This window comes from Corvus hawaiiensis, chromosome 1 (assembly GCF_020740725.1).
Source record: "Corvus hawaiiensis isolate bCorHaw1 chromosome 1, bCorHaw1.pri.cur, whole genome shotgun sequence".
NCBI classification, from domain to species: Eukaryota; Metazoa; Chordata; class Aves; order Passeriformes; family Corvidae; genus Corvus; species Corvus hawaiiensis.
The window spans coordinates 20,011,731-20,155,909 of NC_063213.1; the positions used below are offsets into that span (position 1 = coordinate 20,011,731).

Below are 144,179 nucleotides of genomic sequence, written 5' to 3' on the forward strand. Positions count from 1 at the left end.
CTGCAAACATGACAAAATCCCAGAGCAAGAAAGAGAAGCAGAAGGACCTGCAGAGGTTAGCACTGGAGCTAAGACAAGACAAAAAGTGGCACAAAACATTAAATTATATGGTGGATTCACAAAATAAGAATATGCACATAACTTAAAAATAAAATAATAAAAAGGCTCCATGATTTCCCAAGCAAATGCAAACTTTAGCGGAGTATAAACAGCATGAACAGGACTGGAAACAGCATTATTACCATACAGGAAGGAATGAACAACACAGCACCACAAAGTGAATGGGCTATCAATTTTAAAGAAGGCAGAATGTTAACTTCAAATTGGACACAGATGAACAATCTGGTGTTATCAGGACACTGTAATTGTTACTTTTGAGAGAAAAGCTGCAGGAAAACAGATGAAATTCAAATGCTATAATAAAGACATTTTGTTTCCAGCCAAAGAAGTTTATGAAATAAATGAACGGAAACAAAACCAAGGGAAAAGGTACAATTTACATACAGCATTACCAAAGGGAGGGAAAAAAATCTCAACTAGAGTAAAAGATGTGTCATGATCTGTATTTCTATACTGGGGAGCCCAAAACAGCTGTGTGAAGGTTTTGAGGCTGGTCCTCACGGAACATCCCAAGAGAGGGTCTGAGAGGCCAACTACTTCATGTTCCTTGGGCAGAGAGAGCAGGTGAGGTTTTATTGTGTGGGACTTGCCAGCTGAACTTGGGACATCTGAAACAACGCCAAGGAAGAACCTTGCTACTGGCTTCTGAACCACTGCACCGACCTTTTACCAATTCCCCATGTGGTTCAGCACTGCCTGTTTTGGCCCACGTAACTTGTCTCTACTTCATCAGGATTCCATCCACGACAGAAACAGGGCATCCAGGGATGCCCAAACACAAGAATGGTACAACCTTTAACTACTCCATTTATCACACAATGCCGTTTTACAGTCAATGTTTTTTAAACCACCACAAAAATTCCTTCATCAGATTCCACCCAACCAGGAGTGACAATGGATAGGTAACTACTGCTTGAAAGTAAAGTACATCTATCCACAGGATAACTACTGTTTCTGTGCATTAATTTAATATATGAGTTTTTAAAAATAGTTAATAGGACTTATATTTAAAGAAACATTATTTTGCTCTCAAAAGCTTTATTTAAGAATTTTGGATGTGTTTGGAATGCCAGTACCACCCAAAGAGGACACAGTGAGGGGATAATTGACCTTGTCAGCTAAAAGCAGTCTTCCTTGGAACATTTAACTCATAGATGCAGTCAATTACCTTCAGGTAATGCCTGCTTCAGGGGTTTTATTGCTCTGTGCCTTTGAAACAAACTAGATTTACTAGCCAAGTTAGATCTATTTTGCCTGAAGTTCCAAAAGCATTTTAGCATAATTTTAGCAATATTAAAATTCTATCCAATTCTAGTACTAGGTTTTAAAAACAAAGCCACTGACATCTGTGTTTCAAAGCAAACAAATATTTATGAATCTTGCAAGTATTTTTGTCTATAACTGAATTCATTACTATGCATATTAGATTTATAGGATGAATAGCTAATTTTCACTTGTTGCATTGTAAGTGTACTGGACAAATTGTCTTTATACCTCATAATTGGTGGGGAGAGTCTTTGGTTTAAATCAGAAATCCTGGCAGAGTAAAAACAGGGCAAAGAAGTGTGCTGTGGTTTATAACACTGTCACCAATATGGTCTCTGCCCAGGAATCTTAACAGTTTGGGTTCAGTGCTGAGAAATCCCAGCTGATATGTCATCAGTAGAACTAAAAGAGAATATTGGGAGTATAAAGCCCATGCCTCACACATGGTGCCTCTGTCTAGTACTTGTTCAGCACAATTAAAAAACCCAAGTTCTTTTTTCTCCAAAGGAAGGACAGAACGAGGCAGACAAATTCACATGGTTTGACTTCAGAAAAAAGTACTTTTGCTCCTTCTTTATTTCAACTCACATACAGTTAACCCTTTTTACTTTCTTTTTCCTTAACCTTTTTTTAATTTTCTTTTTCCCCTTTTTTGTAATTTGGCAAGAAATTGTAAATCTATGCTTAGTCTAGAAGAAACAGTCTTTACTGCACAGAAGAGACAATCAAATAAGCAACTGAATTAAGAAGGTACTGAACTTAATTGCTTATTACCAAGACAATTCCTGTTAATGTAAGATCCCATTCTCATTGCAGCTAAAAAACAAAGCAAAAACATAGAAAGATTCAGAGCAAGCAAAAGAAACTTTCTACACTTGCAGAGAATCAGTGTATGGAATTGCAAGCAGTCCAATATTTTTTCATTAACTCCTAATTAGATAGTTCTATAAAGAAGAATGAGTACTGTTGGATTTTGCATCCTACTTCAAGTCCCTAGACACCTCTTGTATTGTTTATTTTCACAGAAGCAACAGGATTTAATTCTACAGTAATTACTTACCAATTTTCCTCCAGAACAGAAGTATATTACATTTCCTACTAAACTGAAAATGGATTCTATCAAGTAGCTGCTGCCTTGCAACTAACGGATAAAAGAGCAAAGGGAAAATATTTTAAGAGGTTGTATTTATCTTTGAAAGGTGCTGAATCCAAAGCAACTGTTGGATGGGAAAAGTAGTGCTAAGAACTGAGAGCTTAGGCCTTTGTAGGATCAATACGAATCTTGTTCAATACTCACTGGACAGACTACAGTACGTATGTGCACCAGTTTCCATTATATATGAGAAACTTATATATACATATATATATTTGTATCTCTCAAGAAACCCCAAGTCATTCATATTTTCCTAAGTTTGAACATTAATATTTCAATTGACTTCTTCAGCTTCCAATTGTAGTGCACCCAACTGAAATCTACATCAAATGTCTAGCAATGTTATTTAAAAAAAAAAAACATTCAAAGTTTTTCCCAACACTGGAGTATTGGTGGTAGTTGAAGATATCTTGTCAAACTTTCGGGGTTGACCAAAAAGTCCTTTTTTCAACATGAGATTAGAATATCAAAACTCCAAGCCTAAACTAGTGAACTAATCTAAAGAATGGAATAAAACCTCAAAGCAAATATGAGAGAAGCTAATGGAAAAATGAAAAGCACTCAAATGATTCAGTGAAAACACTGCTTTAAAAGTGCAGTCTTGAAAAATGAGGGACCAGGAGCCAGAGTTTTGTTGACAAAACAGTCATATTTTTCTTAAAACTGTCAAAGATTTTGACCAGTTTTAGCCAGTTACCAAAATTTTAAGTCACTATCAGTTTTAGCAACCCTATTTTTGAAACACGTTTTCTGAAATTTTTTGAAAGAACTCAGTAGACATTTTCCCAACCAACACTGCCTTTTAATTAATTTAATTCCAAAATGTCAGTGGTTACATCTGAAAATTTTAGTCAATACTTTCACTGAGGTTTACCTTGGTACACTTCATTTCAGCTTTCAGTCACTTCATGGTCATTTCAGGAGAGGAGTGCAGTGAGAGCAAAGTCGTCTCTGGAGGCAGATCCACCTCATTCTTTGTGGATGCAGCAAGCGCACCGTACGCACTGCAGAGCACAGAAGCCTCTGTGTAGGGCTTTGGAGACAGCTTCTGTTGGCTGAACAACCCACACAGAAGGTGTACTCACACAATCACAGTGTGGGGATCTCCAGGTCAGCTTTCTTGGAAAGCATGCTCAAATCCTGAATGCGTACTAGTACATCTATCTGAGCAGCTTTGGGAACAGAAGGGGATCTCACCCTGTAGACTCTGAGCACAGCTAAGCTAGGTCATGACTGCTCCCATCTGGCCCACCAGAGGTCTACAGTTTTTTCAACTAAACTCTTTGGTACAACTTGTACATAAAGGTTAACTTTTGCTTCTAGTTGTAAAAGATGAGCTGTCAAAACAGCGAGTTTCAAGTTGTTCTTGCTCATTGCTTCATTACAGAATATGCTTAGAAAATACATGAAATTTTGGTCCTATAGACTTCACTCCCTCCTGAGATGCCCCAACACTATTCACCACTTTTCTTGTTCAGTATGGAGGATGAGCCTTTGACGTCATACAAGTCAATTTCACATGTAATGAAGATTGGGCAGCAGTAACTTTCAATGTGGAAATAAAAATGAAGGGCAAATTATTAGGCAATACTCTTGTCAATAGTAATAATATAAATAACTTTTTAAATCACTGCATAAAGAGAAACACACAAATATGACATACATTGTGTCAACTGCACAAGAAACAACATGGGCAATGAAAGCCTGCTGTTGGTGGTACTGCCCACTGCAACTGCTGCTATTTTGAGCACTACTTACACTAAAAATAATCTAAATCTTGCAGTAGAACTACTATTTTGCTTGAATTTAGTCTTCATATGCAGTAGTATATAGTAAAGACTACAAATCATCATCATAGCTAAACCCACTGCAAGGTGACAGTTCAAATGTTACAGATCCCTGCAATTTCTGGGGAGCAGTAGTGCAACAGAGCATTAGAGGAGCAACTATCATCAACCAAAGTTAAAAAAAAAAATCAAGCATCTCATGGACAACAGACAGAAGTTACTATTAAAATGAAATATGCCAGGAATTGTATTAATTCTTTTTGTTGTCTACATTCTCAGTTGTAGAAACAATAAAAGGTTTGGAATATAATTCTAACCATAAAGAATTAAGACAAAGTGCCTTTAAGCTATAGAACAATTGTAAATTTTTTAAAACCTCACTGTAAGCTTCCTTCCTACCGAAGATGTGATTCAACCTTCCTCTCCTTTAGGCTGTCTCCATTATATCTAAGCATGATCCCCACAATTGAGCTAGTGATATACAGCCTCTTCATTTACCAAGGCATTTTTAAAGTCTTTCACACAGATGTCAAAGAACACAAGCTAAAGCAGGTTTGGCACTGTTAAACTGAGCCTTTCCTGCCATCTAGGGGACACAAACTGGTGTGCAACTGGAAGACTGTCTTCAGTTACTTCCAGGAAAACTTTCTGTATGAAATGCTTTTCTCTACCCAGCAAAACAAAAATCAACTTAAATGAAGAGTAGCACACCTACCAAGAAACTAACCTAACATAAAAACATTCTCCTGCCTGCAGGACAGGCACGCGCACAGTGCAGAGAGCATGCAGCTTTTCTAGTGCACAATCCCCTAAGAAGCAAAATATAGAAACACTCAATGTTGAAAGATCATCAAGGTAATTTTAGAAAAAGCTGAAGGTTGTTCCAAGATGCCAGTTTCTATTGCTAGTGTTGGCATCATGGCCAGGTTTCTCACCCTGCTCTCCTCACGGTTGCCTTCCAGGCTCTTTCACAGGGCAGACTCTACAAAAGGAAAGAGCAAACTCAGCTAAATGCTAAGCATAGCCAGACGCACAGACAAAAATCCATACAAGTTTTTTCCCAGTCTTTTGTTTAGATTTGTTTTGTTCTTACTTTGAAAGGGAACAGTCCACTAAAACAAACACCCTTCACTGAAACAAACAAAGACCCATGCTTCCCATGGCTGAAACGATGTGACAGTCTTTATAGGATCAAAGCTGGAGCTTCTCTGAGATGAAAGGAAGCAGGTGTCCAGCCAAGATGTTCTTCGAACTGGCTACAGCTGCACATGATGCAGGCCCTCATTCTGCCCCAGTGAACAGACTGGAGATGAAATGAAAGTGACAATGCTACACTACTGCAGTACCTCTTCAACACAGAGCACTCACAAACAAAAACCCCACCCAACTTAACAGAACAACTCAATTTTACTTTGATGGCAAGTATTTTGAGCAGCTGTGCCCAAGTCCTCTTCACCTTACTGAGTGCAGTGTGTTTAAAGAGCTGGAAAGAATCCCTGCTTTGGGGATACTGAACCTCTTTGCCACCGAGACAAAAAAGTAAAAAAACATAAATAAAAAGCCACGTGCCAACCCATTTACAGCAGTACAATATACATGTGCACAGGACACCGTAATTTCTTGACCTTAAGGTGATTAACATTGTTCTTTGTGAACAGCATATTAAACACAGAATACTTTCAAAATGCAAAACTACCTGCAAGATATTTACCACATTCAAATTAGAAAACATCATGCAGTATTTGGGAATGCAAAGACACACAGAATATTCTAAGGGACCCCTTAAAATATATTTTAATCAAATCACTTTAACAGGCTTTGAAGTTATTAAAAATAAGGCCCCCAAAATTCCACACCAAGCCTTTCTCCCCCCAAAAATGATAATAGCAAAAAAAAAAACCCCACAGCAACAGTGCTGCAGAGAAACCAGTATTATCAATGGAAAACTGTTGCAGAAAATGGAGCTGTTAGGTGATAAAAATCATAGCAATTATCAGGAATGTTTCATTCTGTAAAGATACTCAAAGGTTTTAAGTGCTAAGAAATTAAAAGAAAACTTCAATTATTCTGATATTCTAATGTCTACAATCAAACCATTTCCTCCTAATCAAATTCATATGTATTACCTCAGATAAGACTGGATTTAGTAATCAAACTATAGATTTTCAAATAGTTTTAGCTAGAAAGCATTACATATAAAATCATACTTTTTTTTTTTAACAATCAAAGGGCTATACATCCAGTTAGTGCTCTTTGTAGGTATTCAGGAGTACATTCTGAATGACATAAAAATAAACCTGAAAATAAATCTAAATTGCAAACTGGAATTAAATCACCAAACAAGAAACATCATTCATACTATAATTTTATTTTTTTCCTTTATAATTTGCTTCCCTAAGAGCAAAACAAATCTTATTTTCACACATTAAAACAGATGAACATCAGAGCAAACAGCTTTAATACCAGATTTTAACCTCACTTTGCATTCGTATTTTTTTTTAATGCACTACTTTTTGCTGATTTTAATTATTTTCTGAACACTTTGACTTGACACTCAATGTAGTCTTAAATGTAACTTTTGCTAACTGGCATTAATACACAACTTCATTCAACCAATCACTGTTTCCACATGTATTCAAAGTCTTTCCAACACTTATGACAACATATTTGCTGATACTTTAAAAATTTCATTAAGTTTTATTTAAATAAAATGGAAGCAAATTGAAATTTACAAAGCTTAAGATTTTATTAAAGAAAACTCGGTGTGCTTTAATTTCTGGAACAAGATTTAACAAAATCATTTTGTCATCAAAGGCCTACAGTCAGTTTGCAAAATGGTTCTGGTAACCAAACTCCATATGGCTTTTAGGCATGCAGAAGTGCAGAACAGTGCTTCTGGAAAACCTGCCAAGCATTTAGATACGTTGGGTACCTGACTGCTGCTGGGACTTTGCTAGGAATTGGGTGTCCACTATTGGTTTTGATTTGTTTGGTTTTTTTAATCCTCATGTGGGGTTTTTTGGGGTGATTGGTGGTTAGGTTTATTTGATACCTAATGTCTCAATTAACACAGTGTCTTTAGATTTCTTTAGATTTAACTTAATTCCCTTCAAATTGAATTAACAGTTACTGGGTCCAATCTTTCACCACCTGTTTTTCAGATTTCAGGTGAAGAAATCTAACTCAAACACCGTCAAAAGTCCTCTGCTCGTGCAAATAAGACCAAAAACAAAAATGAAGGCAAAATAATTTCTCTGCAACAGAATCTGAAAAGGTATGTGATAGTAGGTAAATAAAGGTCAAGATTAGCTTCACTCTGAAGTCTACAGATACAGCACCATGGTTTTATTTATAAGTCTGGCTTCCCTTTTGATTTTGCATTCATTTAGAAAACAGCCCTCTCACTAAAAGGTGAGGAAGGCTCATGTATACAGAATTTAAAATTGTAACAGAATTTAAAATTGTAACTGAATACAGCAAGTCTACACATAACACTGGCTGCTGTGATTCCAAATTTAATTACCAATTTACCTTTGAAAAGGTATTCAAGTTCTTAATGACTATACCAGCACTCAGTAGCAATATTTTTATGCACTGTACAGAGATGTATCTTCAAGTAGAAGAATATCCTAGAACTACATACCACAGAAACTGAGACTGAAACAGATTTCTTTTAAGGCAGAAGTTCCATTGTGTATCAGATTAAAAGCCACCACAATATTAACTATAACTAATTCATTAGGCATTTTAAAATTTGCATTCATAACTATTAATTCTCGTGCTGGCTAGAACTCTACTAAAGTTCCAGGAAGTCCAGCTGGAGAGATACAGTTATCCTTTGAGGTTAAAGCTATGGCAGAGTAAAGTTAACCTAAACACTACTTTTAATTATTAAATAAAATGTGCTCATTTATGTTAGTAATTTATACAACTATTTAGAAAGAGGAAGTATGAAATATTGACAATGACAAAACAGATTTTAAAAAGCTATCATCGAAAAAGTTAGAACTCATATTCAGAGGAATTTCAATGCTTAAAAACAGATTCACATATGTTCATCCAGTTGAAGATTAGTGTATTAAAAAAAGTTAAGAAAATACTTTTGTGTTTCAGTTCAACTGCGCTTGATTCAAGCACAGCTTAGAGGTTGGCTGATATAAATTAAACATGGTCACTGCCTCAGCAGCCAAAAGTACAGAAAAATGTACATGTTCACAGGATAAATAGAAGTCTCTTCTTTTGGAGGAATTGAAAAAAAAAAGCAAAAAAAAAGCTATCTCACTCCAATACGGGAGGTCATCCACTCCAAGCCTTGGCATAACCTGAAAGATAAGAGACGTTATAATTGGTACTAGCGGTATTCCAGCATCTTGAAGGTATTTTCTACCTGTTTTTATGTGTCAAAGCAGCTACTTAAAATAAATTAGATCATCTGGAAATGGGATTGAAAGCTGAACAGAGCAAATAGTGTTTTAAACTAAGTCTACTTATGCTTTAGCCACATGAAAATGGTCAAGCATTCTATTTCATTGAAGCTTGACAGTACTGCAATTTTTTGTTCCTTGTAAACCTAAAAGACACTATTCTTAAATGGTTACTCATAAGTACTTGGAAACAAAAACCTTTTTATTTTTCTACAGAATGCTAGACCTTTACACACTAATACTAAAAGATAAAGGGCAGGTTATCCAGACTGAATTGTTTCATGAAAAGACAGCAAATCAAAAATTCTAAAATCACGTTACAAAATTAAAAGTATGCTTATATTGAATACTAAGACTGCATGGGATCTAATCTGCTTCCTAACTCAATCTGCATCTCCATTTAAAGTCTTCCATTTCAGAAGACAGACTTTCCTTTGATTTTGTAGGGATCTAGTTACCTAGTTTATACCTCTTTGAGCTTTACCTTCATACAGTAAATCAGGGTTTAGCTATCCAAGAATTGCTAGCTTCACTCACACGGGGCTGATCCCCCCAGATTCCTGTCAGAATTGCTACCACCAGGGGCACAATGCCAATTGGCAACATCCAAATTAGTATGTTTTATGAATGAAAATCATGCAGTGATACCCACAGGGGCCACTGGAACATCTTGGAAGAGACAAGACTTTTTAATAGTAGGCAAGGAAAGATGTAGCATCATAGGGCTCATTGTTTTTCCATCAATTGTTTCAGTAGATCAAAATGGAAGACTCAGGTCACTAAGTTCATCTCACTACTGTCACAGTCTAAAGTATTCTAAATATTCACCCCTTTTTGGTTCACAATACAAAGAAGCAGCCTAGGATGGCCACTGTTTCTAAGCTAAACTTCGTATTTATTAATTATTACTTTCCTTCAAATGTCAACTTGGTTGAAGATCTTAATAAGTACATAAACTGTGTATTCAAAAGTGACTTTAGCAAAATTGGTAGCAGGAAAGTAGAGTTAACTCTTAGAACAAAACAATACAATCCAAAGACCTCATAAAAAAAACCCCCACTTTGTTCTAACATATTGCACCCCAAGGAAGTTAATGCCACCATTCACTCTACAAGATATCTCCATGACATTAGACTATACTTCATGCTATAAAGTGAGGTAGATGCTTTCCCTTCCCAAATACTCAGTTGGATTCACTATTTTTGATGTCACAACACCACATTATTGTAAAGGTTGTATAACAGAGCCAAAAAAACCCTCTAAATATCACACATTACAAGACTGCCTTAAAAATCAAGATGAAAAATTAGTACACTTCACACCATACAAGCAAGTCATTGTCCAACTTGTTAAAAGGTATCCAAAAATGTTTTTTGGTCTTTACAGACTAAGGATCTAAGGCTAGCCCAGCATTTCATTTTAGTAATTGCTGGCATAAGGTATACATATTTCAAAATTAGCTATACTAGCCAGATACAAACAAAATGTTTAATATTGGTAACAATTTTGTTTTATGACAGATCTATGTAACTTTTCATCAAAAACTATGTTTCAATGCTAATCAAAAAACCCAACCAACCAAATAAACCCCAGAACACCTCAACCTCCCAGCTTAGCAGCTTCCTGTAGTTTAGAATATAAAGGAAGAAAGAAGTAGCTTATTTCTTTAATACAGAAAGACACACAAGAGTAAGAGAGTAGTACAGAGAAAGACAGCTATGTCAACAGCTACATACTTAGATGGAGGGGTGGTGTTTGGTTTTTGATTTGGGGTTTTTAACAACAAATGGAAGAATTTCGTATGAGTTTGGAGTCTGAGCTATGAGAAAAAACACAAGGTTCAATTAAGAAAATGAAAAATTTAAAATGTCCCTCTGACTGCAAAGTTCAGAAAATATGAACTTTCAGAAAATCCATGTTGGTGTCAGCAGGCTTCTAAATCAGTATTCTCATTTACCACCAATTGCCATACTAAGCAGTAAGCACTTACCCTTCTCCTGTCAAAGCACAGCAGGACTGAATGTGCCATGGGTGATCCTTTATGGAGCTGAGGGTGAGGTATGCAGATATCTCAGCAGCTGTCATGCAGCCCTTCATGTCCTGCTTGATTGCAAAGATGAGAACCGCAGCCTTCCGTAAATCCTAGAAATGATTTACAGTACTCATAATAGTTATTATACAGAACTAAAAGGCTATTGTGCTAACTTCATTTCTTAAAAGAACTGTATCCAAGCTCATCTACAATTACACAGGAGCATGGAGTTTTAACTGACTTACTGCACTAAATACTCATTGCAGTAAGACTGAAAAAACTAATTTATTCAGAAGCGTTCACCACCACAGAGAATCAAACTGTAATGTATTATATGAGTATCCTTTTGGTGTTGACCACATGTTCATACATAACTAATGAAAGTCTTGTCAAAATACATTTTATAATGCTCTAAGCCAGTGGAATTATTTCTGGTTAAATATTCAAAGTCTTGCAATAAATACTATTCAAATGGAAAAGCCTGCTAGATATCACTCCCTTGAAATTGCTTTCAACTTCCTTAAAGAAGTTCTGTATTGATTAAAGCAGTAATAATTTAAGAAAGTTTTCTGAATTCTTATAAGTTTAATCCTAGTGTTCCAAAAAGGGAGCTCTAATAATGCTGCATCAGCTTTAATAACTAATTAAAATTGTTTTGTTTCAGTATGGAGTGTAGCATTCCAAACAGCAATGAGATGAACTGGAATGTATAGCTTTAAAAGTGCAGAAGGGTAAACAAATGTAATACTCAGGAAGCTGACAGTTGCAACTGAAAGTGTTCAATACATTTCAGTGCATATTAAATTTTGAGAATGTTTTTCTACCAAGAGAAAAAACAACCCAAAACAAAAAGGTTTATGATCTACAGCTGAAAATTCACCCCTAAAAGTAGTCCAGTCTAGGCCTACCAACTGTTTTCAAGAGATGGTAGATCATGATTACCTAAGAGTTTCAGACTGGAAACTAAAAAACTACATGGGAAAACTTCACCACAGTAAGTAATTTTTCCACCTTTTTTGGTAGTGAATTTACTCCTTACTATTAGACCCAAACTACAATTAATAATAAACTGTAAATCAAAAACTCACTTATGTGAAACACAAGTCTCTCAGAAAAATGAACTTAACAGTATTACTTGCATTGTAATAAATCCTTTTCTTTCAAAAATGAGGGAGAATATTTAGATTTAAAACAACCTTAATTCAGCTTCAGAGTGATCACAAAAGGTTTTAACATATTTTACCTAAGCCAATGTACAAGTTAATTTAAGATGTTTGAGTGAGTTGGCCCAATTCTGAACAGTCACCAGGACAACATATAATAAAAACAGAACCAAATAATTCTGAACGAAAATGAACTGAAATTAATTTACCCATAGTATGATATATGCTCCTTAATTTTAAGGAACAGGATTAAAAAAAAAAATGTTTCTTTAAATTCTAGCCATTTAACTGAAACAGTCAGTGCAGTAATAGCTGGTTACATTAATATGAAGCGTAAGATATTCCACAAGTTCAGCATTTGCAACCTAAAGACTGATTTGATTCCAATCAAGCAAGTCCTATTAGAAGAGTACTTCATAATAATTTTTCTGCTTATTTACAACTTACATGGTTTTAAAATGTGATCAACAGGCATACACATTCTCAGAATTTTTTTTCTGATGGTATTATTTTTGTTAACATAGGAAGCATGAAATGTTATTTGACTGTTCTCAACAAAACTATTATCCCAACGCCCCACCATACCTCATGAGCCAGCATTCTATAAAGTTCTTCTTTTGTTATAGAAAGTCGCTCTCTATCAATGCTGTCAACAACCAGAATGATGAACTAGAGAAAAACACCAATAGTATAGTATGTAAATATAAACTACAAATTACAGAAAGCACATTTTCAAGAGACCACTACCCCAAGTCTTCCTACAGAAGAGACATACACTTTCAGAGGACACTAGGAAAGAGAAAGTGACAAAAGGAGAAAAGAGAGACAGTAACAAAGAAGGAGAATTAGAAATCATTGCTGTAATTCTCCAACGTATGCTCCAAATCACTTGGCCTTATAAAATTAAAGGGATTCATTAGCCATTGAAAATGACCACAAAGTATGAAAAACTTTGTCAATTTAATGCTGCTGTGACTTTGAGATGCCCAGCAGATGAGGAGGAACAGTAATGGAATTATTCATGAGGGAGGCTAGGATTAGCATAGTAAACAAAACTCTTTCTTCCTCAACTGTTTCCAGCAGGCAAAGCTTCTAAGTAAAGGGTAAGATCTTCTTTCCAAGTACTAGAAGGCACTGGATTTCAAACACTTACTAGATAGAATATGAAGAACACACCAAAAGTATCAGGAAAAGAATATATACATCACTCCAAATTTCAAAACCAAAGATACTCAAGGGGTACATGCCAAGAACTTATTGCAGAAGTCTCTTTATCCTCATATGTGTCTTAGATGTAGCTGTACTTTTCCAGATAAAATAAAAAATTAGTCTAAACTACTAGAGATGATGGTTGAGATATCATCACCAGGCTTACAGCAGATCTAGGACGGATCACTGATCTCACCTCTCTTCAAGAGGAGTATAAGAAAAGATATAGAAAAAGGAAAAGATAAAAAAGGTAATTTTAAAGGAGGATGGAATACTTCTATAATGAGTATCTAGAAGAGGTCTCTGCTTTCAGTAGAAATGGTAAAAAATGAAGTCTGTAATATCTTACATCAAGGTAGGTGTCTCAAAAAGAGTCCTCAGAGGTTATATGTGCCTTTTTGTATTGATAACCTCTTGGCCTCAATAAGACTGTCATAAAAAACAAACCCCAAAAGTAAACCAGTGCTGAATTCTACTCCAACCTTTCCAGCAACAGCAGCTGTGCCAGTACCTCAAAAACAGTGCACAGCAAGACTTTCCTTCCTCCTTTGGATAAAAGCTACGAGCTGATGAGCTTTTAAAATACTGCTGCCTAGGCCTAGAGAAAGTCTCATTCCTCGTCCTTAATTATCATTATTTCAAAACCATTTCACACTGGATATACAGAAGTCCAGCTGACCACTACAAATCATCACAAAATTTGCAAATTACATTGCAAAATTTTCTTTTTAAACTACTTAAAAAAAGCAAGTAAAAAATCTGATCTAAAATGTATTTTTTTATCATTTGATTGCCTAGGAAAAAAGTCTTAATTTCACAGTTTATAGCATAGATCAAATAGCATTACTGTAAAGTATACGGAAAAAATACTTCAAATGTTACCAGAAAAACGGCTGCATACCAGAGATACCCCACACTTTCTGAGTTTATTCTTCCTCAATAAAATTTAACATCAATACAGCTGCCATCTTTACAGAAGTCTACCAATATTCCTAATAAATGAATATAATTTCAAACAAACTTATTCAATTTGCAGATTTCAAAACATTGTCTCATACCTCTGTGTTTGAATAATAGGTATTCCACGACGACCGTAATGATTTTTGCCCTCCAATATCCCACATTAAGAAATGAGTGTTTTTCACCACTATTTCTTCTACATTGCTTCCTATGGTTGGAGAAGTATGAACCACTTCATTCATTAAGCTAAAGGAAGCAATATCATACCATAAGGACCAATCAGCAAAATCTACAAGGCTTGTTACAGCTGAATTATAACAATTTTTTTGTAGAAAAAGTAAATATGTGTAACTGATTAAAAAATATTAAAAATTTAGGCATATTTTAAAAAAGCTATATATTTGAACTTTAGAAAGGAGTCATGCTTAAAGAAATCAGCAATGAAAAATAAGCACATAAAAGGCATAACAAATGGATAAGCATCTGTGTTTTAGGAGGACTGTCTTTTTAAAGGACATTAACGACACTTAAAACACAGTTGTTTTAAAGTAGGAGCTACCATTCTCAAGATCCCAAATATAACCCCCAAATATAAATATAAATTGGAATATAATATTATCAAAGCAGTCTACTCAGTCACTCAATATTAAATCCCAAATGACTGTTTGGTTACAAAGCCAAAAAAAATTTCTGAATTTTCTGAAAATTTCTCAGTTTCACCTTTAAGCTTGCTCAAAAATGCTTATGAATAAAAAGTCTTTTTGGAAAGCATACTATGCTGCTTTGATATCCAGATATATGGGTATTAATTTAGTTACACCTTCTTCCTTTTCCACAGTTACAATAGTAATTATGGTCCTAACAACAGTCTTGAATTTATCATGGCTATTCCTGTAATGCTGCCAAGATTTGGGTGCAATGATGCTATTGAAAATGAGAAAGCTAGGACCCGGGCAAGAGGAAATATTATTTTTAGGAATTCTCTATCACAAGTTTTAGACACTGGAATTGAGAAACATTTGGAAACATTTTTGGATTTTTGCAGAGCAGCTAGAATTTCCATTAATTTAAAAATCTTTCCTGCAGTTACTGGCAACAAGATTATTTCTATGCTTACAAATTGAGACAGGCTTTCATGGCAAAAAAATTAAAGTTCACTTTGTGCTTGAATGTACAATTTTGTTATTCAATTTACAGTGCAGTTTTAAAGCACAGCAGTTTCTTCACTTATCCTTTAAATATTTACTCTGCCTAGAACAACTAATACCATTAATGTATGAAGTGTGATTTGGAACTTTAGAGATTCCACAAGGTTACAAAGCTGAATTTTTCATGATTAAACAGTGACAAAATACAAACAGAAAAACAATTAGCTCATATACTTAAAACTGGTAAAGAATAGTAGTCTTTCCAGCATTATCAAGTCCCACTATGATTACTTTGTGCTCTGCATACACAAAAAAATTAAAAAAAAGACAATAAATTAGTGGAAACAGCAATAATTATAATTCTGGTTAATCACTCTCCCTTACTGAAGAAAGCAACTGCTTGTTTCTCTTATTTCAGTATGTTACACAGATTAGTGGTATCTTCAGGACAGAAAAAAAGCCAAACAAAACCACAAAGCCTCATCTTCTCTTGAGACTACAGTTTCAGGAAAGTCAGCACTGGAAATCTAATAAAGGTACAGTTACTAACGATTACTTCATTTACAACATCTAGTTTTAGAAAGAAAAGTACAATGAAAAAATATAATTCATAGCAATGAACACCAACAAACATCCAAAGACCGCAAAAGATATTACCCTAACATTCAAGGCTCAATAATAACCATTTGTTAAGGTACCATCATCATTCACACAGTAAAACCTGAGAGGAAACTGTATTTTGAATAGGCCACAAATTCTAACTTTGCAACTTCTAAGCTGAAAAGTCACAGAATGATGGAATAGTCAAGGCTGGAAAACACTTCTGGAGGTCATCTGGTTGAACCTCTTTGCTCAACCAGGCCCATACAGCCAGTGGCCTAGGACCATGTCCAGCTGGGTTTTTAATATTTCCAAGATGGAAACTCCACAGCCTCCCTGGACAGCTTGGGTCATTGTTCAGCCACCCTCACAGTGAAAAAGTGTTTCCTGATGTTCAGAAGGAACTTCCGTGTTTCAGTTCATGCCCATTGCCCAGTCCTGTCATTTGCACCACTAAGACAAGTCTGGCTCTGCCCTCTTTGCACCTCTTTTTCTCATATGTGAGATGCTCCAGTCCCTTAATCACCCTTGCAGCCCATGACTGAACTCTCCCCAGTACGTCCACGACTCTCTTGTACTGAAGAGCCCAGAACTGGACACAGTACTCCAGGTGAGGCCCCATCAGTGCTGAGTATAAAGGAAAGATCACAGCCCCCAACCTGCAGTAAATTCTAGCATACAGAATAGTGATCTTGCAATTGCTGCAATGTTATTTTTTTCCAGGCACAGAGGAAGCAAAACAGAAAACAAACAAACAAAACCAGCAAAATAGTCCTCCAGAATTTATATGCTTCTCTGTAAATAATCCCTCTTAGAATTTCAAATCCAGTAGCACAACCACTTAGGATGGTGGTTCTTTTGCTACATGTGTGAAGTTACAACATACTGATCCAATTACTGACAAAGAAAGCAAATCAGTTCAGAGGGAAGAACCTGCAAATGGATTCATAAAAATTCTGTGAACAAGCTCACTTTTAAAGAGATAATATTTACAATTCTAGGGCCCTTATTCCAAAGCAAAACATGGTTCACAGTTTAAAGACTTCCTACAAAATACCACATTTGATGTACAGAATCCAGTAAGTTACTAGAGCAAAAGATCTATCACAAATATCAAATTGGTGGGTATTTTTCCCCCACAAGCGGGTGGTTTAAGGAAGAATTGTTTTGGTTTAAAATCTACTTATTTATAGTAACCTACATCTTTTTATACTGAATATTACTGTAATAGAACATTCTCTTGTATGGAACTTTTATAAGTTTTGCTATGCAATAGGGTTATAACAGATGATAAAATCTGTTTCTTTGTGCCAGTTCTCCTACTACTGCATCGTGTCAATACATTCTAAGGAAAGAACATTTCCTGGCTGTAAATACAGGAGTACTTCTAGCCCCATTAACAGCAGCATCAGTAATTAATGACCTTTCCCAATACATAAATAGTATGAAATCCTCTATTTTCAATGCTAATAAATCATGCCTAGCTTGGCTGTCCATCTCTTCTTCAAATTTAGTTAAATTTAAACAGCTTTCAAAGGTCAAACAGAAATACCCTTCTGTTGTTTTCAAACTACACATGTCAACTATAGCCAGGAAGAAGATGATTCTACTTTTGCAGCATTCTGTTTGAGTTATTTTCAAGAAAAAAAAGAAATTCCAGTCAGGAATTACTCTGCCCTCTCATCTTCTTATCAGAATACATCATCTTAGGCATGAATGATTGGAGTGTTGGATGATACAACATCACACTACTTGAAGTAATGAAGAAAAAACCTCCATTGAGATGACTGCTTTTAAAAGCCACTGAAGTGTGAATCAGCACTAACTCGAAAAAAAGGCACAGCTTATCTGTGTTACTTCATGGTCAAATGGCATTTCATACAGTGATTGAATAAGCACAAACAATGAACAGTCACACAAGTGTTAATTAATGATGATCTTGTCATGAAAATAGTAAGGTGAAATCATGGGTATCTCATACAAGTAGCAGATTCCAGAACTATAGTAATGGAAAACTCATCACTTACAAACATATTCAAAAGTTGAATTTCTGTCTAGTTTGATGAAAATACAGAAAATTTACACATAGATGTGCATTAGAGGAAAAACATGTGAGCTTAAAAACTACCAAACTAAGACACAACAGAATTTTAGCAAGACAATTACTTGTTTACAAGCGCAGCTAGTAGAAGAGAGATGTCACATTTAGGAAGAAGGACAGTTACGGGGTAAACCATAGGCAGTGATTTATTTGTGTTCTGTACTTACAGACTAACCAAAGTTTCTCCCTTTCACTGGCTGGTATTCAAACTCAGTTTAGGTTGTATTCATGAATATCTTCCCAGTCCACCATGTTCTTGGCAAAAGAAGAAGAAAATCCATAACAAAGTTAAGAGAGCAGAAGAGAAGAGTCTTTATTAATCAGGCAGGAATGGGGAGGGAAAGTAGAAAAAGTAGGCATATGGAGGGAAAAAAAGAAAAGACAGTATTAGACTATTCCTTAAAAGAATCCAATGACTTTTTGGTTTTATCAACCATTTCTAGCACACTGTTTAAAAAAAATAGTATGTAATACTGTTAAAAAAAATCCCTGGCAGTTTAGTATTACAAAAACACAGGACAGTGAAGATTATCTTCTTGCAGATGTTAGAAGAAAGACATAATACGCTCTTTTCTTCCCTTACTCATCTATATTTCTCTGTTGTAAAACAGCCCAAAACTGAAGATTCATTTCTCCCAACATGCCTTTTCCTCTATTTTGCAAAAGGTAAAAATAAAAATGAAAAAAATTCTAAATACTTTAATGATGAGTCTTCTAACATATTTGGAGAAAATGACTACTGGAATGGGTACCAATACTTTCCAGGCTGTGAAACAAAACTTACCTGGTTCCAAAGAGCAACAATCTTGGAGGCCTCAGAGTTGAAGACAGAATGCTGAAGGTCATAATTATGAAGACATAATTCTGAAGGTCGAAGAGGTTTCAATACAAAGACTCATTTTGTACACTAAGAGCTACCTTAGAATCTTCTCTGAAGTACAAAATAACTGTTAAAATACATCTCGTATCTCCAGACCTCCAGAGCAACCTGTAAGACTCTGAATAATTACTGTTCCAAATATAAGTAAACCCCAGATTTGTATGCTTCTTAAAGAATTCTATCAGACACATACAAAAAAATAAGGTATTGACAAATGTCAGTTACCTTTATCAGGGTTGCTGACATTCACTTCCATTTTTAACCCTTAGTTTTATTAAGAGCAGTTTTGATAGCACTGATGGAATGATAAATCAAGCAAGTTTTACTCAGACATATGTTAACACAGGCACTAACTTAATTGCTCCACCATCTATTCACACTACTACATGTTGCTTAGAAGAATGTGCCACTTGACTACTGAATCATAGCTTCAGCAGGTCATTTGTGAACTCTTGATTTTTTTTTAAGTTCTAAAAGTAAGTTACTAATAAAAGTAAGTTCAATCTGAACTTAGATCACTAAGGTCACCAGGTCATGCTTCAGGGCATATTTTAAATGAAAACAATACTCGGGCAATATTTTTGGTCAATTAAAAAAAAAAGAAAAGGAAAAATTATCAGGAATCCATTAGATAGTCACATAGAAAAATGACAAAAGTCTATTTTAAAGGCCATTGTTTCTCTTACAAGTAAGCATATCTCTATTTCAGTTCACATCATTCAATTACTATTTGATTATGAGACAACATATATTGAGAGCTGAAAGACTTAGGCACACCTCATCCCCCATGCTCTACTTGATAGAACACAGATGGAACTTTTCAAATCTTTGCTTTTTGTTTTTCCTTTTGCCAGTATCAAGTGCTGCAGACTATCACACAACTAGCCATGAGAACTGATACCATGCTCCTCACATAGTGGAACCTACTTGCACCTTTGGAATACTCCTTCTATATAGCCAAAATCAATGTGTAAGTTAACGTCTTAGTCTGCTCAACAAGCAGCTTCACAGGACAGCCTGTGAATTCTCTAAGGAGTTGTCAAGATTTGATGTAACTAGAAGAGCAACCAAAATCAACTCAGAAATTACTATGCTTTATTATCAGTAACAATATTATTTAGCGAAAATAGGTGTGTAGTTGGAGACTAATTTTCCATTAGGTCAAAAGTTTATGTTTGTAGCAAATTTTCTAGAATGAAATTTCAAATTTGGCCAGGAAAAAAAGCTCACTTTCTTTTCTGTGGTTACCACAAGAAGAGGTAAAAAAAAAAAAAAAAACACCAAAAACCAAACCCAAAACCAAAGCAAAAACCGAACAAAAGATAACTCCAGCACTAAACCAAGATCAGGACACACCCTAAGAGCTTCTTATTGGGATAAAAGCCAAAAATTAAATATTTAATGGTATTATCTCATCTATTTTAACTGTGAGACTAATTTTTCATTAATGCATACGAATGCACTAGGTTTGCATGGTGAGATTTTGATAGTGAAGAGGGCTACACAGTGCTTTCTGTGAGAAACTCCTAGAAGCTTCTCTTACATTTATGTAGCCAATGCCAGGCAGGGCCATCAGCAACAGGTGTAATGCCTCTGGGATAACACATTTAAGACAGGAAAAGGTTACTGCACAGATGCAATTACGAACAGAGAAAAGAGGAGTGAGAATATATGAGTAAAAACAACTCTGCTGACTCCAAGGTCAGCGCACAAGGAGGGAAAGGAGGTTCTGCAGGTGTCAGAGATCCACCTGCAGCCCATGGTGAGGGCCACATCGAGGCAGCTGTGGCCCTGCAGCCATTGAGGTCCATGGAGGAGCAGAGATCCACCTGCACCCCATGGAGGACCCCATGCCAAAGCAGGTGGATGTCAAAGGTGGCTGTGACCCCACTGGACACTCAGGTTGGAGCAGGCTCCTGGCAAGAACCTGCGGACCCATGGAGAAGAGTCCACTCTGGAACAGGTTTGCTGGCAGGCTTGTGACCTCGTGGGGGATCCCTGCTGGAGCAGCCTGTCCCTGAAGGACTGTGCCTCATGAAAAGGACCCATGCTGGAACAGTTAGTGAAGAATTGCAGACCTTGGGAAGAACACATACTGGAGAAGCCCATGAAGGACTGTGTCCCATGGGAGGGATCCCACACTGGAATAGGGGATGGAGTCCACCCCCATGAGGAGGAAAGAGTGGCAGACAAGTGATGAACTGACCACAGCCCCAATTCCCTGTTCTCCTCCTGCAGGGAGGAGGTAGAGAACTAAAAATAAAGTTAACCCTGGGAAAAGAGAGGGAGGAGTCGGGGGGAGATGTTTAGAAGATTTGGTTTTATTTCTCGTTAACCTGTTCTGATTTGACTGGGAATGAATTATATTACTTTCACAAATTAAGTCTGTTTTGCCCATGATGGTAACTGGTGAGTGATCTCTCCCTATCCTTATTTCAACCCAGAAGCCTTTTGCTGTATTTTCTCTCCCCCTGTTCAGCTGAGGAGGGGAGTCACGGAGCTGCTTTGGTGCACATCCGGCATCCAGCCAAGGTAATTCACAATGAAGAATAATTTTTCTTCCAGGAAATAATATACAATAACAAACACAATGTGTTTTCCTGAAGATAAATATTGACATCATAAGCTACTATACAGGCAAATACTAAAAGCCACCAGTTATCTCCTGATCAGTTTTCTGCTTATAGGTCTCTTTGGAGTCTTAGGAACACTTCATGGAAGGAAAGGAGTTGCAGATTGCACTATTTGATGAAAACAAAAAAAAGTACTTACTATTTTTCTGGAGAATAGGGGAAACATTGAATCTTACCGAATAGGTTTGACAGTTCAGGAAAATAAGAAATTAGCAACAAATTCAGAAGACTTTGTTAGAAGACTTCAGGAATGATGTGATAGGATGGTGTATGCATGAGAAAAATAAATGATCTGGGATTGCGTCCAAATCCCATCCTATGAAAGACAGTTTGATACACAGATGTCAACGTGCACACACACTGAGGCTTTGCTCTGGTATCTACAGAACTAGAATGGCTTATGAGCAACTACAGGAACAAAATTATGGAAGTACACCAGGTGTATCTGCCTCCAAAAACTTGCAACAGAGTGTTGCACAAAAAAGTCTTATGTGCATCAAGAACTTTAAAGTGGAAATGAGGTACACATTTGGAAACTCGATGAGAGAACAATTAGCAGTAACATCATTTTGCCTGCTCCAAGCTCAGGGCCTCAAGGAAAAAGAATATAAACTAAAAATTCCTTAACTATTTAATTTCCTAACCAGAAATGGCTAGGTAAACAAAAAAAAAAATTAGAACAAATTAACAGAAAACATAATTTTCTATTTTTATGATAACCATCTGAGGTAAAAGTGGTGGCAGATGCAAATTCTGAACTCTGGATTAGAACATGAGCCATCATTGGGGGGCTGGATGAACTGGGCAGGAGAGCATGGAAAGCGATACTATCCCCTTACGACCTTTTTATTTTTGTCTGGAGAAGTGATTTTCTTGGGTCACTAACTGTATTTAACTAGCATCATTGCCAAAACACAAACAGAATTTTTACCTCGAAGGCCCCTACATGTTTGGCGTTCTTCTTTTCCTTTTAATTAAAGACTAAAATAACATGATTTTAATAACAGATCCCGACTTAAAAAGCAGGATCGGCGAAGTCAAAAAGGACCGTCATCGTCCATCAAAGCTTCAGCAGTCCGGGCCGCCGTGGATGCCGGGCGCGCACCGCCTGAAGGGCTGCCCGGGGCAGACGACGCGTTTAACGCGGCCAGGGAGGAGGGGGAAAGGAGGGACCACCTCGGGACCTGAAACAAAGCGACCCCAAGCATGAGGCGCCGCGGGTCCAGCGCTCACGGCGCGGCACAAAGCAAAGCTCAACTTTTGGCTAGGCGGGCCTTCAGGGGAAGCCCGGCGAGCGGCACCGGCCCCGAGCCCCCGCGGCCCCCGCAGCCCCCGGGCTCCACTCGCCGCCCGCCCCGTCGCCGGCTCGGGCCCGAGCGCCCACCTTGGCTACCGAAGAGGCTCCACAGCTTGGCGAAGATTAGGCCTATGCCTGGCCTCGGCTTCCCGCCGAGTGCCCGGGGCACCCCGAACTCACCCAGTCGGCAGCGACGGCAGCAGTAGCAGCGACTCCCTCCGTGGAGGCTCCCGCAGCGGCCCCGCGGCAGCGCCGAGCGGGCGGGCACAGCGAGGGGGCGGGCACGCGGCGCCGCCCCGCCCCGCCAACGGCCCGCGCGCGCCACTGCGGTGTCACGGCGGGGGCGGCGGGCGCGGCAGCGTGGCTGCGCCGACAGTGGCGAGGAGGCAGCAGGGCTGCTGGGAAGCCGAGGCGTCTGGGGTCGGGAGGACGGAGCCGCCCCGCAAGGGACGAATGCCGCGAGGAGAGCTTGGCCCCCGCCGCGGTGGCCGGTGCCGGGGTGGGAGGCGCTGGCAGAGCGCCAGTCCCGTCCCTGTGTCCTTCAGCCCGGCGGTGCTATGGCCGGTCCACGGCCTCTGCTGTTGGGAAGGGTTGAGGATTTCAGGGCAGGCAGTGCTCTCGTGTACATTAAAAGTTGTGAAAGCAGCGGAATCCCTTTCAGGGCTGCGCTACAGGTTTCTGTACTGAGCTCTTGCGTGGGTACCCACCCGGGCTTCCTCAGCAGCACTTTGGGCAGGGTCAATGAGCGAGCACGAGCTCAGCTCCGCCCTAGCGAGCGATCCGGCGGGCACTTGGGTGCAGAAACGGTGCAAGTACAAAACCTGTTTAATCCACTCGGCAGAATTTCAGAAAACAAAACCAAACAACCAAAACAAAACAAAAAACCAAAAACAAACACCGAAACAAACAAAAAAAAACCCCAAAAAACCCCAACAAAACCCAAGAGATATCAGCAATATCTTGTCCGATAAGTCTGGGCGCCCCCCGGGCTCTGCTGCCGCCCTCCCCGTGCCGTGGTGGGGGCACAGGGGCTGCGGGCGGTCCCGCCGCGGCGTGCCCAGCTCCCATGGCGACACCGCTCCGACGGCACTTCCTGCTGCCTCCCCGGAGGAGGCGGGGCCCGGCGGGCCGTAGCGGTAGGTGTGGGGCGGGCGGTGGGTTGGGGTCCCTGTGTCGCCGCGGGAGGGCCGAGCGCGGTCCGGCCCGGTACGGGCACCTGCGTACTCCGCCCGCGTCGTAGCGGCCCGGGTCCAGCTCGGGCCTGTGTGTGCCTCGGGCTCCGTCAGGCTGAGGCGGTGGCTGCGGCGCGTCGCGCTGGGGTGCGGCCTCCTCCCGGGTACCTCTGGGCTGAGGTCCAGGCCCTTGGGGAAGCTGCGAAGAGCTGTGTGTCCCGTTCCTCCCCGCTCCTTGATGATTTCAGTTACTGGCGGAAGGGGGAATAAAAGAGGGAGCCCCATATTCTGCTCCTCACAGCAATGACCCAACTGTCGTTTTCCTCGTTTGGGAAAGGGTGAGCAAGGGAGGTTTGAAAGCCTTGCTCGGCATCTCAGGTGCTGGCTGCCTGTGACTGCTCGCAGTGTTCGTGTGTGTAGCTAGATCAAAGCCCTGGTCCGGCATCGCGTTCCCCACTGCAGTTCCCCACAGAAGCACATGAAAATCCGTGAGGAGGTGGTGAATAGGGAAGAGATGCTACCTCAGTGGCTTTCTTCTGAAGTCCGTCATGCCTTTTTTGGGGCAAGGTGTACGGCACAGCAGGTCTGGAGAAAAATAATACCCCTCTCAGGTACGAGCCTGCCTCTTGCTGAACGTTTGAAGTCTGACTGCTGTATTTGACGGGACACTAGGCAGTCTCCCTCATCAGCCCGGCTTCCTGCTCTGTCTGAACTTAGAAGCATCTGTCCTGTCCCCCCTCAGCTATGTTCCCTAGCCTGGAAGATGGCGAAATGTTTAGCCTTTCCGTATTTAAAAGCAATTCCCTATGTATTATAATCACCTCTCCCTTTTTTCTAAGCTACATTCTGACGCAATGTCCACGGAAAGGCCATATATATGAAGCTGAAGGTTGTATTGGGTGTGCTCTGAACCTCCGGTCCTGTGGTTTTGACATTTCCAGGCAGCTTACAGTGGTTTTATTCTTTTGATGGCACTTTTTAATAGCGGAATTGCTTTTCGTTTGTGTGTTGTTCCTCTCCCTGAACTAAGCACATCTGGTATTTGTCATTTGAACGCAGGTGTTGAACACCTTACAGTTCCTGTAACAGAAGAGCTGTTTGCAGTCACATTTCATGCCAACTCCTATGAACTTGTCACAGTCAAGTTGTAACTTCTCCTGTTAGGTGTTCCATGACTTCCTAAAGTGTTCATTAACTGTGGTTAAAAGCACAGATATGGCATCATGCTTCTGTGTGAGTCTACCTCTTCATACTGGGAGAAGTGAAATCTCCTTGGTTTTATTGTTTTTCTATTAGCCCTTATATTGGAGTAATTGTAATATGCTTTACATCCTGTTCAGAATGCACAGTTGTTTCTAACACATAATTTTGTTTTTGGTATGAAGTTTCAGACTATATATTTCTGCATTATTTGTTGACATGGTTGTCATTAATTTGTATCATGGGACTAGGTTATTTTTTGTAACACATTGCCCTAATTTAGGCTGGGATAGAGTAAATTTCTTCCCAGGAGCTGGTACAGTGCAGTGTTTTGGATTCAGTGTGAGAATAATATTGGTAACACACTGATGTTTTGGTTGTTGCCGAGTTGTGTTTATTTGAAGTCAAGGACTTCTTTGTGTCTCAAGATGAGCCAATGAGGAGGTACACAGAAAGCTGGGAGGGAGCATGACTGGGACAGGTGACCCAAACTGGCCAAAGGGGTATTTCACATCATTAAACATCATGCCCAGTATATAAACTGGGGGAGTTAGCTGGAAGGGTGGCTGTTCAGGGATGGGGTCTGGCATGAGTCAGCAGGTGGTGAGCAGTTGTATTGTGCATCATTTGTCTTTCTATTACTATTATTATTATTATTATTATTATTTATTTACTTTGTTTCAGTTCTCAAACTGTTCATATCTCAATCTACAAGTTTTACTTTGAATTTCCCTCCCTATTCCACTAGGCTGTGGCTGCATGGTGCTTAGTTGCCAGCTGGGCTAAAACCATGACACACTTTTAGAGAACTTCACTGTAGTTCTGTCTTTTGTGTGCAGTGTTTTTCAGCAAGAGTTTTAGGTTTTGACCACTGGCTCATGTTTCATGGTAGCACTAAGTCACATTTTAGAATTTAGATAGGTCCAAGTCATGTTGCTGACATGCTGTCAGATGAGTGGTTGGTTTTCCATGAAGAAGTAATTGTGATATCACCTTGGTCATTATGTGATATTCTGTAGCCATCATTAGATAACCCATTTAATTCCTAAAAAGATACCTTCATAATGTCAATATTGAAGTCACATGTAGGGCTTACAGACACCGCATTTCTACCAATTTTCAAATGTTTGCTTAATTATTTTCAGGATTCCAATTCTTTAAAAAATTCACAAGTTTGGGATTTTTTTAAAGGCTAGTTTATTACGCTTCTGAAGAAAAAGCTTTCCAAATGTGAGCCATATGGGGATTTTTTGTGGTTCCCCCCCCCCCCACCCCCCCTGTAATGTAGGCATTGTAGGACAACAGGCACATGGTATGTCACATTTTCTGAAATGTTAAAAGTGAGCTTTGGTGATTTCAGTTGTATCAGCTGTTGTAGTACTAGTGTAGTGCTATTAGATTTCATGGAAATGGCAAGGTAAATTCTTGGCAAAATGTTTGATTGTAAAAAGAAGTTCGTTAATTCAATTACAGTCTTTTTCTTTCAGTAGCTGCTAACGTTGCAAATAAGGCTTTGAAACTCCTGCCCATGAAACTTTGTCTGGACTCAAAAGTAAGTCTACATAAGATCACATTCTTGTAGCGTTAAGATTTGAATTGAATCAGAAATATTAAAAATAAAAATATATTTTTGAGTGTTTTTGTTTGATAAAAGTGTCAAATAGCCTCTCATTCAAATAAAATGAGTATCAAACATTCCAATCTCTCTTCTCTAAGTACATTTAATACAATGGGAATGTATTTTGATAGTCAAAATTCCTTGTTACGAATGGAATAAAACTAGAGTGATGTTGTCTCTTTCCTTCCATTTAAGCTGTTGTAAGAAAATTTAAATTTTTAGGAAGTCTCATTTCAGACTGAAGTGTATATAATTTTTCAAAATATAGATAATAGAGGGGTATTAATTTTCTCTGCTTCATTTCTGTTCTTTGTCTCTGTTTCGTGAGTTCTTTTACTCAGAGTTTGGATTAAAACGCAGGAGATGCCAGGCTTTTCTTCGGACTTAGATGTTTATTATTTATCTATATTACAGCTGCACAGAGTGTGCCTCTAAGTTAACAAGGTAAAAATGGCCCCCGAGTGCTGCCTTCCAAGGTCTTTTAAAGTCCAATCTATCCAATTATGGAATGCCAATTATTTTATTTTTACTTATAATCCAGTAACTAAACATTCATGTTCCGGCGCTGCAGGTTTTTGAACCAATACCAAAACACCCAGATTTGTGAAGAAAGAGGAAAGAAGAAGAACTAACCTACACCCAAAATCCTCCATTTTGTTACATGCATATTATGATATCCCATAAACCTAAATTTTCTACATCTCTACATATTCCACCCAATGATGTAGCTTTAATTACACAGCAACAATCTCAGTGCTATCACATAATCTGGGAAGCCTTTCCCAAGGCCTCAGGTCAAATGCAGTGTGCTTTTGAAGATCATTGCCTGTCAGCACTGAAAGAATGAAATTCTCTGAACCCAGGGTTCCAACAGAGGGATGGGGAGATACCATTTGGGAAAATAACTGTATTACCTACAGAGAAAAATGCTAAAGAATAAAATCTCTATCAGGACTGAGCTACAGTAAGACTTTGTAGCTTGGCTTTTCAAGAGGGATTAAAACAACATCTTGAAATTCCTGTACCTTTTATCCATATATTTTTTTCACCAGATAGCTTGAAGATCTATGTTAGGGATCAGTAGAATTTCTGTTTCATTAATCCTTCACTCTTCCTACTGTGAATTTAACACAAACTAAAGTTAAAGCTTACTTAGTTTTTTAAGTATATACATTAAAAATCATTGCTTGCAGTCATACATGTACCCCTGTTTTGAAGTTTTGATAATTTGAACTATGGAGGAATCCTAAGAAGTTAAGCTTGAGGAAAAGAAGAAGGGAAACTTAAGAAGATTATTTCTGAAAATGAACAGATATGATAATGGAATAGAGTACAGATATAAAAGTTGGGACTTAAATGAGTCAAAGCTAAATTCCATCAGGAGCCTTTGTGAGTGAATTCTGGAACTCTGAAATTTGTTCTCCCCAGGGATAGCTAGGGGAACTTTAATGGGACAGGATTTCAGACACCAATGCAGCAGCCCCAAAAGGTCTGGCTTGGAAGGATGTGACAGCAAGGAAAGCAGTAATCTCATTGTAAGGTGATTGCAAATGCTAAACATGTTAATGAACATACTTTGAAATGTAATGAGAGTAGTGTTACAGTCATATCCTGACCAATATTTGGAAATTTGAGTGCAATAAAATTGCATTATTAAAATGGAAAGAATCAGAGCCAACAAGTTAGTTTGTGGGTACATCTTATGTTACATTTATAAACTTACAGAATATGATAAGAACCACTAAGAAAATACTTTGCTTATTTCAGTTCCTTACCAGCAGATTTTCAAAATTAAAGGAAGATGTCCTTTTTCCCTAAAATCTCTTTCCAATATGAAGTTGAAGAGTATCTCACCAAAGTGTTCAGAAATAAAGAGGTATGTGACATAGTTACCACTAATCATCAAAAACTAATCATTTTTTAGTGTAACTTTAATACCTTGCAATAAAATATTGTCTTCACATTAAACAGAGTTCTGTATATAAAATACTTTCATATTTAAAATGCAAAATTAGTATTGATTCCCATTGGCTCAAAGTAGCATACAAGTATTTAAATTAAATTGAGCATAAATCAGAGAATTCAATTTTGGATCCCACTGAAGAATGATCATAGATAATTAAGCACATATTAACCACATAATATTGAAAATACTCCCTTAACCCAGTGTAGAATACTACAGACAATCTATTAGTTCCTAATGCCAAGGATAAAAAAACTTGCATTTTTATGTACATTTTTATCACTATTAAAGTTACTGATTGATAGTTTTGAATTTACTCTTCCATTTCCTTATGACTGGTCTATGTACAATATCAGAGAGCTCTCTGGCAGTTGCTTTGATTCTTGCTGCAGACTGTTTACAGTGATTTTGCTGATGCAGCTATTTTTCTAACAAGTATTTTTCAAGAAATTTATGAGGCTTCCTGTGGAATTAGGCTTCCAGACACAGGCATTCCTCTCTATTGCACACCACACAAGCATATTCCTCAATTTCTATGGAATGTTTATTTGGTGGGGTTCTTTTGCATTGAGCAAGAGGCTTCTGTATGACTCTCTTAATATAAAATCTCTTCTTTCATTTTCAGCTTATCACTGCTTTAGGTGCACAGGAGGCAGAAAATAAATACCAATCTCTGTTAAGTCATCTATCTCATCCACCAGGTTTTACAACTGTAAGAGTAAATACCCACTTGGCCTCAGTGAAACGTGAAAAAATAGCTGTTTGAAGAGATCCAGAAGGTTTGTACAATTTCTTTGCTACAGCAAAAATAATAGGGTATTTCATCTTTTGCCTGAACACGAGACCTTTTCATTACAGGAAGCTATACCTTACCTTTATGCATCCACTAGTTTTAACATTATGCAATCACACTGATTTCCTATCAGTGTTAAAGAAAAATGCATTGTGTACCAGTAACCCTCATCTAATCCCTCTGAGAAAGGCAATAGCAGAGGGAAGAAGCATCCAACTTTTTTTCATATGGCAGATCCAAACCTTTGATAGGATTGAGGTACTGCTGGGCTAAATATTGTAAAGGTGTCCAGTCTATAGAGATGACAGATAAAAAGTGTAGTTCAGTATGCTGTCTTCAGCATGGTTAGAACACTTTTATTTAAGACTAAAGGAAAATGTCTGTGTATCTCATTGTAGAAACTGTTTAGGAAAGTGAGAAAATTGGTATGTTTTAGAAACTGGAGCCAGAGCAATGCCCTGCAGCCACTGTATTTTCTTTTTTTAAACCTGTGTTTAATCTTTATATAATTTTCTGGATTTTTAATTCTCTTAATTAAACATTTATCTGATAATATGTAAACCATTATGTTTAAGAAATGTATTATTTTGAAACTGTGTCCTAGATCTTCACTCTGTCTAAAAAGATCTGGTTCTTCTTTGAGTAAGTTATTAATGCTACTGGGTGTACAGGGAGCTTTTGCATGACAGGAGCCAAGACATTTCTGTGGTGGCAGTTGACAGTGTTCTGCTGGCTGGGATGATAATGAGTTTTGCTAATTTTAGCTTGATTGTAGAAGTCTGGAAATGGGTATTGCAGGGTTATATTTTGCTTTAAGGGAAAAGACTTTACTGAAAACTGACATAAGACCAGCTTTTCACAAACTTTCTGTATTCTGAAGTGTGATTATGTGTTAGAAAAGGAAGCCACATAAGACTTTTGAACAAAAGTACGATCATGGATTGTTTTCTTTTTTAAGAGAAACTACTTATTTATTAGATGCTAACTGATTTATGGTTTTACATGCTTTAAGGTTATAATTTAGAAGGCTCAGATGAGAAGACATCATCTTGTTTAAATCTAGAAACCTTTATAAAATGGCAAGCTGTCATTTTTTTTCAGGTAGATACATAACTCAGGTATCAGTACCCAAACTTGGGCTGACAAGAAGAATGAAAAGTATTGCCAACCTGGCCTATTAAATAAGACAAGCAATACATGAGTAAACAATAGCTTATAACTAATAACATCAAAGAGTTAACACAGGTGACACCCAAGCTTCTATGGTGTTGTTGCCATGTTCGGACAACAACTCAACACAAGCTTCTTCCAGAAGAAAGCAAAAACCAGTGATAGGGTTATGAGTGTCAGAACACTCTCCCACTCCTGAAGTCAGTTCTCAGTCAATCTCTTTGTGGTCCTGTTATTTCTGAATTTATTAAATGTTTAGTCTTTTACACCAGTATTTTTAATATATACTGTCCCTTTGCGCACTATTTCTCAGCTGCTTTTAACTGTTTTCACTACCTTTGTGTTTTGGGATCTACAGCTATAAAATATGAATGAGAAACAGTTTTTAGTCTAATTAAGTAATCAAATATTATGTTTATTAGTAGTGCTTACTAATTATGTTTTTTTAATGAAACAGCAATTTAAAGGACTATGTGTTCCAGTTCTCGAGCATCCGAAACTTCAGGACATTTTATTAATTCCTGTCGTTGGACCCAGGTTTGAAATTTTCAGTCTTTAGCCTTAAAATGTTGTAGCACCATTTTCTTACAGTTATGATAACTAACTCACTATAACTGAGGCACAACTTCATTTGTATTATGACCTGGTGGACAGTCCACATACTAACCAGGTCAGAGTTTTAGTCCTTAAAAATGAAAGAAAACATAGCGTTCTCTGGTTATTCATAAGACTAATGTTTTATAGGGAAAAAGTGGCATGCGTGCATCCTCCCTGGAAAGCCAGGTAGGTGGCAGATAAAAGAACTAAACTTTTGCATTTGAGTATAGAACTTGAGCTAAGTATAGGCAGGGTTTTCTTCCACTGGAAGAAATCAAGTGGAATCAAGAATTACTCAGCAGTTGTTAAACACAAAAAATCACTTCACAATCATCTGGCATAGGAAGGGATAGAGGACTATTTCTCCATCCCAATATAATTTATTTGTATTCCTGTGTCAAGTTCATAATAGTGGCAGAATATGTCAGAATCTGCATTATTTTGAGGACTAGTTTTCTTCTTGATTCTTTCCTTTGATTTCTCTGGGACTAAAATAAATCTTCTAAATGTAATACATGATAGTTAACTACTTTTTCTATTATATCTGACAAAATCAGTGGTTATGAATTAGAGTTTACTTGGGAAGTATTTGGCTTTTATTTCAGTATACTTTTCTTTTTAACTCAACTACATTTTGTATTTCTAGGCGAGATTTAAAAAAACATGCATCTGAAGTCATAGTTGGAGCCCAGTGTGGATATGCAGTACTTCGAGGAGCACATGTTTATGTCCCTGGGATTGTATCCACCTCAAGATGTAAGAGTTCTCTAAATACACACAATTAAGTTGTAAAGATGGCAGAAAAAGTGTCACCCTTGGATAACAGATAAGTAAATAGTGACACGAAGTTGTTTTCTATTCTCAGCTGAAATTAATTTTACAGTTGTAATTTATAGTAATGACACTTTTAGAAGTTTTTCTGGCTTTTTTTTTAAGATTTTCACTATTTTTCGTTTTACTTGTAATAAGTTATGTATGATTATTTCTTACTGACCTGCCTGTTTTAAATTCCTTTTTCCATTTGCAATTCCTAGCTGAAGTATTAGTTCTCAAGAATTTCAGTTTCTTGTTTTTAATTTAAAAATCTTTTTAAGAAAATTTTCAATGTAAAACCTGTTTTGTTAAGAGGATTTTTTACTACTTAATACTGTAACTTTTAATATGGATGTTCCATTGAATAAACTTACAAAAGTTGGCTGCTGTGCAGTCTTGTAAAAAAAAAAAAATGAGATGCCACACCTGGATGGTGACTGGATGTGTGTTGATCATTTAAGACATATTGTCTCCAGATTTGTTATTTTTTCACTCTGTCACAAAGCCACTTACCTCCATGATTTTATTATATTTTAAGTTACAAATCTTCTTTTTTCCAATCCACTGGAAATTCACTGATATTGTTTATGTAAGAGAGATGTAGTAAAATTTTTTTTTCACTGATGAGAAAAGTCTTCAGTTTTTATGTCAGATTCTTAAGAAATGGAAATTATGCATCAATGCCTGTGCAGTAAGATAAATCTGCATATGCATGCTTTGTGTTCAACCTATTTTTGTTATTTAAATGTCAAATTAACTTTATGTAAAACCAGTATAATTTTGGATGATTCACCTTATTATTCTATTGTGATGAGATCTAGTAATCATCTTGATTTTTACTATTAAACAAAATGAGTCAGAAAAGCATTTATCTGGTCACTTTGTTTCCTTTCAGGAAAAAACCTTCAAGAAGTTTTAAGCATGTGTTTAAGTCCAATTCACTGAACAGGAATGTGTTTCAATCTAGGGCTTGATAATGAAATAAGTATATTGGAATAACAGTTGTTGAAACTGCTTATTTAGACAACGCCATAAATATTCAAGTCCTTCTTTGAGTCAGCTAGTGATTTATCATAATTGCTGCATGTAATTATGCATGTAACATCAATTCTAAGAAAATAAAGATACTGTAAAACTTTAGGAACACTTCAGAGGAATTGCAAATAAGAAAATAAAATAAAAGGGCATGCTACCCCACTTGATGCCAAATATAATAAAGGCTGTATTAAGCACAGATGGTCTTACTAGGTGTACTAGTTTGAAAACAAACCAGTGGGAGGCACCAAGTCAGAATAACAATTTAATGGAATTTAAAGAAAAGGGGAAAAAAAAAGGTAAAAGAAAACACTGTCAAACTGACAGAGTCAAGGTACAACCTGACACCCTGTTAGGCAGGGTGGTGGTAGCAGTCTGGTAGAAATGGTGGCTCCAGTCCTCTGAAGCAGTGATCCTGTAGTAAAACAGTCTGCTCTTCCTCAGGAAGTCCAATGGTGGCTGTGTAGCTCCTGTCCTCTGGAAATCCAGTGAGAAGCCCCTGTCTCTGGTGTTCAGCCTCAGATTATATCCACGATGGGATGCTTGGTTCCTCCCTCTGGGTGGAGCATCTCACAATGGGGTGATGAGTCATGAGGCCCGGCCTTGACGGACTCATTAACAGAAGATAGTCCGGAGGGAGTTATCTCTGAGTCATGCAGCAGGACAATGATGGGCAATTAACAGAAAGATAGTCTGGGGGGAGGAGGCAAGGAAACACTGCCCCACCTGATTTCAACAGCTGATGGGGATGGCAATAGAATACACCGCAACCCAGGACACTAGGGAAAAAAATAGTACAGCAAGAACACATATATAATCACTGAACTTGCAGTCCAAATGAGGGTAAACTAATGATCAGAAACTTTGAGCTTAATTTAACTAATCAAATCCTAACCTTTTTGTTTATGGAATGCTGGTATAATCTACAAAAAGCTTAGGAACTCCATGCAGAACTGGTGTCTTTTGAAAGGACGATTGTCAGCAGAATGTGAAATAAAAGCATTTATGTTTGAATACTGCAAAAATCATTGGCAGATGTGCTTGATGGAAGAGTTAAATTGCTGCAGGTTTTTGTTCAGTGAAGTTTAAGCAGACAGTATTACTGAGCTATCACTTAATGTTTTTTTTGTGTCACATTGTGTAAAAAGAAGTAGTGTAAACAAATATATTTTCAATGGCTACTCACCAAATATTACCATTTAAGAATTTTGTGGCATTTGGGCATAATCAGAAGGCCACTTGAAAATGGAAAAAGGGATTCTCTAGTACTATTCAAATAATTCTTGGGAAGCTGAACTGTCGTTAGTCTTGTTATATCTTCTGGTTCCTCCAGCCTGTCAGTCACCACAGAAATGCAGTTTTGGAATTTTTTTTATTGCTATCTGAAGAGGCCTTTATTTTTAAGCATATTTTTCAGCCAGTCAGCACATAGAGCTTGCTCACTATTCTGTAAAATCACCTAAACCATTCCTTTTCTATTTTTTTTTCTTACTCAGAAAGTTTGTTATATCTGTAGGATTACACTTCTAGAGTTAGGGGTATATTTACATACTTAACTGATCTGGTGGGTTTTAATTGGAGATACAGAACTTTCTAAGAGGATTATTGAGAACAGCAGTTGCCTTAAAGGGAAGAGAGCCAGACCAGAACAAGAATATATAATCACTTGTGTCAAAACAATAAATGGAGAAAAAGCAGCACTAGCTATGTAGCTATGTTCTAGGTAGCTATTGAGAGGTCATTAGATAAATTTAGCACTCCTGTCTTTGTTCAGTAAGGGTGAACGAGTGTTATTTGATGTACTTGTGTGCTTGGAGCACACATGGAGGACTGGATACTGAAGAGTGTGCTTAAAACTTAAGGGTGACCCTGCCATGATAAAAAAATTAATGTGCAGGTTTGTGTAGCCTCTTAGAAAACAAGCCACAGTGCCTGACTTGCAGCTTGGTGTCTTTCAGTACCTCCAGTTGTTTGGTAGCCATCATTCACTGTGTGAAACTTTCAAGCTTTATATCAGGTAATCATCTTCGATTACATTTAGAAAGTGTGAAGTGTGGTATGATAGAAGAGTTGAAGTATTCTACTGAAAATCCTAAATTACTTGGTCACTACTGTTTTGTTAAGTATATAATGATTTCAAACTTTCTGTTTTTCTTTGTGCAGTTGTGAAAGCTGGAGATCTGGTTTCAGTGGATTCAGATATTGAAGGGAAATGCAAAAGAGGGGCCAAAGAATTCGACGGAGTCAAAGTTTTCCTTGGAAATGGGATTTCAGAACTCAGTCGCAGTGAAATCTTCAGTTCAACTGGCCCACTGAAGTAAGTCTATAGTAATTGCAATCTACATGTAAACATTTGCAAAGGGAAGGAAGAAGATGCGAAAACATTTTGAATTATTTTGTACCCTATGTGAAGTCACAAGATGGCTTTGCATGTTGGGATTTCCAATATTTTTTGGGAAGCCATTAGTTTCACAGTGGGATCCAGATTCCAATTTACTTTAGAGGTAGGAGCAAATAAGTGGGAGTATTTTCATGATTCATGTTTATTCAGTTCAATAATATCAGATAGAACTGATAAATGTTCTCACTGTGGCAAAATTACATTTTGGTAAACTGTGTTGTTCTACTTCCCAGTTTGGATGTAACAGAAGTGCAGCCTTGTCAATTTCTCCATCTTTTAAAAATATCTCTGGGGGCTTTTTTTTTTTGGTGGGACAAAGGACAGAACATAAGGTCAAATATCTTAAAAAAATTACTGACATTTGCCAAAGTAGTTACCTACTTCAAGATTCCTTGCTTTTCTATTTCGTTGATAAAGCATGTAGTTTATTCCTTTTGTGTCACCTAAAACACATAAAAAGTAAGGTAGAAGACCATGGATGTCAAATTAATGACCAAAACTTTACATCTTGACTACGCACCACAAAAATTCTAGTGGAAAATAAAAGTACATTGTCAGAGAATTTCTGATTTATGAGAGCATAAATATAGTACAAGTAGTGGTAGGATGTACCTGTTGAGTTGGTGACATGGAACAGCAGTATGTAATACTAAATCTGGTGTCTGCAAGTTTGCTTTCTCATATCCTTCCTTCTTGTTGGACTATCCAGTACATATACAAAATAATACTCATTCTTCTTCTCTTTTGTTTGCAGGCTCAGTGTTGTTATTTCATAGTTTTCTCTTTTTTGTTATCCATTTCCTGGTACATTTTGTTTAACAATTAAATCTGCATCAGAATTTCATCCATATTTAAAACTTTCAGGTGATTTCTGAGTTCGAACCTTAGCTTCACAGGCAAAGCAATGTTCCTGCAAGGCTTTTCATCTAGGATTTCAATAGTTATTTGACTGAAATCTCAGAAATTTAGGAAATGGAGAAAAATCTAAGTAGGAAATCACATTCCAGTGCCTTAGTGCATACACATGGCCGGCCAAAAGCACTTACGGATTGAAGTTAAGATATTTAGGTCTGGTTTTATGCATTTCTTTACATTATTAAGGCTTGGATTAGATCTTGGTTTATCCTGTGTACAGAACCAGAAATTTGCTTTATGCAGTTTTACAGATGGTTCCAATTCATAATGTAATGCATTTTTTGCCATGATTTACTCAACTTAATGGTGTAATTTTAAAGAATATCTCATTAAAAAATGGTAGAAGTATTTTTCTTGGTTGTTCTTCCATTTTTGTAAGATTGTTGTTTCAAGTTGCTAGTTGTAAACATAATGATTTAAATTTACTACTGTTAAAATGTATAAAACTAGGTATTTGAAAATTTTTTTTCATGTTTTTCAGGGGGCTGGGTGTAAGAATGATAGAGCCAGTCTACCTTAGTCCTTCATTTGACAATGTGCTCCCTAGGCATTTGTTTTTACAGGTATGCTTGTTCCAAAACCAAAAGTCTGTACTATTTACAGAATAATGAATATTCTCTTAGCACACATTCATGGTTTCTACATTCCTTGTGCATTATAGCACCTAATTCAGACTTTGGATTTGAGGAAAACAAAGCATTTAAAATGAAGTCAGTATATATATGTAGGTGGTATAATCATAATGTGTCTGAGATATGATAAGGGCTTTCAAAGTGACATAAGAGATATTCACCTAAAAACATAGAAATTCCTCTCGCACAGGTACTCTGCATAGAACTATTAGTTTTTCGAATCTGCCTATGAGCTCTGGAATATGAGCCCCTTTTAAGGTACATCATTCTGTAATCAGGAAAATCTCCAAATATTAGGTTGACTTGAAGCTGATTTAAGTCCTAAAGACAACTTTAAAAGGTTTTTATACTTTTGTGTTGAACTAAGAAGAAAATATTTTCATATTGTCTAAGGTGCAGTACTGTGCACAATTATTGTACGTTATTTCTCTTCAGTGCAGCTGTTCTGTTTATACAATTAATAGCACAGTTCAGCTTCTTGGTACTTTAATTCAGCAAGCTTAGACTTCTGCCTTTTGGTATTACTGTTCTTTAATGTTCTGCACCAATATGTTAATATAGTAAGTGTTCCAATAAACAGGTTAATGTAAAATATTTGTAATAAACAGAACTCCTCTGTGTCTGAGCCAGTATCAGCTTATTTTACTTGGACTTTTAGCACTGCAGTCACCTCAGTCATGAGCTGTTAAACTTCAGTCATAGATACTCAGACATAGCTTTATATAAAAAACAAGCCACTGGAGACTTCTGTCGTAAACTGTCCCTTATATATTATACAAATAATTCATTTCCTGTTAAAGAACTGAGAGCAACATCATAGGTATCTTCGTTGTTGAATGATTTTTTTTTTTTAATGAGTTTGCCATTCCTTCATAAAGGAATTGATGCAGGGTATAAGGTTTGAATTCTCCCATATTTGTTTTTATGATAGAATTTACCTTCTGTGGTTGTGAGCCATATTTTAAACCCTCAACCAGGAGAGAAAATTTTGGATATGTGTGCTGCACCTGGAGGAAAAACAACCCATCTTGCAACATTAATGCACGACCAGGTAAGAGAAGTAAGAATTTTCTGTCTAAGGAGGAAAGTTCATTTGTACAGTTCTCTTCACTTACCTATTAGAATGCACAGATAATTTACAACAGCAAACAATATTTTGACATTTTATTTACCAATGTATTTTGCTACACATCAGAGTTACTGAAATGGGCGACAGACTGTCTTTATCAAATATTCACCATCACCTTTAAAACCTTATTTGCTACAAATTCACTGTTGAAACATGTTTCATTTCACTTTTTAAAATGTTATTGAATTATTTTCAATCATAGAATTTTTTACATGCAAGGCAAAGTTAAGCAAGAATATGCTGGATTCATGAAACTGAGATACATAAAAATCAGGGGTTACTACTGTATGCCAAAGAAACACACAACTCTTTACAAAAAATTATTAAAAAGTTCCTAATCTGATTAACTTTTTCTCAGTAAAAATTATCAATTCTGCATACAGATATGATTTTAGGCTGAATTTCTAGTCTGAATTTGTCATTCTATGGTAGAATGTCACAAATCCAAAACTAGCTCATGAGAAAGTAACAAAAATGAGAAGAAACAAAAAAAAATACGTAGAGAAAGACAAAGGAAAAGGGAACATACAAAAATAAGAATCTAGCTATAGGATTACAAATTTGCATGTATTAAGATGTTATGTGCACAGTGAAATACAGAAATGCAGGTTACTCTTCTCTAGCAGAAGGGAAAAATTATGTAATATTTCCTCTAAAAATTTTGGTAAGGCTTTTTTATTTTGTTGAAATAGGGTTATTAGAATAGATCAGATTATTTAGAAGTCTTGCAGTTACATTATGCAGTACTTTGACAGTTGCCTGTGCAGAAATGGGAAGGCATAGTATGTAATGGTATGAATCTACTGAGAAAAGGCATGTATTCAGTTCTGTGATGGTTTGCCTATGGAGGTGTTTTCTTCCCTCAGTATGGAACATTGGCAGAAGGCATTAAAAATGCATTAGACAGTCATTAGACATTTTTTATATACATATATAAAGCTTCCAGTAAAGAATTCCAATGTGATAAATAAAGGAAGTCTGTAAATCATATATTTATGTCATGCATTCATTTACATCTATACTTTTTTCCATCTGTGTATCTACAATTTGTATAACTTTGCAGAACTGTTTATTTCCTTAGTCACTTTACATATTTTGATTCTGCTTACCTGCAGCTGAAGTGGTAAAGATTAAGAATACAGATGTTGAATATTTATCTCAATTGATTTTCCTGAGTATGTAATTTTAAGATATGGAAGGTACAGAAAAAAGCACTTCTTATCGGATTTTTAGTTCCATTCACAGATTTTCCGTACTGATTTTTCACAGATGGTATATTAAACCATTAGCATTTCAGAATATTTGAATCACTCTTACTTTTTTTTGTGATATAATTGTAAACATTAGTATATTGTTTTTAAATGTCATAACCAAGATATAAAATTACTCTGTAATGTTAAGAGCTCTTAAATAAGAATTGGGAATAGTTAAAGCTTGAGAATTTATTATTATTTGTATTCCAGTCCAGACCACTGTTTTTTCCAGATGTCTTTCAAGTAGTTGTTCTGGCAGTGGCTGGCATGGGCCAAATGGAGAAAGAACAGAGAAGCTGTGGATGACCCATCCCTGGAAGTGTTCAAGGCCAGCTTGGATGGGGCTCTGAGCAACCTGGTCTAGTGGAAGTCATCCCTGCCCATGGCAGGGGGGTTGGACTAGATGATCTTTAAGACCCCTTCCAACCCAAACCATTCCATGATTCTCTCATTTCTTTATCTCTGCAGTATGCAGAGATGTGCAGCAAATCCACTGTTCTTGCAACAGATGAAACTTGGAAGCACAGTCAGTTCTTAGTGTATGAGTGCAATCAGTTGAATGGTGTTAGGGGACAAGCAGTGGCGCTTGGTTCTTGAGTGCACCTGTAGGAGGTGATCGGCTCACAGTAGCTGAAGACTGGACACCACTGACACAGCCTAAATACTTTCTTACCTCTCAGTCCTATTGCCTAACACAACATACAGATAACAGCTTATCTTTACTGATTTTTTTTAATTTTTAAACTATCTTAGTCATGTTACCTGTCTATAAACCTCTAGAGAGCCATCACCAAATAGAAAAAAGTTATTGTTTTCTCAGCACATTGTATTTGCTGTAGCAAGTGTAGTGGAAGTTTTTGGTCATTGGGTCTTTCTGTTCTGGATTTTACTGATGCTACTCTTTACTCTGTGTTCACAGATTTCATGTAGCAGTTAGGGGTGTGTGTCTGTTTTGATTTATTTTGGGGGAGGAAAAAAGAACTCTTATTCTTACATAAAGGGAACAATGTGTAATTGTGATTTCCCTCCCCCCACCTCTATGTTTATTCTAGTATTTACACTATTTCTGAAGTAACTTGAGTGACAAGTACTGCAAGTGTTACAGTATGTTATGAGTCTAAGCAAATCAGAGACATGGCTGAGGGTCTCATTTCCTCAGCACTGAGCTATATTGTGATCGTATTTCCTACCCTCTCCATACAAATTTAAAACCTGTTGGCCTATTTTAGCATGTATTTGAGGCTTCTACCCTCTTTCAAATGATTAAATTTTTATCTTAGTGCCCTCTTAAGCAGTTCAAAACAAACAAAAAGAAACAAACAACAAAACCACTTGCCAGAAGTCAGACATTGCAGCATCCCTTGGAGTGATAGTGCCAAGCAGTCGGAATGTGCACTGCTTCAGACTAATGCAGCTATCATGGAACACGTGTGAATAAGGACTGCAGGAGTGTGGATTTAAGAATAAAATTATTCTGTAGGGAAGACTGTACTTTATTTATTACACCTGCCCAGGGTGGGGGAAAGGAAAACAGAAGGTGCACATCCATTTAATCCCGATGCTTTTGATGAAAACTTTGGGATTTTTTTCAGGGTGAAGTAATAGCCATGGACAAGATAGCTAACAAGGTCAAGAAAATCAAGCAGAATGCCGAATTGCTACAGTTGAATTGCATTAAGGCCTTTTGCTATGATGGAACAAGGGCCCTTTCAGTGGAGAAGAGAGAGGATAAACAAGGTAAAAGAAACAATTTGGGCAGTAGTAGCTTTTAGAAGAAAATGCTAATGTTTTGCAAAAACAGTATTAAAATTGTCACAGGTCTACAAGTCCTTGAAATCTTGGTAGATACCTAAGTTGCTTCAGCACAGTGAATGCACTTTTATTTTCTACTCTTTTGTGATTATCAGCTTCTGTATGAAGCAAATACAAAAGGCAAATTATCTGTCCTTGTCACTACCTAATATTCTCAAAGGAAATGCATTCCTTTCCCAGATAATATTGAAGACTGACGAAGCCTTAAACCTTCTTTCATGATCACATTTAACCCCATACTCTGAATTGTCTGACCTAGTCTGAGAAAAAAATTATTTTTGCAGACTTGCTTCCCTTTTCTGCCTCATAATCCTCATCAGTAAAATGGGGTTATTAATACCTAACTCCCAGGAGTGCTGTAATGTTTAGTTCATTGATGTTTGTTCAGCTGTTCAGGGGAAAGTTATATACAAGCACAGTATTATTTTAAGTAATTTCATTTGCTTTTCTGAAGTGATGCAGTTATGATACTGGTTCTGTTCCCATGATGGAATGATTTAAATGGTATCTGCTGCCTTGATTATTTTTAGTTTGTTGTGCAAAGTATGCTGTTCTTTCTCACTATTTTATCTCAGTCACTGGTTAGCCTAAGTAGGAATCAGATTGCATAATTCACCTTCTTTGTCCCTATGCATTGCAGTTATTCCTGCTTTGGAGGAACATAAGTACTTTCTTAAGAGTCTTTTTATGAATGTTAAATACTGTAGGTGGCAAGTAGCAATTACAGAGATGAACAAGAGCAAGCTGTAATACTGAGAGATCATGATGGCTTTTCTATACATCCCTGCAAGTAACACATGACATATTTTGAATATTTTAGTAATGGATCAGGGGTAGATAAACCAGATAGATTCATTTTGTAGTGCAGGAGCAAACTAGGTATTAGTAGTTAATACAGTGATAATACTGTATTGTTTGGCAGCAGTAGTACCTGGTGATGCTGAGCCAGACTATCTCCCTAGCACTGCAGAGATAGAAACTTCTGGGCTGTTGAGTCACTGGGGTACAGATTTAAGGCTAGGCTCTGCATATAGAACATATATATTGTCATCCTGGTAATAGTCAGAAATTGTCCTGCTCTTCACAATCCTTGGTCACCGAATCGTTCTGCCATGGTGGCAGCATGTCTCACATTAGAACTTGCAGTAGTTCACGTTATTTTCTATAGCTACATATGCATCACAAGAAATAGTTATTATATAGACAGTCCAATTATTATAAGGCAATCTCAGTTATTAACTGCAGGTTTCTCTCAGTAAAGGTTTGCACACTTCTGAGCTGACTGGGGTTCTTTACAGTCTGTATGTACAGCTCTGTACCTAGCACCTCTGACCAATCATATTTCAACTTTTTTCATTACTTTTTCATTTTACTTTCAAGTTATTAAATTAAGTTTTTAAAAAAATTGTTGCCTAAAGGGATCATTTTTCAGCTGACAGAACTTAAACTGTTTAGTTTTCTGGGAGATGAAAACTACCACCAGCAGTGCTGAGACTTGTCTCTAGCTGAGACTGTCTATAGTGCATAAGTGTTTTATGTCAAGGAAGACGTAAGTAAGAGCTTGTCTTTATCTACAGTGAATTCTCAAGGAAGGAAACAGGCACATATTTTACATTACTAACTGCTTTTTACAGAAGGACCCCCATTCTTACCAGAGTCATTTGATCGAATTCTTCTTGATGCTCCATGTAGTGGGATGGGACAGAGACCAAACATGGCTTATTCCTCAACTTTAAAGGAAGTGACCTCTTATCAGCCACTACAGCGCAAGCTTTTCAATGTGGTATGTATTAAACATTGAGTAGGTAAGCTAAATTGAACATAAATGTTTTTGCAGCATAAAACTTATCCAAAAAATGGTGCCTCATTTTCCCTACTTTTTCAGCAGCCAGGAAGTATTAGGGTCCTGTTGACCTCTCAGCTCCACCAGATCTGTTGCTAGGTGAAGCTAGTTCACTGAAGCATGGGAAAGGTATATGTAATCCATAGTAAATAAAAACCTCAGTGTTTTTTCAATTCCCTCAGTTTTATCAGTTTTACTTTATAATAATCCCAAGGGTCTAAGTTACAGAGCAGGTGACTTGGGAGCATGCTAAGGAGTGTGCTTGGGCTGATGCTGAAAGATAAGATGAAACTTGTCAAAATCTGAATGATACATATTCAAAGTGAATGACAGCTTGAAAAGCAGCATAGATACAGCTTCCATGCCAAATATATGGAAACAATTGACATCTAATATAACTGACATAAGTATTGTGTAGCCAGGGTTGGCAGCAGGTGGTGAAAACAGATCTAATCTGTCTGGGATATGCAGAGCTGTACAAATAACAAATCTTACAAGGTGAATCATCTCAATGACATTAATAAACTGCATGAGCTATAATACCTATTTGGAAAGAAGAATCTTTCTAATCCATGTTATCCTTTGCTGTATTCCCTGAGAGGAATTAGTATCTTAATGCCTAACTTAGAAAGGTTTGAGGTTAATTAAGTGTTCAGTTTTAATATTCTAGGTACATGGTCTATTAGTTAATGTTGCTTAATATGAAAGTTTTAAATTTAAAAATAAGCTGAACTATTGTTTATTTCTCCCTGCAGGCAGTGAAGTTGCTGAAGCCAGGAGGTGTTTTAGTATATAGTACATGTACAATTATACTTGCTGAAAATGAGGAGCAAGTTGCTTGGGCCCTGAAAACTTTTCCATGCCTCCATCTTCATCCACAGGTAATACTATTTTCAGAGTATTTCACACAATCTAGTGAGCTTATTTTGGAACCGTAAAGTTACACAGTATATTTACTATCAATACATCTTTTTTCACGTTGGACAGTTTTAACTGGTGTGCATAGAAATAACAGAAGGATTTCTGAGGCTTTTTTAAAGTCTATTTTTGTGCTTAATTGAGCTTTATTTAGGAATCATTAAGTAGTTTCCCACTGTGTATAGTGGGTTTTTTTGATTTGTACAACAGTCTTTTAAAACACATCAGGGACAAAAGATAGGTCATACAGGTTAAAATTTCTCTTGCAATTTCTTTAATTCATATATTTTATTCTCTTCTTTTGCACATTCACAGGAGAGGTGAATTTTTTTTTCACTAATGCCACTGAAGTCATGAAGACTTGCATATAAAGTATGGGACATAAATGAAAATAAATTTGTGTTTCAAGGAAGGAGGATTTTATATGTATGGGAGCTATTTTTGCTTTATTTAAAAGGAATGCAGGAAAGAAATTATTTCAGGCTCAGTGTCCCAAGACTGTACCTTGTCTTTTTTGGAGTCAGTGTCTACCATTTAGATGTCTGGGAGGAGGTAATATATAGGGAGATACTAGAATTTTTTTACCTATGCCGCCTACAGTTTATACAATTCAGAAATATCTGTTACCTTTATTAGTACTTCAGGGGGGTTCATCATCAGACCACACATGTCCCACTTCCTCTTTGATGATGTGACGAGCTGGGTGGGGTAGTTGTTTATCATCATGTCTTTGAGGAAAAGTCTAACTCTGATACCTGGTTAGCTTACATACTGTGTGATGACTTGTACCTTTCTTAAGAAGCTTAAATGAATCTTTAACTGAAATTAAAAAATATATACAACAGCTGTACAATGAGAAATTAATATGACAGCTGCTAAAGATTTAACAGAACTGAAGCTCTTTATCAAAGCTTTTTTATGGTCTGTTCTTCTGTCTGTTTTCTCACCATCCATTCACTAAGAATTTTTCAACTAGACATTTCAACTGAGATTATACATTTAACCTAACAGCATAAAAAATTCTCCTTGATAGAATGACAAAGCAAAGCACAAGCCTTATTAACGCAAGTGCAAGATTAATCTTGCTTAATGGACTTTCTCTCACCAGTAGTATCAGTCTTAAATAAAGCACTCTTTTTCACACACAGATGCCATATCTGTAAAAATTAATCTTTTATGTATAGTATATTTTAAATGAGACAACATTGAATTGTTTACCCACATATAAATTGTAATGCCTTATAACCAGTTCCCCACTAGTGTAAACTAAGGGGATCTTTTCCAATGAACAGAAGACAGGAGTCTAGGGTCTACTTACCTCATGTTCCTTTATGTATTTATTTCCCATATTCTTTAGTCTCAGTGGACACCTCCTTTTTTATCCAGTCCACTGTTTCCCAGTTTCTCAGTTTGGCAACAGATCCTGGAATCACATGGGGTAATGTGGGCAAGGAAAAAACAGGAGATGGAGCCATAGGCATTCTTGTAGGTGGAGGTTACCACATGGCAGCTGCTCCTTTGTGCAGACTTCCTCTTAGGAGTTTACACAGGAGATAGTGTGGATCAGCTTAAATGCAGTAACTTAACTGGAAGGAAAAATGAAAAGGTAGAGGAAAACACTGGTCTGCCTTCAAGCAGGTTACTTGAACACGTGGAATACTGTTTCCTCTAGACTTTTACCTTTCCCTCCTTCTATTACATCAAGTTGCTATCCTTGTCTCCCTTTGTATATCATTTTTCTCTCAGTTTGCAATAGACATCTTTGTTTGTCTTTTACCGGGAAAGCACTGAAATCATGCTGAGGGAAAGGAAGAATCAGTCTGCAGCCCCTTGGCTGCCCAGCTCTCCAGCATGCAGTACGTGGTTAAGCAGCTAACTCGCATCATGTGCTGACTGGGTGAGCTCATGTGTTAGCAAAGTGTGATGGCTGAAAAAATGCTCTGCTGTAGGCTGCATTATGGACTACATTAGACTAGATTGACAAAGGAGATCTATTTTTGATTCTGCGGTGCCAGCTTTTGCACACTTTGTTCTGTCTCCTTACTGAATGCATTGAAAGAACAATCCAGCTAAGAATTAAATTTTTTCCTAGGAATTAGTATTAAATAAGAAGCAGTCAAGGTTACTCTCAAGAAGTACTGAGAAAAGGGCTGGGATTTTAAGTCCTTCTCCTCTCCAGGATTTTGAAGCCAGATTTCATCTCCTGAAATTTTTCCTGTCTTTTATTCTCTGCCTCATAGACATGCACACGTAACAGTAGTCCTGTTTACCTGTTATTCTTACTACATGGCTAGAAAATTCGAAGTTATATTTTTTCTGCTGCATCATGTGCCAAAATGATGCCTCTTCAGGCAGTAAAGTATTTTGGCCTGGGGCTTTTACTCTCTCCAGTTGAAGTTTTTACTGTGAAGAATCCAGGTATTTTAGCTTGGACATTAGGAAGAAGTTCTCCACAGAAAGGGTGATAGGGCATTGGAATGGGCTGCCCAGGGAGGTGGTGGAGTCTCAATCCCTATGGGTGTTTAAGAGCAGACTGGATGGCACTTGGTGCCATGGCTCAGTTGACAAGGTGGTGTTAGGTCACAGGCTGGACTTGATGATCTATCTCCAAGGTCTTTTCCAACCTAGCTGATTCTGGGATTCTACTACTGTTACTGAGGATATTGGTAATGGGCTAAGGATTCACAATTTTTGACTTAACTCACAGCTCTGAAGTCAGTACACAGAAGTGCTGCATCATTTAGAAGTGGCAACCTAAACCCTTTAGACCAGCTGTCTGGTGGTAACAGCTTTCTTGGGATGTTTCAGCCCTTGGAGTAATGAGTTGTTTTAGACCCATCCTCAACAAGTGCTCTAAACTACTGAGAAAAAGTGGATGAGGGGCATCACCACCTCCTCAAAATACTTTGAATCTTGTATATATGTTTGTATACTATTGGCCACATGAAGGCAAGAGAAGAAGCCACATCACTGAATCTCCTGGTGTGAATGATATAAATGTAGCTTGTCCATGTTGTTAGATAGCTCTGCATATACTCAGCAGAATACATTTAGGGCATTTAAGAACTTTAAGAGATGCAATAATTTGCTTTTCTTTGTTACTTGAACAGGAACCTCACATTGGAGGAGAAGGCATGAAGGGAGCTGGACTGTCACTTGATCAGTTGAAGCTGCTGCAGAGATTTGATCCATCTGCTGTGACATTGCAAGGAATGGATATTAATTCTTTGCAAGATTCCAGAGAAGATGACCTGATTTCATTGGCAAATAAGGACTGTATAGGATTTTTCATTGCAAAATTTATTAAATCAAACAGTAAATACGGATTTGGGAATGCAACCTGAAAAAATACCTCTGTGAGTGAGTCTAAGAACAGTTCAGACATGAAGTGCCTTTCTTCCTGCTGCAATGTTACCAAGCCAACGGGCTGACGGCAGGGTTGCTGTGGCAGCACTGAGATCTGGCAGCTGTTCTGATGGGAAAGAGCCACAGGTTGCAGCAGAAAAGTCATGGTTGAGGGAAGGGCAGTATCATTTTTAAGTTTCTCTCTGCTTTGTATTTACAGCAGGTCAGTGCCTGAATGACAACTATGTTCACTCATACTGCTGTCTGTTCTGCTTTTTTCTTACCTGGTGCAGCAAACGTAGGAAGGGGATATCAGCTGCTTCACAAAATGCAAACATAAATAAAATAGATGGGAACTACTACAATGAATTTTGGAAAGGGTAGTTTCTATGGAGGTTTACCAGTAGTTAGTTTACTTAAATAGTGCTTCTCAAAACATTTTACAAAGAACTGTTTTATAAATTGATACTTAGAACCTCTTTTCTCTTTTATTTTAATACAAGCAAGATTCTCTGTACACATAATATATACACAAAATACGATTAGGCTTTGTAGCATGTCTTTTATAGCAGCATGAATATATTAAACCATCTCACTCTGGGAATGTAAATAAATAGTGTTTCAACATCAAACTTCCCATGCATAAACTGTATTGGTTCTGAAATAGCCTATTGGACTGGCTGACAAGTGACAGTTTTAAAATCAAACATTTGTAACAGAAGGGGCTACAGTTGTGATTAATATATCAAAAGACAGAAAACAATGCATAATACCATCTGAAGTGTTGCAAATCACCTTTCAAACAACTAAGAATGTTAATTCTTTATTGGTTAGAAAGCATCACCAGCTATAATCATATGAAAATTGAAACTGGGGAAGCACGCTAATGAGAACTGCCTTAGTACATTGCTCAAAGTTTAAATAACCTAAATTTCTTAACGATGTTAGATGTGTTGGAAAACTCTGCTTCAGTTCCAGTTTGAACAGTATTCTCAGTCCTGCTGGAACTGGCAGTAGCACTAAAATTAGAAGGAAAGCTAAGTACAATGGAAAAACAGAAACCGACATCTGTGTGTGTTTGATGTTTTCCTCTCACTCATCAATTTCCAGTTTTAAGAAGCATTATCTGAAAAATGTCTGTCTTTTCAAAAAAAGCTATTTGGTTGGATTAGAAAGAGCAATAGTTTGTTTATCATTTGTCTTTCTACTGTCAGAAGTGCTTTTTGTATTTGCTTGCAATCAAAACAGTCTATACAGTTCTCTTTCTCAGTAGCCTGGTTGTTTCCTTGTATTTTCCATAAATGTTTTGATACCGTATGTTTTCTACTGCTCTTAAATAAAAACCAAATGTTTCTTCTGTCCTGCCAAGGTTGACTGGTACATCCATGTAAGGCCTATACTAGCAGGATAGGAAAATGGAATTCTTGTCTACTACTTCTCTACTTTTGTTGGTCATTCTTTGCCATTAAAGACAACATGTCTAAAGAAGATTTAAAGTAATTTCGTTTCATCAGTAGTAGGTGAGATACCCTATTCAGAATCATGAAGGTTCATACTATAGTCTTTCTAGTCTAAATATGGCTAAAATAATTACCTGGTAACAAAAGGGATTATCTTTTAAGTACATGTTGAAATCTTTAACTCAGTGCTAGTAAAAAAGCATTTTCTTTTTTGCAGAATACAGAAATTTTGTAAACATTAATCAGCACACATAAACTATATACTGAAGTTTCTGTATTCATATAAAGTAAGGAACTTTACCTCCAGTTTCAGAAGCAGGATTTGTGCAATGCTGAATTTGAAAGAATTAAGATTGCTGAATTTTTAGTGGAGTATTTGTTGAGACTTCCCCCAATTTCTTTAGTTTTGGATGATAGGTTTTTTAAGAAGGTGACTTCACTTGATTTTATATGAGAAATCTCTTAGGGGTGGGAAGAAAAAGTAACTAACTTGTAGTTAATTCCAGTGTAATTGCAGAGCAGACTTCACCTAAAAAAATTACTTCTGCTATTAGGGTTGTTTCTGCAAAAGTCAACTGCTAGCCTTAAAAGAGCACTCAGGATATTGAAGGGATGGGCCTCAGCTGTTCCCCGAGGGCCCTGTCTCTGCTGGTAATGACTTCTCCATCAGGCAGGTCAGAGCAGAAACTCAATAAGATGCTTCCATCGCTTGAAGAAGCCACCATCCTTTCTCTGACCATAGGTGTGGCTAAGTTAGATGACTAAGATTGGATGGATGCCTTTTTTTTTCTTTTCACAGTCTTACTGTGACTTTAACTAGAAATGGTAGGAATACTTTCTCATTGACACAGTTCTGATGTATGGTGTATATCTGTTTTAAACATATCATACAATTACTTTCCTGATTATCTTTACACACTGAATCATTGTGCTTCACCAGTTGATGCTAAAGCACAATGGAATATATTTATTTTTATATATATGAGATATTTATATATTAAATTTAAAAAGTTACTGTCATTATAATGAAAGATTAACCCTACAAAATAGATAGATTAGGCATGCAAACAGATCCTGTCTTTAAGAAAGTCTGAAAAGAAGTTTTCTCTATTTGCAGAAACAGTGATTAGTAATAGTGCCAAATCTAAAGATCTATCTTGGTCAGTATAAAGATACTAAAATAGGCAGCCTCATATATTATGAAATTATGATACAGCTTTTTCTTGTTTCAGTGTCACAGAATGCACCAATTTTTTTGGATCACATATGCTTTTTAAGGAATGGGCTGGTGAAGGTGATCAATCAAGAAATTACTTTAGAGTGGGTAGTTTAAAATATAAAGAACTTTGTTTTTATGTTTGATTGTTCATGAATAAAAAGTCTATGAGCAAATCCAATTTTGTCCTGCTAGAATTCATTGCAGAGTAGGTATGCATGATAGATAAAAGTGGCAAGAATAAAGAAATGAGAATATGGATGAGTTAGAGGAACCTGCTTAATCTCTATTATATCTGATATAAACCTTTTCTGGGGCTGCGTAGGAATACATTTCTAGGGTGGTAAGTTATAAAAAGAAACTTACAAAACTACTGTAAGCTCATATGTAAAAGTTTGTTATATGAAAGTGGGGAAATAAATTACAGACAAATTGCCAAGCAATAAGATTGACTGAATAACATTTGATTAAAAACATTCACAGTAAAAATGGCATCCACATATTTTACAGATGATAGAAGAACTAAGATTTTGGTGAAAAATCTGCAATAAAGTAATAAATATAAGTAAATGTACACCAGAAACGTTATATTACACTCTGAAAAATAATTTCTCTGTTTAGACTTTGTAATCAAGTTTTTTGCAATGTGCTCAATTTTTATGGATGGAATAGAATTAAAGTCCAAAACATTTGGGCAATAGCTTTCAGCCTGATGTGTTAAAGCAAACAGAGGTCAAATGCAACCACAAATCAAAATAAATTTTGAAGAGGCTTTAGTAACTAACAAACACAGGAGGTGGTTTACACCAACTCTTTTCCTTTGAATAGACATTGATTAAAAGCAGTCAGACCACTCACTTCATTCCAGCTGAGGGAATGATAATGGACCCCATTAAAACCTTTGCCCATGTCACAGAATGTGAGTATGACTTTACTAACCAACAGAGCTTAAAAATGGTAATTGCTAACAGATTCATAAAAGACTTAAGGGGCAGGGTATTAGACCTGGGCAGGAACTGCATGTGTAGGATGAGTAACCAGGTATGCAGAGAGAGGTAAAAATGGGTGTCTCCCTTTAGTCAGGATTTAGTGAGTGGAATTTAATTTCCTTATCCTCCATTTATAATAAGGGCTATAGGTTAAGAGTATACAGATTTCTGTGGAAAGAGGTGCTCCACTGACATTCTTTGTGGCTTTAAAACTGATCTTCATTAAATAGGTCCAGAGCCTTAGGAGAAACTATGTATTTGATTTTATTCCTTGAGAAGCAAAAATTACGGAACTCTTTTCAAATTCTGATCTCCTGATGCCAGACACAGAATATGAATTCATGAGCATTCTAGAAGAATTCTTTCAATTCTAGGCAGTAATTTATGGATCAATTTAATAAAAATAGTTTCTTTCAGCTCATAACTCATCCCGATGCTGCCTTTGTGCACAAACCTGTTTGCTTAATCCTCCCCAGTGTCCTGTCCCTTAGCAGCTCTGAGACTTTTACTGTCACCTCCTTCCAGGCCCTCCTTGAGAATTCTTTCTTCCATGACATCTGTGTAACACTAAACAACTGGTAAAGGATAGACTAAGGCTACTCACCACTGATGTATATTCATTTGAAAAAACACACAAAAATAAGGTTAACATCTAACATATACATGCAGATTTTGAAATGCATCCCATTCCTTCCATATACTGAAATTCTTTAGAAAAATACAAGAGTTGAGCTGCCAAGACTTCCATATCACTTAACTATTTTATCTTCCTCCCTTTCCTTAGGTTTCACTGGTTTTATTATCTTTTTTAGCTCATTTGAATGGAAATTTTACAGGTTGTTTTGTACCATACATCCATAAGACTCTGGAGCTCACTGGGACCTCCACAATTTCTCAAAATCCCTGAAAACAGATACAGAAATACGAACGCATTAGTATCCTAATGCAACCAAAAATATTAAACTTTCTATTGGCAAAACTTTGCAAAGACATTTCATCACAATAATCTTTGATATGTCCTCCACTTGGAGTTTTTTAAAGCTTCTTATTGACGTAACTCTGTTAAACTGCTTTTCAAAGTAGTGCTCAGCAGGCAGGTGGTATTGTGCAATATGTGTAGTACAAGCTCACATTACAAATGATTTGTCACTCTTAAAACAGAAACTGAAAAAAAGTAGCAAGGCTAATAAAACCTATTTAGTGAGTCTGCCTAAGAAATACACGTTTGTTAGTATGTTGTCTATACATAAATAGCAGCACTATATAAAACACGTTTCTATGACCAGATGGATTTGGATTTGTCTGGTTTTTTGTGATGTTTGTACTCCATGAGTCAATATATAGGCCATACTTAAATACTAGGGCTTGGACTATGCACTTTTTCTCATTTATTTGTCTATACACAATTACCTATGCCATAGTTTTCATATACTACTCAGTGCTTTGAAATTCTGCCAATATTCCTTAAAAAATACTTTAAGAAAGCTGAAAAATAAACACTCTCTGGAGCAAAAGTAAAAAAAAAAACCCACACAAACAAAGCAAAAACTCCCAAGATGCAACCAAAGACCCAACAAAAAAAAAGGAACAAAATATTCAAGGTATTGAAGTGGAATCACTTCTTAGAGGACATAGCTGTTATGAGTGCAGGGAGCAACAGCATTTACTGCAGCTGGTAAATTAGTTAAAGCCAGGCTATACAGAGCAAGACAATATAACTTTCTTCCCACTTACATGTGATCTGATATGATTCAAACAACAGTCTTTTAATTTCATTTTTTACAGATACCCTGAAAATTCTCTTGTATCAAAAGCCACTGTTTATGTACTCTTTTATATCCATTTAGTAGTACAACGTATCTACTTACCTACTCTTCCTTTCTCTACAAAGCCATTTAGTGATGTTTAGAAAAATTATGAGAATTTTATTTCTAGAAAAATAACCTTTTTTCTTGTGTTCCCCACAGTTCATGCTTTGAGCCAAAACCTACCCTTCAATAATGACAACAGTCAGCAGCACTGGGAGGAAAGGCCAGATAACTGACAGCAGAATTTCCCACTCTTAGGTTGTTGTAAAAATGCTTATAAAGCATCAGGGAGAAGGGTAGGAGAGGAAGGACAGAGAATGTTTAAGGGAGCTTCTTGGACGCTGGGCTAGGAGATTGGAGAAAGCATGCACCTGCCATGTATCTTATCCATTTCACTAAAATGATATTCAAAATCAGGCAATGCTGATATTCCCATAATTGAAATAATAAATAAAAAGAACTTCCAGCTAAACTAATTCTTATCACACTACAGTCTTTATATAATGTGCTATTTACAAGGAAATACAAAAAGTATTTCATTCATACAAGTACTACAAAGACTACATGTGATGCAGAACAGCTTTTACACTAGGCAAGGGTATGGAACCTGGAGTCAAAAATAATAGTGAATTTCCCCCCACTTACCAGTGCAACAGGTGTTCAGTGCAAAACAAACTGTGTTCACTCCCTTTGATTTCAATGCATTTTCCCTAGAAAGCTCCTAACAGAGTCACAGTAATTTTTCTATGCTCTTATAAGCAACACAACAGCTTAGGTGAAGGAAAAACAGTGAGCTGGCTGCAGAGTGGGAATGCAGAGAATTGGCAAGTGTAGAAAAAGTGGAGAAGCTACAAAAATTTATTTTCCAACAAAATAACTCCACAAGCTGTGTAAACTTTTCTTACTAAAACAAATACTCTAAAACACAAAGATTTTACATTTCCAGTGAAACTCACAGTAACATTTGCCTGTTTTTACTCTCCTGGAGTCTCAACATAAGAGCCAGCAGATTTATGCTTTCTCAATTACCTGGGTCAGTAAATTCCCTCATATGCCCTGAATGCAATTTGGATTTTTAAATTAAAAGACAGAATGTAGAAATAGATTTGTTGGGCTTTTGAGTAACCTTTGTTTTCTTCAGTAGATTCTCACAGTTTGCTGCCTAACGCGCACACGCACACGAACGCCAATCCACCACCCACCCACTCACAGACACACCTCCAACATGTGTGCTCTGTTTACTGACAGTAGAACAAAAATTAAGCTGTGCCCATTGCAATTTTGTGACCTGAACAGAGAAGAATAATTTATAGTGGTAAGTTCATTATCTTTACCATAACTTTAAAATGCAAAATTGGGTTTGCAAGGACAGCATAAGAGTTACACCCATTATCTCAAGCACTCATCCATATTTACAATAAGTATAAGCTTTCTGCTACAGAAGAAAAAGTATTTAGATTGAACACTGTTACAGATTTCCTAAGTGAGGCTAGTTCCAGTTGCCAGTAATTCAAAAGCAAATCTGCTGACTTGGCATTAGGACTCTAAAACAGTGTGATCAAACTTATATAGTAAGAAGGTGTCTGCAGAAATAACATTTATAAACTGTATATACAGTACACAGTACCAGTATATAGAAAATAGATTTTGACTCCATGATCCCCTGTGTGTAAGGCAAGACTGAATTCTGTCTTCATACGGAGACCACCAGAGGTACAAGCAACAGAGTGGTGCTTAAATCAATATGCAAATCAAGGTGCATCCAAATTAAAAATCAGAGCAGACAAAAAGTTTTAGATTCTTTTATGTGCTGATCCTGGCTTGCGGAATACATGGGAAGTTATTAAACATCAAATGTACCTTTTTTTTAAAAAACACTAACAACACCTTGATGGCAACAGATATTGTTCAAGTGGCAGCTACCAAAAACAGCTTGAAAAATGTCATAGTACAACATCAGGAGCTCTTCAGTTGTACTACACTAATTCATATAGTACTAACCAAAAAAATAAGTATATGAATATTCTATTTCATGCTATTGCTATGCAAGCAACAGCAATACAAATCAGCATACAGAAGGATACCATATGTTCTGCAAAGAAAAACCCAAGATATTTTCAAGGGGCATTGTTACAAGACTTCAAAGAAACACAGGACTGCCAGAGGCAAAAGTTACTGAGGGATGCAAACATCCCTGTTCCACTCTCCTGCATCGTTACGTTTTTTCGATATCACTTCCCCATCCTTGTCACAATATTGGTCCCTTGATTTATGACGGCTGTGCTGTTTGTTGCATTCATTGTGGTCCTGCTCGCGGTCTCTCTCCTTTGAGCGATGCCGGGATTCTCTGTGTCTGTGATCACTGATCCCATGGGACTCGTCTCTGTGATTATGATCCCTGTGAGAATCATAGTGGTCACCATGCTCATGTGAGTAGCCCTCCTTTGGCTCTACATAAGCTGAATCTCTGCTGTCTTGTGTTTCTGAGTCAAAAGTTTCTTGCCTGTGAAGGCCTCTGCCACCACTGCGATGGTTGTGGTGTTGGCTGGAGGAAGAGCAGTACTGGGATTTCTTGATGGGTTCCACCCGTGCTTCCTCTTCAGTGTGGGAACTGCTGCGCTCAGGGACCGAGTGGTCATTCCTCTGGTCTCCTTGAGATCCCTGCTACCAGAACCAGCAGTAAGGTCATGAGGTACACATTGAAAAATTTCCCCCACTATCAAATTCAACTAGAAAGTACCATGAAACCAATAAAATTTTAAGTACAAAACAATCCACTTTGAATCTAAACTAGGAAAAAAACCCATTAGTATTCAACTTTTACTGAAAATTCAGTATTATAATACAAACAATTCTTTTTACTTTCATCAGAATGTAGTGTGGCACTTGGGTGGCACCTTCTCATTTCTTGTGATGTTTCTGACTACTCCAGTTAGCAGTAATTGCCTCCACCCTCCAAAGAAAAAGAGAGCATGCAGAAACAGGACAAACTACAGAAAAATTGAAGAGGAGATACCATGCCAGGAGAGGGCAGATATCAGTTAAGAGTTTACAGATGCGTGTCTGGAAACAGCTGCTACGGGAAAGTGATTTTAGAAGGCTGAGGAGGTGGATTCCAGCAAATAACCAAAGTACAAAACCTTGGCTCTTTTAGAGTAACTTTTTTTTAAGGAAAAAAAATGCAAGTGAATCTGGTATGAATAAAGTTTGTATTATGATACCAAATAGTATCACTGACCGTCTGTTTTCTCAGCAATAATTTCATTTCTTCTTGGTAATGAAAACTTAAACATTGACCTCATAATTTTAAGAGCTCAAGAATAGAGCCCATTGCCAAGAAAAGCAGGAGGAGAGTGATATTATCACATACAAAATTTCCTAACACACCACTGCTATTAAAAGACCAAAATAAAAATTACCAGGTAATAAACCTACTCTTCACCCGCATAAATGCTTTGAAATCACTGCAAAATGAACAAGTGGCATTATTTAACTCATTTGGCGGTTTCATTACATTAACCTGCTTTTATTGCCAAACTGCAGCCAAAAACTTTTCAAGCTTAATTGCAAAAATTTAAATAGTTAATACTGAAATTGAAATATACTTCTCACATGAGGTGAAGAATGTCACGACAAAATCATCTCTGCTGCCACAAAATTAATGTAGATTTTACCAGAGTTATATAGGCGTTTGTTTGTGAGACTGTTCTGAATTTAACAAAGTTAGTCTTAAGTTTGCCCTTCTATGTGCAGAGTTGTCTAAAAATAAGGATTGCCTCCAGGTCAGCTCAGGACGTATCTTCTTTCTGTCTTTCTATTTTGTGGAAAAGAGCTAGGGGAAGGAGGAAATTTTGTCCTTCAGCCACAGATCCTGGCAGGTGGGTTTCCTAGCAACCCAAAAAGTAAAATTCCAGGAAATTGGAATGGAAAATAATCTGTATTTAATCAGAAACTTATAAAAAGCGGCATGTTTCAAATCAGCAATTTGGTAAATTTAACAAATCCTAATTTTCTAAGACAACACTTTGTTACGTCAACTTCTGACAGACTAGCTGGGTTGCTCCATGTGTTCCTAATTTGAAACAAATGGCATAGATGAGAACAAGGTAACAGGAATAGCAGTCAAACTTCTTGTTTATTCTTGGTTTTGTGGTTCTCAAGATGATTCTGATTTGCCAGAGAGGAGTATAGTAACTGTAAACATGAACAGATCTGTTCAAGGCAAAATGAAATGACTCAACAGAGGTGAATTGTAAATGAAATCGAGTGAAAAGCGAAAGAGTCCAAAGCAACACCTGCTTTGGATGTGTAAACACAACTTCTATCAGTTCATCACCATGACTGGTTTTAAGGCACTTAGACATGGTATACATGTGAAACCCTATAATTCTCATGTGGTCAAATGCCACATATGCATGTACCTTTATATAATGACTAATAAAATCTGTCATTGATGTGGTTTGAGAACAAATGCAAAATTTGAACCTGCTTTGAACATGGTGCTACTTTTACAAGCTCAGATAATCTTCTCTGCTATGATGAGCACATGTGAAGGAGCACAATGAATAAATTTAGAACCAATACTTGCAATTTCAGAATAAGGCTGTTGGGATTTATAGGCAAATTCATTGACAGTAACTTTCCTTAAGTATTACAGGGACACCAAACAGCTAATGTCTGAATCTGGATTAGATTTTGAATTTTGAATTTATGAATGCAGCTTTTTGATTCATAACCAAATTTGGGCTTTGATTTGGAATAGATTGTGCAGTGCAGGAATTCTATGGTCCAATCTCATAAAGTTTTTTGTCTAAAATAGAGAAAGTTTGAGATAATTCTATTTCAGTACTCAGTTTGTACTTTCAAAGAAGTAGGGGTTCTTGGAATGAAGTTTAAACAGTGTTGAAAGAGGAGAGAGAAGCCTTTGCCCTCTGAGTGAATTTGCCTTGCTCCCTATTTCCAGTGGTCCCTGATCACCTGCACCATATGTGTGTGAGGTGGCTCCAGTCCTTTTGGAATTAGCCAACTATTTCCATACAAGTTTGTTCCAAAGCTCTCCCTCAGACAGACAGGAGGTGTAAGGTCTTTGCCGATTTCATTTCAAACCATCCCAGGAGGCCTCACGCCTTTAAGCACCTCATGCCATGCAACACACACGGGCAGCATCATGCTGTAAAAATGCCACTCTGGCAGCTGGAAACACAAATCCCTCCTTACAATGCACTCTGGGGACTAAAAAACCACAAACCCCAAATATGTTTCACAGCAAAGGGGCACTGCATTGGCCCCAGGGAAGGATGGCTCCAATGCTCTGCAGGGCGGGCGTGGCTCCCCCAGGCCAAACAGCTGGTGGCTTGGCTTTTCCCTGCAGAGCAGCCCAGAAAAACAGCAGAGGCATAGACTTTAAATTCTCTAAACACAGGCTCTTAACACTGTTGAAAGAATGGGTTCAGCCACCATGATTAAAAAACAGACCCGCTCTGTGCCAAGGCAGTGACAGGCTCAGGTTTGAGATGTCAGCTGAACATTTATCGTAGGAAAATGAAACCAAAGGAACGTAAAACTTTTATGTTCCATAAGAGATCCCCCCTGATTCACACTTCTGTATTAGTAGACCTACAAACAAACTGTGAAACTGCAAATACACTCTCATTTTTAGTCCTTAAATAAAAATCTGTTAGTTTGTAAGGAGACAGCACGGCATTCAGAAAAGTGTTATTAAAACTGCATAGATCCTCCAGAGAATGTGGTTAATACAATGAGTATGAGCCCTAAATCCACACCCAAAAAGCATAAAAAACTTGAGCAAAATAATTTAAAAGTCTACAAAGCAAAGAAAGTTTATCTAGCAAGGCTGCACACAACAATACTGAATTTCATACTCGGAAATTCTTCCAGCTCACAATTTTTTCAAGGTGTTTCAGCTCTGAGGACAGAAAAAAAGGCAGAAATGAGCTATAGCTTACAGTCTCTTTTCTTGCAATTGTGTCTGAAAGCAAGAGAAGGAGATACCCTTCGAGATGGCTAAAGAAATTATTCTTGTTAAAGAACAAACCTGTCAAGTCTGTGGTTTTCTAATGAGAACTAAATTACTTGACACAAAAACACTGTTTTGCAAAACAATAACAAAGATTACTTTTTTGCATTTTAATTTAGGGGCAGATCCATTTTTTTTGATTTGATTTTCTAAGAGGAGGTGTTTTTCTTAGCCAGAGTTATGAATTGTAATTTGCATATGGATATAACTTATGGGCATATATGGAACTTAGGTAGAAATTTAGATGTGGTGAGCCATTATTTGATCTGGGACAGAAGTATTTTAACCCCTTCTGTTATCTTCTCAGCCTCAAGGCATCACTCACTACTTATAATGAAGTATCATCTTGAAACACTTCATTTCATATCATGCAACACATATCCAAAGGAAAGCATCTCCTTATGCAGAACACCTCAATAAAATTATACAACCCAAAAGTCGAAGGAGAATAGAGGGGACATAATATGCCCGTATCAACAGGTACATCAGTGCAGAGGCAGGAATAAAGCCTGCTTTTCCCAGCTCACTGGAGAACTGGAGAGTGTCCTCACTGTTGAGAAGATAGAGCCTCTCAAGGTCTTTCTGCACAATGTGCAGTGCAGTGGGACTTGAATTTGACCTAGGAGTTCAGCTTGAAGGAAATCTGTACTTTTCACAGCAATGTCCAATGAATAAAAGAACAAAAGAAACACTGGAAGGGTCACTTTGACCTAGAATCTTCACTAATACAGTCAGTCATTCTCAACCTCTACAACTCTACAGCCTGTGGGAAGATTGGAACAGATTTCCCTCCAACATTTGTGGATCTGGCCTGTACATAACCCAATTTGTCATGCAGGGCCTCTGGGGCTGGGATTTGCCTATTAGCAATAGTATGCCCATCAGTCAGAAAGTTACCAGAGGCTGGAATGTGCATAGTCTTAGTCTAGTTTTATTTCTCTGATTGGATTACATATGGCCAGCTATAAAAATGCTTGTGGCTGGTACAAATATTACTGGCACAGCGGTGTCCTGGGCACAATAAAACCTGAAGTATTCCACTTCACATCAACATATGTTTTCTGTCAGGCCAGCTTAGTCCTTGGAATCAAAACCAGCCCCCTAGTCAACACACAAACACATGCTACCATGAATACAATAGCAATAACAGTGACATGCTTGTATTTGCCTTTTATATGGAAAATGGGTGAACGTCTACTGGAAAAGCTTTTACTCTATCAACAGCAGTAAAACATATTCAGCGTATTCTAATATCAGCCTAACACTGTGCTTTGGAAGGAGAAGTTGACAGAAGAAAAAGAAGAGATGGCATAAAAACTGTACCTGTAAATTAATATTTGGACCTGGGCTAATAGAAAGAGTGGCTGTTGCAAGTGTGCGAGTGAGAAGCTGGTTAGGAGGATTGCTGCTAGGTGGATGTGTGGCCTTCCAGTAGGCTTCCAGATAGTCAGCAAGGTGCTCACAAGCATCTTCGAGCTGGTTCTCATCAAGAATTACATCGAACATTTCCTGATAAAGGAAAGGTTTTAGTGAGAATAATCACCAGGTAAAGGGAGATCAGCTAGAGACAATGATTTTGCTTTTCATTAATGAAAAATGAACCACATTTTTAGTACTTGTATTAAGATATTTTGCCTTTTTTTATTTGTGTTTGCTTTTCTGAATGCATTTGACACAAAAGACCGTAATCATAACTAGCACTAATGTTACACTTGCTAAAGCAAGGCCTTGTGACTTCCACATAGTAATGCACCAACAGTCAAAGAAGACGGGAAGAAGCAGCTTGAACAAATCTTAAATATACAGAAAAAAGGGATAAATATTGAAGAATTAACTATTGAAAAAAATGGAATGGCAAGAAAGGGAGTCAATCCCCCTATCTAGAGTAACTAAGAGAAAACTAAGGCAAACTAAGACCAATAACTAAAACAGTGAGAATACAGATCATTCAGTTTCCAAGTGTCATACAAATATTACGTAAGAGATTAGTCACACCGTCTAATTTTAGACTTCTAAAGTTAGGAGGTGAGTTTCATCTATTTCCTCCCTGGTCAGGGAGCAGAAGGCAGCTTTGAGGGCCTATGCAGGTCTCCAGCATTCTTCATTGACTTCCTGGAGACCTGAGCATCTCTTAACTGAGATGCTTGAACTGAAATGATGAGGACATTCCCTTCACTCAGCTCCATAACTATGGCAAATTATATCTGCAACTGAACTGTACTCTCATCTTCTGGTTTCTCACCCATACTCTTGACAGCTGACTATGCAGGGAGCAATGCATGCCAGGTTTAAAACACAGTTGGGGTCTCATCACCTCCACTTTATATGTGGAAATTGAGAGAATTTGCTTCAGTGCACATCTGAAGATGTGCATCTGACATACTGTCAGCTATGCAGTACCACTCAACTCTTTGCCAAAACCCTGACCAAGAACATCAACAGTGGTGGGCTGTGGTGACAGATGCCCCAGAGGAGCTACTCAAACCACTGGCTTTACCCTACACTACCAGAGATAAAGCACAGTCACTAAGAGGGTTCATTTTTAGACCAATAACTCCCTAAAAATTATCAAGTAAAACAAATGTTCAGTTTACTGAAGCACTGACTGTATCAGCACACATCCTAATAACTGATTGTGACTAGGACTCTTTTTCGCCTGCACCCTTGTGCAGAGCCGCAAGACTTCAGGAGGTGTTCTGCAAAAAGCAATAGTGAAATATGGCCAGAAGAGGGCAAACATTCCCGAAAATTATGTAATTAACCTCGTGCTTGAAAAGAAAGGCACCTTTCAGTGACAAGACATAAATTAACAGTAACTCACAGGAGGACACTGTGCCAGTTTATCAGCTGCCACCATCTGAACATTAAGGTGTTTGGCCTGAGATTTCCCTCAGGATTTTATCAACCTCTGTAAAACCTGTGAAAAGTAAGACATTAAAAAAAGTGAGCAGGCTCAGACTTAATATACATATATAACCACTTAAAATGTTTACATTTGAAACTGCTCACATGAGCAGAGCAAATTCTTCATTTGCTGGCTTCAAGAACATTTCCCATGTTCCCTCATCCAGAATGAGCTAATTTTAATTTACATCCAAATATCTCCTTTCCTTTACAAGCACTAAAAAGTTCCCCTCCTGCCTTTTTTATGCTGCTTCTGGTTTCATTTTTTCTAAGTTGAATTTTTAAATTGATCTCCTGAGTTCTCTTCCCACAAATTCATTCTTCTCTTTTGAATGCCTCTTCGCAAGGTCTGTGCATGTTTTTTCACACACAATGAAAGAGTATATTATCAGATGTTAAACTTTAGCAATCAGTCTGATACTCATTCTGTGTTCATTTCTGTATTATTTTGATTTAATGAACCATGAGCAATACTACTACTTACGTGATTGATACTAAAAGTGCAATCCCAATTAAATAATATGACATCATCCTGCAAATAATTTCTGGCCATTATCTTATTCTTAAAAGTAAATGGTATTATTTAAGTTAGACAAACAAGGAAAAAGAAACCAACAATGAACAAACAAAAAAAACCCCAAGCAAACAAGTAAAACCATATATACAATACTTTATATTTTTTTCTCCTATTTTGAAGTTCTTAGACTCTCAAATTTAAAGCATTTCTTGATAGTTGAAAAAACTGCTGGGCTTAAGTATATTACTTAAAAACTTTAATTTTGCCTAACTTTCCTGTCCTGAATTCTGATAATGATTGTCTGAAAAGCAGACACAAAAGCAAGACACATGGGTTAGAAATATGTTCATCAGGGGAGCTATTTACACAGCAATAATTATCATGTCAGCTTAGAATTTTATTTCTGCATCCATTTTTGGTTTGATTCATTAGATTTGGTGCATGAATTATCATGTCAATTAAGTGACTACAAAGTTTTCAATTAACAGTTGTACCCAAATTTCATTAATAATGTCAAAGAATTTGCTACATCCCTATCCAGATTCTTTAAAAAGGAAATAAACTGATAGACTTATCCATTTGCTGGTGTCAACTCTGTACACTTGTTTAAGCCTACACAAACTGCTACTTTTATTGTTATAGCTTTTCTAAACCAATCTGCAATAGAGAATTCCATTTGCTAAGTATAGAAACATGTCACAGGAGCTCTACATTCATACATGAATATTGGTCTTTTCCGTGCACAACGCCAATGCCTCCTAGTCCTTTGTAGAACACACAACTGACTTTTTCTAGCTCAAGCCAGGGACTGTCTATCTCAAGCCAGGCTCCCACGGCAAACTCCCAAAATGGCTTCTAATCCTCCAGCCTTTGGTTTATATATACACATACAAGCTGTTCTCACTATTTCCAAAGTAATTACTTTCACTTAATTAATGTAATTACAGCTTTAAAGACTCACACCTCCACCTCACAATTCACCGGCCTACATGTGGCTAGCCCAAGTACTTATTCTGGGGAAGCAGATGGTTTGAGTCCAAGTATTCACATGTATTTTTGCTGAAAGAACTCATTGTAAGCTGCACTGCCAGCTACTCTTGAATCAGGATGAATCCAAACATTTCTATATGTAGTCATGCATATTTTATTTTAATTTGTAAACATACAAGATTAACACAGCTTGCCTCATCTAACTCCATGGAAGTTTGGGGAAAATGGATGAGAAAATAAAACTAAATGTTGCAGGGTTTTAATTCAACAAAACTGCTGCTCTGCATCTCCTGTTGTAATTTGGAAGGATCTATTTTCTGTACTTCTCTATAGACCAATAAACAAGGGGAAGGGGGAAACCATAGAACCAAACTGCATCTCATGTGAGACACCACTGTTGGGGTCCCTCCCCTGCCGTGTAGCCCTGGGAGAGGGGCCCTGAGGGCACAGACACGGGGCTTCCCTGCCCCTGCTCAGCCTCGTTCCCATTGGTTGGTTTGTGTTCCCTGCACGGGCAGAAGGACCCTTGGTCCCGTGACTGGAACAGTTCCTCAACAGAGCCCCGGCCATGCGGCTGGAGAAATAAACATCTCTGAAACATCTAGCAAGAATCTGTCTGTCCATATATATTTCCTTTCCACGGGACGCCTGGTTTGGTATACGCGTGTTGCAGGATCCCCACTGCAACATAATGGTGGAGAATTGTGAGCAGAACGATCCCCGATCCCTAAGCGACTGATTTGTGTGAGTAAACCCTGGAAACTTTGGATTCCTCTTCTTGGTTTTGCTTTGCTATTCCATATCTAAACTATAGAAGAACCGTGGGAAGACTCTTGGCTCTCAGAGCCGCATATGGACATTTATCTTAAACTTAAAATGATTCTTGAACAACGATTTGTAAATTTTAGCTTGATTCAAGCTCAAAAAGAACTGAAACACTTCCTGGCATGGTTGTTTAAGAACTTTTTCTATGTTTCTTGGGATTTAATTATTACCAAGGGCTTTTGGAAAACCGTTTGGACACAGTTAATATTGGAGTCAAAATATATGCCGATGGAAGAATATTTTCGTGAATATTATTTAGTTACCGAGACTGTTGAGCAATGTCAGCTGTGTCCTGGCGAAGGGAAGCGTGGCGCAGGGACCGTGCGGCCCAGGCCACGTGCGCCGAGCGCTCTGCGAGCAGCAGCGAGGCAGTTCCCGCGCGCGGGCGGAGCCACGCGAGCCGCAGTGTCAGTGGCGGAGCGAGGCGCGGTGGGAGGGGCGGGACCCGGCGGTGCCCGAATGGTCCCGTGCAGCGCGTGGTGGAGCGAGCCCCGTGAATGCCCGACCGAGAGGGGCGGCACGCGGGCGGCGGCAGCGGCGGTGGCGATGGAACGGAGCCGTGCCCAGCCGAGACGCGCGCTGGAGCAGGGCACGGGGGAGTCATCGCTCGGGGGCCCGGCCGAGACGTGGGTACAGCGCCTGGCAGCGGCAGCGAAGCTGCGACCAGAGGAGGCGACACACGGAGAACTGAGCGGCGCGGCCCGGCCCGGCCCGCGCAGCCCCGAACGCGACCCCGGGAAGAGCGCGCAGGCACCAGCAGCTCCGACAATTCCAACACGGGAGCGACCGAAGGAGAGAGCAAAGACGCAGCGAGACAGAAAACAGCAGCCACTCGGAAAAAGGAAAAGATCATAGTAACTAAGATCTTAGGGATAGTAAAATGGTATAATGTTAAGCAAAATTATGGTTTTATAACAAGGTGTGACAACCAGCAAGACATATTCGTGCATAGAACTGCTATTAAAAAGAATAACCCTGAAAAATGCATCCCAAGCTTGGGAGATGGAGAGGTAGTGGAATTCAAAATTATACGAGGTAGAAAAGGGTTATAAGCATCGCAGGTCACTGGGCCTGATGGTGTTCCTGTAAAAGGCAGTATATATGCAAAAAATCATAGTCATGTTAGACAATATCTCCATTGTAAGCCCCCCCTACAGTCTCCCTTTCCTAATCCCACCTTTCCCTTTTACCCTATGTCCTATTACCCCCAGTGTATTCCCAATCCGTTTTTTCACCCATGGTTTCCCTCACAAAACCATGCTTTTGCCAATTGTTTCCCCAAAAATCCCTTTCCAATGCCGAGTGGGGGATGAAAAGGGAGAGGGAAGAAGTTAAACCCTCTCCTGCCTCAGTTTCCCCACAAAGCATGCTCAGAGTTCTGTCTCCCTTCTGTCAGCCCTAAGATGTTCCACAGAATCTGATTGGACATTTAAAGACTCAGGAGGGTGGCTTGTTTTGTTTTGAAACTGTTCTTGTTATGTTTATCCAGTTGTTTTCATTCTCCTTTTATTAAAATAAAACGGGTGAGGTGTTGGGGTCCCTCCCCCGCCGTGTAGCCCTGGGAGAGGGGCCCTGAGGGCACAGACACGGGGTTTCCCTGCCCCTGCTCAGCCTCGTTCCCATTGGTTGGTTTGTGTTCCCTGCGCGGGCAGAAGGACCCTTGGTCCCGTGACTGGAACAGTTCCTGGGCAGAGCTCCGGCCATGCGGCTGGAGAAATAAACATCTCTGAAACATCTAGCAAGAATCTGTCTGTCCATATATATTTCCTTTCCACGGGACGCCTGGTTTGGTATATGCATGTTGCAGTATCCCCACTGCAACACACCACAAGAGAAATACATTACAGAGTTGCCTGAAAACTGCAATCTCTATGGATCATTTACTTTCTCTTTTCATCAGTCCTTTTCAATATACTGTTTGTTGCATTAAACCCTGAAAATATGTTGAAAACCAGTAATAAAATTCCATGTATCACTGTGCCAATTCAAACATATAGTGGAAAGGTTGTGAGAGGATTTACTAAGTACACATACAGGGCTGGTATTGGCTAATATATAACAATTAAAGAGCAGTCAATGAAAGATTTGACAGCTAATTTATTGTAAACAGTTGCTCTTTTTTATGGAATATACTTCCTTTTCACATGAGACCGAGAAACAACTAGGTAGCATTGCAATTCTTTGCTATTGTTGAATGATTTTTTCTGGATTTGGTATTGTTGTTTTGGGATTTTTGTAAAAATGCAGTAATTTTAATGAAGTGCACAGTGAAACTAACATATTGAGCTCATTCTTTAATAGTGATAGAATTCAGGCTGATTAAATGCAATATAATGTAATTTGAAACTAGTAGCAATATAGCAAAGATTTTGTTGGAGTGGTCTTAATTTAAAGACCATCTCTGCACTCTATGGGCTATTGCCACAGGAAGTAAACATATGTGTCACTAGAACCAGGCAAGTATTTTTCTGTTCAGAATAAATACACTGCACAGAAATTTTCTTATTAATGAAGTTGTATTACATTGAAAATTGTTTGTACTCAATACATTTGCTAGTTATCTGTAGGGGTTTTTTATCAATAAATCTTACCGTTACTTTTAACTGGATTAATGCATCTTTTTAAAACACATTTCTTACTTAATTAAAAAAAAACAAAACAAAACCTCACACATTTAAAACCAAAGGTGCATGCAGAAAACTTAAGTTTTGTTCCTTGAGTTAAATGAAAGGAGTATCTTCCAGGGAGCTAGTACCTATCTTAAGCAATCTACCTAGAATGCAATGTTAATTTACAAATCTTCACTGAGAGAATAGAAATATTTTACATTTTAATATGAGGTGATATAATTTACCAGAAAAATGGTAAAATCAAAATAAATGGTAAATAAAATATCAACGAAACTGAAGTTAGCTCTAACTACAGTAGTTTTGAACTGCATTAGTCAAATATTAAATGACTGCAGGATTCACAAGACCTATTGTGTTAACTTGTACTGCCCACCCGTGGGTAAAACTGCTGGGATAAGAGCAATAGCTAACAACGATAATTAACAATAACAATAACAATAACAAAACTGGTAGCAATAGCTTACAACTAACCATAGCTAGTAAGGTAGAAAAATGAGCATAAATTAGTTGTGTGAAGAAAGACCATTTGAGAAGGTATTCACCTAAAACTGATCAAGAGGATGACCACCGTGAACTAAATTAGTACCAAATTAATTACAAAGCCAGATTTCAAAGGAGAAGTCAGCTTGAAAAGAAGTGTAAAAGTAGGATGAGAATTTTTAGTAGCAGGGATTGATAACGCAGTGCAAAGAGCAGTGGCCAACATCTGTTTTTGACATGCCAGAGGTCATCTTGCTGATGCCACAACCACTGCAGAGACCAGACAAAGCACCACCCCCACTGGATGCTGCCAACAGCCTGCAGCCAACTGCTGGGCTGGGAGTTTGGCATGCTACAAGGAGGGTGATTTCTCATGGCATGTGTACACATAAAGCTGGAGCAGCCATGTCTTCCAAACTTGCTTTCCCATAAGTGGGAACATGCTTGTACTCCACATATCCTGTGGGAGGAGTACACATGTGCTTCTCTGAATGGGGATGTACTGAATCTTTTGGGAATTACTTATAGAAAGGTGTTTAGTAATTTTTATCTGCTTATTAATGTTTTTTATTTTGATTCATCTGTAGTATTGATCCTGCATACCTACTTCACTGGTTGTCAGTTAATTATGTGTCATTATTAAATCAGTAAACTGTTTCTGTATTGTAAACGGAACAGTTTTTCCCCTAGACAATCTGTATGTGGTTAAGATCACACATTCTAGAAGAGACTCGAGCACCTGAAAAAATGTACTCACGTAGTATGATCGGTTAATGGGCAGTGTTGTTCTTGCTCAGGGTAGAGATTTGCTCCTCTTCCAAGTTGCCACTTGAATGTGTTTGTGATATGTATGGAATAGTTTCTTGACATCTGTTCCAAGGCTGGTTGATGCCATCCACACAGGCCTTTATCTTCGAAGTCACAGACTTCTGTAACTTTAGAGATTAACAGTGATTACTCATGTTTATATAAAAATTGAAAATTTTTAACTCATGTTACAATACAAAAAGCAACATGTAGATAAAACGCATTCAATTCATAGTATCTGTGAATACTTACACATTACTAACATGCATAGTTTTTTCCTTATAGATAAAACATGAATTATATATGTTCTCCTCTATTAGACAGATTCTAATTTTGGGAATACACCAATTTATTTGCACCACAGTATCTACCTTCCTATGCGTTCTGACCAGCTTTCAGCTCATTCTAATAATCTGCCATATAATATACATGGAAATTTATGTAAAATTCATCAGCCAAGAATCTGTGAGCTGCTGTATGGTTCTGTCTCCAGTCCTGTAGGCTGATGACATTAGCAAACCATTATAAATTGTGTACAAAGTCCATGCCCAAAGTTCTAAAAAAACCCCAAAACAAAACAAAGCAGTTCTCACAAAACTTGAAAGTTACATAAAAATGCATCTATTTGGTATTGGTGTCAAATACTGAATTGTTGTCTTACTAAATAAATATGCAACTGCCTTTCAATGACTTTTTGCTTCCTGAGCAACTGGACAAGAAAAGTGAGCTCACTACTGATCCTCCTTAGGGTAAAGAAACCAATTTATTTTCCATTTCTGCTATGAATATTTATTCTCCAGCACATGATCCAAGTTGAGTCTAGTCACTCTCCAGAACTTTGGAACAGATTATTACGCTTAAGTGACTTTTTTGAGACTTGTGCGAGGAAAATGAGAATTTATTTTAACCCATAAACCCATATAAAATGCTGCATCGAGAAATCATAGTTTGTTGGTTGACTGTGCCTGATACTTCTTTCCTTGAAGGCTAAAAATGGTAGACTAAAGAGAGAGTGAGTTTTGATTTACAGCTTGTATATCCTCACTAAGGAAGCAAACTGCAGGCAGTGTGATCTCATGAGTTACCCATACGAAGATTTGTGATGTTTCATGAGAATGATGAGTTGCATTAAATGCATATTCCCCTTTTTAACATGCTTTGTAAACATTATATGTAAAGTGCCTCTGAGAAAGATAACACCTTCCTGTGACCATATTTCTGTTTCAGTCAGGATGTTTTTAAGTCCTAGTCCAGCATTGTCTTTTAAGTGATAAATTCCCATCTTAGTGATGGGAGACCTCAGACAGAACAAATATGTAAAGGTGTAGTCTCCACAGTATTTATCTTGCTTAGAAGGAAAAGATGTTTTGTAAGATAATGTAAATTTCTGAGGAGAGAAATAATCAGAGGGCTCTGCATTTATTTCTCAGGGCCAGATTTCGAAGGCTGGTGTTTTTTCACACTATAGGAAACTACCCAGTGATACTTAAACATCAGATTCATTTCTTCCGGTTATTCCCACATAAGAAATAGACATAGGGAGTGAAGGATGCTTTTCCTCACTGAGTCCTCAGCCTTGAGAGAGGTGACTGAATTCCCTACACTTTGTGTAATGAATTCAGAGTTTTCATTTTCAGTGACAATAGTCTTGCTTGCAAAGGATGATGAGGTCACTGTCTCTAGATGTCTGTCCCCCACATTAACTGTCTTCAGTAAATAGTTCTTTCAAGTACTGTTCTTTGAGGCAAAAGGAAGTCATTAATAGCTTCTAAAATGCTACAGTGTGAACTGCTGCAACTCAGAAGCAACAGACAATTGCCTTAGATCTTTATGGACATCATATGCGGACCTTGTCCATTTTCCCACTTACAGCATTCCCATAAGACTAACAGCTTTACAGGCTGGAACTCACTTCTGTGTGGAGTAGGGTGAATTTCACAATAGTTGCTGCTGCTGAAACAATTTGGTGTAAAAAAATCCCCAACAGCCAAACAAGCAAATGAAACCCATACTCATTGAAGTAGGTAAGAAGTGGATCCAGTTCTCCCAGACATCCACCCCGAACATGAAACTCTAAAGTTATTCTCTCTTCCAGTCTAGACTAGTGAACATTTTAAGAAACTATGCTCACTTAAAATTGTCATGTATAGTTATCAATCATTAGGGAGCTGAGGATTCCTCCCCCTGCTATATTTCAGCAGTTACCTGAATTGAAACGTTGAGCCTGAATCAGAAGGCAGAAAGTGCATTGCATCACACATATATTAAGAGCAAAATGCTATTATTTTTCTGGGGAAAATCACATTAAAATAACATTTAGGTGCTAATATCAAATTGCAAAGATAAGATAGAACTGCTGAAGCAACGTGTTTAAGACACAAAACTAGTAAGGTAGCAAAGAACATCATCTATTCCACTCACCACAAGCTGACTCATCAGACTTATCAGAGCAGTCAGGTCTAAAATCACACTTCTGGATCATCTGGATGCAGTGGCCAGAGGCTCTGCAGACAAACTCCTTCTCTGTGCAGTTGTTCATGGGGAGTGTGGCAGGAACTGAAGTTGCTGAAGTAGTTGTAGAAATAGTGGGCAAATTTCCTTTGAAAAAGGAGCCAAAAGAACGTTGAGCACCTGGACTAAGGCACTCCAGCTTCATAATGGTTTCTCCCCTTGCCGCTCCCACCCTTTTCCAGGGTATAGCTTAATGGAAACATGCCGGGACAGTTGAGTTGAGCTCAGCAGGAACTGAATTGGAGCTGTCCTCAGTGGAAAGCACTAGTTTTATCACACCATCCATATAATCTTTGACACTTGCAGGAATTTATTTACACCTCTTGCCTGTCTTTCGAATTTGGATTAACCCAGTGAATCACTTCAAAAAACTGATGCCAAGACTCACCAAGCAATCACAGAAACTGATTTTCTCAGTGAACCAAGGCTAACAGATTATTCCGATGATAATGGGGTTTTTTAACATGTTGATTGCTACAAGTGACTGTGGAAATTACTATGTAACCTTCTTACCTTGTAAATTTATCCATGAAAAAAATTATTTTCTCATTAGAGAAATTATTCTGAGGTCACCACCTTGTTCCACCACCTCCTTTATGTTTCATTCAAACTCATTACCACTTCTTGCAAATCATCTTTTTTTGTCCTCCTACTCTTTAAAATGCACCTTTCTTCAAACTTACTCTCTTTTCTTGAAAACCTTTGCTATTATTGTCCATAAAATGAATTTTCATCATAAAACTCCTTTTTAAAATTTAATAATTTATTAAATTTTTAGCTGTAGTGCACAATGCACCTGAGCAATACACCTGAGTTAATTAAAAAGTATGCGTGAAGACTTTTTATATTAAATGTGTCTGGGATAGCAAGGAATTTCTTTTTTTTTTACCCTTGAAGGCTGGAGCAATAATACTGATAATAAATTACCCATTTCTATTTTGTAGGGTAGATAGAAAATCTATGACATTAAATAAATTATATTCCAGTCAAATGAATGATACTCCCATAATGTCCGAAAACTCAAACAAAAGACTTCGGGGAAGGAATGTTCTGAAGGAAGAATTGTATTAATTGATAAATCTATCTACAACTCATAATAATAGCAAGGACCTTATTGGTCAGAAATTTTTAAATATAAATGCCACGTTCAAGCCTCTGCTCCTGATAAGCTGAAATGGAAGAAGAAATTTTGAAGTACCCTAGCCTTCGCCACACGTGAAAAGAAAGGAGGACCTGATACTGTCTCTATTTTGAAACAATTAATTTTCTATACTTTATTAAACACCATTTTGTCCAGAGCAAGCATCACTGAATAGCCTTTGATTAGGGCATTCAAATGATGTATTGAAGCAGTACATTCAAGATTCAAAAGATTCAACATCTTCAATGTTACTTATGGGAGACTTTACCACCAAGCTGTCAAAACCATCTCTCCCTGTGAGTATTTGGTCACTTAAAGTGGAGCAAGAGCAACTGGGCAGTGCTTGATTCTAGTGCACAGGGACAGGGGAACCCTGCTTTTTCAGCCTGATCCCACTTGTGTTAAATATGGTGGAATATGCCACAGCTGTTGTCTGTTTTGCAGGCTATTCCCACAGTCTCTCTGACTGTTTTTTGGTTGTTGGGATACTTTTATGACATGGAGGAGATAAAATAAAGGCAGGACCCTGGACTGTCTCAAAAATTGCTCTCAACACTTAAAATATTTTCAGTATATACATAACACAAAACCTGATTCCTGTCCACCATTATACTTGACTATTTTATCTTTCCACACAATGAGCTTTTCTTTGTTTAGTTATTAACTTTGAAACTCTGACCCTCAATAATTTCCAAATTTCTTGTTTATTTTGAAAGTTTTCTTCCTAACTAATTTAAAAATATTTAGGTATTTTCTGATTATTTCTTTTATGTCCCCTGAATATAAGTCACGGTACATTAACTATTTACAAAAAGCCTTTATATCCAAAATGTTATAATAACAGCTTTACTCTGTATAAGTATGGTAAAACATTAGATAATTATCTGCAAAAGAAATACCATACACATTTGATATTCCTAGTAGAACCAATTATATCTACAAGAAATTTTTGGAGTGGCAGAACAAAACTCATCTGCACTAGGGTGTATATATGAAGTGCTAGGATACTAATATTCAGACACTGTTTTAAACTGTTTGCTGCTCTACAGCCCTGTCATGACTTTACAGCAACTGTCACACCATATATAACCCTGCAATGCCTGCTGCAGCTAACAGCAGCCCTCTTAAAATCCCTTCTGTGATGACCTCTGGATCTCGAGTCTGGTGTCTTGAAGTACATGTCTTTTGGGATATAATATTTTACAATTCTGTAGACATTGTACTACCCTTAGTAACAATGACTTTTGATGACAGGTTGCTCTATCACCTGAATTACTTTTGTGCTGTCACGTGAGAGCAATTGGCACAGTAAGTATATTAGGAATTATTGGGGTGGAAAGCTGTATCAAACTGAATAGGATGAATAAAAGTTCAGTTCATTTACACACAGATGAGTTTCTTTTACCTTTTAGGAATAAAAATCTCAAAGAGTATGGAAGCGGCACACTTCTCGCTAAGGGTCTCTTTTGGACCTTACATGCACAGCAGAAACTATTTTGTGCTGATGCCTGGATATGAGGGTCTGAGAAGCAGGGAAACAAGTCTGGATTTCCTTGTCAGGCATAGTCACAGTTTAACCTGGTTTATACTTTTCTAGTAGCAATATTTTCAAATGACAGCAATCAATCAGCTCACAGGTCAGAGATGTGCACTTCAGCTCTTACCATTGTAAAGAGTACAGCCCAGAAAAGACACATCATCAAGTCCAATGTCTCCAGTGAAACCATCTCCTACGGTACCTTTCACCAAAATCTAGGAAAACACAAATTACAAAAGCATTTTTCAGTGTATAAGTAGACTTCCACTTCTCATTAAATATTTCTTACGAATTGATAGAGGAGTCATTTGCCGTGTTTCACACTTAAAATGAGATGAAATTTATTCTAGGGGATATATTCTATTTAATATTGGACTCTGACAATTTCTCCTCAAGCCTGTGGTACAAGCATTAACTCTGCTCAGAACACAAACATAATGACTGATTTGTTAAATCTTGATATCCATGGACAAAAGACCCTCTAACTAATTAAAGTTAGAAAGTGGTATGTTTATTCAGGCACCGGCAGGAGGCATGGGAGTAGCCTCCTAAAGACATGCCAGCAAAGTACAAGGTTCTTCGTTCTCTATTTATTCCTCCAAGTTTTACATCTTCTACATATGTATGACCCCAGCACCTCCCATCCTCCGCTTTGTATTAAAATGAGATCGTTAGTCTTTCATGCATGCGCAGTTTCTCTCTTGAATTGGGCCAGTGGTCTCGAATTGGGTCAGTGGTCCTGAAAGATGACATCAGGAATATCTTCCTCACAGTGACCTTTTTACTTTCTTACTGTTGGCAGGCCTCTTGGCGCAGCCCAAGATCTCCTACTTTTGATCAATTATTATGAAATTATTTCTTGGTTCTATTAGTTTCCATTTGTTTTGATGACAGTTCATTTATTCTGTTTCCTTCTATAAAAAAAACTTAAAACTAAAATATAATGGCAAATAATACATCACTTAGCTCTAGCTTGGGCATCTAATAATCATTAACTTACCTTTAGTTTTTCTACTTTGTATCTTAATCAATACAAATTTCTTCTAACTCTTAGCTAAAATTCTAACCTTTTAAAACCTTGACTCATGACTACAGAACATGACTAGAGCAGGGACTGTCCCAAATACAAAAAGATAAAGCTTTGGGAAAGCTCCCTGTAAAACCAGGAGAGACCATTACTAACTTTCAAAAGCCTGATACTCTACTTCTGTGACCTTTGCTCTACCCAGCATAAAACAAAATCCCCTTCCTAAGGCAGATGCCTTAGTGAAGAGTAAGATGGTCTTCCAATCTATTCCTATGCTGAACAATTAGAAAAATTATCTCTGATCACATTAAAAAAAAAAAAAAATCAAACACACAACACTTTACTGCTTCTAAGATGATGCCATTTTAATATCTGCAATTAGATGTTCTCTCAGGAAGTAATTCCTGACAGAATACACATAGCTGTGCTCCTCTGCAGCAAATTTAGTAAGGCTTGACCTGAGAAAGAGCAAAAGGTTGTCTGGATGCTTCCAGGTACTACTTCTATGATACAAAATCTTCAGCAACAGGGCCATTTTTGCTGTCTTGCATTCCCTAATTGCTCTTATGTCCTTCCATCAACTATAAACTTACTTGGTTTTGTAGCAGACAAAAAGACCAAAAGTGCTTATTTTTTTTAAGCCAAGTCATTCTACATGTTCCACTTATGCAGCCACTGAAACAGCCACTGAGCAGTGTCAGGGTACAGGATCATTGGCAACTGAACAGAAATGAGCACTTGTGCGCAAGAGGGAAAGAGCCAGTCCTGAAGGTCCTACAACATGGAGCCTTGTCTTTTGACTTCATTGTAAAAGTGAAGCAAAGGAAATTGTTTAATTTCATACTGAAATGAACTATGGAGATTAACAAAACCCATCCACAGAATGGTTGAGGTTGGAAGGGACTTCTGTAAGTCACCTTGTCCGCCCCCCAGCTCAAGCGGGGCAGCCAGGAGCTGGCTCCCAAGGATGATGTGCAGACAGATCCAGTATCTCCAAGAGACTCCACAACCTTCTTGGACAATATGCCAGTAATGGTCACACTCACCACAATAAAGTCTATTTATCCTGCTCTCAGTTATGCAGGCAGGGATGTCCAGCTGAAAAGAGATGATTTCTTAAGCCTTTCCAGCTGAATCCAGCAGCATACACTTGCCCATGCACATTTATTCTAACACATTACTCAAAGTGATTATTTTTATTTGGTGTTTTATTTCAGAACATTCAAACCAAACCAGAGAAATGTACAGAGCACACAATTTTTATAGACTTCACCTTTCAACAGTTTTCGAAATGTTTCTGTGGCTTTTGAGAAAAAAAAAACAGAGGAGCATTAGTAAGTTATGTTCCTAATAAATATTTCCAACTTACTAGCACAAACCCCAAATAATTCATTCTTGAGGGGTAGAAGAGATATTATTACGGTAAGACTATAATTTCACATACAGCCTTTTTCTTGTTTCTATGGAAATCCTTCTAGACTTGGAAAAGTTGTTAGCCACTAAAAATATGATTTGCAGAAGAACTTATTACTGCAGCTCAAGGTTTCTGAGATACTGTGCATTTCCTGTAACCTCCACTCATTCCCAGAAACAGCCAAATGGACCAGATGCCTAAAAGAGACTTTTAGTTCTTTAGCCTAAGGAAAAAGCATCAGGCTTGGTATCAGAACATCACAAGGTCAGAATTAATCACAATCAGAGGCAGAAAAATAATTTATTTTATAGGCCTTTTCCTCTGCAAGGCCAAGTTTACAATCTCACTGTCACTAAAAAGAGACAAGTAGCAGCTTCTATTTCTTACAGAACAGTACCCTGAGGACACATGATTACTTTTAGCAACACTAAGAAAAACACTGAGAGATGGTGCAAATGATCCAGACTTTTTCAGCATTACCTGTCCTGCGTTCAGAAACAAAAGTTCTTGAAGTAAATGGTTGTGGTTTGATTTCTTTTTCTTTTCTTTTTTTTTTTTTTTTTAATTTCTATTAAGAAAATATGACTTAACAAAGCTGCAAAATGCCAGACTTTGGACCACATGTACAATCTTCATCGAATCCTGATGGGACCCACCATGTGAGGTTACAGTGAATGCACAAAAGCAGCACTGTGTTCTCCCATGCTCCTTTGTGGCTCCACATCTATTGATGCCTAATTTCCACATAATAAAAGAGCTCGTATTCACTGCAACACTAGCTTGTGCTTCCTGATATGAGGATCAAGCTCAGACACAAAGCGCACCCAGTCACAATTCAGTGCACAGCTTCTGATTCACAGATGAGAACAAAGCTACCAGACACTGCATGCCTTCTTGAACTGTTAAAACAGTAAACAGAGCAGCGGTGTGTGCATGCAATGCTCCTCTTATCTTCCCCATGATACTTTTCTGTGCCACACAAGTGCAAGTTTCATCACACAAACATAAGACACATTAAAATTTAAGGTGGCCAGCCCAGCAGTTAAAAATAACTAAGGCCACAAGATTAATTTGCTAGCTGTGTCTCTATCCTTCACATATAACACAAAGCCTGTTATTTTTGTAACAACACAAGCAGACGCCATTGCTGGTAATTACTCTGGCATTTCTTGGCTCTTAAGAGTTCAAGTCTGACTTGCACTCTTAGCTAGAAGAGGGATGGTAGCCTTGAGAAGCAGGTATGGTCAAAACAGGTACGTATTATACATATATTGCCTTACTCTGAACACTATGCTTTTCTGTTCCGGCTGACAGCTTCTGGCAGTGTTCTAGCCAACAGAACAAGGGGAAATTCTGAATTGATCCCTCTTTACAAACATTTTGACTTCATGATCTTTTAGACATATGCAGTTGCTGATCAGGACCACAACACCTTTTCATAGATAACACAAGAAGTACAACACATTTGCAAGGAAAAGAAATTACCCTCATATTCCCCCTCTCCTCCACACCAGATCTCACTCTGCATTTTGGTTCACCTTAATTTTAATGCAGACTCAAGTAATTTTCTCCCTTAGAGAAAGGGATCAGCCAAGCAGAACTATATTGCCACTTCCTACACATAATTAGGCCAGGGCCATTAGCAGTAAGAACGTGTACAGACTGAATTACCTGTGTCTGGGAATACACTCAAATCCTACATCGGCAAACCTGCAAATAGAGCATAAGGCAGTATGCTGGCATTCCACAAAAGGTGTAGCAGAATCCCTGCATGCCAAAAAAATCAGAGACAGGGACAAATGGTGTCATGAAGGCAGTCAAAGAGCACTGCCAGACAGCAGAAACCTCCAGGAGAATGAGGGCCCTGAACACTGGGCTCAGCCACACCGGCACTGGGGAGAAAGGCAGGCAGGGGCTCCTTGCCTCCTTGCCCTTCTGGTCATTAGCACAGCTAGGGAACATGCCAAAAGAAATACTGAAACAGCATCTGAAACTCACCACACAGGTAAAGCAAAAACCTTATTTTTGAACTGACAACATTTCCTTTATAAAGCAGTCTGGCTGAGTAAAATAACATATTACCACACCTAATGAAAGTGTCTGTACACAAAAACACACACGCACACACATATTTGTCAGTGTTTCTATTAAACATAATACAAGAAAATCCTTCAGGAAATCCATCCCTCATGAAGAATTCAAATTAGTTATTTTATCAGTTATGGTACCTGCATTAATACCTGAGACAGTTACTTAATAGCTGAGCATTAATTAACATTGCATAAATACTGCAGAGGGGAGGAAAATTAAACTTCATGCCAGTAGCATTTGTCCCTAGTAAGAGAGAGAAAAACTCAGGACACATGCAGACACTAGGACTTCTAAAAATAACACGTGCTGTATGAACACACATCATCAACAGCCACAAGTTAGGCATCTAAATAAAGGGGATAATTTTCAAACCCTTCAGCAGATGAGGAAGATATTGCAGAGTCATCAATGCTTATGACCTGTGCAAAGTCACCTTCCTCTCACACAATTTTCTAACAATAGGTACCTATACTTGAAAACAAAACCATGACTACTCATGGAAAATTATTGCAGCTGCAGGATTTAGCTATAATTGCAAACATCTCTCCGCTTCATTAAGAGGGTCTCCCACAGGTCTTAGTGAAGGCTGACATTGGATTGGCATTACATCCCAACTCTGTATCAATTTCCTCAGTCAAGTCCAGGGCCCAAACAGCAAGTGGTGATAAAACAACAAACTGAATAGCTGAATATACTCTGCCATGTTAAGCTGGATAGTATGTGCTCCACTAGTTCCACTGGTATCCACAGCTCTGTCAACTGCTAAGTGACACCAAACAGCCAGATAAAGAGGAAAGAGCAGTGCTGCATACAAAGAGCAGTTTTATTCTACAAGATTTAAGCAGCCTTTATTACAACTGCCATGGAGAGAGCAAACAGTTGTGGAAATCCTAAAGGTGAGAGAGTTAGCAGGGGTATATGCTGTCAAGAGCTATTGATAAGGAAGGAAAGAATATTTTAAACCCACCAATGAATGGTGGAACTGTTCTGCTAAGATGTAAAAACACTATTTGTGTTAGTGTCAGGATTTACATGTTTCAGGATTGTTACTACTTCATTTCCATACATACATTTGTATAGCCCTGAGGTCAGCCAGCCCAGCAAGGAGGGAAGACTAATCAAATACTAACCCTTAGGAAAAATTAGTAGCACAGAGTGAGATCAGTAGACACCTGAGAGCCTTTCTCTCCCCACTGACAGGCCAGACACATCAAAATATTTCTCTTCAGAAGGCAGTGAAACTATTGGACAACTCATCTAAACCATTATACTCAGTCTCCATTTGCTTTCCATTTTCACAAGGACATAGAGGAGAGAGAACTGGTGAGGCAATCTTCAAATATCTACACCACAATGAAAATTAAGTGAGACCCATAGAAGGAGAGCTTGAAGGAATAAGATGGTATCTTGTACCTTCCACAGCACAGAGGCAAGGCAAAGCAACCTTGCACCATCCTCTGGATTTTCATCTAGCCTGTCATTAGCCTGCCATGAAGCATAGTTCAGAATCAATTAATCAATCTATCTATCTATCAAACGATCTATCTATCTTCCAGTATTTAACTACTTTTTTTCCAGCAGGAAAACAGATCACAGAAGAAAACTATCCAATGGGTGTACATAACATCAGTTTTGAGCTTCAGATGGAAAACGCAAAAAGAGATTTAGGAAACTGCCTGCAAAAAAGACATGTACAACTGCATAGAAGGTGGTAGAAATCTTCAGTTTGCAGAATCCAAATGTGCTACTGCTCAACTGCTGACTGAAGGCCTGTGTGACAAAGTCGTGTGGTCTCAATCGACTGCCTAGTTCCTTCAAGTGCCATTATGGCATGTTGGGGTTTTAGTTTAGTCTTAGGTTTTCCTGTTAAAGGAATTTTCTCCCATATGCATGTTGCTAGGGGACAAATAGCTGTACTTAAGAAAGACAAAAAGGGGAGTGGGGCGGGCCTGGCTACTCTTTTGTCTACACCTGGGTGTGGGGACAGTTCGCTCTGAGCGTCCGGAGAGAGAAGCTGCAGAGAAAGGAGCTGCTGCTTCTTTCTTTTTGGCCGTTCTTTCTTCCTGCTGGAAACAACGCCGGGACCCCAAAAGCCGCTTTCCCTGCCCTGCTGGAGACCGAGCTGTGGCTGCCCTGCTCCGCTGCTGCTTCGAGCTTTCGCTACGCTGTAGCCCTGCTCACCCTGCCTGCCTGGGCCTCCGTGGTTTTTTCCCATCTGGATACATCTCGTCTGCCACCCGGGATTTGCGTCCGTCCCTGCCCTTCCAGCCTGCTGTTCCTGAGAGCCCGGGATCAGCTGCCCAGCGGTTTGTGAAGCCTTTGTTCCATTCCTTCCCGGGATCCCAGGGCACTGGTGCCGCGTGTGTCCCGAGCTTGCTCCGGAGCGCCCCCTGCAGCCGCGGGGGAACCATCGCACCTGCCCTGCTCACCGGGAGCCGCCAGCGCCCCTGCCGGCTGCGAGCGGAACTGCACCCGAGGGGAAAGGGCCTGACAGCCGAGAAGGCTGGGACTGGGTTTGTGATTGCTGTTACTGCCATAGTTGTTGTTGTTTTGTTTGACTGGTTATATACATATATATATAGAGTAAAGAACTGTTATTCCTATTTCCCACATCTTCGCCTAAAGGCTCTTGATTTCAAAATATAATAACTTGGAGGGAAAAGGGGTTATATCTGCCACTTCAAGGGGGGCCTCTGCCTTCCTTAGCAGACACCTGTCTTTCAAAACTGAGACATGGCAGAAAGCAATTACACACAGCAAGCTGCCCCACACAGCGGGTTCCAGCTAGGTGCCGAGGCATCCCTGTGCAGCAGAGGGAAAATTTGCAAGTGCAGGTTGATGCTTCTGGAGAAACTTGAGGAAATTATAAGGAGAGGTGGAAGAAAGATTCTCACATGGATAGTTTAATCTGAATCACATAATTGCACAGAACACACGAATGTACTGATTTTGCACTTGCTCAAGGTCAAAAATGACTATCCTAAAACTACAAAAAGTTTTGCTATAGCATTGAGCTGAAAGAAAGAGCAATTTTTTTCCACTTATATTCCACATCCACAAATTAAAAGGAACAATTAATCGATTCAAAATACCATTGTTGAATTGCAGTTCTTAGGATTTTGACAAATTTTCTTAAAATGCCATTTCCTGAACGACAGTAATTATTGAAAAGGTCTCAATTTTCAGTAGAAAAAAACCCCCTCTTTCTCTGCTGAAGAGAAAACCGTACAATTTAAAACCACAAGATTCATAGTTTTCATAGACTGGTTGAGACTTTAAATAATGCCCTTTTTTTTTTTAAGAAAAACTTCATGGGACAGTCATGACCCCATTTAAGTCACTGCTAGGATTTAGAAGATGTCTTTTATGATAACTTGAACTGTTGCAATTCAACTGTTGCAATAATAGTGCTACTTAGTACCTAATACTTAAAAAGAAGATTTAAAGATGACTCTTCTTGTAACATGATTTCTACCTAAGCATCAAAGCTAATATTTGCAGACTGGAGACCAGGTTTGCAAACATATTATGCAGGAACCCCGGACACTGATCTCAGAAGTGCTGAACACAGAGATGATCACACTTCAAAGGAAATTGCAGACACTTTCTATCTTTGAAATGTAGAGGCTAGCTGTCACACGAGGCTGTCTCAAAAAACCGAGTTTATAACCTCAACCAAAGCAATACTAGCTACAGAAAGAGTTGCAAAAATGTTTATGTTACTGTCCAGTGCAATTTGAATTGCTGCACTTAAATTAATGACTAAATTTTACTTTGACACTCCAGCACTAATAGTACTCACAATGCAAACGTTGTGGAGGAAGACAATGAAAACTACCACATTACAATTCTACTGTAGAAGTTCTCTGAACCCACTTCCCTTATATGAGATGCAAACTTTCTGGTTTATGGCCTGCAGGTGATACATACTACCTTCAATAATGAACAAAGCATCATACAGTAGAAGAAACGTTAGTGTGACACTCAAAGTCAAATAGATGTGCTAGGATTTTAGGTAATATTTTTGTATCATGCTATGGTGTGATAAAATCCAACTTACCTAATTATGAAAGCTTTCAAAGCTGTTCACAGATTGAGTGGCAGAGACTGGATCAAGTAATATAAGTACTGATGTCAACAAAGTTAATTGACCATTTCTGAGATTAGAGTATTGAACACGCAGCAACTGCCTGAGATACAATAACACACACCGCAGGAGAAAAAGTTTGCATAAGGGGCATGGGTACAACAGCAGATAGCCAGAAAAGCCCAAATCTTCCAAATGAAGTACATAAACACTCTCTCAATTTGTCTTGCTACTTTATCACCTTCAAGAAAAGAGCTTTAATGTAGTTGGATGCTGCACATTCATTTCTAGACATGGGGATGTCAAGAGCATGTCAAGTTTTTATGTCCATTGTTAGTCTGCTCTCCTGCAGAGAAAAATCTTGCTTGACAGCTTTTCTTTTTCACTTAGGTACCCTTTAAGCCATTAATTGATTTCAACCAGAGAAGAAGAGATTACCAGAAGGAAGTTCTTATGACTTTTGTAAAATCAACCAGGCCAGAGAAGGCAAAGCTGCAATTTTAACATCTACAGGCTCAAACCTCATAAAATATGCCATCCAGTTTCCATAATTGAAAATGGTAGCCCATGTGTCATGAAATCAGTCCAGTCTGTGGCAAGAGGGAGCTTCATGGCAAAAATGAGGAGGCACAGGTAAAGACAATGAAAAAATGGTTTTTTGACCTCAAGACACAACTTTAAAGAAATTCTCATTAACTCCGCTGTTCAGAAAACCAGTTGCTTGTAATAAACAGCTAAAGCACACATGTGCACACACACCCCCCTAAGATGCAAACTTCTGGAGCCCAATCTCAGATAACTGAGCATGTTTTATTTCTCTAAAACCCATCTATATTTTACTAGGGGAACTCCTTGCAACATGCAGAACAGTTAACAAAGTATACAGAGGACAGATTTATCAAAGAAAATGCACTAGGACAGGAAACAACCCTTGAACTGCCCCTTCATCAAGGTTAACTAGCTGAAAAATGGCATTAGACTAACCACATTCATATTATCTCCAACTGGACTGACTCAATTCCAATCTGCTTAGTACAAGGTCACATCATCCTGAAAAATACTCAGTGGTCATACCCTGGCATCATTCAGAAAGAGATTAGATGCTTAAATGGAAAAGCAACTATATCTGCTGTTATATTAGATTATAAATTTGTACAGAAAGACACTTTGTGACAGAAATTGAAAGCTAACTGCCTGACAGTAGGAAGGATTTCTCCCCATGGGTACAATATCCATTACAATGGTTTTTGCTTTCTCCACAGTCCTGAAATTGGAGACTGCTGGATATGCAGCACTTGTTCACAGCTCCACCTTTAATCATCAGTTTCCCATTAAGGATATACATTTAGTACCTAGCATACTAACATATCAAAACTAGCATACATAAACCTTTCCCACACACTTTCTTAAAAGAAAGATCTGTAAGCAAAGTCTATACCACTGGTATATGTGGAAGCCCATAGCAAGCCTGCTCCAATATTACAGAAGGTACAGCTGGAAAGGGTTGGAAAGACTTCACCTAAAACAGATATTGTGTCTTAGTATATAGGTAGGAGAGAGAATAAACTGTTTTTAAAGCATTCCTGATGGAGATTTCATTAGCACATTCAGAAACCTGGCCACGGTAACTCCTCCATCTCCATGCCACTGAAATTAGCAGCCTGCTCAGACAGCATCTAAAACTACCATGGTGAGAGGTCAGCTCTGTGCAAAGCTGAACCAAACTACAGCACCTCCAGGTCGCCAAAACTTCTTCACTCCATGCAGCTCATTAGAATTGACAGAATTACAGCTCACTGATACACAACTAGTGAAGATGAAGCACATTAATAGCTGCATGGGTTCTCTGTGGAACCAGAAGTTTTCAGAAGTGTTACAGAAGTGCTCCTCCAGCCCTCCATCACAGTATTCTCCAAAGGAAATGGTGGGGAAAAGCAGCCCCAGCACACAGCACCCTCCACAGACCACCATGACCATAATTCCACTTACCTTAAATAATGTAAAATCCATGCTATACTGCATTCTCCACTGCCTTGTGCTTAGGGGAGAAGCATCAGCCCAAGAAGCTTGTACACACACAGTCTCACCTCACCTGCACCACTCAGACCCATAACATGCTGAGCAGCTCACCTCCCATCATCTAAGCTCCCAAAATGAGTATAGACAGTATCACCTATTAACTCTGTATTATGCCAGGTTTTTAAAGATTCAAATTTAGCTCAATGCAATGCCTAACTGTGAAACATCAACTGCAACAGTCAGATCTTGTCAAACACAAGAGCTGGATACTTACATGAAAAAACATCTCTCAGAGTTGTGTGGCTGAGGACCAGTCTCCAACTACTAAAGGCAAAAACAGATAGAGAACCTACCCCAGAGTTTAATATATCAAATCCACTCTCTTGGCAATGCAGTCAGTGTGAGGAACATGTATACAGTATAAACAGATAGGGAGGAACAGAGGGCAAAACAGTTCGCATTTAATTTTGTTCCCTCAGCTATCTGACTATTCTGCAATAGGGGCCTGAAGGGGGTCAGGAGAAGGATGGAATTGTTCCTGTATAGCAATCATAATACAGATAACACCCAAAACTACAGTGATATAAAAATCACACATAACACTTTCTCCTGTTTAAGCTCTGTTTTACTGCTGAGAATGCAATCTGACAAAGCATTTCACATACTACACACTAGCACCATGCTCAGCAGACATATAAATACATGTCTGGGCTGTAACAAAAACACACTTTGACACTGGAGAGCAGCTTGGGGAGGCTAATATTCTTACATTCCTTGGATACATAAATATCAATGCACACACACACAGAGAACAACATAATGCTATGATTTCTGATCTAATATCAGACATAGCTAAATGCACATGCACACCTAGGAAATAGCCTATCAAAACTGATCCTTCATACATAAATACTTATTTTTCTACACGTACATAAATAAATACATCTATCTGCCAACTAAACACCAACGCACACACATTTCCCCAAAGCAGCCCACTGTTGTATCTCCCCACGCTCCCGGCCTAACAGGTCGCACAGGATACACACTTTGCTACACGCAGACGAGGGAGTCAAGGAGTGAAGGAAAACTCCCTGGAAGACCGGGTGGCTCATCGCTACCGCTGTCCCGCAGCCTTCCAGCCCGGCGTTCCCAGCCGTGCCAGAGCTCCTTCCCCCGGAGCCCGGGTTGCGCCCCACCAGCAGCCGAGGGCGGCTGCCCAGCGCTCAGCCCAGCCTCACCCAGAGCACCGGCTCCGCTTTCCGCCCCTTCCCCGCCCTCGCCCAGGCCGCGGCGGCGATCCCATCTTGTGGCGATCCTATCTCGTGGAGATCCTACCTAGCGGAGGGCAGGAGCCGGCGCGGCCCCGCCGCCCCTCCCTCGCTCCCTCCCGCGGGTGCTGGGCGCCGGGAGCCGGGAGCGGGCGTGGGGCCGGGACCAGGACCAGGACCGGGGCCGGGCCGGGCTGGGCAGGGCGGAAGGTGCCACTGCCTCCTCCTCGCCGCTGCTGACTCAGGAGCAGGCGCCGTCCCTCCACGCCGCTCCCGGGGGGCGGCCGCCGCGTTCCGCGCAGGATCGCTGCCCACAGACACCGCCGGGCACGCACCGCCCGCCGCCACGAGAGCGGGCCACACCTGTGGGCAGCCGCAGCCGCCCTGGGCATGGCAGGGGAGGGGTGTGAGGCGGCCCTCGGGCGGGGAGGTGGGGTCGGTCCGGCTCCATCCGAGGTGTGGGGGGGAGGGGGCTGCCTGCCGGCAGTAAGGCGAGAAGGTGCCGCGTCTCCATTTTGAAGAGGGGGAGAGTGGGAGTCGCAGCCCCCTCGGCGCGGCGGCCCCGCTGCCGTTCTCCCCACGCGGCGGGACACGGCTGCGGTGGAGCCGTGGCACTTTGCACGGATTACACCGACAGGGCTTTTACTGTTCCAGGGACGCGACTGGAGATAGAGCAGCGAGAGGTCTCCCAGGTCTGAAGACCTTCAGCAAAGGTCTGAAGGTGTTGAGCCAAGAAGCTGAGCGCGAAGGCAGCCGGGCCCTCTGCCTCACGCCACTTTGTGTACCGGTGTCCGAAAGGCGACCACGGTGCTGCTGTTGGTGTGCCGAGGGGCCTCGAAGGTGGGATCCCACAGCCTCTGTATTGTCGTGCTGCGTGCAGGTCTCCATACCTTTGCCACCTGCGCAGCTTTTGGCTGCTGTGTTTCCACGTGCAATGTTTTGGGGACACTGTTACTTCTGGTAGGGATTTCCCACGGTGACGGGCTGCACGGGGACTGCAGCAGGAGGCCAGCACCTGTCTGGCATGAGCTGCACTGGGGCATGCTCCCCAGCTCACACATCGTCATTCTACTTCCATTCTGATCCTTACCTTTCCAGTTTTCTGAAAAACATTGGGCTGGGGACACAATGCCGCTCATCTGGTGAAGTCCCACATCTTAATGACAAGTATCTCTGAAGCCTCTGTAAGAGAACCTATAGCTTACGCAGCATAGCTTTTCAACAAAATACTCAGCATTTCTCTTAGATTTTGCTCTATTCTTGCCTCATTCCCATTTTCTGTTTGCAGTCAGAGAATGTAGAAATGGTTTGATTGCTTCTTCGATTTGTACAGCTCCACTCCAAAATAATAGACCAATTTGATTTGGAAAGAGTCATTTTTCTACTCAACACCAAAGTCCATGTAACATAGACAAGTGATTTAAGTATATTCACCTCAGCAACATTTTAGAACACGCAATTTCATTTTAAAATGAAATAAAACAAAAAAAGCAGTGGATTTCAAACTTTACTTGCAAAGGTTTCATGCTGTTTTGCACCAGCCTGTCAAGGTCCCAGATCCTCTGTTCCACCTGTTAGGGATGTTACTGTATTGCCAAGTTCTGCTCAGTCTTTAATGAATTGCCAGTGCTTGACTCAGGGTAAATACTATTTTGCAGGTACTACAGAATGATGAAAAAAATAAAGCATTTCAAGGATGTAAAAATGTCATCTCTTGAGTGAACAACAGCTTTTACCTCCTCATCTGATTCCCACCCTACCAACTGTTTTCAAGAATGGCTTTTATGGTATTTCCTGCAGCTACTTAAGTTTTCCTCAGTATGGGAAGGTCATGACTCATGTGCTTACTCTCTAAAGTAAGGAATAACATCTCGGAATTGTAATAGTGGATTGCTTTTGAATATAAATGAAGGAGCCTAACAATGCTGTGTGTTGACATTTTTAAAATTTTTTTTTGTTATGTTGCTATGCCAATTTTGATTCCCCAGTTTCTGTGATTTCTGCATGTTGGCTGTTTTGGCCAGCTTAGGGAGACTGAGTCTTCTTATTTGAAGTTACAAAGTATCATGTGAAATCCTAAAAAATGTTCTAATAACAACACAAAAGGAAGAGAAGACTTATTCTTTCCATTGTTGACCAAGTCTACTTGACTTGGAAGAGGATGTGTGTGCAGACAGAGGAAGCCTAGATATCTTTCCTTTGTGTCAGCCCCATTTCTCATGCCTTGAAGCCTTCCGGCCAGCACTGGGAGTTGATTTACTCACCCAGTGGGAGAAGAAAATTGTCCTCCAATGCTTCACATGGTTGTGTGATCCTAATTTTACTGACTGTTAAGGCACCAGATATAGTGGCACAATTTTATTTTTTTTAAATTGTTTTCTCTGCAGGAAGGATTATCCACTCAATGCTGGCACTTTTTGAAGGATCTGTATACAGATCCTTAGCACAGCACAAGCTTAGGGAAACAAATCCTCTGCGTGTCCTGTCAGGAGGTTCCTCCCACTATCTTAATTAAAACGGGGTGAAAAGGATGAAAGCAGAAACTGTCCCTGTTTGCTTTCTCTGCGCAGGGGTGGCTGATCCAGTGCCCTTGACTTTCCAGACTGTCTTCTCCACTGAATGATCAAGATGCAGCTACTCCTACGCAAACGCAAAGGAATCGGAGCAAAGAGCTCCCATTCGAGAAATCCAGCAGCAGCACCTGGTGCCTGTTCTGTTGCCAGTCTTCAAATTCCAGAAATGCTATGAAATAGCAAAAGAGATCATGAAGGCAGGTTTGTTGCAGATGGCTGAGGCTACTAAGAAGGTATTTTCTTGCGGAGCCAGTTCTTGCCTTTCATGTCATTGATAAATTAATAGGCTTAATGCTCATGAAATAATAGTCTGAGCACGCTGTAATGCTATCTGAAAATCATTTAAACATCAAAATGTAGCCTTCTAGGTAAATGTTGATCCAGTTACCTCCAGCTGCCTTCCTACAGTAAGTGCTTTCATTTGATCAGACAAAAGTCTTGTGAAGCTGTCATCACCCAGGACAATTAACCTACTGCCAGATATCCAGGGTCATTTTGGAGTCTGCCTCTGACATGTACTCCCCATCACTGCCAAGTGAACGTTATGAGCAGCTTCTTGGTGTGACAGGGAAGCCCTGACCTGAGGTATAACACAATATTACAGTGACATAGAGGAGGTTCCTCCCACTGCAGGGGGTTGGCACAGCCCTCCCAGTCACCCTGCACCCCACTCTCCTTCCCTTTCTCACTTGGTTTGCTAAACCAGCTGCTCTGAAGTTTTTCCTGTGACATCTGTTCCAAAAGAAAGAGGTTTGGGATATATGCCACTTTGGTCACATTATTTAACCCTCATTGGATTTTTCTGAAAATACCCTTTTCCCACCTCCCATTTAAATAGGAAAATAACTTTGTCTGTTTCCATTCAACGAAGAGTCTACCAACACTGAAAAAAAGGGTAATATTCACCTTCAAGGCATTTGAGACAGATTTTTTTTTTGATTCCTCAATACTTGTAAAAATTTTTGAAAGCTGGAATGAGGTGAGGTCCCCTTGGCCACAGTTGTCCACTGTGTCAGTTGTTCTTACTTGTCATTTCTACTGCCAGCCCTGGTAAAGCTTCTGCCTTGACAAATTGTGTTTGAGTAGGTTTTTATTGGCTTCTCTATCCCACCAGTGACAGTATCAGGAAATCTAGTAAGAGTGCAAAAGGTTAGAGTGACATGGTGTAATCCTTTCCTTCTTTCTGTTGTTGAAGTATATTTCATTGAGGCAGGTCTATACTTTTACCCTTTTCCTTAATCAAAACTGTAGTTGTACAACATTTCTGTACATTATTTAGTCCATTTCTTGTCAAGTATGCATGAATCCATAAATAATGACACAGTAATGATTTTACCATGGGTTGTTGCAGATGCAGTGTTACTTTCATTTCAATTGTAATGTAACAACATTCCTGCCTACTGCATCTTCCATTTAAGCCTCCTGTTTTCTCAGCCTTACTGAAATGACAGCCTCTTTGTAAACAAATTTTTGTTACTTACAGTTTCAGATTATTTTCTATAGTTAGTATCAGATTATTTTCAATTTCTAAGAGCATAAATGTTCTTTAGATGTATACTTTTAATCAAGATAAAATGATTTCCTGTTATTACTGTGGTTTTGCTTGTCCCCCTTTTTAAAAAAAAAAAAATTAATCTAATTATTAATGTCCACAGTGGTTTAATACTTCCTTATTTTATCTCTTCTGTTTTAGTAATTTCAAGCTATTTTCATGTAGGACTGTTTAAAGCTTTGCTTGGATCCTCAGAAGAAGTTACTTTTCTTGATACCTAAATCAAAGTATTAATAAAAAAATGCTTCTTATCATATGGAATTTTATCAAGGTCCATTTTTGTTACTGATTATCAATAGGAGAAAATCACTAAATTTCCTTATATTCCATGTTTGTGTAAATCCTTTGGAATGGATAGTTTCCATGATATCATATGGATTCTGATTCAGGAAAAGAATTCAAATTCTAAGTTGTAACCTAATAAATATTTTGTTAGGTTTTACATTTCAGTTTTTCTACCTTTAAATATTTATGGTGTGTTCTAACCAGTTTTAGTTGCCATATTCAGCAGTTATTTTGCCTTTTATATCAATGTAAGAGGTAAATTGATATTAGGGCTCTATCATTTGACTGTCAGCAATTTGGGTACTTACTAAGTTGTTTAAAATGTATTTAATTAAAGATATAGTGCTTAATATTCAATAGTCAAATGTTTAGCATTTATGCCTTTTTTTTTTTTTTAATATGATTGCTTTTACTGTAGTTCAAAAAGGTTTTTAAAGCTGTATGCAAGATTTTCTCATTCTGGAAGAATGACTAACACTTAATTGCACCAAATATAATCTTCTTCTTGCCTGTCTTTGTAATTAGAAAAATGAATTGTCTCTTACAAAGTGTTATGACTTGGCTTGTACCTAATAAAAATATTACATCCCTGCTCACTCAGTCTTTCAAAGGTGAATAAACACTGCCAATCAAAGGAGGGAGCAGTTAGTCAGCACTAGAGATGGATCTGCAGCTTAGGCGTGATGCTAAGTCACACAAAGATCTGAAACCTCTTTTTTCTTTTCTTTCTTCTCTACATTAAAACCTGTCCTACAACATCAACCATTAATAGCATTTTTCCTTTCTTTCAAAATAGTCCAGAAGGTATACAGATAAAAAAAGTAGCCATAATGTAAAAGGGCACATAAACTTGTGCTTCTTTGACAAAAGGTGAGTTTATTGTGCTTTCCCTTTTCTCTGGGTTCCTTAGGAATGTTAAATTCCTACCCCCTGTCTTCACCTTCCCCATGAATCCTTTGGGTGCAACTCCCAGGGAGGGATAGGAGATGTAAGTGATGAAAGCAAACCTCATGGTTTTTCTTTCCTCTTAGTGAGGAAGAAGAGAATGTGAAGCAAATCAAAAGGTTGTGAGCACTGTTTCCTTGTGCTGACATTGTCACTCACAACACAGTCTCCCTGTAGGAGAACAGGGAACATTTGCTTTGTCAAAGTCACAGACAGAGAGAGATGACTGGTGCAGATGCAATTCCTCGAAAATGCCAGTAAATATGAGCTGACATTGTGAGTCTTAACTACACTGTCTTTTTCTGCATTGTATGGCCCAAATAATTAACTTCCAAATTTCATACCACTGGTATCACTTAAATCACAGTCCCAGTTCTTAGCATTGAAATGCTCCCAGTCACTTAACCTGCAGGGAAGAATTTAATTTAACATCAGATTCATTCCTTGTAAAAAACCCACATAGGTTAAAGGTGTATAAAAGGCAAATATAAAAGATACAGTTTGGCAATGTGGGAAACCACAAACACGGTTAAACCACACCTTTCCCTATCATCATCATTTCCTTGAAAGTCTAAGCAAACAAACACCTTTTCAAAATGAAATAATAAAAAAAAAAAGACTCCAAATACTCTCTATTGCTGATAGTTTGAGAGCTGTTCCATAAAAAGTAGTATGTATCTGAGGATTTTATGAGCTTTTAATTATTTGGGAACATAAATGAATAAAATACTGAGTTTTCTGCCTTAGCTGTCATGAGACTTTACAATGATGTTTCTAAGCTGAGTGTTACTCCTGAGAAGCTTTCTGGGTATGTTAAGAATAGGTCCTTTAAAATTTTATTTCAGTTGTCATATCATGGTTTCCCTTCATACAGGCAAAAATAATGAAGGGCTGTGTCTAGATGTGACTTTTCTTCACTCCTGGGCAGCTCATTGAGGCAAGGAGGAGACCAGGACTCCTGATCATAGAGGAAGGGTTACTTGTCACTGTCTATCCCTCTCCTCAATTTGAGTATCATGCCATGACCTCCTGCAGCAGAGAGCACACCCACGACTGTGGCTGTAGGGCATGGGCACCCCGTAGCATGAGCAGGATGAGCCCCCTGCCCCAGGTGAGGGCACCATGCAGTGCCCAGCAAGGGAGTGCCTTCAGGTCCCAGGGCGGTGCGAGGGGAGGAAAGGGTGTGTGGTGAAACAGGAGGTGCGATGGGAGTGACTCTTACCCTTCTAATCCCTGCAGCTGTCTTCCCCTCATGTTTTGGAAGTTTGTCACTGTTGCCTGCAATAGTTGGTTTCCATAGCATTAACCAGTCCTTATAAACAAGTCAGCTGTAGAAAACAGAGGAATTAAACGCACTGACATAGTTTACACACATTGAATTAGAATAAAATGACTGGCCCTGCTGCCTTTTTGTCTTCTCAGCTGGATCCATGACTTCTGGCTCATGCTGAGGAAGATACTCAACCAGAAATTGTACTGCAAGATGAGCCTTCCTAAAAGAAATGGCTGACTGGAACAGGGAAATTAAAGCAGATAGAGGTTTTTGAAAAAATAAATTGTGTCATGGTCCATTTTTATAACCATATCAGGGTACTGTTTATAGTTACAGGGAGATGTGTAGGGCTCAGAACAGAAAATCTAGGCTATGTCCAATTATCCAGGCTGAGCTTCAAGCGGTTTTGTATCTCACAGTGTAGTTTTATCTTGAGCAGAATCTTTCATGTAACACTCATTTTTTTATGTTGGAGAGCTGAGTGTTAAAATTACATGTCAAGTGTTTCTTACATAAGCACAGTCAAGCCAAAGGTTCATCTAGTGCAGTACCCTGTCCTATATTGTCACCAAAAGCTGGCAGCTAGGGAAAAATGTACATGGTAGCTCTTATGTTTGCCCAGCATCAGCTGGTTTGTCTCAGTGCTTGTGAGTTAATTGTGGTATTTCTGTGTATTTCTAATCCATGAGCACCCAAGTTCCCTTTGACCCTGTGTTAGCTCTTAGTTTCCATACCATCTGTTGGCAAGAAGTTACAGAGCTCTAAGGCTTCAAACACCTACAGCTTGGTATCCTCAAACTCAAACAAAGGATAGGGAGGTTGAATTGTCAAGTAAGTGACTCAGAACAGGCACCTAATATCCTGAACCCTCCCTAGACCCTAGACAGGCGCAGTGCATCATATTCTTGCTTTACACAATTTTTTTCAGTATTGCTGAAATTCTGCAGTATATTTTCTCTGTTTCCATGCAGCTATTTTCCAACTCACAGAAGCATGTTCCATGGATAAGAGTGCAACTCTTCTAGAAAGGTGATTTTGGCCAGTTCTTGAAAGTCACTGAAAATCCTGGACTCAAAAGCTTGCTAATGTTGGAGCTAAACATTCCAATTTCATTTTTGTGTTCAGGTCAAGCCTAAAGATTTAGTGCTATACTTTGCATCAACACTTTTGACAGTGTTACTAGAATGTTTTCTGCTTGATTAGCAGTGTTTTGAGGACCAGCTTTCACATAAAGCTTGCAGCATCCTAGTGAATTCTGTGTGTAATTTTAATGCCTATGGTTTGTAACACTGCTAGCTTAAGAAGTCATTCCTCAACTACAGTTAATGTTATTTAATTTGGTCCTAAATTAAGTATGATGATTATGAATTTGCAAATCTCTTTGTGGAGATATTTAGTCAGCTGACTATTAACATTCCTAATCAGCTAGCACACTCAAAATTCAAACTTCAATGTAAGTTGCTAAAATCTGTTTAAAAGAGGCAATTTGACAGAAGAAAAAGAATTACCTAATTATATTAAAAAGACCCAAACAGGCTTTCTTCTTCTGCAGCTAATAAGACTTCTGCCACAGTTTCTGTAATATCTTAGTATAAGAATAGTCAACCATCTAAAATCGCAATATCATATTTTAAACAGCAGACTCTGGGTCTCTAGAATTTATTTTTACGTTCCTAAGCAGATGATAAGACTGTCCAGTAATTTTATCCAAGGATAGTGTATGTTTCAGAAATGAAAGCCATTTCTATTTTTTTCCCCACATTTTGTACATTTAAAAAGTTACTGTCAATAATACATAGTTAACACTAGAAAGAAAGCACAACAGATTTCCTGTATGGATTTAAAAAAATTATTTGTAATTCAAATGCGGTGTCTTAGAAAAAGAAATAAAGATATATCCATTTACAAGGATAGTTCCCCAAAAATATCAAGACAGAAGAAGAACAATTCAAGCTTTTATTTAGACAATTCTCTGGATTTCTAGAACTTACAGCAGAGAGTGAACATCCATTAAAAAATTAAAGCTTTCTCTTTCATGGGGGGAATGGTGTTTTGTATTCAGAGTCATATTCTCCTTCTGAAATGTGATCTGTCATTTCAGACAGCAACAATATTCAGAAAGGCTTCTAAATTATATTTTATGCTGTCTTTTAAAGAATAAATATTATTGCAATTAGGATGATATAATATGCTACAGCGCACTCTAACAATTTTTGAGCTTTTGCAAGATTAGAAGTTATTAATTTTCAGCAAGTTGTTTGTTATACCTGAAAAGTGCAGGTATTCTTATTTTTTTCCATTTGAAAGAACTTAAAAGCTTAGATCTTAGCGAATTGTGTTCTAATGAACATACGGGGGTTTATTTTTTGTGGATATGTGGACTGCAAAATTACAAAGAGCATCTATGTTTTACACGCTGTCTGATGGAGGTCTTTAAAAGCTCAGTTTCTGAATACATGTTAACTGTGTCTACTGTGTATTTCCATGTAGTTTAGACACTTAGATATACCAGTGTCCACATAAAGTTCTCTTTGCAATTTTGTGAGCAGAAAAATGTAAACCCAGTTCAGTGCACTTCCTATTCTATCCCTTTTTACACTTATAGGCTGTTTGGTCTCATTTTGTCTGTTTACACATTGCAGCAGACATTTGCAAATACTGTAGATTCTTTTTAACAAGTGCCTATTGTACAGAGCAGGAGATTTTCCCTGTTGGTAAGGTAATATTTACCTTAACTGCAGAGAGCACTCTGCTCTGATTCAGTTTCTGTTGGTCTGGGTTGGAATTTTATAATACACGTAGGATCAGGATATTCCTATCTTTTGCCAGAAGGTACTCAAGTGCTTTATTTCAGGCAACGTAGCCATGTCATATCCATTTTATGTTTGGTGAGCATCCTCTCCTTTTATATCAAATAAGTAAAATAACTTGGTAAACTCAAAGAACTCCACTAATTATGCCCTCAGGATTCAAATGCTGTGTCAAACAAGATATATTGCATATAAGTGCAGCATGCAGGAGGACTGTACCCCTGCAATCTTGACTTGTAGCTGCTGTATTTTATGACAACTTGTATCCGTGGCAACCAATGGTGTGGAAGAAAAGTGCCAGAATCACCTGAGTAACCATGGAAACCAAAACAATGTTTATGGGTAATTGACTAATCTAACCTACCTACCTACACAAAATAGGAAATAATTGATATTTAGTACCTGGAGACACTAGCCTGAAATTAATCATTTGGAATGAGTTATGTCTTATAATCATTATAATTTTTATCATTATATGTCTTATCATTGTAATCATTATCATTGGGCGTTGGAACTAGTTCTTTAAGGTCCCTCCAAGCTATTCTATGATTCTGTTTCCAACACATGAAGCAAAAAGCTACATACAAAACATATGATAGAGAAAAGTGAGATCTCCTTTCTGTAACCTTTTCCTTTCTGATCACACATAGGTCAAGTAAAATACCCTTGTACTATGAGGATATTGTTTAGTCAGTATCTGTTCTAGATGTTGTTCAAGGAATTACTGAATTCTGATCTAGCCTTGATTTGTCTTTGATATAAACTGGGTTTTCTCCCATGTCCTTCAAGAAACAAGTGTCAAATCATGTGAAGTACTTTCATAATGAAAAACAGTGTATGTTGCTGTTTTGAGTAAGATGTTCAGATCTAGACTGGGAAATGGGGAAAGACAGTTTGAAAGAAGGACTGTGAAAATACTCTGATCTGTCTGGTCTTGACTGCTCTCTAGAGCTGCAATGGAAAACTGTGACTGGCTTCAGCTGTACTCGGGAACTGCTGTGAGAAGCAAGTCAGTGTAAGTCCTGCTAAAGAAAAGTTTTTACAGCATACTTTTATCTAGGAGCACAGCATCCTTTGAGAAGAAACTGGCATGGAGGAGAGGAGATCTAAGACTCAGTGCAGGAGGCTTGATCCTTTATTTCTTCCCCTTAAATTCTCAGGCTGAATCTTTTGTATGGGTCTGGAGTCCTTACTGCTGAGCCTGGTGGGAGAACATCGCAGGATCAAAGCAGAGGGGAGTGAGGGTGCTTCAGTGACATTATTACACTTGCAGATGACGTTTTATATCTGCGAAACTGCCTTTGCCTCATAGTGGCTAGCTACTGCATCCAAAAGGGAAGAAGAAGGGCAATAGAACTTGTATTCATACTAACTTACTGCTCCAGGCTCATCTCGGGGTGTTGCAGCCCAAAGAGGGTATCTGACAAATTATTAAATCAGGGAAAAGGAAAGAATGCAGATGGAAGACACTCAGTAAGACAACCTTGGAAAGTAATTGTAAGGAAAGGAGAAGGTGTTGTAATAAACGACAATTATACATGATGTCATTGAGCTTATTGCAGGAAAAGTCACCAGCACTGATGTAGGGTATGAAAGCTGCTTTAATCAAAGGATAGAAAGGTAATTACAGTCAGGGACCTTTACAACAAGAAATCAGATACTGAGATATCTAAAGTAAATTTAACTGCTAAAAAAGACTTTCAATTAAATAGGTGACAGTGGGAAAGCAACAATGAAGGTCAAGTTGAAAGAAATGTCTGAAAAGTGAAAGGTAAGAGAGAGTGTTGGGAATGAGTGGTCTAGGTCACTTAGAGAAACACTGACCAAAATATCAACAAAAGCAGGTTTAATAAAAGTTTGCAAAGGACAAAGTTTGATGATAAGGTTTGTTCTATTACTTACTATATGCATAAAGCACACAAAGTAGAATCGATTAAAATCAGTCTAGAATGGTTTACATGATGACCAGGGATGCTGTTTATTAGGAAACAGGACCTCATTAGACAACAAATTCCTGTGAGCAGGGTTTCCAATAAGCTCAAGGGGAGCTTAACTGCATAAAAGGCATTAATCAAGGCTTGAGCATAACAAGCATGCCTGAAATTGTAAATCAGCCCCAGGGGTGGTGGGGGGAGATGCACCTCAGCAGAGAAATATGATTCGTTTGCCTAACAACAGAGAAATAACTGTTTTATTATGCCTTTTCCTGGTCTTAAAATCAAGAATCAAACATGGTTAGAAGGAAATAAGGGGTTTTACCGTGGTATTTATTTTAAGGATCCTTAGGTGCACCACATCCAGGTCGAATGCACCCCAATGCACACCGCAATGCACACACACGATAGATCGGGTATAACATTACAGGTCTTACTAATTAGCATAACTATCAAATTTTCCCCGATGAGAGGCTCGAGTGAGCCCCCCTCCCCGAGGAACCTTCCCCTGGATGGTTCTGTCTGAGTTTACAGAATGTGTTCTGGAGAGGACCTTGGTGTCTGGGAATTTCTGATCCCTAACTATGGGGCTTCTAGGATGTTTAGTCTCCTAGCTTGACAAATAATTCTAAGAATGTAGGCTAAAAACGCTAAGAATACAAAAAGCTATAAAAAGGTATATAAAAGGGGTATAAAACAAAAGGCAAAAAATCATCATGGCATCACTGGGATGAAGGTGAAGGGGGTTTTTTTGTACCCTTTCTTAATAGAAACTTACAATGACATTTGAAAACTCCCAAAGAACAGCCATACAAAAGGATGGCTCCTGAAAATGAGGGTCACTGGCTGGAGAAACAATTCATATCCACAGAAGGAACAGAGAAAATAGTGCTAGGATGGGTATCTAATAGAATTACTACATCATAAAAGATTGAAAACTGAGCTTCTAAGCCAATTAGGAGATATTTACTGAAGCTAATGTAAGACTATATCTGCTAACCAAACTACTCTTGGAAAAGTGTGATTGTAGATGGCTGCTCTGGAATAATGGTTTGTATGTGACCTTGTAATTGTGAAAAATATAAACTACTTCATCTCACCTTGGAACCTTTGTTAATTTAGGCGTATGATAATAAATTGCACCAATGGTTGTTTTTTGAAACATCCAATATTGCTATTTCATTAGAGGTGGTTTCAGAGATTTTCTAATTTAGTACTTCATGGCACTAAGAACTTTAAAGTGTATAGATATACTAGAATAGCTAAATATTATCTTCCAGAAAAGCAAAAATCTCTAACAACAACTGGATTTTAATTTTACTTTCACTTTCAAAACATCTGAAAGGACTTCTTTGCTTTCAACAGATAATTGAAATATATATTTTGCATGGTACAGAGAATGCAATAGCAAGTCCAAATTATTAGAGTACTATGTGCAACCTAATAATTTCTTTGAAAATCAGGATGAAGATACCAGTTATTGACTAAATGAATATTGAATATTAATTACCTCTTTCTAAAGGGCTTCTCTAATTTTTATGTGTTTTACTCAAACATTGCTTGATCTTTTCCAATTTTATGATCAAGGAATTGTGATGCTGACAAATTAAATACTCGCTCAAGACTACCTAAGGTAATACTGAGGGAATTTCTCATGCTGTCAGCAGAAAACAAATCTGTAATAAAGTGGGAATCCCTACTCAGATGATCTGATCCATCAGTTGTTCACTGTCAGCTGGGACAAACTACTGTGCTTCAGTTTTCAACCAAGAGTGACTCTTCCATTGCTGCACAGGGAAGTTCCCTCTATTTATAAAAATTGAGTTGACTGTGTCAAAAACACTTTGTACGTGCAAAGTATCAAAATGACATTTCTGCACTTATGAATTAATGTTTAATGTAATGGGGAGTTTGCCTCCTTTCTGTGGTGCAAAGTAATTCCTGTAAAAGATTCTAGCTTGAGAGGAAAATGGCAAGCTTATTTTAGCTGTGGTGGTGTTACCGAAGTGAAATTCTCTATTTTCATTTTCTTTTAGTTCACATGTAGGTACTGGGGGAAAAAAAAGGCAGCAGAAGTACATGCTAGCTAAACCTCCTTTTTATTGCCAGCAATAAAGGTGCCTCTGGCCTGGGAGCATGAGAAGGACCCTGTGTTACAACTCTGGATTCCTTAAATGCAGCCTGAACACTACTTGCCTGTTTATTTGTACACTTTACAGAACGTGCTTGGTTTGGCCATGATATCATAGAATCATGGAAGTATTAAGGTTGAAAAAATCTCCATCAAGTCCAACCTTTGGTCCATCTTTGGTCACCATTCACTTCTAAGTGATTGTATGTGCAAACCTCGATGCCCATTTATATAGCAGAGTTTATATGAATTTGTTGCAACTTTCTTTTAATACTCTTTTCCAAAGCCTTTCCTTACTCAAAGAGTATGGAAACACCTTTTTATTTTCAAGTAGAAGTGGAGAAAAAAAGCCCTTCTTAATATGTAATTACTAAGGGCTGAATTATCATGCACATAGCTTGCCACAGCTTGGCAAACCAGATGGAGTGAAAGACAGCTCTATTTGACTGATGTGGGAAGTTTGGAAGATAATCAGAGGGAGAGGTTTTAGAAGTCTACTGTGTGGTGTGACTTTCATATATTTTTTATTAAACAATAATTATAAGTTTTATTTTAAAAGTGGCAAATATCTGATAAATAGTATTTCCATGGTCAGACACAAAAATTAGTATATTTGTTACAGTATTTTAATTAGTTCTAGAATTTAAAGACTATTTAAAGACAACAAAGTTCTGTGAAATCAAGTTTATACATTTACCTAGTAATGTAGGAAACTACAAACTTCAGATGACCAAAGTTGCAGAGATAGGCTAAGGCAGATAAACTAAAAAAAAGTGAGCTCTACAGAAAAATGAGTGAGCTGCTGAGAACACTGGCAGACAACAAATTCTTTATCCTCACTTCCTCTGCCCATTCTTCTTCTTTATTGTATTTTGTTTTAAGGAAATAATTTTTACATTGTGAAGCATACTCAGGGATGTAGTGGTGGCCCTAATTTTTAATGTGTTCAAGAGAGGATCAGTCGATTTTTAATACACGAGCCAATACTACTGCTATAGAAAACTATTTTGATAACTACACAGATTATTAAATAATTTTGCCTTGTAGCCTGTTGTGTGGTTATTACTGTTGAGAAGAGTGTCTACCATGCAAGAAATACAACAGAACTTTGTGTTTACTGCTCATGGGCAGTATTCATTCAATGATTATTCTCACTCATCTGAAATAAAATAGCAAACATTTCATTAGTAGTCAAAAGAAACTAGATTTTTAAAAACCCTCTTTCCTGCTAGTCATACCCATTAGGTCACATTATACCCTGTAATGGAACAAGGTGGTAGAATTTTACATGAGACTTTCATATCATTTATGTAGTAAAGCTTAAGGACAGTCCTGGTAAGAAGGACTTGGTTTCCTAGACACTTAGAAGTGTCCATGAAGGAGAAAAGACATGCCTGTGTGACCTAAACAACACCAGCATCCTAGATCCTCTAAGCACATCTCTGAAACCCTCCTAGTGTCACCTGGCATCATAAGGACATAGCTATCTCAAGACTGACTCTAGGGACACCTGGATTAACAGGCAGCAAGAATGCTGCAGAAATGCAGTTGCTTTGCAAAGTTTTACTGCCATCAGTAATTTGTAGTATGGGACTTTTTGATGATTCAAATTGTGTTGTACCTGAACAATTCAGTAAGACTGTTAAGAAACTATAAGAAACCCTTGTCTATCTAGATTTGGAGTGCCCCAATTTGGGTGGGACACTTCACATGCATGAATGACTATTTACACTAGCAATTCTAGACTTATTGTCCAAGCTCCACTCATCAGTCATCACTGACCACTTGCCATTTTTCTCAAGAGCCCCATGAAGGAGAGTTTTGCTTGCCTGAAACACATTCTGTAAGTGAAACATAGATTTAAAAGAAATATAAAGATTTTAGTCATCGGCTAGCTGTGTTGAAATTAGTTAGAATAGGAAGGAATTTGGGCCCAGCTAGAGTTAATTAAAATAGTTAAGAGAGCTGGACCTGAAACAATTTTCAAGATGTTAGTAATTGATTACTGAATAATTGATGATCTGTCATTTGTATGTTTGCTTAGCTGTGCTTCGAACAAGGAACAGAAACATTGATAAGTTGGTGTAGGGAACAAGGACAATTACCAATTTCCTCCCTTTGTGGGAACCTATTCAAAAGTCATGCAAGAGGAAGCTTAGAGGTCACTAAAGTAATTAGGATTGTTAAAGCTCAGAAAGGCAAAAAGGTTAAAATGAGGAAGATGAGTTACTTCATCTTTTTTTAGACCACTGACTCAATTCAAGACCACTGACTCAATTCAGAACACACACTATGCATGCTTAATGACATTTAAGTCATTTCCACACGAAGTGGAGAATGGGAGGTGTTAATGTTATGAATATGCATTTCTATTTTAGATATTCATAATATTTGGAAATAAAAAGCTTTGTGTTTGCTTGTATCGGGGCCCTGCGTCTTAGGGAGCTATCCCATGCAGTGCCTGGTGCCAAATAAAATATACACTTTCTAACTCTAAACTGTTAGAGAGTTTTTGTCCGTCTCAGTTGGATATCGATATTAGATCGATATTCATATTTTGGTAAATCATAAGCAGATTCACTGTGTTCCCATATATAATAGTGCTGCCAGTAATGAAGCATTTATTTTCTTCTTAGCCTTTTATGACTTTCTTTAGTGCTTTAACTTAAAAGATTAGAGGGGGCAAATGAAGAAATTATTTAAAAGTTCAGTAAAGACTAAATCAACACTAAAACCATTGATGTAAGTAAGCAATGAAATCCAGGGGCAGAAACAGTGAGATTAGTAACAGCTGGTACAGGGTACAACAGTCCAGAGAAAGGCTGTTTTGGGGTCAGAATTTCAGCACTAATTTCTGCAAATATGTACAGTTTCCAGAACCAAGTTATCTAAAATTCCATGCACAGAAACCAGGACAGTTCAGCCCTGAGGCATGTGTGTATTGGTTGTATGCACACACATCAGGTAATGTGCACCTGGTGTGAGCAGAGCACAGACTTTCAGCTTCTTCTCTGCACTGGCACAGCCATGACGTACTCTTGGTTCATCTCCAGGCATTGCCATCATGTTTGGATTTCCATGGCACAAACCTTCATGGCAAATTGGAGTGCAGACTAAGTAACAGTTCTCCTTGCCTTAAAATGCACCAACAAGCAAAAAACCACATTTCAGAAGCACTAAGGACAATGTAAAGAAACGTTTAAGGTTTAAGAAGAGTGTGATGTACCAGTAGTATTGGCTCATTTTTAGGTGGGTATTGTGGAGTTCACAGGAACAATTCAAAAGTTTGGATTTTCCATCAGTTTATGTTTATATTCTGCAATTAGGAAAAAGCAAACAGAAGATGTATTTCTGTTGAAGAATGATGAGTAAACATGTAACTAAACTGCTGCTCAGAATAGGGAGATGAATAAAGACAGAGGTTTTAAGCCAGCAGTCTGGAAGAGCTTCATCCAGCAGCTGGCCAAGAAGCTCCCTGAGCTGGCAGAAAGCTGGCACTGCACCAGAGTCAGTAAGACTGAAAAAGTTAGTAGAAAAAGTGATTAATCCATCAGCTTTGAAATTGATCCTGGGCAAAGTGATAGAACAGATGCTTGTGGAGTCACTTCTTGATGAGGTTGCAAGTTTGGTTGATAAAGGTAATATTTTTGATGTACCAGACTTGTTCTTGTGAGGCATTTGACTTGGTGTTGCATGGCATCTTGATTGATTATCCAGCATGATAATCAACATGGCACTAATGGATTTAGGGCTGATTAAGTGACAAGTCCCAATAGTAATTATAAATAAGAAATCATTACTGAGTGATTGTGTTTCTCATGACACCCTGCAGAGATCAGTTCTCTGACTTCTGCTGCTTAATGATTTTATCAGTGTTTGGGAAAAAAATCTAACATAAGTGATGAACTTTGCAGTTATATTGAAATATTAACTGTTTCATTTTGAGATATTTAGGTTATGAAGAGATCATGTATTCAAAACACTTCTCTATTTCTGTGTGTGCTACAGAATGCCACCTATCAACAACTAAAATAAGGTGTTCCACCACTAAAAAGGTGGAACAGTGAGTTGTTCTCTGCCAATCAATTAAGGATGGTTTAAAATTTTTTATTTACTTGTGGGAGTAAAGCCTGGAATAGATGCATGCCGTACTAACCTGACTTGCACTTGAAAGCAAAGTCAGGATCATGCATCCAGTCTGGAGTGTGAGTGCAATAAGACACTGAGGTCGTAGCTGCCAACTCAGTCTTTCATGGGATGCTAGCAAGGTATAGAGATGTCTTCAGTGCCTAGAAACCTTCTTCTTGGAGAATCGTCACAATTGCTCCCCTATCTGCAGCTGTGCAGCTGTTCTAGCTGGCATTGGTGGGCAGCAGAACCTGTCCTGTTGAGCCACAGGCACACAGGGCCAGAATATGCTTGCACATCTCTCAGAGAACGAGATTTTGCCTGTGTACAGTTATTACGACATGATTTTTAAGTAGCTCTATTTTCACACCAATTCAACTATGTTGGCTTCATTGGAGCTATTCCCTGAGAAAACAGATGATGAAAGCTGTTTCTGTTTCTCACTGCTGAGGTAATATGACCTATTGGGTAGAGCCACATGGCATGCCTTTCTTTGCAGCATAGCCATTTTTCAGAGTCACCTAATTTTCCTGTGGTACCTGCTTGTTTGCTTTCTCTTGCTCTTCTTCATTTGCACCAGCCTTCCTGTTCTTTATATAAAAGACGAGTGAAAATACCAGCTTAAAATAACACTTTTGCTTGTGAAGACTGAATATTTTAATGGAGAACTTTGCAATGATGAAGCGCTCCATAAAAATTGTATCAGCACATCTGGTAAGTAGAGCTTATGAAAGAGTTAAAAGAGATAGGGCTGAGAGGAATGAGGAACGGGAACTACATATGCTTATTATATGCTTTATAATGTTACCAAGTATAACATTATAAAAATACAGTCTCCATGTGCTTTCACAATTTTAAACATGTTCTGCCCATTATTCTCATAACACCTGTGGTTGTGTATTATATATTGACTTTCATGTGTTAAAATTAACATTTTAACTATGAAAATTGATCTTCATCCCTATCATGTCCCTCTGACTCAAAGTAGAAGCATTACCCTATAATCTTTTAGACAAATCACTTGCAAGGTGCCTTTAAAATAGAATTAATTTTAGACTAATTGGGACAGAATAAGTCCTTTTGTGTGACTTTCAGTTTGATAATATATGGTTATTGTAGCTCATGGAGACATTTCATATATTAACCCCCCTGACTATGATGTTTTAATCAGACTGAATAGTGAAGTAAAACTTGAATATATCAGGATGCCAACATTTCTAAGTGATGAGCAAGATTTCTCTGGTCTGACTGCCAAATATTTCTCTATGTTGAAAATAACATTTCTCTAATGCTAGGTGATTTCACAGAGAGGTTCAGAAAATTTTCTGTCTGATTGCAAAGTGTCAAAATTTATATATTATGAATGAGACAACTTGAAGATAGCTGTCATGTATCTTCTTAATAAAAATTAATAACTTTTATTAATATAGTTGTACCCATCTCAGCAATTACTAGAAGGTGATCTCTTCCTTTTTTCTTCCCACTCGTCGTTTGGGTTTGCCTTAGTAACTCTGCAGTGATTGGATGAGAAGGGAAAATTCTTAAAATTAATATGAAATGCATTTAAAAAATTAAAAAGTAAGATTTTAGGAACCAAGGCTCTAAAAAGCATGCTAGAAAGTGTTATGGGCAGTTATGAAATGAAGGGAGAAACTGGAAGCAAGCATTAAAGGGTGTTAGATTTTGATCAGTTGTTTTGTAGTCACTTCAAGTTCTCGAAAAGAAGACAAGTAAAGAAAGACTGAGATAAATACCATACAACTCATAGTTCTGGTTTCAGTCCTAAAAATGAATTCAGGTTGCTTCATTCATTGCTCAGTTGTAGCCTTCAAAACTGCCAGTGAGTACCCAATGTAACAAGCTGCCAAAAAATTCTGTGATGCCAGAGCATTACAAAGATTGCCTTATACTGTTTTTTAAAACGTTTGGCACACATTTTTCAAACTTTTCTCTACACTTACTTAGATCAGGAATTTCCTTAAATATTTGAAATATATTTGAAAACTGAAAATCTAAGCTTTAAAATATTTGGTCTCTAAGGCAACCATTGCAAGAAACCATTTTTATGCACTAAAACTGGCATGTATTGCTATCTAACTTTTTAACAGTTGGTAGTTAGTAAGGACTGAGTTTTCAGCCATTTAAGTTGTCAGCTTCCACCTTTTTATTCACGTTTTTAGTTTTATTCAATTCTTACAGATCATTTTCAGAGTAGGCTAGGAGTCTTTCTCAGTCTGGTGTCTATGCCTTGAAAATTCCCAGATGTTCTAAGGGCTCTTTATGAAACCAAGAACAGATTCTCAAAGAGATCCTAGAATATAGTCCTAAAATTGATAAAAAGAATATAAAGTTAGCAGTTGCAGTTCTAGTCTCCAACACTAAATCAGTTGGTAGTCCTGGGCTTCATCAGCTTCTGTTGGTAGTCTGGCCTGTTAGCAAGACATTTCAGGACACAAGACTCTCTTGAGATCGCACTTTCCTTCTGTAGCATTCAGTGTGTGTCATTTAGCACTGATGAAATTCAGTGTCATAATTAGTTACAGGTTATATATGGTATGAATATATTTTTTCTTTCTTTCATGGAATGAAAAGCATAATTGAATTAATGAAAAGTGTTTCAGTGTAGCTATTGTCTAAATTATTCCTTTTTAAAAAATTTTTTAAATAAACAACCAGCTTTGTTTAAATGAATTGATCAACTTTCAGTGCAAATCTGAGAAAATATCTTGTGTGCTTGTTTGTTTGTCTGACTGTTTTTTTAAATCAGTTATTCAAAGTTCTTTCAGGCTTCTGTTAAACCTCTATGGAAGAGCTGGAAAAACAGACTGTAATATTTAAGCTAAGCACAGAATTTTTAATATTTTTTAATTCCTCCTCAGTGTCAGTAAATATTAAATAAATAGTATTGCATGTTGTTATGATTCAATTAGTGAAAGCTGTATCGTCCAAATTAAGGTTCAGACAAGACCATATGTCAAAGCCAATAATACAGATTTTATTTAAAAGTAATTGTGAGCTAGAGAGATATAAAGAAATAGAAGAGATAGGGAGGGGAGAGAGAGAGAGAGAGAGATCAAGCAGAAGATAGTCATCACCCATGGATCCAAATGCGTTGGCCCTTCTTCACCCAGGTTGTTAAAAGCTTTTCACTATTTATACATTTTAGCAAACAAAGGATTTAATGCTCATTGACTACACAGTTCTCTTACTCTCCCAGTTAAATTAGTCCCTCACTTTTAATGCTAATTAGTCCCATGATCAATCTCTTTTCTTTTGAGTCGGTGTTTTTTTTGAGTTGATGGGTTGTGAGTTGGTGTTTGCAATCTCCCTCTGCCAGAATTACATTTTACCCACTCTGAGCTGATTCCAGCACAATTTCTGGGTTGCCTTTCCTTGTGGCCCATAAATTCTGCATTCCTCGTGGCCGTTTTCAGTGATACATTCTGCTCCCCCAGCTTTGTTAATCTCCACTAGCTTTGTTAACCTCCCGCTAGGTCTGAGGTGGCACCCAGACCACCTTTTTCTTATCACAAAGATCTCTTATCCCATCACGGTGGCTTAACTTACCGACCAAGTTCCAGATATCCATGAAAGCATATTTGGGGGGCAGCTTCAGTGGTCACAGATGTTATTTATCCCACAACTTGGACTTAATCTTTGTTTGACTGGTGATATGCACACGAGCAGTCACTTCTTAATACACTTTGCCACAGTGGGAACTTCTGCCTGGATGCATTAGCCAGATCTCACCTCTTCCAGGACTGGAGTTAGTGCCCTACAGTCGCTTATCTCCTGGCAAAGTCTTTCTGTGGCCTTAACAGTATTTGAGGCAGCTAATTGGGCTCTTTAAGTCCTTACACATGTCCTTTTAGAAGCTTGTTAATAAGGTGTTTTTATACAAGTGAGTTTAGTTTCATTTTAGTCTCATTTAAAATAAATTTTAACTCCCTGCCATGAATAGGTGGTAAATTCCAAGGTACAAACTCCATGTTATAGCAAAATTATGATAAGGAATATTTGCTTCTTTAGTGGTTAAATAGGGAAAGCTGTTAGAAAAGGCTTGAGAGCAGCTGCATCGCTAAACCCATAAAATATGTGGGACTGCTGCCATCTTCTGGGACATGAGACAAAGAAGTTACTACTATACAAAGAAATAATTTGACTTGCGAGAGCAGGAGAGGCTTAGCTTTTTAGATATAGAATGATCAGAAATTATTGAGGGTTGGCTTAGTTGCCCATGGCTTCCTGTGGATACCAAAATCCAATTCCTCACCATTTTCATAATTGACTTCTAAACAGTAGGTTAACATCATTTTGTAAGTGCAGCAAAATTGTACTCCTATAATTTAAGCTGTGGGGAAGCTGCTTGTAAGCACTTGTTGAACTCTACATCTGAGACATTTCTCAGAGTAATTGCCCTGGAAAAGAGTAATTTTTTCTTCATTTGTATCACGCTGATTGAAGTGGCTTCTCATGGTTCATGGCTCGGGCTTACTGAAGTACTGTGATAATACAAACATATAATTCAGTAGATGTATGTGTGTGTGATGCATTTTGTAATAACTTTATTGCACACTTCAGGCTTTTTCTGCTTTGTGAAGGGCTCCAAATAGAGTGACAGGATGATTCATTTGCTCATTTTCTTTTATACTCACTGTGTATTCCATGTGCTTGTTTATCCTGTAAACAGTTGCGAAGAGAGAACATATGAATTTATAACCAGCAAGAAAAGTGTGACTGATTTTCTTATGAATGACAACAAAGAATTTTTTGCTGTCTCCTCAGGTGAGCATAATTCATTATCAGGAGGCAAGTAGAAAGAAGTTGCCTAGCACCAGGGACAGGATATATTTCAGGACCACAAAAATAAATACAGTAAAAAGTCTTAATTCTTCTTGAAGGGTATAAAACTTACTTTTAAAAGCAAACTACGTATCCTGCCCAACCTTAAGGTCCTGTACAGCCACCTACTAGAATAAGCTGTTTAATGCATATACCTGGTATTGAAGGGCAGCAACACTTAGACCTGCTCTCTTAAATATTAGCCTAAGGCATAGATAAACCTAGGGATGTTTTCATCAGATTTACCAGTTTCTTACCATTTTATCTCCACTTCAGGTTGGATGCTTCCCAGCCAAGAGTTTTGATTGTCTCCCAGTGTTCTTTTCTGGGACAAGAGCAAACAAACACAAAATATTGCCTGGTCAAAATCACTACCCACTGCCTGTCTGTGGTAAGAGAAAAACTGCAGCTGACTAGCCACAACAGAGCAGGATAAATGAGAACCAGGTGGCCTTTGGGACAGGGCTACCCAATGCAAGTTGTATAATGCTTCGCACCCCGCCTTGGGTTTATCTTTACTGTTAATATTGGCCATCAGTCTTGTTTCTCCAGTGCCTGACTGTTCCTATAAGAAACTTCTTCTGCCCTCTCACTGCCTCTAACTCATAAAAGATGATTTTGTACTCTTAGTGCAGCCAAGAACATCTACCTGTTAGGCTGGCTGAAATAATCCCAGGTCTTGAAGAAGTCCCCCATGCTCAGGGAGGACAGCTGAGGAAAGCTGCTACCGAGTCTGAAGGTATTCTGGGGCTTAATGTGTGATAATTGGTCAGTATAATACACCACCCTGTAATATCAATGAAAGAAAAATTGTGGGCCAGGTCTGTTTGACATTTAACTGTTAGCAAGATCCCATTCTGTTAAAACTCTCCATATATTTCCTTGCCATAACAGCTGAGACACAGCCTGGCCATTCTGAGTAAAGTAGTTTATTAGATATGTGATGCAACTTCTATAGTGTAGAACTGTTTTTTGTGATATCCTGGGGTTATGTTATCCTTTGACAAAAATAGCTTTTTTTTTTTTCTGCTATGAAAATCCACAGAAGACAGGGTCAGTCTTCTGTACTTTCCTTTTAGCATACCACTTGATAAAAATTTTCTTTAAAGTTTATAATTCTGCATTTACACTACTTGCTCCTTTTTTAACTGAGTTGGACTTTAACATGAGAAATTTGACAAAAAGAAAAAGTGACCATCAGCTTTTAGCTCAAGCACTACTTTTTCTGTAGTAAACAGTATTTTGCAGAAGTTTGTTTTCATAACTCTATGGAGACAATCTGTCATCCGTCAGTCAGCAAGTGCTACCCAAATTATGTCCATGTCCCTAGGAAACATGAAATACAATTTAGATAACTACAGCAGTGTAATTTATTTGTTTGTTGACTTATTATCTTTGAATCTTGTGCAAAACTGTTCTATACATTCTCATATTAATGTTTTGCTAATGTTTTTACCAGTTATAACTTTGTTGGCACCATTGTTATTTACAGAGAACAGGGAGGTTGATTGCTTCAGGCTGTCCCAACATGTTCTCTTCTCTTTACAGTAAAGCAGTGTTATTTCTCACTGTACTTCTGCTGCCAAGTGGAAGATGTAGAGTCTATATGATCATTTAGAGATGACCTTTGAGCTGTTCATGGGAATTGTGCATAACAATTTATAAGTCATTCTAAATATAATCAAATTTTAAATATCCTTTAGGTTGCATGATAAAAACTCCTTGTGCTTACCCACAAAGGAGCAGGAGGAGGTGGGGGGGGGGGACTTCAAATATTACCCTGACACATTGCTCCCAGGCCCATCACAGGAACCATCAGCCCTTCGAGGGCCCATCTCCACAAGCCCAGAGGAGCACATGGATACTCAACAACAGACAGGAACCCAAACTGTGGATTCTCAGTAGGGGGCACCCAGCCTGGTCCCTCCCTGGGCAGCCCCAGGAAAGCCGCAGCCCCACTGTGCCAGGGTGACACACATCATGATGAGTCAAATCTGGAGCACTTTTTGAGCTGTTACCTAGGAAAACAGGGCACATTATGGGAAACAAGGTGGTGCATTTTGGGATTGCACAGGACTTATTATGGGTTTCTTAGGGGAGAAAGCAAAGGTGAGGAAAGGAAGGGATTTAGATGATTTGGAGAGGAATGAGAGTGGGGAAAGCAGGAGTGAATAAGAGGTCTAATTGCATGTGCACTTCTCTGGCCATGCCCTGTTCCCTATCAGCCACTGGAGGTACCAGAGTCACTGAAAACCAGTGCCAGCACCTGGAATAGGACCATGGGCCACAGGGCTATGTCTGCCCCTGGTGCCAGTGGTTGGACTGAGCACTGGGTGTGCAAAGAGGTGTGTGTGTACTACCACAGGTCAAGCATGACCAGGCTGGGAGTAGCTGAAATGGCTTGGGAGCTGTGGGTGTTTCTGAAAGGGAGACCACGGTGGGGTGGGCTACTGGGAGAGTCCCAGCTGGGGAGATCCACCTCTGTATCACCAGGTGTTCTCTGTCCTGCTGAGTGCAAGCTGTCAGCTTCTGCTCATCGCCTGGTGCTTCTCTTTCACTTGTATTTGAATTCGTTACGCCAAAAAAGCAGAGATTTGTTCAGAGCACGGATGGATTGCCAGGATAGTTAGAAAAATGAAGTCCGAATTTGTGGTCTGGAAAAAAATGGAAGCCTTGCTGCTCTTTCCCACTAGAGGTCTCTGCAGATAACGCTGAGAAACCTGAAAATGTCTTTGCCCCTGACAGGGCTGCCGATGTCGCTGTTTCTGTGCAGACAACTGCTTGCAAGACAGACGCTGTACAGACACTTTATAGGCATAATGCAAGTAGATCCAGTTCCCCTATATTGATAGATGGCGATGTTTGACTGATTGCCTTCTGTGATATTGCACCAGGTGAGGGTCTCAGCCGGTGTCCTCAGTTGAAAGGACTAATTCCAGTTTCATAAGTACATGAAAACCAAAAGGACCAAACAACAGAAAGTCTTAAAAATTTATAGTGAGACATCTTTAGTTTCATAAGGATATTCACCCTAAGAACAAATCCATTACTCCGAATGGATCCCGATTTCACTACTCTTTAATTCTGTTAATTTTAGCAGAGTTACTGGTGGCTTGAACTGGATGTACTAGTGGAGAATCTTCCCTTTCTCAGATCTCTGTAATTGCATTTGTTTGTGTGATGTCTCCAATATGGCTAGCCATCTGTGAAAAATACCTGACCTTACACACACTAAAGAATTCGAATTTATTTAGATAATTAAGTCTGCTTTGTTTAAAAGAGCTTTTTAAGGTTGAGTATGGGCACAAGCAGCAATGGACTGCTGCATACTTTGAGAAGATGGAATAATCTTTCTCTTCAGAACTGAAATTTAGTTTTCCTATTTATTACTATGTGCAAGTATTCTGTTTCTGTTTTAATTTCCAGAAATGAAAAGTTTACCAGATTTTCTAGACTGTCTCTCAAATTCAGGATTTCTAAGTAAGCAGCTGAAATGAGCATGCCCTGCATAAGTGGGACAGAGTAATGCTCTAAGCACGTAACAGAGGGAGAAGTACTAGAGCAAAATTTCTGAGGGATAAGTAATTTGCAAAGACCCTTTGGCGATGGTTAAATGGTAAGGCTGCTGTGCTGACTTTGCACACATCTAACAGCTGGGTGCATTTGAACAACCCCCTGCCGTGCCTGTTCTGCCTTGGTTTCCACTGGAAGGAAGGTTGGATGTGTAGGCTGAGGACAGATGGACCTCGGGAGCCCTGAGGGAGGCCATGGAGCACATCCAGTGATCAGGTTTGATGGAGATTTGACACTTCTGAGGCAACTGCAGAGAAGGCAAGAAGAAAAATCCCTTCTAATACAACATCAATCTAATTAATGTTGTGGAGGATTTGGGTAGTGAGTAAAGAGGTTAGATACAGGAACACAACCTCCTGTGGAGTCTGTGATTGCAGAACTGCTCGGAAAGAAACAAATCCTCATTTTCAGATACTTTCAGTGAACCTCAAGAGCTGGTACTCTGTGAGCAGGGTCTGTTGGAGTAGCGGACGTGACCAGAATACAGTGATACAAGACCTGGGGCTGCAGGGTTTTGAGCGCATACTGCAAATAAGCTGTGTTGGTCTACTCCAGCGAAGGGAAAGCTCTTTTACAGATGGTCAGACTTCTCTGCTGCCTCTGGTTCAGAGCTTCCAGTTTCAGGTTTCCTATAAGTGGGATATTTTGAATTTGTGCTTTTTTTTCCCACTAAGACATTAGATGTGTTCAAGTTACTCAATGACTTTCAGCATCACTTTTTTCTTTTGGTACAGTTTTGCAGAGAAGAAATCTGTTGAGTTTTACTTGTCAACAAGGATCATAGATGTGTATGACACGCTTAATTTCTGTAGTTGTAGAAATCTTGTTATTACTAGTTGTCTAAATACTACTTCTACATTCTGGAAAGTTTAGATATAATTAGTTCTCAATAGAGTAGAGAAATATAAGTTGGGAGTTGTGCCAGAAAGGGTTGTGGGTCACAGGGTAACTCATCCTGCCTATAAGATATAAGTGATCTCATTTTGTCCTTCAGGGTATCTGCTGGGTTCATTGAGCTCTATGGAAAATGCAGATGTAGAGTCCTGCATAATTCCAGATCAGTCTAACTAGCAACAGTCCAGGCTAAAGGCTGGGCATAAATTGAAATTTGCATGAAGTGAATTCCTTCAGTTTTGTTATTGCTGTATCTCTGAATTAAATTATAATTATTTTACAGTCATTATAAAGCAAAATCTGAGCATTTCCTATTGACAGTACATTCATTTATATAATGCATAAGAGAATAAAGGACAGTCACTGGTGTCCTCAAAATCAAAATGAGCCACAGTGAATTTAATATAATGGCCAAGACAAAAGTGCAAATAATTTTATTAAATGATGATATATTTTACATCCCCATTCAGCAAAATATTTAAACCAAATTATAAAAGCAGGTGCCTTGTTCCATTGGATACACAGCGCTTTAAAGGTAAATGTGATTTAAATATTATTCTGAAATACAGCCACTGAGCTGCATCTATGCACCTGAAAAACATGTAGACATTTCTTTTGCAAATAATAGCAAATTGCTCTGAAGGTATAGAAGTGACATTATATTGCAATGTTGGCTAATTTTGAAATACCTTATTTACAAAGATTTATGCAATATCTGATGCAGAGATAGAATCCTCCTGTAGCAATATGCAGCGTTTCTCAATTTTAAATATGTATATTCATATTACTTTTTATATATGTATGTGCCACATCTTTCTTCTCATTAATGAAGTTTGACAATTTGTGACAGGACAGAAAGGGAATTCATTATATTTAGTAATAGAAAACCCATTTCTCATTTTTCGAGAGCCAAGCAGCTGCAATGAAATTGCCTAAACCACTATATCACAATTCCCCACCTTTGTGGTTCTTAAGGTCACCCTCAAGGGTCTTCAATTTCCTTATGTTCACAGCTTGGCACTTGGTAATTTTCAGAATCAGGAAATATAAGGAAGCTATATATTTTTATTCTAAGAATGATTTTTTTTTTATTTGAGAAGAAATAAATCTGTCAGGTTGAAAATATTAAAAAATCAGAAGCTTGACTGTAATAATCACAGCAATGTCAATGCCAATTTTGTTTAGAAAACTTTGGAATGAAAATTTTCTGCATGACAGAGAAACTTTCCCTCTTCCTGAAAGGAGTTGTCAATGTGTAAGGGAAATGGATTTTTATTTTAATAATCAATGGAGTATAAGGGTAATTTATGGTAATAAGACTGCAAGGCACCTACCATTACTTTTCCTTAAAAAGTTTCTCAGTATTCTGACTGCTGACAACTTCAGTGGACTATATCAGCTGAAATGAAAGAATTGTAGTTGTTTAGATTAAATTTAGAGTAATTTTCTCTCTATATAAAACAATCATATACTATGTATTCCAGTGTTAATTATTGAGAAAATGCAACAATAGGCAATAGTAGAGAATTGAATTGATTTCCTAAAGAAAAGAACAGTCTCCAGGTTTATAAATTCCAGTAGCATAAATTGAGAAGAATCCATCATTTGGGCTCTGCAATGTAATAAAACAAGATGGTGTTAGATTTTTTTTTTTCTGGCTTAATTTCTACTGATGAAAAATTTTCTTATTCTCTCAGTGTATGACTTGGAATAAAGTACAACAAATATTTATCTTCCAGTTAAATTTTTGCTTTTAGTGTAAGTAATACACTAATGAAGACAATAATTAAAAACATTAAAAAATTTATGAATAACATGCTGAACAGCAAACAGCTTTGTATTTATTCACTCTATTTCAATACAAACTGATCCAGAAATTCAGTCATGAATACCACCATATTGTCCTAATCAATGACAATGCTGACAATGCTGACAGTGCTGTCAGCATCAGGTTTGTGCTTTTCTGTGTCCTGCCCTGCTTAATCCAACCAGCTCAGCCCTGCTAGGACTTGTCTTCCCACAAATCCTCTGTTCCCAGTTCTGGGTCAGCAGCTTTAGAGCCTTAAAGAAAGATGTCTGAAGAATGTAAATAATTGAAAAAGAGGAAGCAAGGCAAAGAACTGAATTGAATAATGTTTGTTTGTGTGTTTGGGTTTTTTTTCCTAGTTTGATAGATAACAAAGTTTTTTGCAGCTCCATCAGGCAATATAGAATTTTTTGCACAAAAACCACAGTAATTTCATTACTGTGATTACTACATGGATTTTCTGAGAGGTTGTGGAAAACACCTGAGGGATATTCCACTAGCTTATGGTTCTTATGAAGAAGACTGAAACAGTGCTCTCACGTGTCCTGCTTCTCAGTAGTGTTAAGTTGGCGCTGAAATACTGAGAATTTTCTTCCATGTATGTCTGTAGCTATAGCAGTAACCAGCTAACTATCAAAGTAAATAGCAGGTAAATTCTTGCCTCGATACTACATTTTATGACTTCTGATAAGTTCCATCGATATCTTGTTTTATAGTGTTCATACTGCGTAGAGCTTGCCAATATAAACTATTCTTACAAAGAAACCATTACAAATTGTTTGATTACAGTGCAAAGTCAGGGATATGATTAATTAATATGATTTGCACAAATGTTTCAATTCTTCTGGATGTACCCTGTGGCATAATTTATTTCTGGAATGCTCGTAATATGAATTATGGAGGTATTCTTCCATGTATACACATACAAAGACTGAAATCAGAAGCCATCTCAGCTGTGGGTGTTTCCTGTGTTATACATCTCACTGAAGGGAGCAATCTCCAAGAGGAACTCGTTTTCCTCAAACTGCGAGTTCATTTTTGGCAATATCTTTCAAAGATAATCCTTCTGTATGAAGGTGGATTTTATGGGGCATGCTAATCATAGTGCTAGTGCAGTAGAAATACCAGCATGTTCGATATGCACCTATAAATTTACTGGTGCAGCTAGTTTTAGATCTGAAACAGCAAGACAACAAAAAATATATGAAAGCAAATGTATGTCCTTGTAGAGTTTTTCTATGGCTTTAAAAAGATATTAGCCCTCATTTAACTAACATATTTGGTAATGTATTTTTTCCTTGAAAATCATTAACTGTCTCTTTAACTTAATTTTTTTATTGCTTTACCATAATGACTTTGTTTTATTCTGAAAAATGTGAAAAGGGATACTTTTGTATTGTTCTGGGAATTGTTTAAATTCAGATGTGAATGGTGTTACATGAGTTTGATACTGATACTTGTTTTATACTGATGATATGCAGCATTTTTTCCCCAAGTATTAAATTTAATAGCAGGTGCTAGTGATGGCTATTATGACTGTTATTGTATTTGTCTGTCTAGAGTTTTGAATTTCTTGTGCTTGACTGATGAAACTTAGTTGAAGGGAGTTACAGTGCAGAATAACTGCTTTGATTTTTGTTAGTTTGAGATGTAATAATTATTGCTTTTGGGGGAATTAAAAAAACTACTTAAGAATTTTAAAAGAGAAGCATCATTATATTTCAGTGTTGCTGCTACACTGAACATCTTTGACGTGCAAAGGGAAGCTTTTGTTGCTAAGTGTATAATTATTTTAATGGTCATTCTTCACGGGTAGGTTGTGATTAGAGCCAGTATAAACCCAGATTTGGAGATGAGATCATTATAGGTGAGAAGTGTGGCAATATCACTAAGTCTTTGAAACATTTGATTTCATAAAGGTTGATTTCAGAATTATGGGGTTGAATTTTTGTTGCTGCTGTTTTGGATGTTTTGTTGGTTTGGATGCTGTCCTGTGAAATCCCCAGGTCTACTATTTTCTAGCACAGTCAGCTGCACACTTGCACACTTGCAACTCTTATAATCCTCTGTAACTCCCTGGTTCTTCAGCTCAACTGTGCATGGAAACAGCTAAGCATGTAAATATATATCACATCACTAGATGTCCTCCTCCCACAAAATTTCTTCTCCTCAGTTAACAAACTGATAATACTGTGTTTAAAACAGGACCTAGAATCCTGTACAGCACTAACAGATTGCCAGTGCCAAGTCATTTAGTCACAAATGACCTGTTCGTGAAAAACCACCTCAGGGTAGGTCAGAAGAGCTCTGCAGTTATGAAATGTGTTCTATTGCCCATGTATTGGACCATTAAGGACTGCAGAGGAATTTTCTATCACTGCAAGTGGTGCAGAAGCAGGGCGAGCCCCTTGCTGGTGACTTATAAAATCGCAGACTGCCTGAACATCTAAGTCTGATTATTTCTCGAGTAGCATTTTGGGTACCCTATGCACCAGCCATATGGTGCTTTCTGATCACAGATGCATAAACCCTCAAGGAAATTACTTGCTTGAGTGTTGTGTGGCCACTGGCCCACCTGTTCTTTGCTGCTGAGAAAATGCAGACAGCCTTTGTGGGTGTTTAGTGCTACGTAAACCAGGCTTTTGGCTTATTTTTCCCAGAGGGTGCTGTATGGATACAGCCATCCCCACCACTAGAAGAAGATCAGTATCCACAGTCAGCAAAGAAGAGTAATCTGCAGGGCCTACTGTTGCCACAGTGGCCAGGGGAGTTTCCCTGGCGAGATCCAGCCAGGCTGCTTTGTGCGTGTGGTGGTGGCTGAAGGGTCTAGGGGGTGGGACAGGGTGGGAAAAGTGTGTGTGATGGAAGGCAGTGGAGAGGAAGGGAAGATAAATATCCGTATTGTTTTTCCCAGGACTTACAGTGGTTCCTGACTCCCTTGCCACAAACTTTTTAGATGACATGTGCATCTTACGAACTGCTGCATTACTAAAAAATGCTTTTAAATACTAATGAATTTAAAGAAGATCAGAGTAATAGCTGCAGGACGTGCTGGTTGTGGAAACATATAGCTTGAGAAATTGAAGGATGCCCTGGACCTGGAGGGAGACTGATATTTTAAAGGGTTTTTGCTATTTCTGTAACACTGGTGCTGAGAGCTGGGTTTTTGTTCTGGGGCACTGGACAAATAGGGTTGTTGGATTTTGTCTGAGAGCTAAATGTGACATATGAGAGACTGTATTTCACAGCATGTTTAAAGATATTAAAATAAATGGGGTAGATGACAAAGCGAGCAAAGTTTCTGAACTGAAGGACCATATTCAGCGTGCTTCCTGATCTTCAAGAGTCACTTTTCTCTCTCCTTGCTATCACAGAAAGAGCTCTTTCAACAAAAGACATATATGCAAAGCCCAGTCTGAAATACTGGGGTATGAGTTCATAGCTGTTCCTACTTTCTGAAGATTTACTGATACCTTATCAGCCTGGATGGATAGTCATCTTTGAAAAGACTTTGTGTGGGTCAACTTAGATTACGAGTAGCTGGTACCTTCTGCTCTAAGTAGTGCTGTAGTGAGAGCCCTCTCTGGAGTTCTTTCTCATGGGAAGGGATGAAAAGGTGTGCAATTTTGTGAGCTATATGATTTTTTTCCAGCTTGTGCCTGTGTCATGTAGAGCTGAAGGATTTCAATCTTTTTTCAATAAGCATGGTACAGAGGTTTTATTAGGGTAATGAAGAGCCATATAATTATCTATCTTTAGCAGCTCCTTTAAGATTTCAGTGGGCAGTGAATTCTGTGAGATTCCAATAAAAGTGCAAGATTTTACAGGTGTTTGCTGAGATGTGATTTTCAGATCATTATGTGTAGTTTCATTAATTTTCCTAACATACGTCTGCATAGCTCATAGCTGTCTGCAACAGGTACAATATTTTGCTTTATTTTAGGTTGAGACATATTCTGAAGAGATGTAGAAGTTCATAAATGGATAAAACAAGATAAAACCATCACAAGATAAAACTATCAATTGTGATTCAGGAAATTCATGAAGAAATAACCACTGGTTTTTTTGTAAAACTGTAACACAATTGCCCAACCTGAAGGAGTCTTTTATTCAAGGACCACTCTAGTGTCCCAAGAATAGAAGGGATAGAGTTGCTTATTAGCATCCAGGCAAATGTTCTTGGAAGGAATTGGAAATTGGAGAAGAAGTCTGTGTAAATTTGGGGATGAGAGATAAAATGAATTCAAAGAATCATAAAGATTTTAGTAAAAGAAATCAGTATTTTTGCAATGGGACTCGCATCTTTGGGGGCTATTAAGACATTGTATGCAAAGTCTGGCCTTACGTAAACCCTATCAAAAAAAGTCTTCTTACGCCAAAATAGAGTAGTAGTTCCTGAACTCTTACTTAGCAATATCCTGTGAAATGCATGCAATGAAACATAGAGCCTGCAACACATATATGAAAAGGCCCCCAATCATTTTGATTAACCTCCTATAAACCTGAGATCAGCCATGAGAAGGTCTTACAAGGTAGCTGTTCGAAAGCACAGTGCAATAAATTTGTGTAGTATCACAGGTTTTACTTTTGATTCAATTTTTTATAGTTTTAATTTATTCTTGTTATTTCAGTCTATTCAATCTCATGTATTTTACCATGCCCCTCACTGACAGATTTAGGGACCCACATGCTGATGTTGTGTCAGAACTGAATATCAGTCCGCTTTGCAGCATAAATCATTACCTTATTCATTATAATTAGAGTGGGGAATAAAACCTACAACAATAAAAACCCCAGCAGTGCTGGAATTGAGCACTGAGTGCAGTGAGGCATGAGTGTAACTTCATGCAGAATTGTGTTATCGGGTTCCCCACCAGGTTTGAGTATTTTAGCTTCTTCTGTCTCAGTTGTAGTCTTCATCCACTCCTGTCTTTTCAGCCCTTATGAGTAATTAATCACACAGCTGCCATGGTCCTAGTGTGGTCCCTAGTATCCCTGCTTTTTCCATATCTGCAAGGCTCTTAGATATTTCTGTAATGCTTCTAATGCTCCTTAACTGAAGAGGGTTTCCTTCTGACCACTCTTTATGTTTTAGAAAAAAGTTTGTTACCAGAACAAAATTTTTTCCCCTAGAAAGACTTTCAACTCTATTACAGATATTTTATAATGAACATAAAGCACAATGGGAAAAATAACTCACATAAAGTGATGAGAAGAATAACCTATTTGGGATTTTTGTGAAGAATAGAGGTTGTGGAGGATCAGTTTTCACTAGTCATAGGATCAAATTATTTTGTGAAAGAATATTTGAAATAGTTGAAAACACATAAAAATTCAGTTTTCTTCCCATAGTACCATGCTGGAGACAAAATATGTCTCTTGTGTTCACCCTAATCTATTATTCTAGTATCAATGACATGCATCCCAGAAGGCACGGGAAAGAACAATTAACATTGAGTCACATTGTCCCATTGTCCCTTCAGAGACAACTGTCTCCTTTTCTCGATATGTAAGAGACGTTGGAGGCATCTGCTGGGATCTTCTGGTGCAAGGGATAGCGGCTCTGCATCTGGCCTGTGTCATGTCATGTCATGTCATGTCATGTCTGCAACCAGGGATTGTCAAAGCTGTGTTTTCCTCTGCCTAGAACTGCACTGTCATGGACACAGAGAGGCAGGAGCATTTTAAACTGTTTTCTGAAAGATCCATTTCAGCTCCATCAGTGACAGTTCTCTGGGTTTGGTTCTCAAAGCAGACTGCCCTATGTCTAGAAGAAATTCCATTAATATATGTTTTTGTGATCAGCAACAATTTGCTGGCTAAGAATAAAGCTATTTCTATAATTTGGTTCACATTAACAGAAGTTTCCTCTTTGTCTCACTGTTGTTGAATTACTGAAAATTGTTTTAGTTGGTTTTCATTTTAATCTTTGCTGTGGTTTTGTCATCTCAACCACCCATTCTAAATTGACCAGTTAATTTTCCAGGCTTCCACTTGTTTGTATTTAACAGGATTATGAAGCAGTTTTACAAAACGTCAGCTCTACAGTGCCACAAGTCCGAACAGCCAGCCACTTGAAAATAAGCAACAGTAGCACTGGAAAATGCACCACAAAAATTGCTGGTGTTGTTGTATGATCTATTTCCGTAGGTTGATCTTGAGATATGACAGCATTTTACAAACTGAAGGTAAGTATTCTTGGCAAAGGTGTGGAGTATTCTGACTGTATAGGACTTGAAATGAAATGCTGCACTGGGTATCATTTTAAGATTTCAAATACAGGTTTTACTTTCTGATCATGTTTCTCATTTCAGTTAATTATGTTGACCCTTTATGCCCCCAAATTTGTTCACACTTTAATCCCTGCTTTCAGTGTGTGTGACGTCTCATCGCCTGTCTAACAAATGGATCTAGAAGCTTCCAGCTGGCTGTAGTCACGATTCCCACATTGGTCAGGAACACAGGAGCATTACTCACTGGAGAGTAAGTGCAGGCCTGAGGCATCTTCCTTCTGCCCATTCACCTCTCCTTCCCTCCTTGCTGCCATTCTTACCTTCTCCACAGGTCATAGACACAGCCCACAACTTGTTCACAGTTCTAAATTTTCAAGTACATTTTTTATAAATAGTGGAAAAAGGCTGGGAATGTTATGGTACATAGTAAAAATTCTTTCTGCTCAAAAGAGTAATACCTTCGACACCACTTAAGAACAATGAAGTACTGTATTCACAGGCTAAAACAATTTTAAGTGTTTATTGTTTTGTGGAAGAAAGGTTTATTTTATTTATTGACCAAATATCTTGAGGGAAAATTTTAAACCTTACTACAGAATCCCAGAATCACAAAGTGGGTAAGGTTGGGGGACTACAGTGGGTCATCTGGTCCAAGTGCAAGCATCTGCAAATTAAAAAAAAACAACCAAAACAGAACCCGACCAAAAAACCCTGCCACCCCACTTTTCCATAGTGAAGGCAGTAATGTAGGAATATCTGGATCTCTAATCCTACTAAAATCATGTTCTGTATTTCAATTAGAGACCCAATACAATTAGATTGAGGGCATTTTATCACTTCATTTTTTCGTGTTGCTTATGAAATTTTGATGACATACTTAATTTCCCATTTCTCATTTGAAAAACACAAACAAATACTTAATGTGGTAATTATATCTAGCTCTATTGAAGAAAAACACATATAGATACTTCTCAATCTGGTATTTTTTTTTTTTAATGATTAAATAATTAAGTAATGGATAAAGTTTCCAGGAGTCATAGAAAAGTCTTCATTGGTAAGCACTTTAACTCAGTTTGAAGTCTTTCTAAAGGATCATCTACTTTAGTTACAAGTAGTTTTGCTGGTGGAGGAATTTCTGGGTTAAATTTTATTTCTTTGTTAGCTAGGGAGTCCAAGGGAATGAGCACAATTCCAGTCTTTGGAACGTTAATGAGTCCTTGCTTCTTAACAAAATCAATTGCACTTCTGCAACCTTTTTGATAATGAAATAAAAGGTTTTTTCTCTTCCATAGATGGAACAGATGGCAACAGAACAGAATAATGACAATTACAGCCCTCCCTCCCCACCTCCTCCTTTTCCTTTTAAGTGGTATTTGCCTCTTGTAGCTGGTACAGGTACAATCAAATAGAAAGGCGGAATCGCTAGAGAAAAATCAAAATATATCGAAAACACTCTTCCAATCCATGAAATAAATCAATTACTCTAATGCTGTCTTTCCCCTGACATCCCAAAGAACTTTTTTCACTTGTGGGGAGCAGGATACATTGTAGTTGTGCTGTAACTTAAGTGGTGGCAGAAACCTGAAAAAGTAAGAATAAGTTATGTTATGGTAGAAAAAAATCTTGGTTTGATGTCTTGGAATGCAGTGGTATGTTCGATGTCACACTACAATTTCAGGAATTTACCCTTGAAAATACTATGTGCAAGTGACTGTATGTTCCCATGGCAGCAGACCTAAAGCCTTAGAAGTATTGCCGGAAAGTGACAACATACTTTTGAACATGCATTTTTCAGTTTCTAGGCTGGAACAGAGTCTTTTCTCAATTTATTTGAACATATATATGAGTTTTCTTAATGATGGTGAAGAGTAGAGATAGTGGAAAGAAAACTTTTTAATTTGTGCTGGAGTGCTTTTTGCTAATTGCTTGAGTTTGTTGTCGCAGAATGTGGCAGGAGGGAAGAGCCTCATGTGAATCCTGGCACTCAGGTGTCTCATTTGGGATTTCACTGGGAAGTGGGAGTGCTCCAGGCTGAGTGATGGATGAGCCCCACCTATAAACTTTATCCTAGGCCTAAGCAGGTAGTTAGCCAATAAAATGAAGGGTTTGAAGGGGCAAGATGCTGTGGTTCTGCTGCACTGCCATTTATTCTGCTTATAGAAATTAAAAAACCACAACAAGCATGGTGGTTGTTGGGAACGTGGCATGGATGCCTGTAAGGAGCTTTGGGGTGTGGGTTCGGACGGTCGGGATGGACGGTGACGAGAGATCTCTGAAGTCAGATCTTGGAACATGCAGTTTATTGCAAAGGGCGTGGGTATAGGAGCACTGCTCAGAGCTGCAGCTGGCAGCTCTGAGCAGGCCCAAGAGAGCAAGAGAGTAAGCAGGTAAGAGAGAGAGAGAGCGAGAGGAAAGAGAGTGAAGAAGTGATGAGATTAGGATGGAATGGTGAAGTCCTGGTTACAATACAATAAATCATCTTCTGTACTGAATATTCTAATTGTCACTAACCAATCTAATACAAGATACAAATCCTATAGCATTTACATACAGCCTATAAGAGTTCTTATATTACCATAGAGTGTTACATCTTAACTTCTAAAAACTACTCTTTGGACCCCTTCTGCTGAGCTAGTAGGGTCTGCTCTGACCCTTGGACCTGCCTGCAAGCAGAGGGTATTGTTCAATCAAGAGGGGATTACCTTCAGTCGGCCATACCGTTGTTTTCCAGTTGTTCAGTAACTAAGACTTGGTATTTCAAAAGTGGCTTTCATTTCGATGTTGCCTGTAGTTTTCATATTCCCAAAATCTTTTGTCAGGCAATCATATTTATAAGGCTTTCCTGTTTCATCTTCCCCAACAGATGCCCTCGGCTTTAAGAAGCAAAAAGTCCTCCATGTTCCACAGCCATACAGAGACCAATGCACCCAAACCAGGCTAAGGTGCAATGTGTGTGCAAAAACCTCAGAACAAGTTGGCCATTGCACATCCAACACCCTTTCCAGCTCTTCTGGTGTGGTTGGGTGTGTGATGCTGTTAAATCCTCTGTAGGAAGTTTCATGCTGTGTCCATTAATGAGGCAGCTGCTGGTCCCTTTCATAACATTACTTGTAGTTCAGTTTCACCATAATTGGAACTCTTCTGGCTGTAGTGCCACTTAGGCAATGGACAGTTTAAGTCCATATAATATATATTTTACTGCAAGAATGAACTTAGCAGCCCTTCAGGCAAGCACAGAATTAGCCCTCATAGCAGCATTTGGCTGCAGGTGAGCCCAGTCCTTTTGGGCTTACTTCTTATGTTTTCTGGGAGCTGACAAATTCTAGTTGTATTAATGTTATTGTTATATGTAACTGCTTCTGGGTTAAACTGGTCACTGTGTTGCCCCAGTTGGTTTTGACTTCTTACTAGGAAAATGCAGACCCATGTGACTCCTTCACACTTTGTATGTGGGACTAACAAAAGGTCTGTGAAGCTGCTGCTCAGCGTGGTCATGGCTGGGGTAGTTTGTTGCATATCCAGATCGAGGACTTGAAAAAATTAATATTACAAGAATGGGTGTTGACAAGTGTTTGTAGCTAGCCAAAAGCTAAATGGTTTCAAATTCTGGCTGTGTGTACAATCCATGCAAGTTAACAGGGTGTTTGGTGATTCTTGTCCCTTTTAGGAATAGAGGAGCTGTGGTCTTTTAATTATATTCAAAGCACGTATCTGTGACAATGCTGCTTTAACTGTTGAAATTGATTATGTCTATTCATTTAATAAATTTATAATTTCTCAAAATTGTCATTTTTTAAAGGGCATTATACCAATGTAGTAGCTCGTATAGCAAGAATTGATTCTGCTGTGTACTACAGCACCAAATAGTGCTCTTGATTTACCAGCCAATATGAAACCTTTTTGCTGGGACATCCAAGTATTTAATGGACTTCAGATCTCTATGAAATAAAATAAGGAGTCCAAACTTGTAATATATGACAGCTTTCAGGCAAAAGCCCTCTGTACGCATTTAGACTTGAGGTACTTTGTCTGCAACAAGGATGTATAAAAGATTTCTTCCAAGCTTATACTTATTACCCTCTTAAAGAGATAAAATGTTCTTTTAGTCCCATTGGGACATTCTCTGATGTGCTCCTAGGCATTTTTCTCATCTCTTTTCCATTTCCTTAAAGGTATCCTAATAATTCTCAATTATGTTTTTGCTCAAAATTTACCAGAAAATGATGTGTCTGCATAGCTGCCATTACATTGCAGACATGAATTTTTAGGAAGGACTGAGAATGGAAGGAAATCCTAGCAGCAGTGCCCTGCGGCATTGCAACATTCTGTCTAATTGTCGGTTTTTCTGCAACTGGAAGTAATCATTCTTTTGTACAGTCAGTTAATATTTTTACCTTTAAACATTATGACGAAGTTAACAAGAAGAATTATGAAGAGGAATTAGTTAAGTGTGAAGAATTATGTAATCATGAAGCCCATGGGTCATTTGGCAAGGAGAAATGAAGGAAAAAGGTTGACTTCAAGCTGCTGAAGTACCTATGATTGCTATGTCACTTGTCCAGTGACACATCCTACTAAACTGTGCATAAATAAATACCTTTTAATATTTTTTTCCTAGAAGTAGCCTTCCCAAAAAACCAGTTTGAACTGGGAAAAAATTCTTATCTCAATGTTTCTGCTTAGGCAATAATGATAAAAATTAGATCTGCTAGGAAAACGCTTTTTAACCTTTATTCGTAGCATAAATCAAGAGGCTCATTTTTCACAGTCTCTTTCTATAGAATTCAATTAAAGGTCAGATTTGTAATGGGGGATCCTAATTATTAATGTATTGCCTATTTTGAATTATTAATGAGTTGACATATTTGCATAATGGGTAAAGAAAATGCCTAAGAACAACTTTTATAGCATATTAAAATCCTTCGAAAATATTTAATCAAAGTCTTTTTTCATGTCCTGGAGGTAATTTAACTTTTTATCATTATGTCAATACTTAACAAATAAATTCAAAATATTTTACAGTTAAAAATTAGTGTAGTTATATATCACTAAGGAGAATTAATCTTGTTTTGAACTAGCATACCAGTCATAAAATGGGAAGCTTCAGACTGGGCAGCCCTACTGTAAAAGTAAGATGCCATCACGTGCTGAACTGAGCACTCTGTGTTTTGTTGCAAGAGGCAGTAGAAGTTTAAGAACTGTAAAACTTGCAGGACCATGAGAGTGGAGACAACTGTTATAAGCATTAGCCTAATATTTTGTCACCAATGATTCCAGTGTATTAAAACACTGATAGACTTAATTTGCCTGACTGAGGTCTATGCTGGGATCATCTGTATGTAGTACTACTACATAATAATGAAAATATATTATTGGAGAATGATGAACAGATCATAAATTTAACTGTGGAAATAGGATTGCTACGTTCTTTCACCAAAAGCGTCTGGTGGCACCACCATACCGACAATGAGTGCTTGCATGGTTAACATGATGCAGTGTAGGTGAACCTTATCTCTCCTACCTGGGAAATTGTGGAAGCTAATATGAGGAACAAAGGGTATATTTTGATAATAACCTGTTTTGTTTATTGGCTTTCTAGAAGATAGACCGTTTTATGGAGAAGTCAAAGTTTGTTCTTAATTTTTGCTTTTATGACCCAATTTACTGTAGTAGATTATTGTTCCTAAGGCAAAATTTGACTCCTCACTTAGCATAAAGGATTTCTTGTGATAAAATGGTGTTAGAAAGAAGTTATAACTTCTGATTGAGTTTTTCTAGGTAGATTTTTTTCCATATTTACATAACTGAGACATTAATGGTGAGATCCATGGATGAAACATTTGAATATGCTTTATAGTAACTTCTCACAGGAACATCTTGCAGAACCAAAAACACTTCACAAGATTAAAGATACTTCTAGTGTAGATTTTTTTCTTATTTCAAACTAGCAGAAGTGCAAAATCTCAGATTTTTTCACCCATATCTGTTATCATTCCATTCCAACCATTAGCTAGTGAGTAACACTCTGGCTTGAAGCCACTGGGAAGATCCTGTTTTGCGGTTACTGCTACCACAAACCACATTATCATTAAATGCTAAAGTCTATCTGTAGGTCAAGGTCAGGCCAGGGAGATGATTGGGGAAGAAGGCAACTGTCATGGAGCAGTCAGAGTTCTCATTTGTATTGTACCATCAGAAAAATCGTGTTGAAAGATAGAACTAAAAAGCCCCTCTGTAAAGTGGAATGGTTTATGTGTAATGAAGGAGTTTTACTTCTAATCAAGTGGGCTCTCTATTAGTGCTTAATAATTGGCAGCACTGCAGTACAGTTTCCTCTCCATTCACTGGCGGATGTCTTGCACAGCAGGACCAGAGTGATCAAATGGCACCTTTTGCACCTGACCTTGTATAAGCAAGGGACATTTCACCAAGCAGACTGCACGGCCTGTTTTATAGATGGCATAAAGCCTGTTCAGTTCTCACTTCACAAGGCAGCAATTCAGGATGTAATTGTCACTTGGCAGACTTTTCAGCCATAAAGAAGGACCATTGGAGATAATAGGAAAGGGATCAAGGAACTCAGTGACTCCAAATCCTTGCATGTCTTGTTAGTGCACTTCTGGGTAGTAGTGCCCTGTGACTTGTAGGCTACCCACAGACTCTTTCCAGGGCAGACTAATTCTATTATTTTCCACTCTTCTGCTTCTTTTATTGTCATCTGAACATGTTGTAATGACATATTGAGCAATGTGACTAATATTCATCACAAATGGTTCATCAGTTCAGTCACAGGATGAGACAGAGAGAATAGGGAAGTCAACAAAACCTTTGATGCAAATCTCAATTACTGGAATGGTGCTGTACCAGATTGGTTACATGAAGCACTTTAAATATGAAAGAAATATATTCAATTTCCCGTCTCCACAGAGCAGAATACCACCTCACACCACTTAGAGATCATGGAAATAAACAGTGCACATTTCTGTCCAACTCCAGAATGATACAACAGAGCAATTCCTTAGCACCCTGACAAACCCTACCTAATATGCTTCATTTCATGAACCTCAAGATTATTCCATGGGTCTCAGTGCTATGTAACTTCAATTACTGATACTTAGCAAATTCTTACACTCAGCTGGTGGTGTGTGGTGATTTAATCTGCTTGCTTTTAATTACATCCTGTATTCCAAATGAAGCCCTCTTATGTTTTCCTTTTCATCCCTCCCCTAATGTCTCCTTTTACAACATGTCAATGCCACTCTGCTTGGTAGTTTCCATAAATTTCTTAACTCCTGCTGACTTGTCTGATTCCTCAGGTTATTGAGGTTACCAAACCAATAAAAAGGGATGGAAAATAAAAAGAAAAAAGAAAAATGTTGACACTGAGGTCTGGAGCAAGCTTCTGCAAAATATTCTACTTCAACTCCCTGAATAATATGGAATATAACATGAAAGATTTTCCATAAGAGACCCCAACTCCTGTGTTAAGCTGAAACTGCAGCACAAAGTTGGAAAGACACTCAGAAGGAGCAAAGGAAAATTATAGAATTCAGAGTGAGAAGATGATCTTTAATATGTTTAATAGGGCAAATGAAAGCTCCTTAAGATCTAGGTAAAATGCTTCCTGTCGTAGAGCCTGTACTATTGATCCAGCATTATTTTTGTTTGAGGTCTCAGAAATTAAAATAAAATTGAGAGTGATTAGTTTTCAACACAGAAGATCATTGTCTTGGTTCATATTACTAGAACTCTGAGACTCTGCACCAAGTTTCACAAAGTAGCAACTAACCTCCTTTGAGACAGAAAGTCTGAAGATTAGAGAAGGTTTTAAAAGGTGTGTGAATGCCTATATATGTATTTGCTACATTATTGGTATTAAGTAAGCTGTTACTGCTGAAAGAAGGGCCTAGATGAAAATACATGATTTGTACAAGAATAAAGCTGAGAAAAGACGAGAAGTATTTTAGCTATATCTGAGCAACTACATAGTTTGAGCTAAAACTGCAGTGATCTAAAGCCTGGAATTAGGTGGGACTTCTGTTCTTTTAGTGACTCTTTGCAATTCCTCCTGCCCTCCACAAGAAGAGAGAAAAAAAAAAGAAAAAGAAGAAGAAAGGAAAAGGAAAACCTGATATCTCCGGAAAGGAAAATGCTAATGATATTACCTCCTGGTGCAACTTATACCACTTTGTTACACATGCATGGTGAATAAATTCCATTGCAAGAAATGTTCTACCAAAGAGTATTCACTTCAGAGAAATGATAACGATCTCAAAAAAGCTGGGCAGTGAGAAATGTGCTCTAAAATCCCACAGCACTGAGCTGCTGCAGTTTCATTTACACTTGCAGCCCATCAATAGTGAATGCACTTTGGTTAATCACCTATCCCTTGTGATGAGGGCTGTTGCCATTTCATAATTGCTATGAAAACTAAAAGGCAAAGTTATTAAATGGATTTGGGAGGTGTGTGTGTGTTTTATTAACTCCGACCTTCTTTGGTGAGAACACACTTTGGTAGAGAAAGGCAAGCAGAAATTCTTCTGCATAGCATCTTTCCATAACAAAGGCCTGTCCTATAAATGCCTGTGGAACCACAAGAAACTTAAGCTGATGTCAGAGTGGCTATCAGTAAATGACTTGTTGAAAATTTAATTCTCTGAATGCATCATGTGGTTTAAGAGGACAACGTATTCTGGAGTAGTCCTCCTTCCTTATGCTGTTTCTTCTGGATGACAGCACTTGAAGCTCTGGGGCTTGCAGCCCTTGGAGGGAGCAAGATGTGCAAAAAATGTAGAATTATTGGCAGATGCTTTTAAAATTTTAAGAAATATCCCAAACCCTGTTACATAAGTGAGGAACTTTTGTATGTAACCAAATCAACTGAAAGGAGTCAGCAAAAGCAAGGTATATACAAGATTAACCCATACAAAGTGGGAATTAGTTAGGATTGATATCCAGTGGGCACTTCTTGTGTTTGAAATTGTCAGTAGCACTGCTTGTTAATGGTGTTGGAAATGACTGGTTTAATGATATTCCACTATCCTGATAGATATGCAGATAGTGCTACCAGATCAGGTAAATCAGGTAATAGTTTGCTGATCATTTTCAACAACATTTAGTTTTCTGTCTGTAGTTTCCTTCTATCTTTCTTAATCTTTTTGTGTCTCCTCTTCTTCAACAGAGCTGCTTGTGACAGACACTAGGATTTATGATCAGGGAGCACTAATGCAATTCAGGACTTGGGAGTTGTAGAGCAACACGAGAGGATAATGAGGTGGGTTTAAAAAGTCTCTATGATAAACAACCCAATCTCCTAACAATGGTAATTATTACACTGGTAATTATTTTTGAACGAGTAGGGATAGAAGAGAACATTATTTAGCTCCATCTCAAAACTTCATCATTCAGAGAGTTGCAAGGAACAGTGCCTTTCACGAATTAGAGAACCAAAACAGCCTATTGAATATTGTCAGATGGGATATCTCATGCTTCTTATAAAATGTGCTTCCTCTGCTATTTTTCATAGGATTTTTTAAGACATTGCTTCTTATTTGTGTTTGAAACATAAAATTTTAAACCAATATACCTCTGAAAAATAGTCAGCAGTCATTTCATGTTAAAGCCAGGGACAACTCAAGACTCAAAGCTAAAAATATTCAAACTTTTGGAAACTCTTCTACCACACCCAAATTCAGGGTCAGCTTGTGACAGTACAGAAACATAATCTGAGTTCTGCTCATTTTAAATACCACAACGTTCTTGTACTAAGGAAAGTTAAATGAAGGCAGTGTCGCTACTGATTATTGCACCTTTTTTCCCCAGTTAGTAGCTTCGCCTTCAAACTGTAGCTGCATTCATACGCAAATCACAATTCAGCAACACAGTCTCTTAAAGTGGGCATTCTAGGAACAGCAGTGCTTTAGGTATAAGCAGTCCTTGAAGCATATCAGAGCTTCATGTTTCTTTAATTTGTCCTAGGCTCTGGAGAGAAAAAGACATATAAATACCTTGGATGCAGTATTGGGGGGGGGACATCCTTCAGTCTGATGAGTATTGAAATCTAAAAGAGTAAGGCAAAGAGTAAAGTAGTATCTATAAGGCTGTAAGCTAAGAAATCAGTAATATGCTTTGTACACACTGAATTACATTTATAGATGACTATGACTTCAAGTGCAGTTGGCATTAATTTAAGAATAATCTCTCTTAGGGATGTGAATAGTTTTTTTGAATTTTCTTTTATAGCTGCCTCCAGATGTATGTGTGGTACCTACCAGCTCCCTGCAGCCATCCTGCTTCCATGAGAAACTTGAAAAACAATTGAAAAAATTTGCAACTACTTGTCAGAAAATGCTTAGCAAATAGTTTTTTATTCCTGATGTCCTGACTTCAGCTAGGGTGGAGTTAATTTCTTCTCAGCAGCTGATACAGTGCTGTGTTTTGGATTTGGAATGACAAAGGTGTTGATAACACACTGACATTTTGGTTTTTTGCTAAATTGTGTTTATTCTAAGTCAAGGGCCTTTTTTTTCCCCTCATCTCATGCTCTGACAGTGAGGAGGTATGCAAAAAAAACAGACTGGGAGGGAGCATAGCTGGGACATGTGACCTGAATTGACCAAATGTACATTCCACACCATGGAACATCATGCCTGTATAAAAACTGGGGGAGTTACCAGAAGGGTGGACGATCAGGATTTGGGAAGGGCGGTCTGGCACTGGTCACTGGGTGGTGAGCAATTACATTGTGCATCACTTGCTTTAGTTTTTCTTCCTTTTTATTTTCAGCGTTATAATTATTTACCATTGTCATTTTATCGAACTTTATTTTCAGTTATTAAACTGTTCCTGTATCAACATACAAATTTTACTTCAATTCGCCTCCCCATTCCAGTGGAGTGGCGGATAAATAGGGAGGTTGTGCAAGCATCTGCCTGTGTTTCATCTCCAGCTGGGCTTAAAACCTCATCCAGAGATAACATGTAAAGCTTCTGCAGCTCAATACACACAGCTCTTGAAAACATGGCTTTGAACTTCCCAGGCACTTCAACAAAGTCTTTCACCTGCTAATACAACCAATGGCTTGATGATGAAACATTTGCTTCCTATGCTGGTTGTTACTGTCTCATAGGTATACAAACTGCAGGTGGCAGCTTTCCTCTCAAGATTTAAAACAACCCCTCCTCCCTTTTTTCTTTTAATTACAAAAAGTTACAGTGGAGCCTTTAGAACAGAGAAATCTTTAAATTGTGTAGAAAATCTTCATTATAATATGCTACTCCTTAAGGTCAAAAGAGTCTTCTGCCCTCTTCTCACCCTGAACCGCTGTACTTTTTAATAACTGCTATTGAGCATCTATATCATCTCTCAAATTCCATTTTACTGTCTTTTCAATCTGCTAAATGTAGCTGAAAGACCAAAGAATTGCAACTACCCAAACAGAGAAGTCCAGATGTACCTTACCATTGGTTTAAAAAATAAGAACTCCTGAGCCTTTATCCTTGTATCACTCTGTGCCCCAATGAGAGAACTCATCCTCATTTTTCAGCATATATATAAAAAATTATTATTGATCTTAAATTTTCTCTTCATTTGCACAGCAGATAATCACAAAATTATTTCATATTTAGCACCGATATTCAGTATTTGTTAAACATCTTGAGCATTCAGAAATGCTCAGAAGTAACCCTCCTGACCCCAGCTCTAGGTAGAGATTGTTTGTATACTGATTTAATAGGACAAACAGTCTAGCAATGCTAATTAGAGATCCTCCAGAAGCATTTCACATACTGTCTAGGTCTCTTTACATTTATTTTGATCTTTTTGAATTATTCTTTTCTCTGTAGTGCTTATTTTTGTAATTATATGAATAATTATATATAAAAATGAATGTGGTTGATATCCCTGAAATACCAACCTTTCTACAATTTTCTTTCAAAAGCAAAGCAACAGTTTTAGGCTCAGCATTGGTAACTTTTAGAAAAACTTCAGGCTCAGTATTGCTAGCTTTCTTGTGCAGGTTCAAGTCACGATGAAAGATTGCATGAGGACATCCCATCTTTTATTGATATTTTTCATATTCAAACTTACTTCAATAACTAGGCATCAGAGTAATGTAGAATGTGACTGATTTATTTTTACTCTTGTGACTGTCATCCTTGGTTTTGTGCTTAATTTTTCCTTCTTACACATGCACACCACACAGCCATTCCTTTGCTTTTAATCTTCATTCTTATCTCATGTTCTTTCTACTCACTGATGTGTTTTCTGTACCGTGGTCCAGCTGATCTTCATCTTATGTCTCTCTGTAATGACCTTGAATTTCCTGGATGGAGTGATCACAACACAGCTGGCCCAAGGTTTTCCTTCTTGGCTGCTACAGCACTTTCTTACCACTGGACTCTTTCTCTCCTGCCCTAGTTGTTGTGGGTTTTATTCTCACACAGTCTGTGGTGGATTCCAGAGCAGAACAAAGTGAGAGTGTTCACTAGGCTGGAAGATTGATGCTGCAGGAGGAATAGGACATATCCTCTAACCCACTTGGTGAGGTGGACTGGGGAATTGGTTTGCCTTAGTAAAGGTGACAGATGGATGGGCATTCTCTCAAGGTGAATTAGAAAAATAAATATTATCTGACAAATATTTGAGGTGATTACTACTGCAACAGCAGAACAAGTCAGAACTCTCTCTCTACCTCTCTCTGTGCCCTTATTTGCTCTAGTTTTCCTTTTGCTATTCATCCTTAAATACTTCTGCTCTCTCTAAAGCATTTAAAGAATCTTGTATATGAAGCCATTCATACCATTCACAAACAATGCTTCCCCAAGACGTATCCATAGACATCCAGGTCAGAGTACAACTAAAGAACGACATGGGTTGCTTTCTTCAGCTTGCTGTGCACCTTCTTAATGATATTCTCCTCACTAATTTGTGGGAAGGAGATTTTTCTCTTCTGTCTCCATTATTTGCACTGGTTTTAATTAAACATATGCTCTGATTGGGGCATGGGTAAAAGGACAGTTGTGCTGCTGTTTGAAAAGAGCAGCTTGCTCGCTCGGACAGTTTTCCCAAGCTTTCAGAGCTCTAATTAAAATCCACTGAACACATGAGCAATGTTGGCACAGTACTCTGGAAGTGTTTGTTACAACAGTGTCAAGGAGTAGATAAGGTTTTTAGGGGATTAGTGTAAGGTGTTTTGTTTCAGGTGGATTATTTCTAATGAATGGGTCCTCTTTCTTTTCTTCCACCTAGGAAAAAGAGCCTTATTTAACTTTTCAAAAAAAATTATTTTATTTTGAGGACTTTGTGAGCAAAATAATTATGCTATTTATAATTTCTAAGATATATTTTAAAAGATTGAGCAATAAAGCTTCATATTTACATTCCTGATTAATAATGAAAGACTTCAAAAGTTTCTGTGAGTCTGTGAAAACCAGGATGTGGCTGCACACCCTGGAGGCAGAGCTGTGATATCCAAGGAAACCTTATATATTCTGGCAAATAGAGAAGGCTGGAGTGCTCATACACCATGTAACTATTCACTTTGTCCCTTATGTGAATGTGATGTGAAAAATAATTTCCTGCATCTCCCAGGTATTACTGTTCTGAAAGGGTCTGGAAAATAGCAGCAGTGTTGCTCATGTCCTCACTTTCAGTGCTGTTTGTCCTGAAAACATTCAGGAAAGGCTGAGTATTTGAATATAAGCAAAAGAAAAAAAAAAAAAACCAAAACCAAACTCTTTTATTGGAAGAGTGTAATGAACCTTTATTGTATATGAAATTTTAAGCTGTATCTTTTGGCTTTCAGTACTGTACTGACTAATTAGAGTTATGTGATCAGTGTAATTATCTTCTGGCAATAAATTGCAATACATATTCATAGTTACATGGATTTCATCTTCTGTGAAATGGTCCTTATAAAAACAGTAATAGTTGGTATGCCATTAGAGCATATCAGCAATTAATCCTTAAAATGATCAATGGAAAGAATGTCCTTTTCCCTCTATCTCTGGTTTATTTATGTGTTCTCATTAATTATGCCTAATTTTCTGTTGGCACTTTTCTTCTTAATGTAATTCAATTTAAGCATATCTTTCCAGAGACTTATTAATAGGTAGGGTCATTTATATTGTGTAGCACAAATATTTTATAATCCACTAATCTTGACAAAAAGGCAATGCCTTCCTCATAAAAAATGTATGAAGAGTAATGGTTCCCTATTAATAACTTATTAGGTCAGATCACACAGTTTGAAGTGTCTATTACACTTTAATTTTATCAGATTTCTTCCTTTGGAACCTGCTACTTTTTCTTTATCTTTTATTGAGATTATTTTTAACCCAACAGCTGGATCCCTTGCCAAAACCAGCTTCCTATGGTTGCTGTTTCTGTAGCACTACCTAAGCAACCAGTTTTATATACTGGGCTTTATGGATACCGTGCAGTGCACCCAGAAGTGGGAACGTGGATTACAATCCCTCTTGAATTTTTTATTTTCAATAACAATACAGTGCCCATGACACTGACTAGTTCAGCTTTCCTGGTGAGGCAGGATTTTGGCTGTTAAATGCCATTTGCTTTTGCTCATTAACCTCTGTAGAGAATGCCCTCTCTAAGGATAATGAGTGAAAACTTTTTCACAAGGGTGTGTATATTTGTTTCTAAAGGCAAAACTATGGCTTTGTGGGGTCCAAGGGCACACTGGGGAGCTGAAGGGTGAGCAGTGCTTTGAGATCCTTTCATCCTGATTTGAGGACCCTTCCCTGTATGCCACTCTCCTGATATCCATGTCTATCTGGGGTTTGATTTCCAAGCAGTATTAAGGGACAGGCTCAGCTCCATTGTTCACCTCTAAGCCTTTTTAGTTCAGGGACTTGTGACAGAGGCTGGTTCAAATGAGTCAAAAGCAGCTTCTTCAAAACAAACCATCATCTATTCATTCACTCAAAGGTACATAGTGTGCAAAGGGAAAGGCAAGAGCAATAAAGGTGTACACACACATTCTCTCTTTCCTAACACTTAACTTTTCCATTGTGAGTTTCTGCTAGGCTTTGGAGAAGCCAGCCATCCTGTAGCATTTTCTGTGTTTTGTTCACTGCCCCTTTGGCAGTCAATTTTCACCAGCAGCTGCTGCTGACTTATGCAAAGCTAAGCTAGGTTTTGTTGTACATTTTGATTCCAGCTTTATTCTTGGAAAAGTGTCTTTTTTCAGTCTGACTGGACCTTAGCTGGGACACTAAACAATCTTTTCAATTCCTCTGCAGCACTCTCTGATAAGAGTTTATTCTTGCCATTGCTAGATTTTTTTTCACCTGTTTTCTACTTTTGTTAGACAACTTCCTGTAATGCAGCTCTGAACATACATAGTTTGTTCCTTCAGCTTATCACAGGTGCTGTCCTGAATATTGCTTTACAGGCTTCCACTTCTCAAGTGAAAATGTGTTCCCAGGATATCTTTTTGCCAATTTTAAGGCTGCCTTCTCAGTTGTAAGAAATAATTGCTTCAGTAATTTGAGTTAGATTTTAAAGAATTTTGTATACTCTTTTTTAAGACTTGCAATTTTCTTGAGGAGTCAGCTGTTCCTTTTAAGAGTAGCTAAGCCTGCAAAAGATGAACTCTTCAAGATGTGAAACCTGGAGTCAGTCAGGCAAGATAGAATGTCCACTGCATCTGCCCAGTACTCACTGAGCACAGTGGTGTTTTTTGAGGTTCTCTTGTTTACTCATTGCTATGAGTTCTATAGAAACTATTTGAGGATCACAAGTTGAACAGGAGAGTTATCTGCATTTACTATGGAGATTTTTAACGTGAAATACATAAGTATCTGTCAGTATGGCTAGAGGCATTATTATTTGGGTAAAAAAATCCTTTACTGATTATCAAGCCAAAAGGTACATAGGGATAAAATAGAAAATACTGTAGAATGGTCCAGCTTCTGCAACTGGCATGGATAAAATCCATGGTCTAGCAAAATTATTTCTAAGGTAAAGAAGTTTCTAATTGAATATGAAAGTATCATAGAATTCAACCTGTATTAAGGAGGTCATTGTTTTGGTTTCATGCTCTATAATTTCATTTAAATCTGTACATGCTGCTGATATGAATGACATCTCTGCTAATCAGAGATTTTCCAGATATTTACTATGGCTGGTATTGCCAAGCAGATCAAATTCACAGAAAAGTCTGGGTGATTAATGACAGAATGAAAAGTTTCTTTAGTTGTGTTTATTTATTTATAATTTGGAGCAGAGGATGGAAGCAAATAAAATTTTAGAATAAAGCCATCTGCTCTTACTTGGAAGAATGAGCTATCATCAAGCTCGGAAAGGCAGAAGTTTGCATCTGGGGTGGAATAGTCTCTTTCAACAGCAGAAACTGCATCTGACCATCTGGAAATCAACATTTTAGAAAATAATTTGGGTAACCAAGTGGACCCAAGTGATTGACAGACTAAGAAAAGAGAGGGTTCCCATGAATTTAGAACTTGTGTGGTGTGTGTAGTCCATGCTTTTGGGACACCCCCCAGCCTCAGGCCCCATGCAGGAGGGATTTTTGACAAACTGCAGAACTGGGACGCTAAGGTGGTCAGAGGGCTGGAGCACAGAACATACAAGCAGAGGCTGAGAGATGGAATTTCTCCAGGCTGAAGATGCCAAGAAGAAGAGATTGGTGATATTTATACAAATTTTTGGGTGGTTGTAGAGAAGGTGGAGCCTGAGGTGCTCAGTGGTGGGACAATCAGAAGACACAAGCTACAGCTAGAGAAGTTTCATCTGTATTTAACCCCAAATTTCTCTGTGTTAGCAGTGGTTATGCACTGGGACAATTTGCCCAAGGGGACTGTGAGTTCCATCCCATTTAAAACACCTGGTGGAGACTGAGCAGCCTGATTCAGCTCTGAAGAGCACCTTTGCTCCTCTGGCTGATGATGTAAATTTGCTCATAAAAGGCAATATGGAACAGGTTTAAAAAGACAAGGACATGGACAGGATAAGGAAGTATTTGAACCACAAAGCTCTAATCCTCTAATTGCCTTTTATGTCAATGTACCTGCTTCCCCCCAACTTTATCGTTCAAACTACCAGTGCTTGGGGCTCTTTGTGTGTACTCCTGTGCATTTATACATAGCCTAGCAAGTAGGCTCCAACTCAGAGCATAACAGCATCACTAATTTGTTTGTACATAATTTTCAGATTTCCAGAACCTGTGCTAAGAAACAAGTGAAGTTGCTTTACCTTACACAAGCAGTGTTTAATCAGAGTTAGAAACAAAACAGGCAGTGATCATAATCAGTAAAATGAAAGGCTAGGTAAAACTTGCTTCTCAGTCTCACTTGTTGTCTGGTTAGATCATTGATCTCTGAATAAGTTTGTGTCAAGATTTTAGCCAGAAATAAATAGTTGATCTCTAGATAATGCTCTAATGAAAAAATACCTCAAAACCCAAAACCCACCAAACAGAAAAAAACCCACAAAACTTAGTTTTCTCTTTCTGGTTGGAACAGGCCAGATAAAAAAGCCCGAATCTTAGTCTACATGCAATGATGTGTGGAGACATTCCTGCTGCATGATAAGTGGAATAAAAGCCCTTTATTGGGGGATGTTTGCAGCATCAGCATCTGCAGGCTGATGTATTTGCTTTTCTTTTAAATGAAAGCTGTGGTGTAAAAATAGACACTGGTATTTGCTGGAAGCTTAAGCCTGCTAAGTTTTACAGATTTAGAAAGTTCACTAATCACTATCAATTAAAAAAGCTCTGGTGCCTAAATTAGGACAATGTACTCTATTACAGAGCCTTCTTAAATACTTATTTTGAAAAAGTGTTATCAGATTAAGTCAGAGTGGTACTTAATAGTAGCAGTCAAGGCTTTTAAACTGCTAGAATTCAAACTGATTTTCCAAATACCTTATAAACTCAGCAAGAGCATGTTACCAGTGTCTTCACATTGGATTCCTACAGGACAGTGTCTGGAAGCCAAGAACAGAAAAACAATGCCTAAAATTTTGAATGCCTGGAATAGCTGAAAACACATGATTTTCCCACAAGATTCTTACATTAAAGGTTATGATGTAGAACAAGAGAATTTGTTCTACATTATGTGAGTGAAAATAACACAGCATTTACTTAGTAGAGTCTTCCTGAAAATGCTTGGACACACGGCAAGTTTCCTGGGCTGAGTTCCTCTCAATTACACCTATGGCAAGGCTTCTGTTAAGTTTCCTGTTATCAGTTTTTCATTCATCACAGGCCTAACGTTCAGACTATTTCCAGGAACAGAAGAAACATGCTTTTGTTCTGTACAGATGGTAGTGGTTCTGTACAGAGCTCTTCAGCATTATGTATAGCTTTCAATTCAAGGCAGAACTCACGATTTTGCAGTTTTCCATCAGTTATTATTTGAAGGGCTTCTTAAAATTTGACAAAGGGATGTGGTCTCTGCCTTCATTGCAGTGCGTTGTGTTAAATCAGAGACAGTGCAAAAAGACTTACAATCTGGTTTAGTCCAAGTCAGAACTGATAAACTTGTCTTGGAGGCTTGTTTATTTAAAGTAATCATTTAAATCTGGATGTCGTGGGGTACCAAAATGAAAACCACGTTACCTGTTCTTACAGTGCTAACTAGAACTGGAGAATTTGAATACTGAAGTTTCCTTCATCTTCAAATACTACAGGTGTCCTGATCCCTCTAAAATGATTCTTTGAGGAAAAGTAGAAGTGGTAAAGACACATAAAGACTGATGAAAGTTTCTTCATATTCCACATTACATATGTAAACTAAAAAAAAAAAGTCTTTATAAGCTACTGAATTTAAACATGGAGAGTCCATTTACCTGATGGGGGCATGTATTAAACATGCACACCCCCTATCCAAGCATTGCTTAACAGTTTTAATGTTATGGCTTGATCTAAATCAACAAAAATCCAATATCAGACAATAAAGATGAGAATACATGTAAGAAACCCCACTCTTTTAAGTAGTGCTGTGGAGAGAACAACTTTCATGAAAACTGCATTAACTACAACCCTTATAAAGATGGGTAGTTACAATACTTCTGCAAATTTTCATGAGTGATTTTTCTGTATACTTTTCCTTTTGTTATAAAATCAATGAAAAACTAAAGATGTTTTCACAATTCTTTTTCCAAAAGGAGTGCATTCATATAAGTACAGTTTTCCAGTCAGGGAAATTCATTTAGAAGTAGATGCAAGCAGATTTACTGTCCCACATGATAAAATTACTTTGCTCTAAATGTACTAAAATCGTGTTGATCATGAGCTAGTATTTTGTGGATTAAAACATTGTATTTATGACAATAGCTGTTATTATAGGAAGCTGAGGACTTAGGTGACTTTTTCAAGACAAGACAGGATCAGATCAAAGAGAGAGAGAGGGAAGAGGAGGAAGAATAAGATCCTCTATACTTCTTTTGGCCAATTAAAGCTAGGCTGTGCAGGATAAGTGCAATAAAATGGATCTATTATCTCCCCTCACAGTAGGAAGGCAGAAATGGAGCTTGGCTTAGGCCACTTATCAATGCACCTGCTAGCTGAGCTTATCTGATAGAAGAAGAACAGTCACTGAAAGACTGAGGCAGACTATTTATCCTCTTTCTCCCCACACAAGGCCAGGGCCCCAGTATAGGATGTTTGGTATACAGGTCTACATGATCCAAAGATAAAGCACCAAATTATGGGGAAAATATGAATGTGTCTGGATTCTGGGGGCCACTTAATTACCTAAAATATGCTGCATGTGATGATCTTTGGACTTACTGATATGTTTGGTATAAGTAATGCTTGTTTTAGAAAAGGAAGTACAGGATAATACTTGCTGAAGGAGTGTTTTAGGGAAGAATTTCATCCATTTTTTCTCTCGAAGATGTGTTTCACCTGCCCTCAGAAATGTTATCCAGTTCTGGTCATAATAATTATAATATGAAGCATATTGTAAATGCATACCATTACACTTGCACTTTTTCAAATCAATATATAAGTCACTATATAATACAATTCAAACAACTGTCTTGAACTTCTTCCTTCACAAAATCAACATTTAGCAAGATTCCTGTAATCATCCAGCCTGTTTACATAAGAAAATGTTATTTTCACTGCTCTGTTTGAGGTAGGAATAAACATAATAAGTTATACAATATTTAAAAAATTGAGAGAATGAGCTGGGAATAACAGGTCCCTTCCTTATTCATGAGCCCTGGAACAAGTTTTCACACAGTCTCAGTATCTAATTTCTACTCAGTTATGTGTTTAACAGTAATGAAATCCATGATTATTTTTCCTGCTTCTTTGTGGTATCTTTATATAGCTTACATTTACAGTAGGGAAAAAAAGTACTTTTTTGTAATGCAAGCTTTACAAATACATTATAGTGTTTTGTAAACACAGATTATAAACCATTATGACTGTGAAACCTCAGAACATTTTAAGGAGAAATTAGAAAATTTGAAGAAAGTAGAAACAGTAGTCATTCAGTAGCATTTCTCCCCGGTCTTCATAATGACCCGTGAAAAACTTGGAAGCTGCCCAGGTGCAATGATGTACAAAGCAACTCATAATATCAGAAAATGTCTTCCTGGTCTGGTCACTGCTGGGTGTGGCATAGGACCACTCACATGTTTCTGAAAGTGATGCAAGTCTTGGGACAGATTAGAAAAGGGGAGGGAAATTTTTGTTAGCTTTGTGGCTTGACCTTCAATTACAGAGTTTGTGGGTTTACAGAGTTTCCAATAGGTGTGCTAGGCAATTTTCATTTTCCATTAACTCGTAGGCAGAGTGATGTGTGTGAAAGTTAGCATTGTTGATACTGAGAGCAAATGGTAGCACATTGCCAAAGTACAAACCATTTGATTTTGGTACAGAACTCCCTTTTCCCTCTCAGATATTCCTATTGCAGCTTAATCACTGCCTCCAAAATAACTGAGTAGCCAATTGATTATATTTCTTTCAACTTCAAAATAACAAACATCTTGGCATTTCTATGCTTTGCTGCAGCAATAGTCACAGGGGAAAAATGACTCTTTCAACCAAGTCTTTAACTGTTGTCTAATTTCAAATAGGAGCTGTATGTCCTGGAAAGATAAAATTATTGGTGAATTTTGGAACACATGGTCATATATATCTTGCTGAAAAAGTTGAAAAGCAGCATTATTGTGCTAATACTACAATTCTTTCAGAAGAAACCAGAACAACATACACAGAAAAAAAAGAAAATATTTTGAGAACTTTGCTCATAGAAGCAATAATGTTTTATTTTAAAAATAAAAAACTTTCTGTTTGTGTGCGGGCTTACATCAGACAATTTTCCCTGAGTAACTGAGAAAATACCACTCTGTAAAGCACACTTAGCAATGCATGTATCAAATTTACTTATCCATTATCAAACACCAACTTTTCCTGCTTGCATCGGGGTTTCCTCATTTGTGTTGTTACAAGGACACAAAGTCTTTTTTGGTAACTATCTTAGCAAGGAAAATATCAGAGATGAAGCACAAACAGGGAACATTTCAGTATCTCCTTATATGCTCTGTAATTAATTTATTGTAAAGATAGGGGATGGGATCCATTTGATTAAATGCTCATTTCTGGTACCTGAGTGGATTGTCTACATTTTCTTCACTCTTCGTTCTTCCTTCTGGATAAATGTTTTGTTGCACGATTTCTCTCATCCTCATGTAGTTGCCTGTGGTCTTGTGAATGGTTTTAGAGGGATTTGGGGATCATTGTTTCAAAAATAAGTACATTGCTAGTTTCTTATGGCTGGAATCTCCCTGTCAACTCAAGATTATTAATGTTTACAGTGCTTAGTCTTGGTTTACAAAGTTTTGGTTAGTTTGATTCAATCTCTCTCTTATTTTTGGAATGAATAAAGAAAATCTGACATGCAACCTAAAGTAATGCTTGGGTGGTCATGCTGGGACAAATTAACTGAGGTGTTCTTTTAAAATAAGATATATTTTAAAATATTTATGCTAGGTATAATCCTATAAGTGTTTAATTTTGAGAGGCGTGTCTGTTATCATGTCTATGACCCTCTGACTTCATCGACCCTGCCTCTCTGTCAGCATGAAGTTACAAAATACAAGTTAAAAAAAAAAAACCAAACAACTTTTTGCTTTGATTTTCTTGTTTTTTTTAATTTAATTTCTTTTTTCTCTGTGTTCCATTTTCAGTAACTGGGATGTGTATTTCGTGACATTAGCAAGTTCCCCCTAGCAGTTGTAAGAGACAGAAATCGTTCTAAATTTATAAATTATGAAATCCAGCATTTCCACGTATCAGAGGTTGACACGGGAAAACACTGGGTCTTATTAGATTTATAATAATCGTCAGCGGTTCCCAGCTGCCAAGTATCTGTGTGCGTAGTCAGGGTCTGTACAAGCGAATATTTGTTGGAATGTAGCTTAGGATGGAAACTTTCCCCTTTCCCACGTGCTGTGCCAAATGCGTGCCATGTGATGGCAGCATTGTATCAACCTAGGGCTGCTGAGAAGGGAATTCTCTTCATTTTTCTTAAAATAAAATTAAAACAACCTCACCAAGCTCAACAGTCAAGAACGAGCTCCTACAATCTGGAAACAGCACAAACAGATTTAACACTGAATTGTTCTACTCAATGGAAAATAGTAGAAAGAAATGAAAATATTTGACATGTCGTGAATACAGTGTGGGTTTCTACTGAGACAAAGTGGATAATTTAATGAAAAATATTTTCCCTAGTAATTATAATGATAAAGTGAACATGGTATAAATGAATTACGAGCTCAGAATATTACTGCTAATACATGTATTTCAGTAACAGGCATTTATTAAGTGACAGGCAAATTTTTTTCCACTGTTGAAATAACCAGTAATTAATCACTATTTGGATAGACTTTCAAGTGGGAGCATCTGAAATCTCCAAGGGCTTCAGTTTTTCTGACATCTCCAAGGTGTTTTAAGGAGCAGACAGTACTGTTAACCTTTGGCACCTGTTAGTGTGGCAAACACAAATTCTTAAAAATTTCAAGCTTTAATGCTGTTTTCTTGTAAGGAGCAAAATAAAATAAAATAAATATTCTGGTTTATTCACTTACACTATTCTTAAAATTCATAAGCTGGTAAATGATGTAAAAATTCCTCCTTCCCTCTCAAACTGGATTAACTCTCAGTTCACTGAAGAGAGTGTGAAAGTGCTTTTCAAATCCACCCAGCAATGCTTTTACGTGCACTGCCTTTCTTTGGAGGTAGAGCAGTGTTAGAACAACCTGAGCTTGCTAGAGAAAAACCAAGGATCAAAACAATGAATTATTTGAATTCTTCTATCCCTTGACTTCAGCAATATGCTCATATGTGTCATCCCTCCTGCTTGGTGAGTGGGAGTCTGGAGCTGAGAACCCGTGGAAGTGGAAGCAGGAGGAGGATTCCTTGGTATCAGCTCCACAGCCCATGCCCTCCCTTGCTTATGGTTTTAAATGCATGGAAAGCTGTCCAGGGCTGCACTAAACAGGGCTCTACAGGGAATCATCTCAAATTATACAGCACATAAATTGACCTCTCATGCATTTTTTGCAATTAATCTGTGGAAGTATATGCAAATTAAAATCTATTGGAATTACAGAGGAATGTACCTTCTGAGAAATTGCGTGGGGTTTGTTTGGGGAAGAAGCAAGAAGCACATGCTACAGGACTTGCATTGCAAGTATTTCATTGTTTGTCAGATTTAAGGAAATTTTGGGTTGGAGACGCATGAAAGGGAATCTCATCTTTACTGTCAAACTTTTTTATATTCTGGGAAGCTCATGGGTAGTTAAATTATGTCTAAAAATAACTTTTAATTTTTTTAATAAGTGCCAAAGGAAACACGCCATACACATATAATTTTGAAAAAAGTTTTTCTTGAAACCAGTAGGTCATGCTGCATTTAAACTTTTATCACCAGTGCCATGAACCAAGTGTTAACTTTGCCAGTCCTGTCAAACTACTAAGTTGTTAACTAAACAATGTGGTAGCACCAAAGTACTTTGGGATTAGGAAGTATTGTTGCACGCACCAATGAATTTTGTTCTGT

General features: G+C 38.1%; 3 protein-coding genes and 1 long non-coding RNA gene across 16 annotated transcripts; 2 read left to right on the top strand and 2 right to left on the bottom strand.

Annotated features, from left to right (window-relative positions):
* Positions 1-7,003: 7,003 nt before the first annotated feature.
* Positions 7,004-23,051, bottom strand: LOC125322009 (ADP-ribosylation factor-like protein 5B). Of its 5 annotated transcripts, XM_048295539.1 has the most exons (8): positions 22,861-23,051; positions 22,408-22,660; positions 18,131-18,218; positions 15,501-15,561; positions 14,213-14,360; positions 12,531-12,614; positions 10,741-10,892; positions 7,004-8,648 (listed from the first exon to the last, which is right to left on the bottom strand). In XM_048295539.1, exons 5-8 carry the CDS (start codon positions 14,354-14,356, stop codon positions 8,600-8,602), a joined length of 429 nt encoding a protein of 142 aa, XP_048151496.1. In that variant the 5' UTR covers positions 14,357-14,360; positions 15,501-15,561; positions 18,131-18,218; positions 22,408-22,660; positions 22,861-23,051; the 3' UTR covers positions 7,004-8,599. The 5 variants fall into 5 exon arrangements, with proteins under 5 accessions (XP_048151496.1, XP_048151502.1, XP_048151506.1 ...); XM_048295545.1 differs by lacking the exon at positions 22,408-22,660; XM_048295549.1 differs by lacking the exons at positions 22,408-22,660; positions 22,861-23,051 and adding an exon at positions 18,748-19,321.
* An 899-nt stretch (positions 23,052-23,950) lies between these two features.
* Positions 23,951-48,870, top strand: LOC125322055 (tRNA (cytosine(72)-C(5))-methyltransferase NSUN6-like). The gene is given in 14 exon segments (XM_048295630.1): positions 23,951-24,556; positions 26,633-26,697; positions 28,531-28,639; positions 29,352-29,467; positions 29,469-29,505; positions 31,147-31,226; positions 31,933-32,042; positions 35,298-35,451; positions 36,932-37,013; positions 38,014-38,133; positions 41,057-41,201; positions 42,911-43,059; positions 43,875-44,000; positions 47,148-48,870. Coding segments are annotated over 12 exon segments (1,428 nt in total). The 5' UTR covers positions 23,951-24,556; positions 26,633-26,697; positions 28,531-28,564; the 3' UTR covers positions 47,382-48,870.
* Positions 48,871-54,641: 5,771 nt separating this feature from the next.
* LOC125322035 (voltage-dependent L-type calcium channel subunit beta-2-like) lies at positions 54,642-85,467 on the bottom strand. 9 transcript variants are annotated; one of them, XR_007201824.1, is made up of 8 exons: positions 84,919-85,135; positions 73,362-73,449; positions 70,467-70,643; positions 67,996-68,173; positions 61,714-61,809; positions 60,216-60,401; positions 56,275-56,319; positions 54,642-55,519 (listed from the first exon to the last, which is right to left on the bottom strand). XR_007201824.1 is itself a non-coding variant. In XM_048295584.1 (7 exons), the coding sequence occupies exons 5-7, from the start codon at positions 61,747-61,749 to the stop codon at positions 55,028-55,030; spliced, it is 714 nt and encodes a 237-aa protein (XP_048151541.1). In that variant the 5' UTR covers positions 61,750-61,809; positions 67,996-68,173; positions 70,467-70,610; positions 73,362-73,449; positions 85,208-85,467; the 3' UTR covers positions 54,642-55,027. The 9 variants fall into 9 exon arrangements, 4 of the variants coding, with proteins under 4 accessions (XP_048151541.1, XP_048151523.1, XP_048151550.1 ...); XR_007201825.1 differs by lacking the exon at positions 56,275-56,319 and adding an exon at positions 58,738-58,781 and having other exon boundaries at positions 54,642-55,516; XR_007201826.1 differs by lacking the exon at positions 56,275-56,319 and adding an exon at positions 58,738-58,781.
* Positions 85,468-85,583: 116 nt separating this feature from the next.
* LOC125322061 lies at positions 85,584-87,060 on the top strand. The gene is made up of 2 exons (XR_007201829.1): positions 85,584-85,980; positions 86,799-87,060. It is a non-coding gene; the product is annotated as an uncharacterized LOC125322061 (long non-coding RNA).
* The last annotated feature ends 57,119 nt before the right edge of the window (positions 87,061-144,179 follow it).

Bases quoted from the DNA above. Each gene is read 5' to 3' on its own strand.
- LOC125322009 (XM_048295554.1), bottom strand. From the start codon at position 14,356: ATGAATGAAGTGGTTCATACTTCTCCAACCATAGGAAGCAATGTAGAA. The intron at 12,615-14,212 runs GTATGAGACAAT...GTTTTTCTCTAG, and splicing joins CCTATTATTCAAACACAGAG to TTCATCATTCTGGTTGTTGA. The intron at 10,893-12,530 runs GTATGGTGGGGC...AATCATTTCTAG, and splicing joins ATAGAATGCTGGCTCATGAG to GATTTACGGAAGGCTGCGGT.
- LOC125322035 (XM_048295584.1), bottom strand. From the start codon at position 61,749: ATGGTGGCAGCTGATAAACTGGCACAGTGTCCTCCT. The intron at 60,402-61,713 runs GTGAGTTACTGT...TTCCTTTATCAG, and splicing joins AACTGGCACAGTGTCCTCCT to GAAATGTTCGATGTAATTCT. The intron at 55,520-60,215 runs GTACAGTTTTTA...TGGTTCTGGTAG, and splicing joins GTCCAAATATTAATTTACAG to CAGGGATCTCAAGGAGACCA.